The sequence below is a fragment of the Sceloporus occidentalis genome, unplaced genomic scaffold (genome assembly GCF_023333645.1).
Source record: "Sceloporus occidentalis isolate IW3139 unplaced genomic scaffold, rSceOcc1.0.p SCAF_144, whole genome shotgun sequence".
NCBI lineage: Eukaryota > Metazoa > Chordata > Lepidosauria > Squamata > Phrynosomatidae > Sceloporus > Sceloporus occidentalis.
The window spans coordinates 1,560,966-1,675,194 of record NW_028317124.1 but is presented as its reverse complement, the minus strand read 5'-3'; the positions used below and the strand labels follow the sequence as shown (position 1 = coordinate 1,675,194).

The window sequence follows — 114,229 nt, the reverse complement described above, 5'->3', positions numbered from 1 at the left end:
TCACTTTTGCCCTGATTATACAGAATTTTAGGGTCTACCATAAGTACCCCCCCCTGGCAGCTAATTAGCATTATGGTGGGTGGCAAATTAAACACTGGGTTAGGTATTTTGGCTACTTGCACCCTGAGAAAAAAACAGTAGTCAGATGGCAGGGAGACTTGTAAGACAGATAGACCTAAGCTGCTGCAGAACCTCTAGGGTAAAGCTGTACAACTGTATTTTTCAGCCAACAATTAAGATGATATATATATTTATATATATATATATATATAATGTTAATAAAGTAATATAATAATATATGTATATAGAAAGTTTTAAATACAGAAGAATTTTTATGAGAATATTAGATTTAAATCGCGTTGCATCAGAATTCTTTGCTTGTTTTTTTTTTTTTACGAATAAATGAACATTATTACTTTTCCCTCTGCTTTTACCGCTTTGTAGAGTTGGAAGCTCCTTTGTGAAGACTGAGGGGGTGGTAGATAAGTGGAGCGGCCACCCAGCAGAAGTGGTAGAGGTTAATACAGCGAGGGAATATAAACACGCATGCGCCCCCCCCCCCCCCCGGTCTTGGGACCTGCTGTAGCTGCAAAATTCTCGGAATGAGAAGCATGTCGCATTGGCATCTGTACAGACCAAGTGTCTTTCTAGTCCCGAAAATAATTCAACTCCCAAAAGCCCCTGTGGGAATGGCCGGCCGGCCGTCCCTGCCGCCAGACCCTCCTAGTAACCGGATCCTCCCTAAAAAAAAATATCCTATTGTATAGTGCCGTAAACGGGACTTTAGCCCGAACGTTTCTACCCTCATGCGTTGCCCCCAATATCCTGCAGGGCATTTTGGGCACTCTCTGATTTAAATGCCTAGGCTGCCATGTTTTTTATGGGCTTTCTGTTAGTGTTATGTCTGATCCCCTATGCGGAGGCTTTTGCGTTGTTATTTGAGCAGATGGCTCCTTTATCCGGGACACTCCAGGGTTCTGTTAAAATCATTACTGCCCTGTCTGACTTAATCTTCTTAAGCACTTAAAGACTCCACCTGGTCACCTGGCCTAGGGGCACGCGGGGTGGGAATCGGACCCTAATTAGAGGCAATCTGTGGGATGGCCGTCCAGTTGTAAAGTTGTTTCTGTTTGTCATCTTGTTATGTTATAAACTACTTGTTATATCCTGTCTAGCCTTTGTACAGTGCTGCGGAATCTGGCGGCGCTATATAAAACAATCTGATGTCGATACCCTTCAGTGATGTAAAACCTTTCAGTGACGCTTGGATGGTTTTTAACAGACATTTGCTACTCGTAGACAGTCTGTTTCCATAATTGCCAAGTATCATTTATTAAGTAGGAACAGTCCCTGCTTCTCCCTTTAGTCACACCGCTAATCACGCCATGAGTAAGTTCAAACGCTGGAAGGTATAGGTTCTTGTTCAGAAGAGCTTCCCATCCGATCCTGGGTGAAGGGCAATAATGAAGGTCATACCTGGGAGCCCTTCGAGTCTGGCCCGGAGTCTCCGGGTGAAGCCCTACTTGCCGGGATCTCCAGGTGGGTTTCTCCTATCTCCGGGCTGGAGAGCTGCGTGTTGTCCCCTTCTATGACATCAAGTCCCAGCGCTAAGCACAGAAGACATGCCGTGCAAGGACGGTCCGAGCGGCAGCTGAGGGTCCTGCCTGGGGCGGCTTCCCACCTGACTACGCCACTGCTTATGTTAGGAGCCAGCGTTAGGGGACGAGGCGTTCTTTAAGAACGTATCGCTACTTTGCAGCGAGTTATTCACTCAAAAGCAGAGACAACGCCAGTCTGGTGAGAAGATAGAAAACAGGACGCGTCCCGCAGCGCTGAAATATCAACGCGTGAAGCAAGAGAGGCCCTGATGTGCCAAATTCCATCAAATTCTATGAATCTGCGGGGCTCCTGACCGCTGCTTCCGAACAGGTGTAAAGTTAGCTCGGCGCTGGTGACAGCAGATCACGCCGGGCTCTCTTTGTGAACTGCGTGGGAGCTCGTCAGGGTGCAGGCATTGTTCTTTTTAGCCCGTTGTGCCATGTGGGAGTTCTGCTGCTTGTCACAATAATCCGCCGGAGCCGCGGGATCTCTCAAGATGATCAGGAAGTCTACAGAAGGAAGACGTCACAGATGTAACCAGAAGTACGGAGTCGCGGCCGGGATTAAAAGGAATAACGGTTTACAGCATCCCAAGTGTCCCAGTCTATGTGGGACAGTCCTGATATTCAGGCACCATCCCCCACTGTCTCACTTTTGCAGGCAGTGGAGATCATGGACCGGCCTGATCTATCCCGACCGGCCCAGGGATCTGTAAAGTCAATGAAGTTTTGCGCTGTTGCGTAGTGAGGTGGCTCTTTGAGTAAGGGGAGTGGGTGACAAAGCCCCCTTAATTGCCCCTTCCAACTCTAGCCATGCGCCCCCAACACTTCTACTTCCTTCCAGGCAGTCACGCTTACCAACGGCTTACTGTGACAGTGGCTCGAGGGGGTTGCAGTTGGGTTCGTTGTAGAAACCGACTACAAGAGAGTCGCCGTAAGAGAATTCTATCCACAAGACACTAAGATGAGGAGGAGGCCAGTGGGCCTGTAGACGACTCAATCTCTCGAGAGACAAGGGTAAGTAAAGCGGGTGTCATGAAAGCTCTGGCCGTTTAGCACCAGTAGGAGTCCCGGAGGAGACCAGATGTTCTACCTTTCTCTTGGAGGCCACATTTTCTGCCACGGGTGGTATGAATTTAAATTTCCAACATAAATAATCACCAGGTAGCATAGGAGAGAGATCTGGGACATGGAGGGACAGATCTTTATGTTGCTCTTGTTAGACACCAAGGAGACTTCTGCAATCTGCCATTGCCTAAAGTGCCGGTGCCAGAACTAGGTCCACACAACTTGGGGGGGGGGGGTCAGATCGTCATGTTGGATGATTAGGCTCCTCGAAGTGCTGCGGCCCAATGAGCTGGTTGCAAAGATCTCCAATCGAAGATTTAGCATTGAGACATGATGTCATATCCGGGCGCTCAGCAGAGAAGTCACCTGCTGCGAGGAGGGGTTAGGACTAGGGCAGCGTCCAAAACACCGTTTTTGTCCCATGTTGCTAAAAATGTATTTGATATAGGGCTGTAGAAATAGACATTTTTTGTGATCCCTGAGTTTTATAAACCCATTTCCTGCTCTTTCTATACACATTATCGGGGCTTTTAGGGCTGCAGAACCTTGCGATACCCTCATACCCAGCAAACATTCTGAGCTCCTAGAAAAGAGGGGCATCAGGGGAGGAAAGAGGGGCATCTGGGAAGGAAAGAGGGGCATCAGGGTTGGAGGAAGGCACAGAGAGATTTGGGGCCCAAGGAAGCACTGGCCAAACTAAACAGGGACACATGTTCCGACTAATTGCTTATGATATTTGAGCAGTTTATCCAAAAAAGCGAAGGATATCTCATACAGGAGAGATAAATGCTGGTATCTCCCAAAAATATGTTGCTAAACGACGTAAACCAGCTGTTGCGATGTGTTGTTTACATTTTGAGCTGTCACTTAATACGAAGAGGGTCCTCCGTGTGGCCAAAGCCCCCCCAACTATCATATTTTTATTTGTTTATGGAAACCATACCCAGGATGAGACATTTCTGCTACGTCAGGTAAACCCGGTCAGTGGTCTCTGGCCCCTGGTTAGTAATCAATTTGTGAAGTTATATTAAGCTGGAAAGAGTGACACCGAACACAGCAGCTATTTTAATATCGTCTTCACATGACATACAGCAGCTGCATCATAAAACAGGGCTGTGAAAGTAAATACATACAGCGGTACGTTATAAATCTGCCACGTATCTGATTACCCTTTGTATAGGGGTATAGCTGCACGCAATACATACTTACCCTGCCTTAAGGGTAAAATTTAATGCAGCTCCTAAGATTAACTCAGTTTCGAAGCATAAAAACAAGGTTCTGCACTTTTCTAATTATGTTTAATAAGATATTTCAACCTTTTCGACATTAAACTCATTCATTCATTTAGTGGTTAAAAATGACATGTCCCTTGCTCTACCAGACCGAGTCCCGATCTCACTATATCAGACTGAGTTCTGGACTCACTATCTCAGACTGAGTCCCGTCCTAGCTCTATCAGACTGAGTCCCGGCCTAGCTCTATCAGACTGAGTCCCGGCATAGCTCTATCAGACTGAGTCCCGTCCTAGCTCTATCAGACTGAGTTCTGGCCTAGCTCTATCAGACTGAGTCCCGTCCTAGCTCTATCAGACTGAGTCCCGTCCTAGCTCTATCAGACTGAGTCCCGTCCTAGCTCTATCAGACTGAGTCCCGTCCTAGCTCTATCAGACTGAGTCCCGTCCTAGCTCTATCAGACTGAGTCCCGGCCTAGCTCTATCAGACTGAGTCCAGGCCTAGCTCTATCAGACTGAGTCCCGTCCTAGCTCTATCAGACTGAGTCCCGGCCTAGCTCTATCAGACTGAGTCCAGGCCTAGCTCTATCAGACTGAGTCCCGTCCTAGCTCTATCAGACTGAGTCCCGGCCTAGCTCTATCAGACTGAGTCCAGGCCTAGCTCTATCAGACTGAGTCCCGTCCTAGCTCTATCAGACTGAGTCCCGGCCTAGCTCTATCAGACTGAGTCCAGGCCTAGCTCTATCAGACTGAGTCCCGTCCTAGCTCTATCAGACTGAGTCCCGGCCTAGCTCTATCAGACTGAGTCCAGGCCTAGCTCTATCAGACTAAGTCCCGGCCTAGCTCTATCACACTCCCCTTCCAGCCTCTCCCACTCACACCCTCCCTGGCCTTGCATGCTACCTTGCTCCATCAGACTCTCCCAGTCTCGTTCCCCTAGCTCTGTTGTCTCTGGCGTGTTTCTCAGATTAAACTATTTTATGAGCTGGATGTGATCCTTTTCTTCTTTCATTCTGCCAATAGAAAGATAGAATTTGATGGCGGAACCATTTTTATGACTGTTGTAGCCTCGATTTTCCAGGCTAGGCTTAACCCCCCATTAACCCCAACACCCCCCATTAACACCACACACCATTGAATATGGATAAGAAAAGGCCACAGACAATTTTATTTATTAGAGTCATTGTCACGCCAAAACCTGAAACAATAAACATCGGTGCGTTAACAAGGACAATGACTCCAAACACAAACATGTAAATATATACAATAAACACAATAAACACACCAAGCTTGCCAAGTAATCCAGGTACCAGAACCAAATACCACTTAAGGAAGGGACATACCCAGATGCCCCCACCCTGACCTGAGGTTCCAGCACTGACAGCCAAGAACCTCCCACCAGATGTTACCAACCATTCACTTACCACCAACATACAAAATAAAGGGAGGGAGGGTGGGACACGCAACCAGGTAAGCTAACCACAAGAATGGTTCCTGAGCCCGGGAAAGCAGCCACTTATATAATCTACCCCCAACTCCACCCCCAACTTTCCCGCCAAAAAGCCTACCCCTCCTCTGCACAACAGTCAGGGCCCACTATAGCCCATGCTGGCCCCCCCATTGGCATCATTCTACCCCTCCCTACTTTGAAATAAACTCCCCTCCTGTACTTTATTAAATCCCTTTAAGTATTTAAATGTTTCTCTCCCACCCCTCGCTCTCTTCTTTCCTCCAAGCCGGATATATTGAGATCCTTTAGTCTCTCCTGATCATTTTTCCGCAGCAAACCGTTCCCCATTTTAGCCGCCCTCCTCTAAACCCTCTCGTCGACTGTTGGAGTGCAAATTATCAACTAATACGTTCTATATAAAAAAATCTAAACTTAAAATGCTGAGGGGGGGGGACTTATATCAAGTGATCTTTTATTAATGTTGAGATTAGGAATTAAATCCCTAAAAAATGAAGCCCTGGAATATCAGAAACACTAAATCTTATATCAATGAATCCCAATTCATCCCACCTACTCCCCACGGCCTATGGAGTGTGAGGCTAGCGAAAGAAATCATGGGCAGATTCTTGCTTTTCTAAACTGACAGCCTCCAGGGGATAAATAAATGTTGAGGAATGAGCTTATTATTATGCGTGTGCATTAGGAAATAATTCCCTTTCAAATTAGCCGCCTGATCAGCTCCAGTCTTCATGGACGAAGCAGTAATTGTGTAGCTTTAGTTACTTGGTAATGCATGCATCTGAGATGAAGCTGGGGCAATTCATGCTAACTTTGCTTCATTTCCCATGATCCCTCTGTGAAGATCGCCCCCTAACAGGGATGGACTGGCGGCGGTCGGGCAGCCCCGGCGCTTCTCGAGCCCAAAGTGTCCATACCTGGGAACTTCTGGGCTCCGGCTTCCCGGACATTCCTGGACATTCTCACTGACATCGGTTTTTGGACACTGAAAATTCCACAGTTCAGCCGGATCCCAGAAGATTCTGTTACTTTTGTTTGGTGGGAAAGGTGGTGGTGCCTTTCAGTCCCTGTGTCTTCTTCAGTGGTCCTCCTGGTGGGGGCAACTTAGGAGATCCAGAGCCTTTGCTGGCTTTTCATGAGGGAAGAAGGAATGGGTGGCATATACTTTTGGAGATTGCTCCATCAGAAGATTCCAAGGTCGGGTTCCGACCGTGGCTTTCACCAAAAACTAGATCACCCCCCCCATACTTCTTCAAATTAATGTTATTGTTAATTTTCACTTTCCCCGTCTGGCACTCTTTGTCTATATGCTCTTACGGTTTTAGAGATGGTCGCAACATTTCTTAAATTTTCAAACAACACATATGTTAGATTGTTAAATTATAAATTTCAATATAATTACAAGGATGGGTAACGTTATAAGGGGTCCTGCATAATTTCACTGATGAAGCTCCATATTCATTAATAACAAAATAGGTGTGCTGCCAGCGTTCTCTATGATTACTTATGATGACATCTCAGCCTCGAAGAGCTTCTTGATGAAGTTATTAATTATAACGGCGAGCGAACGCAGAACTCCGTTCCAGAGATACAATCCTAATCACTCGAGTCTAATTCTTAAATCCTAATTGGTGTAGGAAGCAAATGGTGCGCTACGTAAGGGCGTACGGAAAACAAGGATTAAAAATAGCTGACATGCGGTAGTGCTGGAAGGTGTCTCGTTCTACGTGAACGCATTCAGGATTCTTGACTTCCTAGCCGCGTCTATAACAGCCATTATAGGTCAGGTTGATATAGAAAATCCTTTCTGATGAGTTTTGACATATTATTTTTGTTATTTGGACAGACATGTTTTCATTCAGCAGTATTACATGGGGTAATATTCGCCATGGCTCTATGTATAGGTTATATTAAAATTTCAATGATAAATTATGACCCGATTTTTTTTTTTTTAAAGAACTTTGTCTAAATACAATGTCTCATGATAAGGTAGGTCCAAAATCACGTAATCCATTAGTAAAACGCATGGCCGAATGATACAGGAACCGGGGGTCTTTCGGCGGGATCCCTGGTCATCTGGTCCATGTCCTTCTCAGGTCCTCCTGGAATGGTCCTACAAAGCTCCAAGGCACCAACACTCAACCTATAGTAGACACCAACGTAGCTGCTTTGCAGGGACTTGTTATCAGTGTTTCCCACCGAATAAAGTAGACAACTACTAATACTGTTTTACTCTGGCCAAAAAACAGGTCTTTTATATACTCCAAAACAATAGAGAGGTGATTAGCCCCTTCGTGACCCATTCATAAAATCTATTTTTACTTAAACGCTGGTGTGTAAATCAGCAGATCAGTCCTTTGCATTGTCCCACTTGTGTCAAAAGAAGAAAGCGCCTACCATGGTTCTAGGAGAATATGTCACCATATGCAAATTAATTACCCCCATTATAATAACTCATTTGCATACAGCTGCCAGCAGTCAACATCTTTTTGTAGACATTTGGTGGAAAGCTAAACTTTTGGACTGGGTTCTACCGTCTTGCTGATTGAGTCTCACCTACAATCCAAATCAATGTCGTCCCAACCACAACTTTATAGTCAAACCCCTTTTGTGTACTGATGTCTAGTATTCATTATGTTTCACATAGGTGACATCTAGATGTTATTTATTTCTGTCCTGGGTTGCTGGTTCACTTTATGTGCCCAGGCTGCAGCTTCTTAAGTCTTGACAGCGCTTCAGCTTCCCCCCTCTCCATGCCAGCCCCGGATCACCAGGGCAGAGACATCCTTCTGCTGACACCAAGCTCCTCTTGCATTAGGCTCTAACCACTTGATTATATACCTCCCACTGTCCATATAGGACAGGGCTGGACTGGCAATGACGAGGCGGCCATGGCACTTTGAGGCCAGTAGCCATTTAATGCGTTGTGTGCAGCCGGCGGCTTGATATGCGCAGCTGCGAGCTACGTTTTGTGGCCGCACACTGAAGCACCTGATCTGCCCCTAGAGCAGCAGGTTGGATGACTATGTGGCATTGTCAGCCATTGGCCCACCGGGCATTTACCTTATGTGCCAGATGGCCAGTCCGGGGCAGGTACAGGGCACAGCATATAGGGCATGGCTATCTACACTCTCACACAAGTATTTGGACCCCAGCCTAAGTCTCCACGGAGGTTTAATCTCCGTCTGTTATAATATATGCTTTACCTGACATATATTATTTTTTTTTGTATCGCATCTTCAGGAACAAGTTGGCGAGTATGAAGGAGCTTAATCTGATTGATAATTACAGTTTTCAGATTGGGATGGCTCTTGGCATTCTGAGAGCATAGAATGTAAGATAAGAGTCGCAATCAAATCTGAATTGAACGTTCATTGTGTTTATGAAGGAAGCTCTTGTGAATAACTCTTGATCTCATCCAGCGGTACCAATCCATGTACTAAAGGCAATTGCAAAGAAACCAGGATATTGAAGCTCTTTATGGCACCTTCCTGTATTCCGGAAGCAGCCGCATAAAGCAGTTACATGTGAGCTTCTATGATTCCACACCGAAGGGCCAGTAGGAAGACGAAAAACTAATTTTATATATTGTTCAATGTCAATACTTTCGTGTGAATGACATCTACAGTGGTTCCTCTCTTCTAGGTTCTCTCGCACACAGGTTTTTCAGGAACTCAGGTTTTTCTAAACATCTTGGAGGACTAACCACAGTCCTTCTGTGGATTTAGGCTCCTCAGCTGGTTCTCTCTGTTATCCCAGACTGACTCAATGAGGAAAAGATCAGGGGGGCACACAATCACTTCCAGGACTCCTTGTTCTTCTTTACTGAAGATAGCTCTTAATGGCTTTGGCTGTAGGTTTGGGGTCATTATCATGCTGCAGAATACATTTGGGACCAATCAGATGGGGGTATTGCATGATGGATAAGTGTCTGCCTGTACTTCTCAGCACTTAGGAGACCATTAATTCTGACCGATAAGGTTTTTTACCTTATCTAATGGACATGGGCCGTAGCCATCTACAGCTGAGTTCTCCCCCAAAGCTGTCTCCACCATATTGCAAACTGAGGAACCAGGGAAAAGAAAAAATGTCGGTGCGCTAAGCTAGTGTCAGGCTCAAATAATACAAATGTATAATATGAGGCCTACCAAACAGTGTGAGCATGCTGCAAATACAGTGTGTTGGCTGTACAATGTATACAAAAAACAAAATACTGTCTGCGCTTCTCACCCTAATAAAGTTGGCAACAAATATATAAACATAATATAAATGAGAGGTTTTGGTTATATTAATTGGCCAAAGCATAATTAAGCTCACCCGCCACGTCAAGGCACACTCTCAATAGGGTGAGAACCGACTCTCACCTCCTACATAGTGGGCACAGAGGAACCTCATAAAATATATCTCAGTTTAACTGGGGGCTGCACTTTCTCTGTTTTCTTGAATATCATGTGATGACAAAGAAAATATTATCGTTCTAGTCGCTAAATAACTCTACACAAAACAGCTTAAAAATTCTATGTTTCTATGGTTTTAGGATCTCTATGATTATTCATCCCCATTCCATTATCTCTGCCCTGTCATGTTGCTGATTGTTGATGACTGGTCCAGGCAGCCTCATTATAAGTAGAGAAGGGAGATAACTTCAGAATGGGACAATTATTAGATTTGGTGCTTTTTGCTAAAATTCACTTTTCTGAACTAAAACAGAAATGGAACTGAATATCTCCAAAAAAAATGAAAATTAAATAATAACAAATCCTAATGTAGTTTTAATAAATTAATTAAGTTTATGGGAAAAGCGTCATGGCGCTTACTCCTCGTTAAAGCCAAGCTTCTGTTGAGCTGCCAGAAGCTCCACCAACCTTTCAGTCTTGCGGCCATCATGGAGTAATAGTATTTTCCTCCCTCCATGACACCGCCAAGGAACACGCCTATTACACGGAGAGCCCACGTAATTAATAAAATAATGTTAATAAATATATAAAAATGACAGAAGCACTCAGTGTATCAATCAGAATCTCTTTTTTTCCAAACTGGGACCATTAACCACATTGTAATAATACTGGATAACCCATAAAAGAATGACCCAAATGTTGATTTCCGTTAACAGCCATTGTTACTATTTTTACTCGCTTGCCGAAAGAGATAATTTATCCGGTGCTTGCTGTTCTTGCTTAAGCCATCAATAAAATGGTACAAAGACCCATTAAATGTTTACAGCTACATTGTATTTAATTATAATTGAAAAAATCCATCATATAAACGCAGGGCTCTGGACGTATATTCCATGCTTATATCCCGGGGTCGTGTATGTTTCTCTCGCTGGGAAAATGATGTGCATTCTATGATCTTAGATAATTAGACTCTCCGTAAAGTCTTATGCCATTTCCCTTTTATTGCTGGTGCAGGGTGCCGGTAACGGACACGTACTACTTACAAGTCAAGCGGAGAATTATAGTTTAAATGAACCGTTGATTGGGGAAAAAAAGGAATAAAATTCCAGTTTTTATGCTTACATTGTTTGAGTTCAATATAGTAAAAAAGCTCTTCAGGGGTCGGCTTTTTCATACCCTAAGGACCAGATCTTTTTTTTTTTACTATGTGTTTATTAAACCATGATTCTTCTTTTCCTAATTTAAACCTAGCGCAAATTATACATCACTTTGTTTAGAAGTAGGGCCCTTTAAAATCAAAGAAATACGTAAAACATAATTATTATTATAATAACTTTAAAAAAATAAAAAATTCAAAAATAGGAAAAATTATTATTTTTTGGCAATTTAGCTTCGAATACTGTAGGGGTCACAGCTGAATTATGTTCAGCAACATCTCCTGATTACAGTCATATCCCACATACATATTTTTTTTATGTTGAAGAAGGTCGCATCCACCCTTTATATATTTTTTAATACTATTGGCTTAAGGGGGGTTGGGGATAGTGCTAAGGGGCACTTTTGTAAAAAAACAACCTAAAAAACATAATTTTTTTTTTCCAAGTGCAATGATTTTTTTTTTCATTTTGTGGAAGGGGGAGAAACTTCGCCTGATCTGTCTGTGCTGATCACACTGTGATCAGCAAGCAGGGCCCCATAGACACTGCTGAATCTTTCCTGTCCTTCAGTGAACTTATGGGAGTGTCAGCACTCACAACTACCGGAGGGGAGTGCCTGATCGCGTGATTGGGCATTCCTTGTATAAAGTGTACCGGCGCTCGTGCCGAGTGCCGTTACATGCAATCCATTGGGAAGAAGCCATCATTCAATCGGCAGAGAGAATCCAGGCTGCCGGTCTGCTGCTGCTGCAACAAAGTCAGGACATACTGGTACTTCTTAATGGGCGTCTTGGCACGTCCGGTACTAAGGGGCACGAACTGGTTGATCCATGTAATGGTATTTACAGGTTAGGTGTCAGGGTCCTACCTCACTCCCCCGTCGGCAGCACAGGTCTCCACCCGATGGTGGAGTCGCGGGACGCCCGGGACTTCGTCCGCGCACCACGCGGCCCCGTTGTACGCGACCGCGAGCCACGAGGTCGCGGCCTACTGCGGCCTACGGTAGGCCGCATCCCCGGACTCCAGTGCAGCGAATGCCGCACGGGAGAAACGCCACACGTGGAGTGATGGCGGGGAGGCGTGGCCGGCGTCTCCAATAATGAATTACTCCTGGTCAGGGGCGGGACGAGTAGTGATGGACAGTCACTACTCCATTGTACATACTGAGGAGGGGAGGAGCTGATTTCTAGAGGGCTATTTAAACCCACAGCTTCTAGGCCTCATTACTTGATTGTTCAAGTCTCTACCTACCCGTTTTGCTGATACCTGTGTTGAAACCTGTATGCTGTATGCTGACCTCGGCTTGTTATTGGACTTTGATATACCTCTCCTACCCTTGATCTCGGCTTGCTTAATGGACTTTGCTACACTTCACCTACCCTTGACCTCAGGATTGCTACACGGTACAGTTTATGCCTTTTTCTATTCTGTGGAATAAACTTGCTGATATTCCTGATATTGCCTGTTTTGACTCTATCACATATCTGGTGTCTCACTGCGCTACGCTCCAAACCCTGCATACCCTACATTAGGATATGTATTAGAAATTTACCTTATGTAACTAAATATCATGGAAGTAGCCATGCTGACCTCCTGTTCTCAGGAACTTGCTGATTGGTTCAGGCAGCCTTTGTACGGTGGAGGCGGAGAAAGGGGAGAACATCGGGAAAGGAAATTGATTTATGACATTTAAGACACAGAGCCATACTTTAAAAATAAATATTAACAAAATTTGTATGTCTTCATGTCCAGTGACGTACCAGGTACGTCATGCCCAAGTGGGCTCATTGGTTCTGTGATGTAGCACAGCCACCATGAGCCCCATCCCCCAGCCTTTGATCGCTCTACAGTTGTGGGAAAAAAATAAAGATTTAATAAGAGGGTATGAATATATATATAAAACAACAAGACAAAGACCAAAAATATACACTAAAAGAAAAAAAAGAGAAAAATACTGTAATCTCCTCTATATGCATTCTTCTGTAGTGGGGTGTCAGGGTCATTAATCAGCGATACTATACTGTTTTATGTGGCTATTGCCGCTACATGTTACTTTGGTCGTACTAAATTTACATAACACCTGAAGAATAATCCTGTTTATTAAATCTCTCATTTACACATTTATAGCAATCGGCGGTTCTCATTCCAGAAACCCAGATGGAATCATTTATTAACAGATGCATCTCTAAATAATGCAGTCAGATGGTAAAAACTGGTCTTTTTTAGGCTCGTTATAGCAAGTCGGGATTAGAAATGGAAGCGCGATTCGTATCAAACATATTTAAGACATTATCAATAAAGTCACGTTTTTTTGTGTGATTGCATAGTCCATGCAACTGAACAATAGACCAGGCACGGCCACCATGATGGGTTTGACAATTTGGGGCTTTGGCTGTAGACTGCAGGCTTAGTTCTGCCGAACGCCCCTCTTTCTCTTCACACATTGGTGGTTACACGTGGAATTTAAATAAATCACACAAAAAAACCTTCTTGTGGTGTCCCAATATTTAGACCATATCAGGGGCAATTACCGCCGGGGTATATTAAGTAAAGCCGCCCTATTCATTACATATATTTTCTTTACATCATCCCAAGCTTTTCCCAGTTTTTCAGGTCCCTTAAAAACCCACAGCCACCTTCACCTATACAAATTGAAGAGGATTCAGCTTTTCCTCCCAATAGGTGCCCGGACTGGAACATGTATGTTATACATATCATATATTTCATTATTGTATAGATTTTTTTCTGTCTGGGTGGGTTAAAGAACCTCAATCTTCCCTTCCTCTCTCCATAAGGAGGATGAGAGAAAGACCTTAAGGCAAGTAAAGTCTAAGAACTCTAAGATCAGACCATGGACTGATTAAGGTCTCTATTAGATGGTCTACTACTATTCTACTACTACTCTACTCTACTCTACTACTGCTCTACTATTCTACTTCTGCCACTCTACTACTACTACTACTACTGTACTCTACTACTACTTTACTCTACTCTACTACTGTTTACTACTCTACTACTCGACTCTACTACAACTATATTTACTACTACTCTACTCTACTACTATTTACTACTACTCTACTCTACTACTACTCTACTACTATTTACTACTACTCTACTAAAACTCTACTACTCTACTCTACTACTGCTCTACTATACTACTACTACTGTACTCTACTACTACTCTACTCTACTACTACTTTACTCTACTCTACTACTGTTTACTACTACTCTACTCTACTACTTTACTACTCTACTACAACTATATTTACTACTACTCTACTCTACTACTATTTACTACTACTCTACTACTATTTACTACTACTCTACTAAAACTCTACTCTACTACTACTCTACTTTACTACTCTACTACTACTCCTGTACTCTACTCCCCTACTACTACTACTTTACTCTACTACTGTTTACTACTACTCTACTACTTTACTACTCTACGACAACTATATTTACTACTACTCTACTCTACTGCTATTTACTACTACTCTACTAAGACTCTACTCTACTACTACTCTACTACTATTTACTACTACTCTACTAAAACTCTACTCTACTACTACTCTACTTTACTACTCTACTCTACTACTTTACTCTACTACTATTTACTACTACTCTACTCTACTACTCTTTACTACTACTCCACTCTACTACTACTACTCTACTAATCTACTTTACTACTCTACTCTACTATTACGCCACTCTACTGATACTACTCTACCACTCTACTAATACTCCACTACTACTCTGATCTGCTGTCAAACATATATATATATATGTACACCAAGGACTGATAAAGGTCTCTATTAGATGGTCTACTACTACTCTACTCTACTCTACTACTACTCTACTCTACCTCTACTCTACTACTACTTTACTCTATTACAACTACTCTACTACTACTCTGATCTGCTGTCAAACATATATATATATATATATCGATGGTTACAAACATGTTCCTACTGAGATCTAAACCTTTACATCTTGAATGTTAATTTAACATGAATGAATCTAACCCTTCCTGATAGAACACGTCAAAGATTTCTCAAAAAGTTTTCGGAGTCAGAAGCGAATCCTCCCATTGGTGTAATATCACACAGATTCGACGTCTATTCAGACACAACCTTTGTTCTTTTGTGAATCCTCCCAGGATCGGTATATATATAATATTGATCTGCACAAAACCAGCTATACAAAGTACCCCAGACAAGCGTTATTTCAAAGCCAAAGAACCAGCCTCTGGTGTTTTAACCCTCGCAATGTGTGTTTGCATTTATCTCGTCTGTTCTGAATTCTGCAGAAGGATTCTAAGTCGGAACATTGACCCCTCCTCGATATAACAAAGCAGGTTTTCTCTCTCTCGATGGAATGTTCTTGTCGTCAGACTAAATACGTGACCCAAATTCTTCTGAATCTCCGTCCTGCTGCGACTTAACAATACCGCGTTGACTCGCTAGTGATTTAACGAGTCCAACGCTACAACCCCGCGTATAATAATTCACATTTACACAGAAAATAATATAAAAAATATGAACCCCTTCTATTTGTTGTGGGTGTTTTTTTTTCCTGATTTGGGAGATGTTGGGGCTGGTGGGTAAAATAATGAAAATGATGTCATGTAAATAATTTATAAGGATTTCAGTACGTACAAGAAGCGTGATTGATGATCAAAAAGGGTATTATTTATTATTATTATTTTTATGTCGATCTACAGAAAGCTAGTAATATTCCCAACCGCAGAACAATAATCTACGTTAACCCCTTTGCGGCCAATTATGTACCAGGTATGCCATGGGATACCAGGATCACAAGGAGAGGTCTCCCCCCTATCAAAGTACAGGAGGGAAGTTTATTTCAAATGGAGAAGAAATGGTAGAAGAAGAGGCCGTAATCTAAAACTTGAGGGTCAGAGGCTTAGAAGGAATGCAAGTGGGTGGTAGATAAGTGGAACAGCCTCCCAGCAGAAGTGGTAGAGGTTTATACAGCGAGGTTAATACAGGATAGGCGTATGGCTCCTGAATCAAAAGTGTTATGTTCATCAGAGTGGGTAGAACCTTCGATCTGTGGGGTAAATGTATTTATTTTTCTTGACCCTGTATGAAAAGTTAGCGCTCGCAGAAAACGATTGGACGGAGAGCCGCCTCGCCCTGATTGACGCCGCCATCCTTTTGAGATGTCAGTAACTGGATGAGTTTATCAAATAGGTAAATTATCAGTCAATCACGAGTTTCTTGGGTCAATTCGCTATATGAAGAGCATGAATGTACCGATAAGCCGAGTGATTTAAGCCAAGGAAAAGACGCCAACTTAAGAAAATGATGGAAGATAATGGTCGCCGGAACACGATCTCGATCTGTTTAATTACCTACATTAATACATTTCCAGAGACAAATCAGAAATTTAGGAAGATCTTATATTAACCCCTTACTCTGCTCTAATTATATTCCACCCCCTCCCTTTGTTTTTTTATTCGGACTTCACTTTCTTTCAGGTCCCACTCTTTTGCTCCCCCTCATGTCTATTTTCCCATCTATCACGTTCCCCATGTCTGCTTCTTTGGCCAAAGCAGATGAGTCGGAGACTAACTCAACTAAGAACAAGGCTTGTGGTGAGTCCTCGTCTTCATCATCCGCTACGGACATCACAGAGGGAAGCAAAATCACCAGACGGTACTAATCCTACCTTTAAGGATTCCTCTGCACGAGAGACCCAACAGCCCCCAAACATACGTTTCAGCCATCATTAGTGGGGTACAGTTGGTATCATTGTGGGCACCATGAGTGAGAATGTCCATGAGTGAGAAAGTCCATGAGTGAGATGGTCCATGGGTGAGAAGGTCCATAAGTGAGAAGGTCCATGAATGAGAAGGTCCATGGGTGAGAAGGTCCATGAGTGAGAAGGTCCATGTCTAGACTTATACTCTTAGGTGGAGCCCATTTCCAAGATTAAATATTCAAATAAAGTGAGACTAACTCAACCGAGGATGGACAGGTCGGACTATTCTGAGTCAAAGCTCGGGGGAGTATTCATTTTTAGCTAAATTTTTCATTAGAGTAGAAACTCTTTCATCGGCATATCAGACTAATCAGCCAAAGTGAGGGGAACTAAGACTTGCAGACTAAAGTTTGAGAGGTCATCGGAGGCCAATATGTTTATCTGTGATATTGGTATCTAAAAATGGGGCAAAAAAAGTTAAAACTAAGTATCTGATACTAATATTGTGATACTAAAGATTATGTTGGACTTCTGCTGGGGGGGGGGCTGCTCCACTTATCTGCCGCCCTCTCAGTAAAGAAAAAAAGTAAAAAATGGTGTCCTTGCCTTTAAATCCTGCATCATAACCTCTCACTAACACAAATATAGTGAAAACCCAAACTTAATCGACTTTAATCGTTTTTATTTCTAGATATCATGACTATTAAGTCTTTAGAGGTCGCTGCATAGCCCGTCATTAGCTCTTTGCTCTGATTAAACAATGAGATGTCATTTCAGGGTAACGTATACGCAGACAAAAGCATGAAACAGAATCCCTACGTGTCATAAAAGCTCTTAACGCAGCATTTCTCTTCCACTTCCGAGTTTTCTTTCAGGTGTAAAATACGATATATTCTCCCATTTATTCTGATCTGGAAAGACTGGTCCAACGGTCATTTAATCCGAGACGTTCTTGACTCTGAATTCTTTGTAAGGATTCAGGGCAGGAAAGTCTGAGCGTGATCAGATACACTTTCATTTAGGATTATACATTCAGTAGTTGGGGCAGGGCTGCCGTTGGGGGCTTCAACCGGTACAGATGTATGAGGCTTATACTTTGGAGGACCCCTAGGGCCACCACAGTCCTACGTCGGTATACTCTTCCCCCTCCATCCTTAGCTTGCATTCTTTTCGGGGTCCATTGAAAAACAGAGGGAGGTTCACAATGGATGGCACCTAAGGGGTTAACATGATGGTGTTTCTATTGGTCACTTCTTTGCTGGTGGGGTTACAACTGTCCAATCGGTCGTCCCGTAAAAGCAGGAGCCGTGCCGGCGGCAGGAAGCGTGGGGTAACGCTATTGACATCAGTGCGAGGTCTTCAACAGCGTGCCAGAAATCAGACACAGGGGGAGCGATAGGCACTCAACCCAGAAGGGGGGGTAGATTTCCCCACCGTGGGGCAATTGAGCAAATTGTGAGGAAAACACAAGAAGTTTCTGGAATGAGTGGGAATTAAAAAGAGAATAAGGAAGAAATAATAATAATAATAACGCCACTGTCGTGCCTCTCTTTCATCCCCAGATACCTGATGCCCCTCTTTCCTCCCCTACCTCTAGGAGGTCGGACTGTTTGCTGGGTATGAGGGTATCGCAGGGTTCTGGAGCCCTAAAAGCCCCGATAATGTGTATAGAAAATGACATTTTCAGTTGCAGCTATCAATAGGTCACAAAGTCCCATAAAAAAAGCTGTCAAGCCCCACCCCCAGCCAAACCCTAACCACACCCCCTAAAATAAGTGCTCTTTAAACCGCCGGGGTGCGTATAACTCATTGCGCGTTTATGTAGCGCGGAGCCGCTCCTGTTACTGAGTCGCCGGGTGTCTTTTCACCTGCGGGAGACGATTTCTCCATCGTCTCTCTCTGGCGTGGATATGTTTTCCTCGACGCCTGACCTCCCTCCCCCGCACGCATTTAAATAACGCTCGGCTCGGGGAGACGGAAGCGGCCAGAGATGAAATGATCACTTGTCATTCAGCACAGCAGATCCAGCGAGGAGTAGGATGCAGGCTGCGCATGATTCACTCTAAGGTTAAGTAGCGTTGGCATTCTGATCTAATCGACTTTCTAATCATCTCCTGAACACTGACAGCGATTTTCCCGGATAGGTGATACTTACCCCCGCATTCAGTCGCCCGTTTATCTAGCTGTAAAGACCTTAATCAGTCGTTGGTCTCATCTTGGATTCGGGAGCCGTATGTCTATCCCATGCATGTTTAAAATCCCTCGCTGTATTAACCTCTACCACTTCTGCTGGGAGGCTGTTCCGCTTATCTACCTTCGCATGTTTAAATACAAGGCCAAAACCAGGGCCAGTTGTAGACCAAACTGCAAAAGCAAGAGCCCACACCCCATTATTTCCCCAATTTTAGATAACGTTATGTTTTTACACAATTTAAATATAAGTCCATCCCCTGCTGTTTCTATACACATTATCGGGGCTTTTAGGGCTGTAGAACCCAGCGATACACTCATACCCGGCAAACATTCTGAGCTCCTAGAAAAGAGGGGCATCAGAGGGAGGAAAGAGGGGCACATAGAGTTGGGGCCGATAGGGCAACCATCTCCCTAGAAGAACAAGCCAACATCCCTGACACCCACCTGATTCAGGGACTCCAGGCAGATTCTGGAGATACCTGGTGCTGAGACCGGCCCTGTCCACAACCAGTCTATGAAACCCGCTGCTGATTGTTCTACACGGACCACCTTTACATAATTATTATAACTGAACTGTCATTCTAATCTTGGGGGGCTTCAGCAGACCACGACCCTTTATGGCAATAATACCAAACTCAAGCCAACATACAAGAGGATTATCTATGCTTCTCACTTGGGCAAAACCATCTGCCCCCCCGATGGTTTTAATACCCTTGGTGTATTTTAGGGGTATTTTTTTTAATGCAGATAAGAAACATAGAGCACCTTCTCCCACCCAAAGGGACCATGGTGGCCACCATTCTGGAATAGAATACTAAGACAAAGGGGAAGGGGCTACTGATTCCTACATGGAAGGCCTTTGGGACCCCAATCTTTATATAACATCTCGTGATATTGTTACGGGTTAAGTGTTAGCGTCTGAAAGAACCCTCAGAGGTTTCTTCACCCCTGGAGGTGGCATCTAAGATTTACGCGCAAGAATCTCCGAGTTAGTTCTGTTACTGAAGGAGGCGAGTGGAGGGAAGGTGGTGGAGAAGTATCTTAATGACGGACTCCAGGCAGATGGGTTCCTGCCTTTGAGACCGTGGGGTCGCGCACGCCTCTCCAGAGTTAATGACTTCTGCCCTCCCGTTTTACTGAATCATCTCCTGGAAGACGCTGTCCTCGCTCTCCTCCTCGTTGGTGACTCACTTCTTCATCGATTTTCCTCTAGAAAACCCTTTTTTAAAGGAATTGCGTGTTTGACGTTCCTCGGAACCCTCGTCTCCCCGTTTCCCCCGAGAATGAGGTTTCAAACACTTTGGTTTCTGGGAATCTTCTGAGATTGAAAACTAATTTAAATCCCCACTTCTGCTGTCATATAACCCGACATCGCAAACCGTACAGGAACTGCTGTATAAACTGTCAGTAACCAAGCTGTCAGTAACCAAGCTGTAGACAACCAGTGAATAATATCGGCCATTAATACTTCAACATTAGGAGCTATGATGGATTCCGGGGAGAGAGTTCAGGGAAGGACAAAAAATGCTAAATAGTTTGCAGGAAAGACTGAACGATCTTGGAGGAGAGACTAGAGAGAGAGGGAGAGAGAAAGAGAGGATGGGAGAGAGAGGGGGGGTAATGGGAGAGAGGGGGGGGGTAATGGGAGAGAGAGAGAGGAGATGGGAGAGAGTGAGAGAGGGGATGGGAGAGAGAGATGAGATGGGAGAGAGTGAGAGAGGGGATGGGAGAGAGAGACAGAGAGAGGGGAAGGGAGAGAGAGGATGGTAGAGAGAGAGAGAGGGGATGGGCAAGAGAGAGAGGATGGTAGAGAGAGAGAGAGAGGGCTTGGGAGAGGGAGAGAGAGAGAGGGAGGGAGAAAGAGAGAGAGAGGGAGAGAGAGGGGTGGGATGGGAGAGAGAGAGAGAAAGAGAGGATGGGAGAGAGGGGATGGGAGAGAGAGTACAGAAGTTTATTTCAAAGGAGGAGAAACGTTACAGTAAGAGACCGGAATCTAACACTAGAGGGTCAGAGGCTTGGATGGAATGTAAGTTTTACTTTTCTAAGAGGGTGGTAGATAAGTGGAACAGCCTCCCAGCAGAAGTGGTAGAGGGTAATACAGTGAGGGAATTTAGACATGCATGGGATAGACATACGGCTCCTGAATCTAAGACGAGACCATTAGAAAAGAAGGGCGACTAGACGGGGGCCAAATGGGGATGATCTGCCGGCAGGTTCTATGGCTTATTGGATATAACTATTTGCCCCAAGGATAGCCGGTTAGTCCAGCGGTATAAATGCAAAAATAAGGTATTACTTTTTCTATTGGATTAACAGTTTTTAGGACAAGCTTTCGTATTATGTACTCGGTATCTACAGAATGGCTACGTTTACCCTGAACACATGAAAAGTTTGATAGCCGCCCCATTTATAAATGGAGATAGTCGGTAACTGCCCCATACATAGAGCATCCATACTCATAAACACCCCGCCAGTGCTGCGTTAGACGCTGCTGCCCTCTGGTGGATGGATAGTGCATGTTTGTTTATTACTGTTTAATACTGAATATTACGGATGCCATCAATACTCCCAGCACAAACCTGCGGCATTCATAATCCTACAGTAACCAATAAATGGGACTCACTCTAACACCATATACTAACACACACTCATTCTAACACCATACACTAAATATACACACTCATTCTAACACCATATACTAACACACACTCATTCTAACACCATACACTAAATATACACACTCATTCTAACACCATAAACTAACACACACTCATTCTAACAACATACACTTAATATACACACTCATTCTAACACCATACACTAAATATACACACTCATTCTAACACCATATACTAACACACACTCATTCTAACACCATACACTAAATATACACACTCCCTCTAACACTATACGGTAACACACATGTACAGGCACCGTACACACGAACACTATCCCCATATTATCTACACACATACTCTAACAACATACCCTAACACACGCCCAATCTAACTCCATGCACCCAGCCACTCACTCTAACTTCATAGACTAACACGCATATACACACTTTAACACCATATACTAACACACACTCATTCTAACACCATACACTAAATATACACACCCACTCTAACACACACTCATTCTAACACCATACACTAAATATACACACTCACTCTAACACTATACGGTAACACACATGTACACGCACCGTACACAGGAACACTATCACCAAGCCACTCACTCTAACTTCATAGACTAACACGCATAGACACGCTTTAACACCATATGCTAACGCACACTCACTTGCTTTAACACCATATGCTAATACACAGATGCTCTAACACCACACTCTCACTCACACTAACTCTAGCACCATACAGTAACATGCATCTGGGCCAACCAACATTTTGGCTTGGGCTTGGTGCAAACGTTGACCCATCCTGTCTCTGTCCACAGGTCACAAAGGTTCCAATTAGGACACCTGCAATGTTGAGGGGAATGCGCCTCTGTATTTATTATGTATTATATTGGGCTTCTAGTTACCTGCAACATTTGCCTGGGCTTGTGAATCTTGCAGAAATAAGTAATCTCCACCCAGACCAGACCATCACACGCCATCTCTGCTGATCAAAACGCACATCTTTTGCCCAAACAGACGCAGGAGGTGGGTTTGAGAATCCAAAACAGGGTTCTCCACACCTTCTCTGCACGCAAGTAAAACGATCGATAGCAATTTGGACCTGAAACATTATCAACAGGAAGGAGAAATTACCGAGAACCACAGAAGGCTGGCGCTGGCGGTTATTCCATCACCTTTCCCAGCGGTGAGACACCTACGTAATGATATTAACCCCCGGGCAGGTCTTATTTAATAAAAAATCATGTTCTTCGTCGTTTACATTAATGTGAAGAATTATTCTTTATTTTACTTTTTAGTTCTAATGGGGACTGATCATTTTGGTCCGTCTAATGGATGTTTAGAAGCCCTGCACAAGACTTTTATCCCTCAACATTCCAAATAGCAAGTTTTCTCTTAAGCACGTAGAAATAATTATATATACATTTATATTTTGGGCAAACGCAGAAAAAAGATGTAACGTTAAATAAGCTTTAGGGAAGTTGGAGGTCTTCTCTTCACACGGAGTCCATATGATGGCCCAATAAAATGTATCAAGTTTGACTAAGGGCTCCATGTTCTCTTGGGTTTATAAGGCTATATCCAGTTCTCTTAAGCAGTATAAATACAGGCATAAATGCAGTCATATAATAAGTCTACAGATATATTGATTGGGGTACAGCATGTATAAATACATTAGGAAATGAAGAGCTTAAAGCCTTAGATGTAGTAGACGGTGATGCTTGTGAAGGTTACTGTAGCACCGCAATAATATGGAGTTCCTTTAGTTTGCTTTTGAAGTTGTGGAGAGCTGAAGATGGAGAAATGTCTGGTGGTTGGGAGTTCTGGAGATCAGGACCATCGAGGGAGAAGACCTTTGATGGACAAGCCCGCTACGGATGGGGCTTAGAGGGCGTTTAGGTTTATGGTGGGATATCGGAGATGAAATGAATGGAGATCAGCAATGAAGAGCCTTGAAGGTAAGGAGGAATTGGAGGTGACGGTTCATCGGAGTCCAGGGCATCGGTTTTAGGACGGGGGATGAATGTTCTGGAGGAAAGAAACAATGTTCTGGTGGAGGAGCTGAGAACAGATTGCGAGGGAGAAGCAGGAATGAGTGAGGGGTTACAGTAGTCTAGATGGGAAGTGATTCATTCTCGCATACATGTTTTTGGTTGTAAAGGGGATATTTCAAAGAAAGAAGAGACAGGTTTTAGCTACTGTATGGAAAGAGATGAATGCAGAGTTACCCCCCCCAGGCAACGTGCACTTGCGAGATGACGGGGGGCGTTGGAAGGGATTTAGGTGGAAAGGTAAATAACTCAGACACAATTGGTCCTTGGTCTTGTCTTATGCCCAGAAAACCCATGCGCCTATCTCACTTAAACTCTACCACTTCTGCTGGAAGACTGTTCTACTTATCCATCAGTGAACTAATATATAATTAATCAGTGCTCAGAGCATAAAGTTTCACCTAGATGGATTAGCGGATAAATAAAGCATTGCCAAGGGTAACTCCACAGGGAAATCTCCTAAATTAATGATAATAATATTTTAAGACAAGGCATGGCTGCCAATGGAGGGGATTTTTTTTTTAAGTGATTACAGCCTGTGATTACAAATGTCACCCTCATCAACAGAAGCCGGATAATTAGTCTGATGATGATTACTAAATCCATCTTGTAAGGCTGCCGCCGCCGGCACCCCACCACATGTATACGTGTGTTCATTATCTATATTTAACTTTATAATTGGAACGTTACAATTTGAAAGTTTGTTACTGAGCTAGAAAGAACTTTTCGGGTTTATTGATAAAGAATTCAGAAGCAAAGTTTTAAAAGTCTTATCTTGAGAACTGTATGGCTAAGATTCTGGCCAAAGGGGGCACGTTTTGGTTTAGGGGTGTGGCCAGGGGTGGGGCTTTTACTATATATTAATTGATAGTTACGCATCTGAGGAAGAAGAAAGAAGAATGAAGAAAGAAGAACACATTTACATAGTTTATTTTTATAACCCAATTGTGGGTTTTAGGGCTGTAGAACCCTGTGGTACCCTCATAACCAGCAAACATTCTAAGCTCCTAGAAAATAAGAGGCATTAGGGGAGGAAAAAGGGGCATCAGGGATTTAAGACCAAAGATATCCATCCTAAAAACAATGCAGGTAGAATCCAGGTAGCTGGCTACTATGCAGGAGTCCGATGCAATTTTTGAGGAACGCTGGATGTGGAGAGAAACCCTGAACCAACCAACTGGTATGACCTTAACCATTTTCCTGTGGCCATCTACAGTATATTTAATAGTAGACTCCAGACAAAAATTCAGGGGGGTCCCTCATTTCAAAACTGAATTCGGTGCCATATTTTCAACGGGGGATGTCCCAGTCACCTTATGGACTAACATTTCTACAAGATCTAGTTCAAGCAGCAGCATCATAGGCCTTAGTAAGAGATCCCGACTCAATTTTGAGCGACCACAAGCAAATTGATCCGCTACAGCGAGGAAAGTGATTGAGTGGCAGCAGCAGGGCACAGGGCAGGCACTGGGCAGGAAGACACAACACACATAGTATAGGACTGAATTTCTGCAAAACTTTGACAAATTGTACACATTTTATGACTTCATTCCTTAGAGTAAGGAAGGAGATAGCAATAGGCAGGTGATGCAAGAATTACACCATGGCCACTAAGAAGAAGTCTGGCCAGATTTGTGGCCCCAATAACCAAGGGAGTCAACAGTAGAAGTCAGTGACAGTTTTTCAAGGTAAGCTTTGACCATTTCAGAGGCGCTCATCTGACTTTGGGGAGCTTCAGTGGTCCCCACCTAAGAATCGATGACCTCTGCCCAAATGCTCTGGTGGGTGTAGCGCTGCTCCTCTGTATGAGAAGGGATTGGGAATTCCATCTCCCACATCTCTCTTTCACCGAGCATGGCCCTTTTGTGCTGCCTCTCACACCCTACGAACAAGCATGTCCCTCCGAGTTTTAATATGACTTGGGTTATATGGACGCTCTGAAGTGTCCATGATGGTTTCATGCGACCTGTCAGCTCCTCTGATCAGTGTTTCAACCCCCAGGTGCAATCCATTGCCCAGTTAGAGCCCATTGTATTCTGGGAAGTGATTTCTTGGATCAGGTAGATGAGGGAATGGCCTGGCCCAAACTGGTAGTGCTTTGCGTAAAGTCCCTGAACAACTTCAGGGCTGCCACCAACTTCCCTATTAATGCCCAATCCCATCTGCCCAATGGGCTGGACACCTCAATGTTCTGCTCAGAGGACATGGAGTAAAGAGCCTGCTGCTGCTCTAGGATCCGCTCCATCATGTCTAGGGTGGAGTTCCAGCGAGGGACTACATTGTGACATAGGCGGTGGGTGGGTTAGACCTGCATTCTCCTTGCCTTCACTCTGCGATGGGTCCTGTCTATCCATAACCTCAGCATGGAGTAGAAAAGACGTATTACCCCCTCTACCCTTCAAACTCAGTTCTATCCCTCCTGTCACCCCCTGCTGGACTGGCACCCAAAGCTTTGGGCTGCCAAAAGTAAGGCACGCTGCGCTCTAACGTCACTCCATGTGTTGGAGATGAAGCAGGCAGCTTGTCCTTCAACAATACATAGTAGCGATTCAGTGAATGCATTACATTCCTGCTGAAGGTGGTGCGACGGGGAAGGCCGTAGCGGGGAGCTTCTAGCAACTGCCTCGAGGTCTCCTTCCAATCACGGAGGGGGGGGGAGCCTCGGACTGAAGCTGTCCGAACGGCCTCGTCAGATGCATTTACAAGGTGTGGACAGCAGATGGCAGCATAGTACGGGTAACATTACCTTCCTATAAACCAATCTGCCGGCGAATAAGACCCTGTCGGCCCCGTGAAAATCATTAGCAGGATATGATTGCTACCTGCCCATTCATACTACGGAGGGCAGCGCTTCTGCCCAGGGGGAAGGGGCAAATGCATATGGGGGATTCTGCAGCTAATCCCCCCCCCAATACATGGACAAAATGAAGTCGGAGCACACACCAATATTCAAGCAAATCGGGAATCCATCATTCCTTCTGTAAATAAAGACCACGAAATCAGGTTCTTTAAATAATTCACTCTATTTATTCATTCTTAAAATAGTTTAAACTTTTTTTTTGTTTTGTTTTCTACAGACTTGTTTCAAAAAACAGAAGGTCTCATCTTGCACCAAAAATATATGTATATATATAATAACACTCTGGTTTTATTCCCTCCCCAAAAGAGCAAAGAAGATGAAAACAGAAGAGAAGAGAATACCGAGAGAAACTAAAAAATAATAAAAATGACATTAACCCCTTCAGGCCCCAAAGGGTTTTCCATTCATTGTGAAACAGAGGGTTAAAATTCTGTCTTTCCCTGGAGGGGTTAATGCGGCCATCGGGACAGATTTCATGCAATCATGTAGCAAATGTACAGACGGACAACGGGTTTTTCAGAGCACCGGAAGCTCTGGTTTGGCGCCATCCCGCAATAAATCCCCAGCCTAAAGTAGGCCTGTCACCCAAAACGGTTTTTATCCAATCAGACGTATGGATTCTACGCGTCCAACGAGGTCTCAGAGATTTTAATGCAGGCGTATCAGATCAGCCTATGAGAAGATCCATTTTGTCATTGGTTGCCATAGTGATAAGACCACGTTTCAAATGTTGCACCAAAATCATTTCTTTTTTAAAGATTTCATTTCATTTTTTTTATAAATACCCCCGCCCCCGATTGAGCACGGAGCTTACTCTGCTTGTAGCATCAATAAATAACCCCCCCACATCTCAACAAAGTCTGCCGGGGGGCCGTCGACCATCAGTACCCCGTACTGACCCCATCTCCACTCCAGGCTCGCTCTCCCCAATTCTTACACCCATTGTATATTAAGGCAGAAAAGTCTAGAAATCTGAACAAACTAACAACCAATCAGAAGACACGGACGCGCGGAACCCGGGAAGAGTTCTAAGCAAAAGAGACACTTATGGAAAATATAAATAGGTAGCAATCAATACAAAGTATAGAGCTTTCCCTCGTGACTTTATAACCCTGTTGCTTTTTTTTATATTTGTTTTTTTTTGGGGGGGTGGGGGGGGGTGTCAGGCCTACTTTAACCAAACGAAAAAAAATTACAAAGTCTATTTATTCCCAGCCATACAACGGCTCAAATTATTGTTTCCAGAAGAGCAAAAAAATAAAAGTTAAAAAAAAAAAAATAAAAAAGGGAAAAAAAAGTAAAAAAAATGCAAAAAAATTTGTTAAAACCAAGATTTTTTTTCTTGCTCTTCCAAATAACCCCCAACATATCCAGTGATTGCTTTTTATCTCAACAAAAACAAATCCCCAAAAGGGACCGATGTAGTGATTTAAATAAAAACAGAGCAAAATACAGAATTTGTGTGAAAAGAGAAAAAAGTGCACATCGGAGGGAAGCCTTCGCACGGACACCTTCCACACGTACTTTACACGCCTTCGCTCGCACGCTCCGGGCATTGCAGAGCCGAGGGGGGGAGGGGGCGGAATAATAAAAAAAAGCCAGCGTGTAACAGTCATGTTATGACCTCGCTAAGAGTTTCGCTTGCGTGACATGCGCGACGTTATATCAAAAGGAAGAAACTACTATTGTGCTGTGGATTTCGTTATCAATGCCCCTGGGTTAAGTGGTGGGGGGGAATAAATTGTACAATATGGTCCTGCCTGTCCCTTTTACTGTCGCACAAGGAGATATTGTTAGGAAAAGCAGGGAAAGGGGAGGAAAGAGCCTTTGCAACAAAAAAAGACGATCTGATCGGGGGTGGGGATTATTGGATTTGCCAAAAAAGTGAAATGTGTGGACTGGTGGACTCCTGGCGACAGCCGACCGATTGACCCTGAGGAGGCGCCTGGCTCCGCTAAATATATAAATAACGTTATAGGAGTTATTTGCGTGGGTTTTATTTCGGGGCGCGATATTCTTTGTTGGGGTCGTATAGGAAGGAGTTCCCGAGCCGGGCAGCTTTCAGTGTGATCCGGGAGATATTCTGGGGTTTATTATATTTATATTTATCTGATGGCGTCTGGTCTGCCGGACCGTAATATTGTGGGTTATACGGAGTCAGGGCTGGGGATGACGAGGTGGTGCTGGCACTTTAAGGCCGAATGTCGTGCACTTTCCTCCGAGTCGCCTTACATGAATTATTAAGCCGCGGACGGGCACCCGGATCAGAACGCGATAAACTATCAGCGACCTACTTTAAAGACTCGCGTTCAGCGGGGCGGCCGTGATGTCTCCACACAGTTCAGAACATTGGGACGGGAGACGGTGCAGGTGGGGTGATGCAGGGACCTTCGAGTCCTGCGTGCCGGGGAAGTATCGTTATGTTACATTTACGGTATTATTATATATATATTGTGTTTTTAGCGACCGGAAGAAGGGTCACCGTGGGAACGAGGAAAGTGCTTCTATTCATGGCTTCTATGGAACTGGCGTTCTGGTGCCGGGGCTTCCGCTAGGCCGGTTTAGCCGGACTTCATAGAGAAGTCGCCCAGAAAATGAGTTATTGGCTCCTGGAAGAGAACAAAACCGCATGAGGAATATTTTGTGCCGCGGGAAGGAGGGACAGAAAGCACAGGGGGGCCGACGTTACAGTAAGTATTTGCGCCTCGTATCCTCGTCCAGCGTCAGGTCGACAACCTCTGGGGGGGACGTCCAGGTCTGCTGCGGCGTCACTGCCGTCCACGACGGAGGCTGATGCGAGCTGTGGTACTGAGGGCCGGCTGCGTGTTTCCAGGAGGACACGCTCTGTATGACGCCGCCGCGGGGGTGAACAAACCTGCCGGAGAGAACGAGAGGGACGTCACTTTCCCCCGCGCGCCATTTAGACGCCAAGGCACAAGCTTCAGAAATGGCCGCATCTCAACGCCCTGTGTCGTATTTATACTGCCCGGTGATCGTTATAGGAGCACTCGGCTCGCTTATTCAACTATACATCATGCAGGGCCGGCCAGGCCAGGCCGCACACATGAATACACCGCTGTGTCGAAGGGTTCTAGACACCACGTACCGCGCGTGTTCTTGGATGCCCACGATCTCCACCTCGCTGTCCGACGATGCATCGTGGGCTCCCTCGTTATTTTGTGCAGTGCTGGCGGGTATTTTATCACAAGAAGGCAACCCCGGGTCCAACTCGGCTGCAGAGAAGAGGCGAAAAAAGTTTTGTTACACACATATCGAACACACAGGGAGGGACTGAGGCTCTGGGGGGGTGGAGATCCACCAAAAAAAGGTCAAAATAAAAGAATAAAGGTTCCATCAGTCAGAATCTTAAGGTATTATTTAAAAGAACGTTCTATTGGCTAATATGTTGCTTTAAATGCATTAAAGTGTCTGATAATAAACCCTACTGACTGGTAAACCATACTGATCCAATATACTGTAGATTTGAGATAGAGTCTGAGATAGAGAATGAGTGAGTGAGTGAATGAGAGTAAGTGAATGAGAGTAAGTGAATGAGAGCAATAAAAGCATTAGGAGTGGTGTTTATTTTTTCAACAGGGTAATCTTATATTCAGTCCTTTCCTTTTTTTCTTTAAGATGCAAATTTGGGGGGTCATCTTATAATCGGGGGACAAGCTCTTCCCTGATCCTTAACACATGAGACCGCTTCAAGGAATGAGTCCAGAGAAGCATGCGCGGGATAGACATATGAATCTAAGACGAGACCAACAAGTGATTAAGGTTTGGGTCTTTATAACAGGAGAAACGGGCACAGTAGACGGGGGGCCGGATGGGGCCAATCTGCCTGCAGAGTCTGTGTTCCCATTGGTTGCTATGGAGACTGCTCCACCGTCATAAGTTTGCTCTGAATACAAAAGAATTGTATCACTGCTGCTTGAAGAGTCACCCAGACAATAATGTGTTAACGGCCCCCTGGAGTACCTGGTTCTGCGTTGAGCTCTTCCAGAAGCCCCCGCGTGCGCCAGGACGCCAGATTCTCCGGCTTCGTCTGGGAGCTGGGCTCCTTCACCGCGGCCGCCGCGAGCATGTTATCGACGTTAACCACTTCGGAGTCTGAATTTGTGTCGGAGATATCATAGTGGGCTACTAACGGAGGGCCGTCTGCAAGCGAAAAGAGACGAGAAATTATAAAAACAAGGAATTCATAAAATAATAACATACGTGGTTCATACGTGTGACTTCTGGGTCGGTCCAGAAACAAATTCTGATTTTACATGCAGGTTTTCTTTATATGTTATTTTCTTTAAAGGTTTTACTTGATGGAGACAGTAGGTGCTACACTGAAAATAAGGCGAATAATATTAAAAGTTCATATTTTACTGAGAGGTTGGTAGAGAAGTGGAACAGCCTCCCAGCAGAAGTGGTAAAGGTTAATACAGTGAGGGGATTAAACATGCATGGGATGGACATACAGCTCCTGAATCTAAGACGAGACCAACGACTGATTAAGGTTTGAGTCTTTACAGCGGGAGAAACGGGCAGACTTTCTGCCTCTCCACGTTTAGTTGGAATACGGGGAGAAAAAACCACGACGTGGGAATATTATACAGCAGGGAGCAGAAGACGCGTCGGGCATCTCGCTGAAAATCACAGATATGTTGATTGTTATTCTGACTTCATATATAAATATATACATTCAGTTTCTCTGTTTCTTGGGAGTATTTTTTTAATTAACACTTTAGGTGCTGGACGGCCTTCTAATCCATTTTACTTACTGTTCGAAAGTTTGCGGTCACTTAGAAATGTCCATTAAAATAACATGAAATGGATCAGAAATCCATCTTAGACGGGGTTAATGTTGTAAATGACTGTTGTCTTCATAGGCGTACAGAGGCCCTTTATCACTCCCATCACTCCTGTGTTTCAATGGCCCTTTATCACTCCCATCACTCCTGTGTTCCAATGGCCCTTTATCACTCCCATCACTCCTGTGTTTCAATGGCCCTTTATCACTCCCATCACTCCTGTGTTCCAATGGCCCTTTATCACTCCCATCACTCCTGTGTTTCAATGGCCCTTTATCACTCCTGTTTCAATGGCCCTTTATCACTCCCATCACTCCTGTGTTTCAATGGCCCTTTATCACTCCCATCACTCCTGTGTTCCAATGGCCCTTTATCACTCCCATCAATCCTGTGTTCCAATGGACCTTTATCACTCCCATCACTCCTGTGTTCCAATGGCCCTTTATCACTCCCATCACTCCTGTGTTTCAATGGCCCTTTATCACTCCTGTTTCAATGGCCCTTTATCACTCCCATCACTCCTGTGTTTCAATGGCCCTTTATCACTCCCATCACTCCTGTGTTCCAATGGCCCTTTATCACTCCCATCAATCCTGTGTTCCAATGGACCTTTATCACTCCCATCACTCCTGTGTTCCAATGGACCTTTATCACTCCCATCACTTCTGTGTTCCAATGGCCCTTTATCACTCCCATCACTCCTGTGCCAGAAATTTCCTTGTTTTCCATGAAAACAGCTCAGTGACCCCAAACTTTTGAACGGCTGTGTACACTGTGACTGTAATCTTACTGCTGCATGTGACATCATAAAAAAAAAGGGTTCCACTTATGCTTTTGTAATTAAACGCAGCATTAGAAACAGCTCTTCTTATTAAAAATTATCTTTTTTTATTATTATTTTTTGTTTTCTGTGATTAAACCTCCAGAGGAAAGAATAAATCTGCTGAGATTCACTGGCTTGACTTCTTATCAAGTTTAATTAAACCTTTTGTCTTAATTATCCCTGGGAATATTTCATTAATTGGGGAAAGGATTACGCATCACACGATGATCCACATCGGGGCTAAATATTATATTATTATACGGGAGAACACATTGTTTTGGTTCTAAAATAGCCAAAGGAATCATCTTTCCAGATTATTGCTTTTCTTTACATTCAAATAAACATTAAAATAATGAGAAATAAAATACTTCAAAATTAGGTTAAATGTCCCAAACACAGAATGAGTGACGATCTGACACCCCGCCGCCGGCACAATGCAGGAGTCTCTGAAAGCAGACTTATTCATTAAATACTTCGATATTGTCAGCGACACAACCTTAACCAGTCGTTGGTCACGTCTTAGATTCAGGAGCCGTATGTCTATCCCATGCATGTTTAAATCCCCTCGCTGTATTACCCTCTACCACTTCTGCTGGGAGGCTGCTCCACTATCCCCCCCCCCCCCCGCGCAAATCTGGAAAGCTGCCTGAAGTTAGGCTGAGCTTAACCAGAGAAGCCCCAGCTGACTTTAATGGGGATCGAGGGTCTTCTGAATACCGATCTTGGGACAACAGGCGGCTCCGGGGTGACCTTCTGTGCTGGTGGACAGACCCCAAGTCCTCCAGCTGCTCTCGATTATAATAGACCCCCAACTGGCTTTTCCTACCAAGCCAACGGCCGCGGATTATGGGAGTTAGACCCCCTACGATGTCGCTACATGGCGGACCCAGGACTAGGGAACCGGCGGCCATGATGTCTGGATTTACAGACGTGACACCAGAGACCTCTGAATTGTGCTGCGGGATAGCGGTCGGGGACATGTTATGAGGTCATAAAAGGCGACACTGGTTAAAACACAAGCTTAGTGCAGAAGATACAGGGGGGAAGTACAATGTTGACTGGCGGATTAAATGCCACCCGCACTAAATCATCGCCTGCCCACCGAGGCTTTTGTAACAACGTTAACAGGTTGCAAGGGCAGCGCGTGTCGCCGTTACAGCAATAAAGTTTTGTGAATTCAATTGAACGACCCCATTTAAAAATATATATATATAAAAAATTGACTATTTAACCCTTCAAGCCCCCGTCGGGGCGAGGGCATGGCACTGAACGTTCGAGTCAAAATTGTACCACTCCGACATGTATAGTCATGCAAAAAATAAATGGATAAATAAAATGTCGTTGGAGATGTATATACATGCAGAGTGATAAAAATAGAGATTTTTGGAATCACCTACCCAGAGTAAAAAGTTTGGGGTCAAATCTTCATCGGGAGGATCTAAGCATTAACTTGTAGCTCCACTCTGGTATCTTCCACACTTCCAATGAGCACAGCTTAGTATTTAATCTTAAACACACGTACAGGGTAAGCAGACACGGGTACATCGGCAGCATGCGGCGACGGCTTCCATATATACACGCTGGCAAACATAGTCCGTGGCGCAGGGCCGTGCGGGGGCGACGGAGCCCTGTGTGGCCGCCTTCCCTGACCATCCTTCACATTAAACTTCTGCAGGTTTGTACCCCTTGATAGGGTTTAAGGGGTACGTCGATGCCCATGTCATATGTATTGTCTGGGCATGTCCTTGAAGGAGCATGCGTGATGTATGCGTCATTCCAGAAGCCCTTTAAAATTTGCCCCAAATCCAGCCAATTTATATAAAAGACAGGACTACTAAAATAAACAAACTGGTACTCGCTGCAATATCGCCAATTTGTACGTATCATCACCTTTTCTGTCCATAATTAATAACGTAGACCCTCAAGGAGCGTCTCCTTAACGAAGCGCAGCGTTATTTCCCCCCTACCATAACCCAGGCATCAGCTGATTTAAATCCCAATACTCTGTGCTTAGGGCTGGAGAACCACAGACTCGTCTATTCACCAACTCACAAGTTTGGGAAGGCAGCTGAGTGAGTGGCCACAAACTGAACGCTCGCACTCAGCTCTGCTGAGCCGAGACTGCGCTGGGTTCAGTAGGGACTGTGGCAGACCCATGAATGAAATCCCGTTGGCCGCGCCCGTGTTATGGATGGCAACAAGACTCCTTCTGTGTTCCCGTTATACCTCTATTTCCTGGGTTCGCCAACATATCTGTTCTACGGTCTCGAAAATATCCCCCAGGACTTTCTTAGACAAACGTACTTCTCCTACTAGTTTCTGGAAATCACGCATGGTGCCTGAACTTCTGAAGTTCCAGAATTGTCAATAGTTCAAGAGAAAACCATCTTTCCTTGGGTTGTCTAGAACCGCCCTGGTCTTCTGTTCTACGCTTCCTCTGGTCATCCTTCAAGTTCCGAGAAGAGCCGTGGGGAGAGTTGACGTTTTCTGGGGGGTATTTTCTTACGTGTCATATAGAGGCCCAGCTGCCCTCAGTATTCTATTTTGGGTTCATTTTAGGTGACGGCCTGAAGATTTCAGCGGTTTCCATGAATTTGGAAGAACACGATTCGGATGTGGCCGTATTCTGGCGATTGACATCACCGAGGTCCCAGCAGACTCTTAATCCATTCTGAATCCAGACATCAGATATCATTAGATATCAGCCCTGTTTCTAAAAGTAAGGAGGGGTTTTTGTTCTCAACCTAGCCACGGACGATGACTTACTCCTGCATGTGATATTAGTAGGAGTTCCACCTCAGTAGTACGATGGCCATTGACAGGCAAAAGGAAGAACGTTGGTATCTCCTCCGCTTGCAGCACTTTGGAGAAATAAAACGCAGTCAAAAGATAAATCGGAGGATCCTCCAAGCGGCTGTGGCTTCCAACTCAGTCCTACTAAACATTAATAACATGTAAAGGAACGAGCAGCTCGTCATACAACATGTAAGGTCCTTCTTCAGGGTCTACGTTCCAACTGAAGAACCTTGGAGGTCCTAAAGCATCTTCTTCTACGTTGGCCCGATAAAATTTATCAAACGCATGAAGGAAGCGGCTTGATCCTAAAGTTTCATTGAAGGTTATAAGTCAACTACGGAGGCCGCAGAGGTCCACACTTAATGGTCAGGGCATTGTACTGAAGACTCCATCTACTGGGTCTTGGGAACCACAACTTGGGAAAGTTGTCTTCTTGCAAAAAAACAATTTTCCCAATAATTATTCTACGCCGATACCCACCCCCACCCCTGAACAAAGCCACAAATAAGCCATAATAAACACCATTTTTTTTTTTATTTATTCATACTAAGTTACGTAGTTACATTTCAAAATCATACAATGATATTGCAAAGAATACATTTTCGAAGTAACAATAAACTCTCTGTAGTTCAAGTTTATCTGGGGGGGGGGACGCACACATACATTCGGAAATGAAAGGAATAACAGGAAATGCTGCTCATTTTGTGTAAAAGTATTAATGCGTTTTTACTCCATGCCCCTCGTACAGAACATGGGGGGGAGGTCTGGAGTATCAGCCATAAATCTCTGTATTTTAGTGCACGTCTATTACTATAATATATATATATATACGTAGGTAGCAGAGTTAAAGCATTTATTGTATATATCCGCAAATAATACTTGCATTGCGCGAGAGGTCAGCTGACAGCTGCACCATGAGATTTTGCACCAAGTTCTACCCCCTTCAACCAACGGCATCCTGGCAGAGGTGGCCCTTTCTGATGCCGTCCGACCCCAAATTCCAGGGTAGGGACGGGATATATTTTCTTTGTTGTGAAATATAACAGTCTGGGCCTATATTTTTACATTTTTTGGAGCATTTTAGTGGCGGGACTACCACGTTTACAGCTTTCGCCCCCTCATATGGCAGTAACGGGCGGCTTTACCCCGGGGGAAGATTAGCGCTAGGGCAAGAAGCTGAAAAACCGGCCACAACAAATAGTTCCCTGATCTGTACTCCTTTCTAGTCCTCCAAAGGCTGAACCAACTGGCTTTCCTCAAACTGGAAACCTACTGGGAATCCATAATTATTCCGGATATCCCACAAAGAATATTCTAACCCTAAGGAAGTGTAAACAATATTAGAATATAAGGATCTCCAAAAGAAACCCTTGCCAAGCATCCCACTGCTTATTGGAGCCACCATTTAATGGATCTGGACTGGAGGTTTGTAGCTAGATGAGGACAGAATATAGTCCTCGAATACCCGTCACTAATGTTCATTTGCTGAACCCTGCTGAGCTATACCTCTCAGGGGGGGAAAAAAACGGGACAGAGTTAGAGCTCGTCGGGACTACGTGGCAAAATCAGGACAGTTGGGAGCCAAGCGTCTCCGTCCATGGCTTGTTGTACGCGGAATACTTTAGTAAAGCTTTTAACGCAGCAGAACATTGGCAGAACGGATTCCTCCGTTTCCTTGGCATCGAAGGTATGAGTATTAAAACATGGCGGGCGTAAGAGTAAAAAAAAAAAAAGTATGTGGCGTCTAACGTAATCCGTGGCCACCTCCGGCGAGAGGAGACTTACTTTGGTTGAGTGAACTAGAAGTCTAAGTTTTTTTTTGGGGGGGGGGGATACTAACGGGATGTAACTGTAAAGGTTATATAAATATTTTGACCTTTTGGTGTCTTTTCCATAATATTAAAATAATAATAATGATATAAAAGCGAGGGGTTTCTGGCCCTCTGGTGTATAAATGTTTAACACATGCGTGGATATGATGTCATTTTTCAGGTGTTCTCGAGCCCCCGTAACCAAAGTCGGCCTGGGGGGTGGAATAGGGTGTCTGGAAAACCGTCTGCGGTTACGGTGGCCGCCGTTCCCTATGTCATCAGCTCCTCGTAGCGCTACCTAAATTCCATGAGATCTCACATTCTTTGTGAAAAGGACCCCCTTACAGGTCGCTTGCCCCGGAGCCACAGAGACGGGGAGGATAAAGCCGCGTCTGCAGAGCGGGGAAGCCGAGAGGCGTTACAGAAGCCCTCGCAAAGCAACTTGGTCTACTGGGCAAACGTAACAATTAGGATAAAGTGGCGACCGCACCGCGCGACCTGCAGCCGTTTCCCATCCAGTATTTGTCAACCAAATGTTCAGCAGGAACATTCATTCGGTTACCATGGTGATAAAACCACTTTTCAAACTTTTTGTGTGCATAATCTCTAATTTCTCGGACTAATGTCGAGTGGCATACGTGTTTAAACGTACATTTTCTACAGCGCTTGTGGGATCGGGGGAGACTTTCTCTCGTTAAAGGGACAGTAACGCTTTATGCCGCGCTTGCTGTATATAAGGCAGCATTAATGCATACGCGTGCGGCCACCTACAGCCTCCATACCTGACTTCGCGCATCTCCGGCCTGGCTACAGATACCCGCCCGGGACAAAATTATTCGGGCTGAACTAATCCTCCCACCGACGGTCATGACTGTCCCACAAAAGTCAGGACTGTTGGGAGGAGTGTTACAACCACAGTCTACTTCAGCTGTTGCACCTACGGCCAGAAAGCAGGGATCGACTAATTTGAAAAAGTAAAATAAGTATTTATTACTTAGAGGTGGTAAAAGGGCACCGTTTAAGTTAAAATGATGAGGGAAAAAAATATATATTCCATAGGTATTCAGTTTCTAGACTAGTTATTATCTACATCTATACAGCTAAGTTAGGTAAATAATATAAGATATTAACGATGTTAAACTAAATAAGATACGTGGCGCAGGGCCATGCGGTTCCTGCAGAATCGGCTCATCAGAACAGAATCAAAAATGTACAGTTTGGTGTCGTCTATAAAACAGTCTGTGTGTTTTAGCTGAAAACACGGACATTTGAAGACTTCTAAGAGAAGTGGAGACATTAAATGTGAACGTGAGAGCATCGGGGTAAAAAATCAGAATAGGGATGATGATGATGAGGTCTGCTCTTGGCTCTTCGGCCAGCTGGTGACGGGGTTTATCGGGTTGGAACTTTATGATTTGGAGATTCTACGAATGGAGCCCTCAGTAAACGAACATTCCGTAGACCTTATTTACCTACAGGCAATACATGGTTAATGCCGGGGTCCACCTGCCCCAAATTTCGGCTCGCTAGGGGCCTGTCGACTGGCAACTGTAGGCGATAAAGCCCGAGAGTGGACACCAGAAGGTTCCATGGGATAACCCTGACATTTGTACTCTCTCCTTCCCTTCCCAAATAAATGTATACAAAATCCCAATTTCTACATATTTTATCACAATTTAGTGGTGGGAGAGAAAAAAAAAAAAAAAGTCACCTGCAATCAGGTTCCAAGTCGTTGGGTTTTAAGCCGTATCGTCTACTGCAGGCATGGGCAAACGTTCCTAGACTACAACTCTGAAGACACCCAGCCGGCGGCGAGAGCTGCCGTCTGACAACAGCTGCGTGAAGACGTTTAACCCCTTCCTGGCCCAGTATGCAGAGAGCAGACACCGGCTTACAATAACTACAGGGTCGTAAATACTTACTGGGACACATTTCAACCCCCGATATGGGTGAATGAAGCAATACTATAGATCTGGTTATCTTTTATGCCGTTTAAATAGAGTGTGGAGGGTTTCTGGTGCCCGCAGACCCGTTACAGGGTCGGAAACACCGTAATAGGTTGAAGACCCCCACAATAGTGAGTTTTTTGGGTGGGGAGGGACAGGCAGATCACCCACTGATGAGTTTATGTCTACGTGTGATAAAATACATCAAACTGTCGACGCGTCCTGCAAATAGTAGGAAGCCTTGTCCGCGGTCTGGTCGCACGGCATGCACACAGAGCAGGTGCGGGGATATTACGGCATACATCGGGCAGGGTTCGGCCAAAGCTGCGGTGAGCTTCTTAAAAAAAAAAAGAAAAATAACAAAAAAAAAACCCAAACATTGTGAATGAATAAAGACACAAAAGTACACTTTCTGTGCAATTTGAGGAGAAAGAAGAGAAGATCCGGTGAGCCGGGGCAGACGTGGTTAAGGCTGATTTAAATCCTGTTCTGCTAGGTTGCCGTTCTCGGGGTAGGTAGCCGGGTAATTGTTGTTGGTTAGCGACGTCGGGAAATCTAACGTGTCAACATTTTGGTAGCTCACGTAGGAGCCGAAGGACTGCTGGGGTATCAGGGGGCTGTCGGGCAGGGACGGGCTGCTCGGAGAAAGCCTCTGGCCGACGAGCTGCAGTTTGGGGTCTCGGGGGGGCTCCAGCTGCTGCTTGCTCTCCTCGTCCGTGTCTAGCCGGGTGAGCTTCTCTATCCACAGGCGGAACTTCTCCTCCGTCTGCCTCTGCATCTCTGCAAAGCAGTTCATGGCCTCTTCTAGGACATTGCCTATGCAGTTTCTATCCCAAACGGTGCCCCTTTCGAGCAATCCGGAAATATCGCCACGAGCTCCTGAAGGTCCCCCGGCACGACTGAAGCCAGCTTTAAAGACATTGAGGCCATTGGGTAAGAAAACATTGAGACAGCAAGCAGATAACAATAATTCAAGCTGTGTTTAACCAGTGTCAGCATGCCTTAGGAAGGACAGGGGATGCCCTGCCTTCTAAACACCGCCAAACCGGGACATTTTACAGCAGACCCACCTCCCTCGACACAGACATTCCTGCTACAAACGTTCATTCCGTCGCTTAAATAATACAGCGCATGAATAATAATATCACACAGTGTGAGCGGACCTCCTGAAACAAAATGTATTAACATTGCAGTGTTATAACTAAAGCCATCGTTCCACTAACTCACCACCAACAGTTTAAAACCTTTTGCTTGAGTAATAAAGTACATTGAGACGCAATAAACCAAAATATAGGCCGAGCTTGATGCATTACGTGGTGGAAAGAGCGGCGTCACAATGCCTACGGTCCCCAATACGGACACTCCGTCCATCGCATGGACTGTAACGTATGCGATAGTCGGACTCACTGCCAGTACAACAAAGCTTCCGTTGCTTTTAATGGCAGAGACTGGCAGCTCCGAGCAGCCAAAACCGGAGAAGAAACGGCACAACGAAGGGGGAGTGCACTGCAGCTCTGGGGCTGCAGCTTCTCCTACGGGTTATTCTTTCAGCTACAACAAACCCCTGAATGTTAAATTACTTAAACACTCAAGAATTGGTACCGCTGCACAGGTCACTGGGGTGTCTCTTTAATCCTCATATTGCTAATGAACCAGAAGAATTGCCCTCCACCTAAAAATCTAACCACCCCCAGAGGCGACACTTGGATTGGGGATGGAGTTCGGGTACGGGGCACATTAACGACGGGGTGAAAGGGACAGTTACCCAAAGACCTCTAACTACGGGCAAAACAAACATAGGTTTTCATTCTGTGCCAGTATATCCTGTGATTTTAAAGACATGTTCAGGGGCTGGGGGTTACGATAGGCCCTCTTCACTAATAATAATAAAATAAAAAATAACAACCTTCGGCAGCCCATAGAACAGACCAAGCGTCCTGGCAGCCCACCCTTTACCAAATAAACAAGAGTGCGGGGGTCTTACATGAGGGTCTGCTCTGCCCCATACTCCACTTCCTGCCCCATACCCCACTTCCTGTTTGGGAAAGCGGTTAGGGGACCCATTTTCATTTTATTCCCGAACAAACCGCCTGCCATCCCATGCGCAGCACGCTTATCGTGTATAGAAACGCATTCGGTACGGACTACAAACACGACAGAAGTCAGAGAAGAAGGGAATCTGCTCATTTTACGTCAGATTTAAGTATAGGGTTAGTAAAACGTTTAGGAACACGGGGAGGCACATAGAACTCTTAAGACATCCTATGATAGGCCAAGCCAAAGAAGATGAATAAAATTCACCAATAAGAAGAAGAAGAAGAAGACATGGCGGCCGTGCGTAAGAGAACCAGCGAGCTGCAGCCTTCTCAGGCCGGCGCGGTCTAAAAATGTAAAAGAAATAAATTTGTTTGCTGAAGAAAGTTTTATTCTCTATTTAAAAGTTAAAAAGAAAAAAAATCCTGTAACTTTAGTTAAAAAGAGTAAAAATTTAACTTTTTCTTTTTCGGTGCGCCGAGGACTCGCGATGGATCCGCGTGTAATAACGTGGAGACCGCGGGAGGCAGCTGCAGTAACAGCGGGATCTCGTCCATTACAACGTAACTAAAACTAAACTAAATACATCCATCGTACCAACACAGGGTTAATATTCATTAATTCACCCCATTCCCTCAAGATTGTCAGCCTGCAAGCCGAGCCGCTCCACCTAACGTGCCGGTTTGTCTTAGTCTGTCAATTCTCGTCTCGTCAGACCCCTTGAGTTTATGTATTGTATTAAGCGCTGCGTAGATTGTTGGCGCTGTAGAAATAAGAGATGATGATGATGATGATGATGATAAAAGCTGTCACCGAGACAAATTCTGTTAAGCGGAATGATATCAGTTGGTCTTTTTAATCCTGAAACCACACATTAGGAATAAAATTGCATTCGCTTATTCTATTGCTGAGCGTCTTTTGAATTTGTTTAACGCTGGAAAGTCTTTTTAAAAGCCATTTTTTAAATGACTTTGTTTTAAGTAAAGGATTGGATAACTGTCTCTTTTAAATCGGGATGAGAAGGAGCCATCTCACAGAAAACGACATTCTCCACTTCACAAGAAGCTTCCGACTCGATGGGGGATTCTAAACGCAGCTATAGAGACGAGCAAGGCAAGAAAATATTTTTATACACATTCAAAAAGTTTGGGGGTCACTCAGCTGTTTTCATGAGAAACAAAGACATTTCTGGCTGTAACATAATTTACAAAAGGGTTTTCTAACCAGCAATTAGCCTTTTACACTTAAACTTGGATCAGCGAAGACAACGTGCCATTGGAACCCGGGAGTGATGGGAGTGATAAAGGGCCATTGGAACCCAGGAGCGATGGGAGTGATAAAGGGCCACTGGAACCCGGGAGTGATGGGAGTGATAGAGGGCCACTGGAACCCGGGAGTGATGGGAGTGATAGAGGGCCACTGGAACCCGGGAGTGATGGGAGTGATAAAGGGCCTCTGTACGCCTATGAAGAGATTCCATTAAAAATCAGCCGTTTCCAGCTACAATAGTCGTTCACAACATTAACCCCGTCTGCGCTGGATTTCTGATCCGTTTCATGTTATTTTAATTGACAAAATCTGCTTTTCGCCCAAACAAGGGAATTTTTAAGTGACCCCAAACTTTTGAACAGTGTAATATATATATTTATATATAGTTTTAAAAAAGTAAAACAAACAAAGATTAGCATGTAAATTACTTGTCGCTCTAAGCAATTTGGAAACACAAAGTAAAATAACGAACGGGGAACATAAAGCTTGGAATCCGCCTCGGTCTGCGTTCAAAGAAGCGCCTCGTTCGCTGCCATCTCCGCTCAGACCGGCGTAATAACCTCGTATCTTCCTGCTGACCGGGTTGCCTTACAACAAACTTTATTTAAAAGAAACAGGATAAAAAAAAAACAAAAAAAAAAAACAAACATACAAAGACAAACGGCCAAGTGTCCGCACACCACGCGGAGCCTTCTAAAGGCCGGGGCTGGAGACGGGGGTCTGATCGTCCGCCGAGATGTTCCTGCCCCAGACGAGGGGGCATTTACTCTCCTTCTCGAGAAACGTTTTCTTCTCGTTCAGCGGTTCCAGCCCTTCCTGGGAGTTAATAAGGAGACCATGACTCCCAGACAGCAACGAGAAACAGAGCCTGCCTTCCTAAAATATCTCGGAGCGCAGCTTGCCGATCGTATCCATTTATTTAATTTACAGGAGTGTTCGTAAAAACACAGCGCGGGACCCCCGTGTGCCGTCTCTGCTTAGCTTTGCTTTAGGGTGAAGAGCGGGGGATTTTATGGGAAAAAAGGTAAAATGGCTGAATAATAATAATAATAAATAATACCATAATTGATTAATAATAAATAAAATAAAGTTTTTTGTAAGGGAAAAAAATAAATAAATAAAAAATTCTAAAAAAAATAGGCATTTTAAAATGTTTTATTTAAATGTTATGCTTTTTGATTAATGGCTATTCTGATATAAAGTTGGAGAATTAACACCCAGGCGCTATTGCTTTTATTCCACGGCCGGAGAAAAGCCCAAACATATCGTTGTAAAGAAAGCCAATCGGTGCGACAGGTACCGGTTAGTCAGATGTGACCAATACGCAGCTACGATATTGGACAAATACGCCCCGGAGATTGCCCCGCCCCCCCACCACGATGCTAAAAATAGACTCTTATCCACAGTAATGATGATGACGACGAAGAGGAACGTACTACATTCAATATCTACCCACGCCATGTCATATCCAAAAAGCCACCTTGGGGGGGACGGGACCACCACAACGTGTTTAAATTAATATTGCGAAAGGGCCAGGGTAACATCGGGGCCGCGAATAGCGTCAACGGGCAACTAAAGGCTCCGATCATCCTCATTTTATTTGAAAGACCTGGGCAGTCAGTTACATTACCAGAAAAAATGACTTTACAACGGCTGCCGGGCACGTAAAAACAAAGCACTGGGGTGCGTTTGGCGATAAATAATTAAAATATTTACGCACTTGGGTCAGTAAAAGTTGACTGCCAGTAAAGGAAAGCATTAGCCAAGTGTATGCAGATGACCAGCGATTACTACGGCCTCCCCCCGTCACCGAATCCAAGCAGTCATTAAAAACAAAACAAGCGCCGTACTCTCCCGCTACGGATCCGTCTTCATTAACGGATTCCCGGTCATTAGCAGCGTAAGCCGCGGCCAGTCGGGCCCTAAACGCTCTATGAACCTAAAACAATGCAAACGCGTCTGTGACATAAAGGCCTTAAAGGGGCAGCCAACCCGCAGGTCCCGGCTGCACCCCCAGCCTTAAAGAAGCAGCAACACATTTATCATATAAGACAGAAGAAAGACAGAAGAAAGACAGAAGAAAGACAGAAGAAAGACAGAAGAAAGACAGAAGAAAGACAGAAGAAAGACAGAAGAAAGACAGAAGAAAGACAGAAGAAAGACAGAAGAAAGACCGTGCCCAGCGTCTCCAAACACACAATGCCGGTGATGAATAATTCTGGATAAATGGGCAGTAAACTTTAGGTTTTTTTTGTTATTTTTGGACAGGAGTATTTAATTGCGCATTAAGGACACAGCTCGCATCTGTATAGGCGGAGGGGACCAGGACGAGCTGGCAGCGATCAGACCGGAAACTAAACGTCTAAGGAACTCTACAAATCTTAGTTTTACTAATATATAAATAAATATATATATATATACACAAAATACTGCCATTTTAACATAGTGACGGAGACCTCAGTCAGCGCCATGCGGAGGCACATCAGGGAGAGGCGAGCCGTGCGGCTTTCGAGTTTTGTATCGGTCACCACTGATTCCCATCCATGTAATTTGGAATAAACAAGGCAGCGTCCTCACTCACAGAAATGAAAGGTTAGTATCGGAGACAGGAGATCCATAATATAAAAAAAAAAAAGCCCATTAATGACCATATTCTTCTCAGACACTCAATGAGGGAAGCGTTAAGTGTACAACGTGAAGAGGTCTTACCACCGCTGCTGACTTTGGACAAGAATCCCTGTTAATACGTAACCCCAACTGAACACTACAGACTGACTTGGTAAAGACCAACTACATGCGCGACTTACAGAGAGAGCACTCAGCGATCGCCGAGCGCTTACTCACTGCGGACGGACATCAGAAAAGGCATCTCCAAGGAACACTTTTCTTTACCTGGTATCTCGGCTGTGATTGTCTTACTGCTCCCTGAAACCTCTTCGTCTTCGTCGGACGAGCTCGTGCTGGAGTTACAGGTGAGGTCGCTGTCGCTAGTGCTGCTGTCCTGCAGTAGGTTGTACTTCTTCCGCGCGGCGGCCTCTCTCTTCTGCCTCAAAAGCCGGATCCTTTCCTTGTGCTTTTGGCTCCGGTGACCTTTGACCTTGGCCACCCTGCCGTTTTGCTTGTCGCTGGACTGGCGGTTCTTCTTGGCCGCCATGGTGGACGTCTCGCTCTCCGACCGCGACCTCCTGGACTTGCGGCCGCCCGCCACGCCTTGCGCGGCCCCGTCGCAGGCTTCGGTTATTGCTTGCGGGCGACGCGTCTCGCTCTCTTCGGCGGAAGACAGTGTGTCCGAGTCGGCTAAGTGGCCGCTGGAAGAAGGGGAAAGCATGCAGTGGTTTGAGGAGTCGCTTTCGTAAACACGACCGGCTGTCGGTTTGTCGCTTTCGGTAGACGCTAGTTGGGACTCCGAAGAGTCCCTCCGCAGTTCCTTCAGCAGGCAAGGCATGGAGGAGAGCCCGGAAGAGTCTGGGGTGTCCTGTGCTCCGTCCTTCAGAGGAGGCGTCTGTAGTTCTTCCTCTACCTGAGTATCCACTCTCTGCTGTGGGACCTGAGGAGGGACTTCAGAATCTAGAAGTTCTTGACTTTTTCCAGCCGCCTCCATCTTCATGTCAAACTCGTAAGTCCTCCCCAAGCGCAGACCATGGAGATTATACTGGAAGACCGTACGTTGGCTCGTTGCTCACGCGGACATGCACTGTAAAGACATCACAAAAAAGATAAAGTTAAAAGAAGGTGGTTTTTGTACCAAACAAACCGCTCTGTGGATTTAAAGGACGGCAAACGAGCAGCAATTACAAGGAAACGCGATGGAACCATCCAAATACGGAGCAAGACCGGGCCAAGGCAGCCATAATCGCCTGGCAAGGTATGGAGGGTGGGAATCTGTTCTTAGACGTACCGCCAAAGACTTGGAACATGGATTTATAGGACAGCTCATACTTTTTGTCTCCCCGTCATTCATTTGGGTTAAAAGGAGCGTATATTACATGGGAGAGCCGAGCCGTGCTTCAAAATTAGTGGATAGATTTCCTATCGTTGGTTTTCTCTTTGCCCGGCTTAAAGCGTCAGATTCCCAACAAAAGGGAAGAAAAGCTCAACAAATGGGGAGGGATAATAATGCAAATCCCCCTCCGTGGTATACACATAAGATGGGCTTCTTATACATATCGCTTATTAGAATCATTAAACGCTGTTAACCTTTAGGCAGGTTTATGGTTAAAGCCCCAGATCTTCAGTAGCGGATAGTAAGCTTGCGGGTCAAACCGTTTTGGACGCTGCTGTTCCATATATTCCCGATTACAGCACTCAGACGATAAGGTTTTTTTGTACAGTAGTAGCCGGCCAATTAAGGTCTATGGGGAGGAGAAAAAAAACAAAAAAAAAAACAAAAAAAAAAATAGCCAGCTCTGCCATAAATCACAGGGGATTCTAATGGAAGAAAGAGCTTTCTGGGAGCTGGGAAGCAAGCGGCCGGCGTTTGAGGCTTCGGACATGAAGGGGTTAAGGCATTGTCGCTGGGTTGTGTTGTATGACAGCGCGGTCCGCTATCGCGTTAATCCCGACGCGCATTACAGGAGGCACAGTCACCGGTGTGAAGCCTTCGGGGGAAACGAGTCACCGGGCGCCCAACCAAAAGCTGACTTCTGTCCTTACCTGGGGGTTCTGGGACGCAGGGGTTACCATAAAGCCTAATCAGTGGAAGAAATTAAGTATAGTAATTTAGGTTGAAAAAACACCAAAGTCCATCAAGTCCAACCTTCCCACCTATCCTTCCTATTAAAAAAAAAAAATAAAAAAAAAAAAATCAAATAAAAAAAAAATCAAGGGAATTGTAACGTATAGGAGGGGGATATTCTGATCCGTACAGAACGGAAAGACTGAGATTTGGGGACAGAGCCGCTTCAAGAACCACAGAAAAATAACCCATGCGTGGAGTTTGCGAATTGCATGTAGTTTAGATGGTGCGGGGGACGAGGACTTCATTCATTCACAAGCTTTTGTAGAAAGGGTTGCCGTTTCATTGTAGCGGGAATGAAAGTGCTTTTACTATTTGTTAACCGTGTATCGCCTGCAAAAATATCAAATAGTTACTGAATCACAGGGGTAAATTCTAATAAAAAATATATTGTAAAAGTAGTATTAGGAATGAAATAACATGCATATAGGATGAACCAATCAGCAGTGAGATTCTATTGGGGGGGGTCTGGATCTCTTGCGCATGATCGCAGGCGGAATGAACGGAGTTACTTGTAATCGCAGGACGGACACGGTTCAGTTAGCGGGGTACGTGTGTGTCATGTATGAAGCCAGCCCTCCCCGTGAACACGCGGGAACAGAACATACCAGCGCTCACAAGCTCCACGCACTTGGTCGCTGTCCTCAGAGACCGTCGCAGCCGGATACCGAAGCCCCCCCAGGGCGCATATCCTTTATAAAACATTCATGGCGGGGGGGCTCTAGTTGCGGCCGCGGCCTCGTTAGCCGATCTGCTCGGTTTCCCGCGCTGAGACGCGATCTCTCTTCTCGGATGCGAGCCTGAGGCCAAAACGCGGGGAACGCTACGGAAAGCGGCACCAAAACCGCCTTTGAAACCACACGGAAAATGCCTCAGAAATATTGTAAAAAAAAAAATATTAATATATATAAAAAATGAAAAAGTCTGGGGGGGGGGGGGGACCCAAGAAACTAAAAAAGCTACATATAAAAAAAAAAGATAATTTGCCATCTGTATTGTACAGCGTTGCGCTAATAAAGGATAATAATAATATTCCAACAGGGACATAAACCCTAAACAAGGTGCCAAACTGTCTTATCCCTCCTATGAGAACAGAACCTGGTATTTGGGGGGGCTCTGTACACTAAACGACCCGTTATGTCCGGTTACACTAAAGCCGGCGCCAACTTCGGCAGCTTGTGTGTTCGATGCTCAGAAGAGGTAGAAGAACGATCTGAAGTTTTAACAATCTGGGGCTCTGGGGGGGGGGGATCAGCCGAGCTCCGGAGACGCCGACCCCCTCGAGTTTAACCGGCTTCCTTCCTTCATGCAGCTGGAGAGAGGAAACCCCATAAAGGAGACCCCAGAGGCGCTAAATATAATAACAAATAAATAATAAAATGATAATGAATAAAATAAAAAAGAATGACATCACTGATGGTTGGGGGGGGGGGCCTGCGTCTGCCAGCTCCGCATTAACAACGCCCGGCTTAACCCCGCTCGCCGATAACACGTCGCAGCGTGACGCAAGAAACCCTCGGGAAGCCGGAATGTGTGCGGCTGAGCGATTAACCCCCTGACTGCCAGGCGGAGGAGCGCCGCAGGGGTTTGGGGGGTTAAAAGGAAGATATTCGATAAGATTGTAAGTCAGATTGTTATGTTACGTACTACCCGTTATGTCCCGTCTAGCCATTGTACAGCGCTACGGAATACGATGGCGCTATACAAAACAATACTAGTTTCATTCATGGAGAATGGGGTAGAGAGCACAAACTGCACTAAGCGCTGTTCAACTACAACTCCCATGATCCTCTGACACTTCATGAAATGCTATGAGTCGTCGTTTGGAGAGGAATCATTTAAAAGTGTTAGGCAGCGGCGTGTCTGAGTCACACGGAAACATAAAGCCGAGTCCCACCAAAAGGGAAGAGTCCTGAAAAGCATGCTTTGATGGCAAGTGATTAATGATGAGACGAGGTAGCCATAGGGACTACCCCAACATACACGCCAGAAGGGGGTAGAGAGCCCAAACTTCACTAGATGCTATCAAACTACAACTCCCATGATCCTCTGAGACACTACGAAGCTGGCGACAGCCGCGGGGGAAACGCGTTTCTCCAACAGGGGCCTTACATGAGGGAGAACCGGGCAGACCGCGGGGGCCGGAGGCTCTGAATTTGAAGCTGGGCAAAATGAGCGAAATGTAACTATAGTAACAAAAAGCAGATTAGGGGGGGGGAATGACTATTTTGATCATTAAAGACCATTCCGGATTCCACAAAATGCACAAAAGCAGCTGAACGGCGCGATATTCATAAGAAGCAGAATACGCTGCATAATAATAGAAAATAAGGAATTCGCTTAGCGCTGTAACTCCTTATAGCACGAAGTATATTTTATTTCTATAGCGCCAACAGCGTCTGTAGCGCCTCTTACAGTCCAAACGTTCAAAGGGTCTGACGAGACAAGCAGACGCGTCGGGTAAAAGGGGGCTACGCATGGAAGCTTACCGGTTACGAGCCAGATTTCATTTGTCTGGACCAAAATCATCAAAAAATGTTGTTATCCAGAGTCCAGAAAATACAGGTTTTGATGGCAAATAATTAACGCCGAAAATATAACGAGGACCCCACAGGAATTATTAAGCCGATATCGGTACTGAACGTGTTAATACATGTCGGGTTTAACCATTTACGTTCCCGACCGTACTAAGCAGCAGCCATCGGTGAATATGGACGATCGTGCACCCGGCGGGCTACAAATCAGGAGTACAAAGATGTCTGACCTAAAAAGGGGGCATTATGGGGCATACAGGTTCAGGGGTTGACGGCAAGCAAATTTACCAAATACTTATTAGCTGAAGATATTTTACACGTTAATAAAACTGAATACATATGCGCGCATGCACAATCCCCTCGGCGGAGTGCAAAGAGTTAAATGACACCCAATAGGAGTTATTATCAATGAAAGAGCCAGACATGGGCCTGTGATTGGTTACTACTGCTGCTGGAGAACAACGCTCAGAAACCTCAGCCAGCATCACATCAACATCAGTATAAGCCACAGACGGCATCACCCAGAAGCCCTGTGACAGCAGATCACTCCTATCATCCTCAGCCGACATCAGAGGCCGGTGATAAAGACACCCTCCCCTTCATGTGTTGTTGGACCATAACTCTCAGGCAGCATGAGGTGTGCGGGATGTGAATGCTGTATAACCCCCTCCACACTGGTCCAAGCTGGGATGATACTTAAGGGTTAAAAGCAGTCACCTCACCGATAAATGTACAACTCCAACAACGCTCAGCCAGGAGCGGGATGACACAGGATATGATCCGCGACTGAGTCACACAAAGGCCTCATACGCTGAATAAGCCGCCCTTCATCTATGGATGGAGCGCAACTCCCAGAAAGCCCAGGCCCGGTTAAGGGCTAGCAGCAAGTCCTGGGATCCGTACATCGGGCATAGCTTAAAGGCAGCTGCTTCCCCGAAAGCCGCAGGCCCTGCGAGGGGTCCCGGATAAGGCCTGGTCTTATTGCGGCGGGCTCATCGGCACCTGCACACTCACCGGCTCGGGGCTGAGTCACTCTCCGGGCCACAAACGCGCACCGGCGGCCTGGCACATCCCCCGAGCCCGCCGGCAGCAGGAAACCCACGAGCCGGCTCTTTCCCTCACACCGCCGGACACCTAGCTCCGCCAAGATGTCATCGCACGACCGCTGGAACCTCTGCGAACGTCACTTCCGATGGAGCAAACAGGCGGGAGATTGGTCTCAACCGGCCAATGGCAGAAGAGGAAAGGGGCGGAGGACCAAGTAATCAACGAGGTGACGAGAGCGTCGGAGATTCCATGGTTAGAACGGAACGGGAAGAGGCGGAGCTTCCAGAAGCAACAGAGCAGCCATATTAGTAGAGGCAGGAGGATCTCCTGGGAGAGTTTCAGAGGTGAGTGCAATGTAGCTGCTGTCTCTCCATGCCACCGAGTGTCTCTCCATGCCACCGAGTGTCTCTCCATGCCACCGAGTGTCTCTCCATGCCACCGAGTGTCTCTCCCTCGGAGCTGCTGTCCCTCCATGCTACCGAGTGTCTCTCCATCTGAGATGCTGTCCCTCCATGCCACCGAGTGTCTCTCCCTCTGAGTTGCTGTCCCTCCATGCAACCGACTGTCTCTCCCTCTAAGCTGCAGTCTCTCGTTGCCATAGGGCAGCACTCACTTTTGAGCTCACTTGTTAGCGTCGCTGTCACTCATTGATGGAGTGTCAATCATGGCTACAGCACGTCACTAATTGAAGCCCCCTGTCACTCATTGACGCACTCATTCATTAGAGCTGCTGTCATTTATTGATCAGTGTCGCTCTCTCGTAGCCGCTGTCCCTGTTTGAGTGATAATTCTAAGAGCCAGGATTGCTCATTAAAAGTGGACGACGATCACATCCAAAAAGTATTACTCACAGTCACGACACACTGTGCACACTATGAAGCTGGAGCGATGTGTTTACCGATATCACAACGTGTCATTGAAACCCAGGAGTGATGGGAGTGATAAAGGGCCATTGGAACACAGGAGTGATGGGAGTGATAAAGGGCCATTGGAACACAGGAGTGATGGGAGTGATAAAGGGCCGTTGGAACACAGGAGTGATGGGAGTGATAAAGGGCCATTGGAATGCAGGAGTGATAAAGGGCCATTGGAACACAGGAGTGATGGGAGTGATAGAGGGTCTCTGTACACCTATGAAAATATTCCATTAAAAATCTGCGCTGGATTTCTGACCCATTTCATGTTATTTTAATGGACAAAATCTATTTTCTTTCAAAAACAAGGGCATTTCTAAGTGACCCCAAATTTTTGAACCCGTGTGTGTGTGTGTGTGTGTATATATATATATATATATATATATATATATATATTGCCAACATAACGCAAAATCTAGCAAAACTATTGTTCCAGGTTTGGTCCGAATGCCTTTTTATTAGTTATATATTATGCTTGTTCCGCAGGCTCACCGGTCGTCTTTCGACAAAGTTCTACGTTTTTGGAAGCAACTTTTCCTTGTTTTTTTTTGGGGGGGGAACTCAACCAAACAAGTGATCCTCCTGCATATCCTGTAATTCATGTGACTCCAGGGTGCTGCTATGGCTTCATCCTTCATACGGAGAGGATTGCGTTTCTCTCTAAACGCCGGAGGACCTGGCTGTAGGTACTTTAAAATGACGACGCTCCCTGGGATATCGCAGACACCGGCAGGGCTCGGTCCGGTTGTGATGGGGAAGCCGGTGGCCCCGGAGGATAAGGAAGGCAGAAGAGCTTTGCGGACTACAGGTAAGAAAAGAAGGGAGGATTTCGCTTTAAACCTTTGCGTTCTCTCCTGCGGTCTCGGTTTCCAGCGCCGTGGAACGTGGCGGTGCCAAATAAAACAATAAATAATAATGTTAGAGGTATATCGCTCCTTGAAATAAGGATATAGAATTATAAGGGGCTTTCCATTGGTTGCTATGGTGATACGACCAGACTCCCTTTTTTATAATAAACCTCCATAGCATCGACGTGGCCTCCAAATGTCACAGTGGAACTGAAGCTAAAGTAAGGGTTATGTGACAACATACAGTTATTAGGTAACACTGCGGTGCTCCAGGGCACCCCTTCTGGACGTTCGAGGAACTGCAAGCTCGCGATCAGCCCAGTTTACCAACCCACCCAAATCTTTACAGATCTCGTGACGCGTGAATGTCGCCTGCGCGCAAACTTTTCATTTAAATGTCATCTAAATTGTTTGTGTTTTTAGCTGCGTTCCGGTCCGAAGGACGTAAAGAAGCCGCCGAGCTCTCAGAGGAAACGTAAGAACTTTATTCTCATAAAAATGTGAATTTAATGTAAAAATGAGTCCTCAGGGGAGGTTCCTCTTCTCCCTTAGCGCTCGGCTTTGAAGAATACCTTCTAGCCACTTTAGTTTAATGCCCGCAATCTCTCTCTCTATAAAAACTAACGTTTACACAAAAAAAAAAAATCTTACTATCTGTTTGTCTTTAACATATATTTCTAAGTCTAAAAAAAAAATAAACATTATTTAATACAATACCCCAACTGTTCTGGTTCAATACAAATAAAAATTCTTTTAAATCATGTTCTGTACCCTTCTAAGTAATAAACGGATTTGTGTAACTGGTTACTATTGCCGCCCTCTCTTTTTTTTTTTTGTAGATAAAATGTGTCCAGAAACCCCCCCAAAAAGTTATTGTGTGTTCGTTAAACTACCCTCTTTTTCTAATAATATTTCTCCCTGCGGTCGTCGTCATTTAGTTGTCGAGCGCCTCCTTGAGACATCATCGTTATCAGCTGCGTCGTCTCTGACCTTCTCTTCGTTCCTTAAGTTTTCTAGAGCTTTTTTTTTTTTTTTCTCTCTCAGATCTGGCAAGATTGGGTGGATCAAATTAATTTTATTTTATTTATTTAAAATCTTTTCTATGTCTGCGGCAACAAGGTTAGCAAATACGGCCACGCCAAAGGTCCTGATCTATAGGAAGTAGAATTTTTTATTTATTTTTATTTTTTTTTAGTAAATTGTAGGGTTTATGTTAGTTTCCCTAAAGCAAGTATTGTTTAACATATGGTTATTTTTTCAGCGTGGAGGTCGTGTTTGTGGACAGATCGGGGAGACGCATCCCTGTGAAAGGGAAGGTCGGGGAGAGCGTGTTATACCTGGCCCATCGCTACGATATCGACTTGGAAGGTAAGTCTCAAATTTTCAGCAATCGCGGAATTACCCCCCCCCCCCCCCCAGGTACGTCCCTGAGTTGGCCGCAATGTTCTCCAGGCGAGCCGAGCCAAATTAACCCCTAAATCACTAAAAGAAACGGATAGGAAGGTCCTGCGTGTGGATGCCCACAGAGACCAAAATACTAAACGAGGAAGAATTGAAGCCACCTGCATTTCGGCTCCTTCTTCTCCGTCCTGGCTAGTCCTACGGGGCCCGCTAAGCTTCAGTCGTCCCAGGATTTCCCGGCCATCTTTAACCCTTTACATGTGCAGGAAGAATAAAGAAACAGACTTCTGAAGAAGAGTCTCAAAAGCTGAATATTTTTGTACGTTGGCGCAATAAGAACTTCGACAAAAGGCTCCGGTTTTCCCAATCAGGGTAGAGATTTTCCTCCCCTCCTTTAACTGCGGTTTACAATACGTCAGGCTGTCTTTCTCAATAAGGGTAAGGGAGGGGGGGGGGCATTTATATACATACATACTGTTGGTCGAATTAATGGTCGAATTCTCTTGAGAAAGAGTTTTCCTTTATTTAGATCATGCGCATAATCGAGACAAGGCACATAACACACAAAAGTCGAAGCATTGTCTGATTATATGTTTAGATTACATGGTTTATATAGCATCTTATCTACTTGTAATAGCATGCATCATTATGATTGGTTACTTTTCAAGCAGGTTACACCTATTAAGCTGCATAATTAAAAATGGCCCAGACTTGACCTTTTATTCTATATATATATATAGAATATTATAGAGGAAGCGTGTTGGCGGGGACTGGTGCATATATCATGGACATGACATTTTCTACTTCCTTATATGTAAGCAAATAATATTTTCAATAACATAAGTATTTTTCCAACATTTCCCTCCTGTTTATCAAAATATTATTAAATATCAGACTCTTCATCTTCAGTATCGGTCATTAACACTGATAATTTATCTTTCATATCAACAACGTCATTAATATGTAGAGTCTCAGATACTCTTAATAATTGATCACATTCTTCTTTGTCGACCAGGGAGTACATAGTCTGATTTACAACTTTATCAATTGTCTTATTCAAAAGTCCTCGGCAACATGGAATAAAACAGCATCCTCCGAATATCAATACTGCGGCTACTATAGTGATAGTAATTATTCCGGACGTTATCATTCCTGACCATCGCCCGAACCATCCTTCTAACCAAGAGGTGAACACATTATGTATTCCTGCATTCTCGGCAAATTCATTTGATAAGGATGTTAGTCCTTCGAGGGCTTTGGTGATGCTCCCATCAGGGGCGGTATTATTTGGTATAAAAATACAGCATTGGTTCCCGAACATCTTGCACACGCCCCCTTTCTCGGCCAATAGCATATCCAAGGCCATTCGATTCTGCCAGGCCATAAGGGAGATCGCATCCAGTTGCTCATGTATTCCTTTAATAGCATCTCGAGTATAATTCACAAACCGCTGTTGATTATAATAGATGTAGTTTATCCAGTCCACGTTTTTTGCTATTGTACTCCACCAGAAAATGATTGATTCGAAACCTGCAGCAATTTGGTTTCGGGCTTTGAATTCATTTGGAACTCCTCATGGTACTCCAATTTCATCAATATATATTCGATCATCAAACGATCCTTGTGGTTGTATTGATCTTTTCGGCCTTGAGGTTGGTTCCTTCCGTGAGGTCAACAAATTTAAAGGTACAATGAGCTGTATTACAGCACATTTTCCTTTTCCTCTGGGATCGATAAAAGGTCTTATTTTCCGGTCTCCACATAACCACCAAATATCTGCTCTCATCTGGGTTGGCTGTCGCAGTCCTGTGGAGAAAGTCTCGACACATAGTGAATTAGACAAATCTTTATAATCGAAATAGCTGCTATCACCCTGAAGTTTCATACAGGTGTAATTTCCCTCATATATTTGCACTGTTGGAGGTAATTGAGCCCTTTTAACCTTGGGAAACAACAAGTCTAATGTATGACAAGTTCCATTTCCAGGTGGGGCATAAGTCTCATCAAAGAGCTTTATTATACAGTCAAATCCGACTGGATTATTCTCTTCTGTTAATGGAAATGGCACCGTAGCCAACTGCGGACGGGCTTCTGCGCAGACTATACAATTCTCTTTGTTTAGACTTTTTACAGTAAATTGAAGCCATTCCAACCAAACGTTATCTCCATGAAATCCTGCTTCCAGGGCAATTTGATCAATAGAACTCAAACTGGTATACGGAATTACCCCTGTCTCAATTTCCTCGATATATCTTTCTTCCTGGATCTGAAACTCTGTTTCTGCTTGGACCTTATTTTCTGGAAAAGACAAAAAAAAAATTCCCTGCAGGTCTCTATTGGAAACCCACACACCTATAGTATATAGTCTCTCATCCGTCTTCATAGGTTCCTTTAAAGTAAATAACAATTTATTACAATTATTAAAGGTTTTACATTCAGATTGTAATCTTTTTACAGATTTTGATTTTACTCGCTCTTGCCCTGGGCATATCATATCCCAAATTTCGACTAGCTGTTGTCCACATAGCATAATCCCAACCAAGACATGATGTTATGCTTTGTTTTCCAGGGGGCTTTTCAGGCATTCAGCATATATATATATATACATTGGCCTTAGCATAGTTTCTTGCTTGCCCAATATTTTTACAATGAATCATTTTACACAGATCAATTTCAATGGAACTATCTCCTGTTAATGAAAAAGTCAGATTTTGTGCTTTGGTATTTTCCCATTTGGTCACTTTCTTGTTCTCATTCCACTCAGTCTTTTTAATAAAAAAAGGAATAGCATCAGTCACTACCCAATAAACTATAAGCAGGCACCACCCCTTCATCCTACCTGGCCGTCAACTCAGGGTTTGGGGAATGGATTTCTTCACTGGCTTGAGACGAGTCCAACCTATCGTCTGGACCCCCCTTTGTACCCAGACTTAATGAGTGACTACCAGCAAGTGGTGTTACCTTCTTACAGTGCGACTGATGTATCCAACAACTCCTCTCAGCTATCTTACATGCCGTGGGGGTGGTTAGTAGTACTTGGTACGGTCCTTCCCACCTCGGTGATGACCAATTCTTTCGTTTGATTATCCTTATTAGTACCCAATCTCCAACGCTCAATTTCTCAGGAATTGGCTCTTGTGTCTCTGGAAGAGAATTCACAGTTTGTATTGATCTGGTATTCAGCATTTTTGCCATATAATCTGCTAGGGTTAATTCTCTTTCATCATTTGCCTCTTTTACCTTTATCTGTGGCAAACTATAGGGTCTCCCGTACATTATTTCAAATGGGGTGAGACCCTGCTTATTAGGTGTAATACGCATACTCAATTTTACCATAGGTAGACAAAAAAACCCAATTCTTCCCAGTTTCTGCCATAGTCTTTTTTAATTTATTCTTTATTGTTCCATTGTTTCTTTCTACCAACCCTGCTGACTGAGGATGATAGGCGCAATGATTCTTTAATTGTATACCAAATACTTGTGTAAATCTGGAGATTAGTTGATTGACAAAATGAGGCCCATTGTCACTGTATATTCTTTCTGGTATTCCAAATCTAGGAATGATTTCTTTTATCATGACCTTAGCTACTGTATCTGCATCTGCGTGGGCTGTTGGGAATATTTCTACCCATTTAGTTAATGCATCAACAATAACTAGGCAATATCTCATATTTTCACATTTGTTTAGTTCAATATAATCCATGCAAATATGTTGAAACGGATACTCGGGGTTGGGGAACTTCCCAATAGCAGGTTTGAGATTTCCCTGTGGATTATATCGAGCACAGATAAGACAATTAGCACAAAATTTTTTAGAGTAATTTTGAAATCTGAATGTTGTAAATACCTTATCTATGATGGCTACCATCCCTCCTGTTGAGACATGGCTCAGCCCATGACTCAATAAGGCTGCATAGCGAAACAATGATTTCGGCAATATTGGTTTGTTGTTAATGTGAAAAATTTTGTTACATAGAGTGGCTTGTTTAGACTGCCAATATCGCTTTTCAGACATAGGGGCAGCCTGCTGCATATCATACAAAACCTGGTGATCAATTTGTATATCGTGAGTGATTATGGCAAACATCTCTTGAGCAATCCTTTTTGCTTCAATATCTGCACGGTTATTGCCTAATGCTATAGGATCTTTGCTGTTGGTATGGGCTGCACACTTTATTACAGCTACTTCTTTTGGTAGATGTATAACCGTTAATAGTTCTTTAATTAGGGCTCTATGATTTATCGGTTTCCCTGTGGAGGTAATCATACCTCTATTTTTCCATTGTTGTGCAAACACATATATAGTAGAAAACACATATTGACTGTGGGTATAGATATTTACTCGTTTGTCTACTGCCCACTTGCATGCCTCTATGAGAGCCGTTAACTCAGCCGCCTGGGCTAATAAATAATTAGATAATTTACCTGCCTTGATTAGTTCAGCTTTTCCTTTATCCCTTTTCCACGAGTGACTAATCTCACATCGCAACACCATATCTCCCACAGACTTCCACTGATCAGTTTGCTGTTTACACAGAGACAAATGTGGTGTTATACCTTTAAAAAAGTGTGGTCATTCAGGGGGGTTAATATACAAGATAATGTCCCTTGTCCTTTGTCTGTCCAGTAAAAATATTCTGTCTGTATTACGGTATTTCGTTTGTCTTTTAAGTGTGATTCATAATACTCGTCTCCTCCTGCTGTTTTCTTTATACATTGTACAATGAAAATTATTTGAATGTTGAACTTGTAAATAATCACAGGTCTCAAATGTCTTACGTACAAGTTTCAAAACCTGTATTATGTTTCCCTTATTTTCAGTAAAATCTATGTTCAAGGCATAATAGTAACGATCATGCCGTCTTTGATAGTTATTTCTTCTTCCCACCGTAACATCAAACTTGTCTCCCACGGGTGCAATGTGCACTCCCAACTCTCTAATCAGATCTCTTCCCAGGAGATTTACGGGACATACCTCAGATAATATTACACTGGCGGTAATTATTTTTCCAAACTCTGGATGTTGTATTTGGAGGGGAACAGATAAGCTTTCGGTATGTGTCTTCCCATTTACTCCCTTTATGTGAATTTTACCAGTCCCTTTCTGTATGCCCGTGCAGGTGGGATGATTCAATAGGGTTCGCGAAGGCCCTGAATCAACCAAAAATGTTACACGTTTGTTATTTACAATTAAATCAATTTCAGGCAAGTTTGACAATAACAACACATCATGAACATTACTGAGATCCAACGTCTCTTTTTCCTGTATTGGTCATTGCTCTGGGGAGTTCTGCTTTCTCTTGTCTGGCTCGGGACACTCTTTCGCCCAATGACCTTCCTTTCCGCAATTATAACATCCACGTGACCGTCTATCACCACTACCTCTTCTACCTCGGTATGACCCTCTGCCCCGGCCACGACCTCGAAATCTCTCTCTTCCTCTTTCGTTATTCCCTGTCAACGTTCCTTCATACTCCTCTCCCGCTAACATTACTCTCACTTTCTTTTTCTCCCTTTCTTTGTGCCACTTTTCAGAATGCTTAGCATATTCCAACACATCATTCAACGACACAGTACGGAGGTTAACCATATATTTACTGACATACGCATTTATCTCTTTACGCGTCCCAGACACAAACGCATTTTTCAACTGCTGCTCATAAGCAGAATTTGGATCTGGATCGGGAGGTGGGGTTAAACCACCATAGATATCAAAGACCTTTTTCAGTCGATAAAAATATTGATCCACATCCTCCCCATCCTTCTGCGTACATCTGTTTATCTCCATCCAATTTGTTCTACGAGCCCATCTGGTCGTACAAGCAGTTATGAAAGTGTTTAAACGGTTAATTAGATCAACATGACCCCATGGGAGGGGTTGTCCCGCATTATCGTACCCATTCCAGTTCCGTTCTACTGAACTCCAATCTGATCCCAAAATCCTTCGACACGCTCTTTCTATTTCTTCACCATTTAATCGGTAACTGTTACAGAGCCCTCATATATCCTCACCAAACTGTCGAGGATCCTCTTTTGGACTTTTTACATGTTCAGTAGTTTTTTGTTTTGTTTTTTAATATCTTTCTCTGTTTATGTTCTATGCACCTACATGGTTAATGGATGTTTATTACCGTGACCATCCTCTTGTCCACCCATTGGGTTTGGTACCTCTATCATAGGATATTGACCATCTATAGCATTTTTCTCAAATTGCCTGATATAATCAGCTCCTGCCTGACAATTAGTAATTATTCGATTCATTGCTCTGGTGACTGGGCCAGAGTATTCTGGGGGCAGAGTAGGTACAGGGTGAATCACAGAAACAGTAGTGATAGGGTTACTTGGGTTTAACTCTCTAAGATCTGGATAAATACGTTCCAGTACAGGCGGAGACAAATTAACCACATCCTTTGGACTGTTATCCGTTACCACAGGTTGCAAAGTAGGAGGGGAAGGGGCTTCAGCAACAGATGGATTATTCTGCTGTTTCGCCGCCAACGTTAAATTGTCATCCTCCTTTTCTTTTAACATTAGTATTTGTTGTGCCTTTTTTAGCTCTATAGCCTGATTTCTTATGTGTGCTTCTCTAAGCCACCTTTCTGCAACCTCTTTCCCATTTTTCCCATATTTGGAGGAACCCTTTTCCTTGATTTTATCAAGTAAGGTTATACATCCCCTTTCAGTTAATTTACAATCAAAATCAAATTTGCTTTTCCATCTCTTACAATACTTAACATTTTCTGGATTAAGTTTGTACATGAACTGTTTGTCTCCTTTCAGTGGTTTTTTTCTTTATCCACAAGAAAACACTCTCATCCTTTTGTTTCTTTCCCTTACTGTGGGATTTCCCCATGATACAATCTCACCGCAAAGCAGAAAACAAGGAAAATCTTTTGGTATTTATAAGATACCACGTCTGGACAGAGTGAAACAAAAAGCCCTCGGTATTTATAAGATACCGCTTCTAGACAGAGTGAAACAAAGAGCCCTCGGTATTTATAAGATACCGCTTCTAGACAGAGTGAAATAAAGAGCCCTTGGTATTTATAAGATACCACATCTGGACAGGGTTAAACAAAGAGCTCTTGGTATTTATAAGATACCGTTCCTAGACAGGAGAGGCAGGAAAATCACTCTCGCAGCGAAGTTGTTCACTTGCAATCCCAGCACTTGATCACAGAGAGCTTCTCACAAATGCCGGGGGGCGTATTAACAACAACCTTATTAACTGTTCGTTCGCCGTAAAGGACTCCTGAACAGTCATTCACACAGATTCATTCAGACAAGATTTGTGACATGGGTTGGTATAGCTGTCCCTGGACCATAAGAGCTCTTCTCTTTAAGGTCTTGTGATACTCTTTCACAATAATACAAGCCGCAACCAACATCAACAGTATTGTCATAATTACAAACAACAATTCGTTATCACAAAAATAATGACTAACTACCTGTGCACATTTCTCCTGATCAGTCTCATTACTCCAAGTACTATTTCTTATTATCGAATGCATACGCAGTTATTTATTTCAGTAGTCCCTGACAGACTTTGACCTCTTATAATATTTCCCAGAAATATTTTCCTACTCACATTTCTGAAGAGAAGACCGTACTAAATCTTCGGGAGGACGCTGCCGGTTTCAGGGACGATGTCGCGAAGTGCCTCTGATTAACAGCAATCTTAGCTGGAGGACTTTTATTACCCCAGATGCAGATTCTTGAGGTGCGGTTCCTCAGGACCGTCGTCCCTGTCTCCGGTCAGGACCTCCTCACAGGGGGCACCAAAATGTTGGTCGAATTAATGGTCGAATTCTCTTGAGAAAGAGTTTTCCTTTATTTAGATCATGCGCATAATCGAGACAAGGCACATAACACACAAAAGTCGAAGCATTGTCTGATTATATGTTTAGATTACATGGTTTATATAGCATCTTATCTACTTGTAATAGCATGCATCATTATGATTGGTTACTTTTCAAGCAGGTTACACCTATTAAGCTGCATAATTAAAAATGGCCCAGACTTGACCTTTTATTCTATATATATATATAGAATATTATAGAGGAAGCGTGTTGGCGGGGACTGGTGCATATATCATGGACATGACATTTTCTACTTCCTTATATGTAAGCAAATAATATTTTCAATAACATAAGTATTTTTCCAACACATACATACATACATACATACATACATCCCCCCATACATGATTAACCCTTGCAATGCTCACCTTGTGTTTAGGAGCCTGTGAATCGTCCCTCGCCTGTTCCACGTGTCACGTTTACGTCAACCTGGAGGTTTTGGATAAACTCCCTGAGCCGGATGAAAGGTAAGAGAAACGGCGATCGCCCAGCGTGCAAACGGCGGGATTCGATGCCTTTTCACACGCGGCGGGATTTACAGGGACCCCGCGTTACCTGTAACTACGATCACGCAATCGGGTCCTTTAGTCTAGACAGCAGTTTCGGAGCCCAGAGATGCATCAGATGTGAGCGGATAACATCTCCGATATGGAATCTATACGTGCTGCGGTATTCCGGACACATCCCGCACCTTCTTAAGTAGTATACGTGGCATTCTGTGGCTTGGGGCTGGGAGGGCACACCTGAGATCGGACCCCCAAGGCACTTTCTCAAGGAGAGCCAGCGTCTCTGTTTGTACGGCTGGACCCGTCACACGGACTGGAACGGCGGCTCGTCCACCGGTGCTTACGAGTAGCAGGCTTGGTGCAGATCGGTAGGAGTCAGCTGGCGGTCTGGGGCCGTGGCTGGTGTTATGGAGGATGGGGGGGACTTACTGGGATTGTAAGGAGTAGAAGTCACGTGTGGGGCGATTCATGGGACCTGGCATCCCACGAACCGGGGCTTATTCCAGTTCCGGCGGTAAATTTAAGGGCTGCGTAGACAAGTTGGGAAGGGAGACTGGTGATAAACGTGCTTCGGATCGGAGGGACCCGTTACCCCTTCTTTGATGGTGACCCCCACATCTTGTCTTTACAGGGAAGAAGATATGCTGGACATGGCGCCGTTCCTACAGGAGAACTCCAGACTCGGATGCCAAATCATCCTCACCCCGGAGCTCAACGGAGCCGAGTTCACCCTCCCCAAAATCACTAGAAACTTTTATGTGGACGGGCACGTGCCAAAACCCCACTGAGCGGACACTTCTACAGCCTGCCAATGGTTAACCCCCGCCGCGGAGGGGGACTAGGAATGAAATGCACTCGGGTCTAGCCGAAAAGAAGCAACAAAACCAACCAAAGAGGAGAAGCCGTGTTTATGCCGCTCGGTCGCCGACGCACAACTTTGGACGTTTCGGTTAAAGCTTCTTTTATCCAGAGTTACTGGCAAAACGCGTAAAGAGTTAATGTACATTTACAAAGGCCTGCGAATGGGTATTCACGGCTCGCTAGCCCGCTGTGTTCCCATCAATAGGGCATTACGAGTGAGTGCCGGGGCTAAAAGCTCTATGCGGGTGGCACAAGGATCTAAAAATATATATATATATATATATTAGTCGCCTGCCCTTTAGACCTTTTAAATCTATATATTTCCCAGCAGTTTGTCGAGCGGATAATACGTTTTAAAAGTCTTCAGGAATGTATTTTGTCCAGAAACCTTCAGCCATCATCGCTCCATTTGTGTGGATTTTTGGCGCAAAATGGAAAGTGTTTTTTTTTTTACCGGAGAGTTTCTGCCAAAAGCCCCTCCATCGCCTGTAATTCTTTACTGTACCGCCTGAGAACGCACAAAAAAACTCTATATTTTTAGTATATTTACCCATTAAATTTAAAATCTAGCGATAAAGTATTTGTTACTTTAAGCAAACGCCTTGTTTTACTACGAGTTGCGATTAAAACTGTTGTCTTATACTAGGTTCAGCTGCTGGACAGAATACGATCTGATTAGGTCAAGGTGTTTGGGAAATAAATGTATATATTGTGGATAAAATGCCTGATTTATTGCCTTTTTTATTTTATATTTTTGACAAGCAAGCAACGAGGTTGGCTTATATCAGGGGTTCTCAAACTGCGGCCCTCCAGCTGCTGCAGGACTACATCTCCCATAATGCTCCTTCAGCTAAGGGGCTGGCTGAGGAGTATGGGAGATGTAGTCCTGCAGCAGCTGGAGGGCCGCAGTTTGAGAACCCCTGGCTTAATTCATCCACGTTGTCGCAGAACCATAGAATTGGAGGTAGATAAGAAGCACTCGGCCCATCCAGTCCGCCTGTTTTAAGGCTCAGACTTTATCCCCTTCTTTACTCTTTCGGCATTCTCGCACTTCGTTTCCTTAACCGTGATTCTCCTCTTTTTTACGTTTTCGCGCACCCGCACAAATGATGTTTTTTTTTTCTTCCAGGACAGATAGAGCTTTCTTCTGATAGTATTTTTAGATGTATAGTCTGATACACAGCATGAATAATCAACTAAAATACATATTTTGTATTAATTTTATGGTTTTTGGAAGTTACGAGACACAAAGCAAGCCAGGTCCGTTCCCTTTTCCGAAGATCGTGACCATCTCCCTAATATTGCGTGGGTCTCCCTTATCCCACCAAAACAGCCCTGACCCCTCGGGGCAGGGACTCCGCTCACGTGCCAAATGTAGGCGCTTTCGGCAGCGGACGGGGTCAGCACATGCACCCTGACCGGTCTGCGGGTACGCCGCCCCAAACTGCGACGCTCTGCGCGTTCCGGCAGCTTTCTATCAGAACCAGCATTAACTCTTTCAGCAATCTGACACAGGCAGCCTTCGCCCCCCCCCCCCCCCCCAGGTGAATCAATGAGCCTTGGCCGCCATGACCCTGTCACCGGTTCACCGCTTTTCCTTCCTTGGATCACTTTTGATCGGTACCGACCCCCGCAGACCATGAAGACCCCACAAGAGCTGCAGTTTTGGAGATGCGCTGACTTTAGTCGTCTGCCCTTGTCAAGGTCGCTCAGTTTTTTTCCACCAAACTTTCCATGCTTTTTAGGATTTCTTGACTAAATAAAGCAGCAAAGAAGCCTACCGCCACGTACCCAGCTGCATCTCTGGATCAGAGAAATACCCCGCGTGCATTTAACCCCGTAAGGACAATGGGTGGTCCCTGAACCCATTCAAAACAATGCACCTCGAGCCCGTACATGTACGGGCTGTCATTAAGGGGTTAAATCTATAGGGCAAACTTCACGACAAAACGATCGGTTTAGCTTTCTGGGATTTATTAAAACACAAAAAAAAAAAAAGGATACGTTTTCACAAGTATGGCAGCCTTTTGCTTTTCTCGTGCAGCCACAACTCCCATCAGCCTGGCTGTATTTTTTACTATTTTTATTATTTGTGTGTAAAGTTTTTTTTAGGGTCACGTTTACGTTTTAGTACACAGTAGCAGCCATTGTTTCTGCTCCATGCAGTCAAGGATCGTTGGTTTTTCACTCTACCAAGTCTTTCAGTAGATTTAGGGAGACGACAGAAAGCCCGGGGGCTTCACCATAACTTCAAAGACAAAGCGATCGGTATTGATAAAGAATACCAGCCCGTGTCAGTCTATAAGTTATATTGACATTTGGTTAAAGTGAAATAATATGAATCCATTTACATTACTTTCGCTCACACCGTGCCCCCCCTCCCATACCATACCAGCCAGTGCCAAAAATGACAATTACATAAGATGAAAGGCAAAGGGGTGTCTGAAATAAAGAGGGGTTGGAAGCTGGAAACAGTTCATGAAATTCTCAAGTTACTTTTTAGTTCTCAAATCTTCCTTTTTTGTTTTCTCCCAGCAAATCCACTTTAATAGCCAAAAGAATTCCCATGAAACGCGTCCAACGATGACATTCTAGACATCGCTGATCATGTAATAGGAAGTAGTTCTTATGAGCAGCGCGCGAGGGTAAAGGTTGATATTGGGGCCGTTAGCCGGAGCGCTGAATGTGAGTTCCAAAGCCGGGGCGCTTACAGCGAGAAACCGGGTAATCAAACTCAGTTCAATCTCCTCTTGTTCTGCTCCGGTAACACAAACTCCATCGTGTTCACCTTGGCCGTTAGTTCTGCCTCAGTGGCTTTCTAAAAGAAAGCAAAACAAGGCGTTAGGCGGGTGATTATAACGGCACCGGGTGATTATAACGGCACCGGGTGATTATAACGGCACCGGGTGATTATAACGGCACCGGCTGACCGGACCGCAGACCCCGCTTCCGCTTACCAGATCTCGCTTTGCTTCTTCAATCTTCACTTTAACAAGCGACGGGTTCTGAGAGAAGCAGAAACTTTGTTATTATTTAAATAACTGCCACAGTTTGCAGAATAAAAACTCTGAACGCAGGTAAAAAAATAGAGCACCCCTCGCTGCAATACCCCACCCCAACTTACCAATGCTTCCCCACACATCTTCCCTGTACTTCAGATTCCCTGGTGTCTAGTGGGGGCAGCCGGTGGACATTTGTGCACTGCACGTAGACAACCTCTGCTGCCTGTTAGTTCCACCGGGGCTTCTATGACTGAGCACCGGAAGGTCACGTCACGCCAGTGCTCCGTCATAGAAGCCGCGGCAGAAGTGCCGGCAGCAGCAGAGGTTGTCTGCGTGCATCGGGCAGACGTTCACCGGCTGCCAGGGAGAAGGAAGCAGGTGCACGCAGACAACGGCACTTCCTCTTGGGGCTTCTATGATGGCGCACCAGAAGGTCATGTGGTGCAAGCGCTCCTTCATAGAAGCCCCCAGAGGAAGTGCCCGCAGCAGTAGTGGCTGCCAGAGAGGAGGAGCTTATAATCGAGCAAATACGGTATTTAGAATTCATCCTCTCAACCTCACACTAACAAAATGTGGGAGAATAATTACCGGCGTTAAGTCCAGATAAGATTTCAGCTTCTCCTTCGTGACCGTGGATTGCTCTTTAAGTCCGGACAGCGTCTGAAAGAAAAGTGAAGAAGAAAAAAAAAACAAAACATGGGTTATTCCAGGTCTAAACTCTGTTCAGTATCCCCGATCTCCTACCCGCTCACACGAAGGTGCGCCTGCAGCGTGAACTTAATGGCATGCAGGTGACCCCTATGTTTATTCATCCAAAGGGGAAGGAGCAAAGGGATGAATCCTCAGGCACCACGAGACTAACTCAGATCCTCACCTGACGACGTGATACTTAACGTATTTTATATCTAAAGTCTATTCGGGGTCTATTCACTAAAGGGAGAGTTGACTTCACTACACATGTTCCAGTCTCAGTATTCCTCTTTTAGTTTGATTAACCCCTTCACGACCTTTGCCGGTTCAGGACCGTCATAACAAGAAGGTCACTAAATGACCTTTGACGGTCCTGAACCGTCAAAAAATTAAATAAGCTTAGAAAGTGATCAAGGATCACTTTCTTCGCTTAAACGGCCTTGCTGCAATGCCTCGATGTCGAGGCATTCAGCAAGGCCGAGATCGGCATCGGGGGCCATGTCTGGCCCCTCCCCGGGGCGTCAACAGCCGCCATACATTGTATGGCGGCGGACGCCCGTTTTAAAAGCGTTTAGGAGGCGATCAACGATCGCCTCCTAAACTTAAATGGTGTCGCTGGAATGCCTCGATCAGGAGGCATCCAGCGACACCAAACACTTACCTCTGGGTGGGCTGTGACCGCTCCGGAGAGCGGTCACAGCCGCCGCTGCCGGTGATCTTCGCCATCAAGCAAGATGGCGGCGGCCCTGGAAATAAAACAATAAAGACGAAAAAGTTCGCTAGAGGGTCTCCAGACCCTCTAGAGAACTGGCTCCACTTGCTGGTTGAATACAGGTACTGCATTCAACCATGCAAGTCAATGGAGCCCAGCTTTCTAATCACTATGTGATTAGTAAAATATTCAAAAAAAATAAAAATAAATAAAAAATGGAAAAAAAAATTTAAAAAAATGTGCTAACATTTAAAAATAATTATGCAGTGATGTCACTAGATGAACCATCCAGTACCAGCAAAATGTGTAAAAAAAATATAAAAAAAGTATTAAAAAAATAAAATAAAATTAAAAAATAAAGTTTATTATTTTGAGCAAGTGCTAAAATTTCTCAAAAATCTCAACAAAGAGTTAAAATAAAAGCACTTCAAATACCCAAGGGGTGTCTAATATATAAAAAAAATGGCTGATGGGGTAAATTGGAGTGGCCTAGCTCAAAGATAGGGCATAGGTACAGACTGACCAAAATGGAGAAAAAAAGCGCACTTCCCAAATGTGGCATTTTAAATCTGAAACAACCCGACAAACCCATGCATGTCGGGTATCACTGCACTCAGGAGATGTTCCTGAACACACATTGGCGTGTTGTTTGACAGTGGCATATACCAGGACCTGTATATCTATAACTAAAGTACAATTTGTGTGAAAAAAAAATAAAAAAAATTACTATTACAAAGTTTGACAAAGTGTAGTTCTATAATTGGTGCATGGAAAGGGTTAAAATAACAGCATTTGGAATACCCTGGGGTGTCTAGTTTTCAAAAATATATGGTTTGAATGGGTTAAATTGAGTTAACCGGCTTCAAAGATATTCCAAAGAGGAGAGGGAGGCACAATGACCAAATGACCACCTGAATTACGCATGCCCCAAAAGTAGCCTTTTACCAGCCAAACAATCTGACAAATCCATGCATGTGGGGTATCGCTGTACTCAGGAGATGTTGCTGAACACACATTGGGGTGTTGTTTGACAGTGGCATATACCAGCACCTGTATATCTATAACTAAAGTACAATTTGTGTGAAAAAAAAATAAAAAAAATTACTATTACAAAGTTTGACAAAGTGTAGTTGTATAATTGGTGCATGGAAAGGGTTAAAATAACAGCATTTGGAATACCCTGGGGTGTCTAGTTTTCAAAAATATATGGTTTGAATGGGTTAAATTGAGTTAACCGGCTTCAAAGATGTTCCAAAGAGGAGATGGAGGCAGACTGACCAGATTTGTTAAAAAAGATTTGGAAATCATAAAACGCTGCTTGTACTTATTGCCTTATAACTTACAAAAAACAGCAAAAAAACATAAAAACATTGGGTATTTCTAAACTCAGGACAAGTAGTAGAATCTATTTAGCTAGTTTTTTTACTTGCTTTTTTAGGTGAGTAAAAGATTTTTCAAATAAAAGTCATAAAATGTGTTTTTTTTTCAATTTTTCACCATGTTTTTTTAAATTTTTTTATAGTAAATAAGATGATACGATCAAAATAATGGTATCTGAAGAAAGCCCATCTTGTCCTGAAAAAAACAATATATAACTTATGTGGGTTCACTAAATGGGTGAGGAGAAAATTACAGCTGAACACAAGCACCACAAAAGTGTCAAAACAGCCTCGGTCCCACAGGGTACAAAACGAAAAATGAGCCCGGTCCTTAAGGGGTTAAGAAATCTGATATTGCAGAAGTAAATACTGTATGCGGGTTACCGCCATATCCTAATTCTCTCCAGGGTGTTTGGCCTTGGTTCAAGTTTCACGGTCTAAAAAAAAAAAATCCTCTTAATTTTTAGCGATACCTCACTCATCCTACACCTGCATGATGTCACACAGACGTACACACGCATGTAAAATACACACGTGTAAAATACCTCAGACAGCGAAACGAGACACCGATGGCTGAGCGAGTCCTCCATACCAGCAGCCGCAAGCTGGTCCTGCAAAACAGATGCTCGAAACGTCAACACAATATTGGGACTTATTTTATCTAAATCACAAGATTTTCTGTTCACATTGTTACATTTATATCACTAGCGTTCAAAAGTTTGGGGGTCACTCAGCTGTTTTCATGGAAAACAAGGACATTTCTGGCTGTAACATAATTACAAAAGGGTTTTCTAACCATCAATTAGCCTTTTAAACTTAAACTTGGATCAGCGAACACAACGTGCCATTGGAACCCAGAAGTGATGGGAGTGATAAAGGGCCATTGGAACCCAGAAGTGATGGGAGTGATAAAGGGCCATTGGAGCACAGGAGTGATGGGAGGGATAAAGGGCCATTGGAGCACAGGAGTGATGGGAGGGATAAAGGGCCATTGGGACCCAGGAGTGATGGGAGTGATAAAGGGCCATTGGGACACAGGAGTGATGGGAGTGATAAAGGGCCATTGGGACACAGGAGTGATGGGAGTGATAAAGGGCCTCTGTGTGCCTATGAAGAGATTCCATAAAAATCTGCCATTTCCGTCTGTGCTGGATTTCTGACCCATTTCATGTTATTTTAATGGACAAAATGCACTTAAGAAAAAACAAGGTGATTTCTAAGCGACCCCAAACTTTTGAACGGCAGTGTATATAAATCGTTTCACTCTATAAATTTGCCCAAACATGAGTTATTTATCTTTCAAACAGTAGAATAGGAATTACTTTAGGTCAATAAGCCGTCTTCTGTATGGTTTGCAGAAGGAGGAACACAGTCAGGGTAGAACAATTCCAAATAATCTAAACACAGTAAATCTCATTGTTGCAGATTTTAGTATTTATGTATTTTATGTATTCATTAAAAACTACCTATAACTGGGAGCTATGAGAACAAATCAGAAATGTAACAAAAGGAGAACATAATGGGGAGGAATGATCATGCAGACCCTGACCACAGGGAGTTATGGTGTCTGCTCCCGTGCTATACACGCAACGTTGTACAGTGTTAGCCATAGAAAGAGTTAATTTGGATTGTAAACTTTCCAGAGTATCTACGCATGTCGTAGGAATATAATAATATGCCTGATGGCCCAGATAGGCTTGAAAGCTTGCAATCTATTATACGTCGGACCTTGGTGACTGTTGCTCTAGTTGACAGGAGATGATTATATTTACCCGGGGTATTTCTGCAACTATTAATCTACCCTAACTAGTCACACGCTGCCGGGAAACTATAACCCGACTTACCCTGGCAGCCTGGATTTTGTATTTATATTCTTCTGATTTGTCTTTCAATTTCTTCATGTTTTGGGAACGGACATCAACTTTCGCCTTCTCAAAGCTGCACTGTTCTTCTGCTTTCTTCAGATCCCTTGAACAGAAAGGAAGAGACAGATATATTATATATTGTATATTGTATGTGTGTGCGGGGTCACTTAGCTAATCCAAGTTAACGTTTAAATAACTAATCGATCGATAGAAAACGCTTTTGAACAGAGATTGTGTTCTTAAAAACACTGTGCGATTATTAAAAATCTTGAACCATTCTACGCGGATGTTCTGCCCTCAGACCAGAAACGCATTAGGTAGGGCCTAGGGCAGCGGCCCCGAGCCGTCCCGTGTCTTCCTTAGTAACGAGCACCAGGATATGATGTTTTATTGTGGCTCATGGCGTCTAATCGGTTCATCTCTTTCAGGTATTTATTTTAAAGCTTTAAAAAGAAGTAAAAAACAAAAAAATAGAGAAAAGAGCAAAAAAAAAGACAAAGCGCGTCTTACATCTGCGGACGTCGGACACACAAGTCAGCAAAGTCAATTTGCGGCAGGCAATTAATTCACAGGGAACATCTATCTGTAACCTCGTATAGTGAATAGACATATAGAGTAAGTTAAGCGAATGCATGAGAGCGAATGAATGATGCCCTCAGGGTTTATACTTCTCTACAAAAGTAATGCAATCCAAAAAAACTGCTTTCTACTATCCCTCTCCGTGCGTCTGACCCCTCCACAAGAACAGCGTGGGTGTAACAGATCAAAAGCGAATCCGGTGCAAAGTTTAAAAAAAAAAAAAAGGTGGTCTTATTCCCATAGCAACCAGTGGAACACTCCAATCAGCAAAAACATTCCTCCTGGGTATTACAATGATAAGGCCATTTTAAGATTGTGTAACATAAATGCCTCTTCTGGAAAACACCTGCAGAGGCCTAATGAAATTCTAACAGAAGTATGACATTTTACAGCCTTGGAAAGAAAATTTGGCAATGATGTCATTAGTTAATAGGCAAATAGCCCACCTTCCACACGGAAGACTGGGGTTTGACTCCTTAACAGAGGAGTTGTTTTTAGATGTAATAAAAGGAAGTTCTACATTAGTGAAAGTGTGGTGGGTATGGGGAACAGCCTTTCAGTAGAAGTGGTAGAGGTCAATACAGTGCGCCATTTAAACATGCATGGGATCGGCACACGGCTCCTGAATCTAAGACGAGACCAACGACTGATTAAGGTTTGAGTCTTTACAGCAGGAGAAACGGGCGACTAGACGGGGCTCATCTGCTCATCATCTCCCGCTATCTAGAACAAAACAAAAAAAAATGGTGATTATTGCACTTACTCTTCTAAGGATTTTTCCAGCACTAAAGCCTCAGTCAGTTTTTTCCTCAAGTTGGTTAATTCTAACTCCATTTCTTCGTTGCTCGCCTCTATCGCCACCAGCTCCGCGCTCAGCTCATTCACAGCAGGGATGTAACTGGAGAGGAAGACATAACAGCGCAACTACGTCACCTAAAGTACCATATGAAACAGCAACTAAAGGAATGCGCTTTAATGGATCAGAAATCCAACGCAGACGGGGTTAATGCTGTAAATGATTATTGTAGCTGAAAACGGCCGATTTTTACTGGAATCTCTTCATAGGCGTACAGAGACCCTTTATCACTCCCATCACTCCTGTGTTCCAATGGCCCTTTATCACTCCCATCACTCCTGTGTTCCAATGGCCCTTTATCACTCCCATCGCTCCTGTATTCCAATGGCCCTTTATGACTCCCATCACTCCTGTGTCCCAATGGCCCTTTATCACTCCCATCGCTCCTGTATTCCAATGGCCCTTTATCACTCCTGTGTCCCAATGGCCCTTTATGACTCCCATCACTCCTGTGTCCCAATGGCCCTTTATCACTCCCATCGCTCCTGTATTCCAATGGCCCTTTATCACTCCTGTGTCCCAATGGCCCTTTATGACTCCCATCACTCCTGTGTCCCAATGGCCCTTTATCACTCCCATCACTCCTGTGCTCCAATGACACATTGTGTTTGCTGATCCAAGGTTAAGGCTAATTGATTGTTAGAAGACACTTTTGCAATTATGTTTCAGCCAGAAATTTAGAAAAGTGACCCCACACTTTTGAACGGGGTGTCTGGGTGCTGCCTCCTATTCTATCCCAGAATGCTGTATGTACGGCTGCAGCCCACCCAGCGGCCATGTTTGTAGCAGGGCCACCATTATCGGATGAATTCCTGTCCTAAAATCTGTCTTTTGGCCACTGCTCCTCCTCGAAGACTTCAGTGGGTCTCCTCATGGGTGGACCCTAGAAGATCCGGCCCTCCTTCGGCTTTGGAGGAAAGGAAAGGGCTGCATAGGCCCTTGTGGGAGTGCGGCCTCAGAAGACAAATATAGAGGACCCGGTATCTACCGGGGCCCTACCGCCTTTTGAGCACCAACCAAAATGTTTGTTCTCCCGACAACTGGGAAGCACAAGTCTTCATGGGGGGAGGGGGGGGAGCAGCCCATGGTGATGTCAGCACAGAAATGACCCCAAATCTTTGACATCAGCCACCATCACAGAAACCATGAAGGAAGCCCCCCCGTAAACACAGAGGTCCTTCCCCAATGGAAGCACCTTGTTTTGAGTGACAGGTCGCTACCGGTGCATCAGATAAAACAGTCCCCCTTGTTTAATTACTTTTGTTCCTTTTTTTATTTACGTTTTAGTATATTTTATATTCCTCATTTACTTAGAGGGTCTAAACGTTTGACCGCTGGGCTTTAATCTGTTAAATAAAAAAATAAAAAAAAAAAAAAAAAAATCAACAGAACTGTAAAACGTAAGATTTGAGGAAAAGCAACAGATCCATTTTAACCGGGTTACCTCACCAACGAGGAGTCCTTTAGTTCAAGGGCCAGACAGCTATCAACTAACTGATTGAGGTAGTTGTTGCCCATGCGCGAGAGGTTCATGTAGGAGGGACCCAGACTGTCTGAAAGCAGATCCTGCAGGCATTTTGCTGTAAAAAAAAAAAAAAAAAAAAAGAAAGAAAACGATACGAGGTCGGGTACAAAGCACGCAATCTGCCCCTCTGAGTTATAACCCCCCCCTGAACCTCCACAAGCCACCGACCTTCTGCTTGGACCTCCGCGGACTTCTGTTTTAGGTCCTGAGTGACCAGAGATAAATCCCGATCCCGCGTTTCATTCCACTCCGCCAGCTGGTACAAGATCTCTACGTTCCTGGAGTTTACTTCGTACTGCGGCACCGGCCGGTCGCCGTACATCTTCTTCAGCCAAGCGACAATCTGTCAGATGATAAAGTGAAAGACCCACATACATATATATATATATATATATATCTCAGTAACCATCAGGACGGACTCTGTTATTTTTAAGCTATTAAGCATGCAGGCGATCCATCACCTATATAAATACTGGAGAGAGTTCAGAGGACGGCGGCTAAAAGATCTCAATATATACAGCTTGGGAGAGAGAAGTGAGAGAAACATTTAGGTGCTGAACGTTAGAGCGAGAGGCCATAATCTAAAACTAGAAGCTCAGATGTCACATAAGGACGTTTTACTTCACTGAGAGGGTGGTAGATAAGTGGAACAGCCTCCCAGCAGAAGTGGTAGAGGGTAATACAGTGAGGGATTTAAACATGCTCCTGAATCTAAGACGAGACCAACGACTGATTAAGGTTTGAGTCTCTACAGCAGGACTAAACGGGCTGAACGCAGGGTCGACACAAGACCTCTTGCTGTCTGGGTCTGAAGATGAAATGCGATCCATTCCCACCCAAACCACATCATGATAATTAAAACAAAAATGAGTATAAAAGGGGGGTATTTCCATAGGTCGCTGGGATCTGGACTGCTCTGTGATTGGTTTGATATGCCCATGATGTCACTGCGCACACCCACGCGAGAGCCCGACCGCCAATCGCTGGGCACGATCCTTGGAGGAGGAGAAGCTCGCACGGTGCGAGGCGATGGCAGCGCCTGAAAGAACATGCCTTGGGGCCGCAAAATGACGCACGGGGCCCCATGGACCCACATAAGGGCCAGATCCGGACCAACGGATCTGCCATTAAATTCTTTGTTTCTATAGCTTATGATGTTAGGAAACGCGCCCAACACCGTCCACAGTGACACTACCGCTATATATACACTCATTATATATATATATATATATATATACACACACACACACACACAAAATGCTTATTGTACCTGAAAGGGTTAGGTTCCAGATCGGGACGCACTGCTCGCTACTTCCTGCGTTGGTGCAAAACTGCCCCGGCAGGTTGTAAAGGTGCGAACCGTGAGATCCGATTGGCCAATGAATAAAACAGCAAGGAGAACACTAAACACATGAGTTTACAATCCAACAACACGTTACGGTGCGAGGAGATGTATACGGCACGGAAAGGCAAAAGACTGTATTCAATGTCATACTTTAGACATAAATGCTGATACTGCAGCAATATGGCGATACCCTGTCTTTATATGTATGTATATGTACACACACGCCACATAGGTCTCTAATATAGTGGATAATGTATTTAGTAACAGCTATTATATTAGAGACTCATGTGGCGTGTCTGGGAAAATATATATCACGCATGTATTGCATATGCCAGGAGTCCTGGTCACGTGACCCCACCTCATTATTACCTTGGTGCTCTTGTCTTCCATCCCCCCGACCGTACTTCGTTCCCCGGCTCGCGCCAGAACTTCAATGGGCACGTGACGAAAAGAGCAGCGAATCAGAAACCACCTTCGCCACAAGCTCGAGCCAACGGATGGTCCAATAGGCTGAGAGGCTGTCAAGCGAGCTATCCTTGCGATTACGCCATATTGCTGGAGGCACGTACTCTATGACCGAGTACAGATTTCGCAAAATCAGGAGGCCTGCGCCGGAACATGTTATTTTTCGGCTAAAAATCACATAACTTTATTACATTGGTAAAATTCTATTTAGGGAGGAACTGTTCTACTGACAGTGACGAGCGCTTAATTTGGGAACATTTTTATAACCTGCGACTGCTCGCAACTGTCAATAATGACATCCAGGGAATGCCGATCAGTGGCGTCACTTCCGGGAACGCGGACACTTCCTGCTGCATTAATAACCGCGTTCCCACAGTTTGTTGCTAGGCGCTGTCTGCCAACCTGGTCGGTCATGGTGGCATTAAACATGTGAAAAGCCTGCCCCATGACTTTGCTTTATACAGCAGCTGGTAAAGTAGTCAGAGACAATATGGCAGGGGGGCGGTGTGCTTTGTGCTCTACAGTAGACATGTCATTCCCCAGTACAGCTTTAGTGCTGCGTTGCTCCTCGATGGATGTAAAACAGAGTAATAAAGTTCTATTCTATCCCACGTACTCTACATGGCAACTGTAACACCCAACCAAATTTGTATCTGGGGGGGAAAAAAGTGTCCAACACGGTCACGCTACCGTAAAGCAAATCCTCGCTGTGGGACACAAAGCAGAACTTCAAAGACAGTCGGCTGCTCAGTCACACCCCAGGACTGGAAACAATACCCGCAATGATCGCCCCAATTTCTCTGGTGTCTTCCTTGTACATATGGTGTGCATGCGCGATCACCACATAGGTTGTTCTACATGCTGGCAGATCAGACCCATCGAACCCGTCTAGTCAGCCCGTTAAGACTTACACCTTAATCAGTCGTGGGTCTCGTCTTAGATTCAGGAGCCGTATGTCTATCCCATGCATGTTTAAATCCCCTCGCTGTATTACCTTCTACCACTTCTGCTGGGAGGCTGTTCCACTTATCTATCAACCACACAGTAAAGTAAAACATTAGATCTACATATGACTGATGCTACTAGACTATCTGTGTTTTCTGCTTTTTAAAAACAGAATCTGATGGCAGAAAAGACACAATAAACCCACCTTCTTCACCCGTGCACAAAAAAAACCCTCAATATTTTAGCAGATTCTTAATATTGTTTTATATAGCGCCATCATATTCTGCAGCGCTGTACAATGGGATGCAGGCAAATGCGTAATAGGGGGGCTTTTAATTTACAAAGCGAACAGCATGTGAATTTAAAACTACCCCCCCAGTTTCCATAAGCATTAACGTGCTGGGGCTGGAGTGTGACGTGCTGTATACAGCTGGATCTATCTAGATCACTTTGTGAGAAAATAATTTAATAAATAACTTATTATGATCATTTGGAGAAAGTGATCATCCTAGATTCCCTGGGTGATTGACAGCTGTCTTCTCCAATAGGCTCTGTGCCAGCTGCGCGACCTCCATACAACCAACAGTGTCCTGTCAATGACAAGTCTTCCACAGGCAGCGTGTGTGTTCCTGTCAATAAAGTTCGCTGTAAAGAAGTGCCGGCTTCGGGGCGTGGCGTACAGTGGGCGGGGTTGACCTTCCCTACACTAGCTCGCAGCCGGACCGCCATTTTTCCAGTCTGCGCGGAGAGGCGGACACAGGACATCTTCTTCAGCAACCATCGTTCAATTCCAGCTGTGACCTCTTACCGCCGACATGCTGTCAGTCCGCGTAGCCACCACCCTTGCTCGCACCCTGCCTCGCCAGGCAGGAGTGGTAAGTTTCCAGTGCAGGGCCCCGCTTCAGAGGCCTCGGCTCACCGCGTACACGGTTTGGGCCCGGTTCCCTCTCGCCATGCTTCTCCGTTAACCGTGGTTTACCCGGTTCACTGGCTTCACTCGGGGGGGGACTGTATGACCGCCATACGCTCTGTAGGCCATTTCAGCTTGAGAAGCCCTGACTGCAGCCTGGTTTCCGCTCTGTCCTGTGAAGGTCATCGTGGGCCCCTGGACGCCGTGTCATTGTGCAAAGTAGGGACCCTTCTTGTTGGATGCGCCGGGCTGTTAATTGAACTTCCCTCTGTGAATGGGATGCCGAGGCCCTGCTCTGAGTGACAGCTCTGCCCTTCAGCGCGCATCCGGGCATCTGACAGACAGTCATTGTGCAGCTGCAGCGTGGCCTGTGGAGGCTGGGCTTCCCCCGCACTCCCTGAGCTCTGCCGCGGGGATCACTCTGCGGATTATGGGGCATTTTCTTTATCATACACAGCAGCATGGCTTTGGAAGGGTTAACATGTGTGTGTCATGTAAAAGAGCCACAGAGCGTGTGTCTGACAGCCCTCCATGGGGTATATGTAATGTGTCATATGTATGTGCTGGTGTGCGTGCATATGTGTGTATGTATATAGCTGTGCGGATAGCAGTCATTCCAGATCTACTCCGGATCGGCGATTCAGTTACCCGGGGCGGTTTCTCTGAGCTGAGATTCTCTTTAAGGTGTACGATTAGAGCGTCTAATAAGCTGAGTCCAGAACCCCCGACGCTCTCGTTCCGTAGCCGTCCGCGTCTTGCCTCGCGCTCTTGCCCTTGATAAGTCCTCCTTACCCTTGACCTTAACTTATGGACTTCAGTAGCCGCTGTTTGTTGAATTTTTGTAGCTTTCCTGGGCTAGTGTCATGCAACAATTGTTTTTGACTCTGTACACTTTTTTTGTTTTTAGGTGTCCAAGAAGGCCCTTGGGGCAGCTTTTGTTGCTACAAGGAACCTCCATGCCTCCGGAGCATGGCTTCAAAAGACCGGTGAGTGTTTAACGGTGATTTGGCTCTGATCTCCACCTGCCGTCTCCGCAGGTTGTAGGAGCCGATTAACTTTGTGAGGAAGAATCCTTCTCGAATCTTAAATCTATAATGGTATCAAGTCGTCTTCTTTGCTTTGTTCCCGTGTGACGGCGTTCCTTTTTAATGTTCTCTAAAAATCCCTGCCGTTCCTTACTACAGGGACTGCCGAAGTGTCCTCCATCCTGGAAGAGCGCATCCTCGGTGCCGACATCAGCGCTGACCTAGAGGAGACCGGACGCGTGCTTTCCATCGGTGACGGTATTGCCCGTGTCTACGGCCTCAGGAACGTCCAGGCAGAGGAGATGGTGGAGTTCTCCTCTGGACTGAAGGTAGAGCCTTCTCGTTAGCTGTAGACCGGTAATGACCACGGCTTCTGCTGGATAACATTCAGGCTGCGGAAGCTGTATGGACTGTAGCTGATAGCCAAGCGTCTGGTGACGGGTCTCTAGACTGGTGATGGCTTCCTAGACTGTTTAAGGCCTGTGTATGGCTGATCTTGCTGTGCGGTTCTCTAGATGGTTCTTTATAACGCAGGACACCGAGTCTTACATCGGTTCAGCTTACGGGCGCCGTTATTTTTCAACCTATTCACAGCTCTGATCTCCGTTGAAATGTCTGTTTCCCTTCAGCTTTACATGTTAAAGGAATCGGGCTTCAGCAGACTGAAACAAAACCCCTTTATCTGAAACTGATTCTGGGTGTCTGAAATTTAAAACAAGTTAATGCTGGCGTCCCAAGATCTTAGCAGTGACTTTAGGGGTGCTGTGTGGCTAATTGTACCTGGCCGTCAGTGCAAGTACTTCTGCCCATTCCCCTTCTCTGGATATTTCATTTGTAGCCTGTGATAATAGTAATCGTGATGCTTTTATGCCCTTTGGAACTTCTGTATCGATGTTTCTTTATCTTGGTGTAAAACGAGTTGCAGTGTAGCACCTTTACGCAAACTAGAATTGACATGGTTCATTGCATCATTGATGGCAGCTTGGCTTTGGCTCATTTATGGCTTTTCCTCGTCCCCCCAGGGCATGTCCTTGAACTTGGAGCCTGACAACGTTGGTGTTGTGGTGTTCGGTAACGACAAACTCATCAAGGAAGGTGATATTGTGAAGAGAACTGGAGCTATCGTGGATGTACCTGTAGGCGAAGAGCTTCTTGGCCGTGTTGTGGATGCCCTGGGTAATGTCATTGATGGCAAGGTCAGTATATGTATTGCTGCCCACCATTTCTTGATCCCTTGCTTTTTAATTTGGTTCTGGGGGGGAGGCTAAATCCTTATGGCTTAAATACCCCTGTACTGCTCTAACTTACCGGACAATGACTTCTGATAAACTGCTTCCCAATCTGCATCTAACATCTACTACCTGCTTTCCTAAAGGGCCCTCTTGGCGCAAAGATCCGTAGGAGAGTAGGTCTGAAGGCCCCAGGAATTATTCCCCGTATCTCTGTGCGGGAGCCCATGCAGACTGGTATTAAGGCTGTGGACAGTCTGGTGCCCATCGGCCGTGGCCAGCGTGAGCTTATCATCGGAGACAGGCAGACCGGGTAAGATTGGCTTCATCCTGATATAGATCTTGCATGTGAAGGAAAGGCTGGCGAAGGCTAGCTAAGTTTTAACTTCTAACACATGGTCTGTCTGTACAGAAAAACCTCAATTGCTATTGACACAATCATCAATCAGAAGAGGTTCAACGAGGGCACCGATGAGAAGAAGAAACTGTACTGTATCTACGTTGCCATCGGTCAGAAGAGGTCCACAGTGGCTCAGCTTGTCAAGAGGCTGACTAATGCAGGTATTGTGCTATTAGCTGTCGGTAAAGGAGACTTGTGGGGCTTCCTACATTCTGAGGCCAAGCTGCGTGACTTTGTTAGCAAGGTCTTGGCACAGCAATACATATTTGACAGTCTGAGCCATGCATGACTGATATCAAGCTTTTAAAATCTGGCACGTGGGGTTAAAAATTCACCTTCTACTTCTGCAGATGCCATGAAGTACACCATCGTGGTGTCCGCCACAGCTTCTGATGCTGCTCCACTGCAGTACCTGGCCCCATACTCCGGCTGCTCCATGGGAGAGTACTTCAGAGACAACGGAAAGCACGCCCTGATCATCTATGACGATTTATCCAAACAGGTAAGGCTTTTGTGAAACATGCAACGTTTGCTTTGTTGTAACGGTCGGAGTCGACGTGGTTTCTTTGACTGTTACCAAGTGGCTTTGGTTGCTTAAATCTAAACACATTGACTCAAAATGAGGTTCCTCCTCCTTCCACTGCCTGAAGATACTTGGCTGTAAATAGGTTTCTGACTCTCCTCTTTATATATGCAGGCTGTGGCTTACCGTCAGATGTCTCTGCTGCTGCGTCGTCCCCCGGGCCGTGAGGCTTACCCCGGTGATGTCTTCTATCTGCACTCCCGTCTGCTGGAAAGAGCAGCTAAAATGAATGACCACTTCGGAGGCGGCTCCCTGACTGCTCTCCCTGTCATCGAAACTCAGGCCGGCGATGTGTCCGCTTATATTCCAACAAATGTCATCTCCATTACCGATGGACAGGTAAGACCTGGCTGCAAAAGGAATATCTTAGTGGCTTATTATGGTTTCCCTGTTTAATTAAAGTTCCCTTTTCCTCTTAGATTTTCTTGGAAACTGAGCTGTTCTACAAGGGTATCCGACCTGCCATCAACGTCGGTCTGTCTGTGTCCCGTGTAGGTTCAGCTGCTCAGACCAGAGCCATGAAGCAGGTAAGTTGCTATTTACTTACATATAGGCAACATACTCCCCGTGATCTTAGTTTGCAGTGGCTTTTTCATACAACTTAAATGTTGTTGTGTTTGTTGTATGTGGATCTCAATATAAAGGCCTAAAACAACCTGTAGACAAATATAACCAAGATCTGATACACAAATGACTTTTTTTTTTTTTTTTTTTTTTTTTTTTTTTTTTACTTGGCCTTCACTTCCCAAAGTAGCCTGACCTTTAAAGCAATATGGCTGCTGTTTCACGCTCTTCTATAGAAATGTCCCTTAATGCTGTATCCGTTACTTAGCTACTGTACTGTTCTCCTACAGGTGGCCGGTACCATGAAGCTGGAGCTGGCCCAGTACCGTGAGGTCGCTGCTTTCGCCCAGTTCGGTTCTGATTTGGATGCTGCCACTCAACAGCTCCTGAACCGCGGTGTGCGTTTAACTGAGCTGCTGAAGCAGGGACAGTACGGTAAGCCGAAGGCAGAATACCCGGCGGCGGTAACACCGGTTTGCAGACGGTTGTGTTTAATGAGCCGTGCTTATGATTATCTTTCTCCCAGATCCCATGGCCATTGAGGAGCAGGTCACCGTTATCTATGCTGGTGTGAGAGGCCATCTGGATAAGATGGAGCCCAACAAGATCACAAAATTCGAGAATGCTTTCCTTTCTCACATCAAGAGCCAGCACCAGGATCTTCTTGCCACCATCAGGTATATAACACAATATTCTATACCAGCGGGATCAATCTTTACTCCTCGGTTTAATGTTATGTACGGAACGGTGCAGGCTTCATTCTGACGAGTGGTCAAATCTGCAAGAAACGACGTTCCTGCTTGTTAATCTGCTGTTTTTTCTATAAAAGTCTCAACTCTGCAGCAAGTATCCTAGAACCTTGTGATGAAGAATAGAATGTCTATGGAGGAGAGACTTTAGCATTACTATAACGTATTGGTTCAGTTTGGTGTTTAAAGCTATGAATTGTAATTTTCCTCTTCAGTTTGTCTCGTGTGTTCGCTGCCCAGACCAAGTTCTGCAACTTTTACTGACTTTAATGTCGCAAACTAAGTGTTCTTCATGACCACCATGTGATCCATTACTAAGACTGTATTACGATCTAGAATAGCATTTTAGGTTCTCTAGTGTTTGCTGAACTTGTTTAATTGTACAAAGTGTGAAACCACATTGGTTGAATCTAGTATAACGTATCTGCTGTCCGAATTTAACTCCTGCTTCTTATCCTCATCCCAGGACCGACGGAAAGATCACCGAGCAGACTGACGCCAAGCTGAAAGAAATCGTCGTGAACTTCCTCTCCACATTCGACGCATAAACGCCCGACTCCAGCACTGTTTTTTGATGTCCACGTTCCTGCTTGGTCTCTGGTTCCATTTGAGCTAAACTTATTGAAGCACTTGTGCTTTTAATGTACAGAATTTTCTCTAAAGGAGAGTAAAGTGTCCCATAAAAACAAAACAAAACACGTTTTTGTAGTGTGGTTTTCTTACACGCGTTGGCTCCTTTACCGCGGACACTAACATATAGGTTCAAGGTTTACATGCTGAATGTAGATTCGGTGCGTTTCATTGACTTTCTGCGCAATAAAGCACTTCCGTGGAGCAACGCATGGTGTCTAGAGGTTGTGCAATTATACATATGAACCATAATCACAGGATTTATCACTAATACATGCATAAGCTGTCCACATGCCGTCTGAGAGGAAAAATACCCCTTTGGCCCTTCTGATGGATAGGCATCAAAGGGCAATTACACTCAATATAAATGGATGCAGCTTCAGCTTCCCTGCGTTAGTCTGTGGGCATCTTCTGCATGACTCTGTGGTTTTTGAGGCTAGCAGGGAAGCTGAAAACATCCCGCTCTGGCAGATATAACCCAGTGCTTTGTACAGGGCTCCGCGTGTTGGTGGCGGGTTTGAGGGAAATGTGTATCGGGCGGGCCATTAATGTGTAAATCCGGCTCTACAAACTATATGGTTTTGACCCATACATGCGTCCTGAAAGACACTTTGGACGAACTAAGATACTAAGTAATTGGGACCTATCAGTAAATACAGTGATCGGCCAAAACATACATATAAACGTGTACTCCAATCCCCCATAACATGACCGCTGCCTGCTCAGGTGGAGAACACGGATAATCTTGTATCATGGCACCCCTGAGTGGCATCTTTTGGGCAGCAATGGTGCGTCCTCGTAGTTGATGTGTTAGAAGCAGGAGCAACGGGCAGCGTAAGCGTCTGGTTGGCTTTGACGAGGGCCAAATTGTGATGGTGAGATGATGGGTCAGAGCATCTCTGAAGCTGCAGCTCTTGTGAGGAGGTTCCCGGTCTGAAGGGGTCGGTACCGCTCAAAAGTAGTCCAAGAAAGGAAAAGCTGTATGGGCGGTAGGGTGATGGGCTGCCAAGGCTCATTGGTTCACTTGGGCGAAGGCCGGCCCGCGAGGTCACCCTGGGACCAGTCTGGGGGCCTTGTCCGCTGCTGAAATATTGTGCGCGCTAATATCCTGTTAATCACAAATTTTGCCCAAATGCTTTAAGTTTTGTTTTATATCCCTGTTATATTTCATAGATTATAAACTCACGAGCAGGGCCTTTGTCTCCATCTGTGTCCCCCTTAATCTTAACGTGTGATCGTTGGTATCAAATTTTATTGTTAATTTTGTATCTCCTATTATAACGGTGGTCTGCTGGCTTGGTACTAATATATGGCCTGACAGTCCGGTTTTTTTGCTGGACAGTCCCGGTTTTCGGGCTGTCCCAGGTAGCCCTGATCTCCCCTGAGCAGCCCAAGGAGGTGAAAAAATCAGTGCAGGTCTGTGCTAAAGCAGTGTAGACCTTCATTCGACTCCCAAGTCGAAAGGTTTGGCTGTTCCACCTGTCTACTACCAGGACGGGTCCCACCAACCTCTGGCCCCAACCCTTCCCTTCCCACATACCCCAACACAGTTGCCGCAATTTGGACACTTGAAATGTTGAAGAGGTGTGATGTAATGTTATATCACTGATTTATAGCTTATCAACTATATGCCATGGGTGGGTTACTTCTGGTGCAAAATTAGAAAGGGGGTCACATCAAAATACCAACTACGGAATCAGACCCCGACTGGCCATCTGGCATGCTGGGCAAACTCATACCCACCTGATCTGCCGCTCCAGCATATGCTGAAAGATATGCCTGGCCACACGCCACGTGAGCAGAAAAATGTAGCAAGTCGTAGGGCGACCACCACCTTAAAGTGCCGGGCTACCTGACCGTCGCCTCTGAACGGAACTGTCCATCTAGCGCGAACGTTCCGTTGCTTGCAACGCTCATAAGCAATACCTGGGAACTATCCAGGTCTCGCCCGGGAACTCCAGAACCGCTGCTTTTTTGGGTCGAATCCTCCAGGTCGGGGCAGCGGGGGTCCTGACACGGCCCACTACCTGCCCATTTCCTCCTTAAATGCGGGGTGTCCATTGACGTCAGCAAGAATGCCCACTGATGTCGATGTGACCCCCAACTGCCGTCAACGAGTAGTCCTGGCCGTGTCCCGCAAAGGTAGGCTCCGGTTAGCCAGAGCCCAAAGGTTCCCAGGAATGGTTAAAGCAAAGCACGTCCTTAATGAACACCGAGTCCCCTGTGGTCATGCAAACAAACCTTGACCGTTGTAGGGTATTTGGGGACCTATTAGGGTAAGAAGTCCTCCCTGGAGTCTCCTGGGACCTTTCTTTCTGGCCATGTTCTTCTGGAAGATACCAGCAGGTGTCACTGGGATGCAGGCCATTCAGACATTTATGACTGGCAGAGTCTGTCGGACCTTTTCTTGGGCAGGGCATTCAGAAGAGGGAAGGACAATTGAGGAACTAACCATACGATATTCACGGTGGAGTAAACTTGGTCTTGAGACGCTTTTCCCTTTATCCATTTTTTTTTTTTAAAATTCTCACTAGTTGAAGAGTTTCTCGTATTCCTTCCATTGAGTTTTCCATAATCAGAAGAAACAGCCATGAAAGGGGACTACTTCAAGGAGAACTTCTGGGTGAGTGAATTTATGAATGAATACCTTCTGAGGCAGGACGTGGCGAGAACCTGAATGTTTTTAAAGCTATGCCGCCGGTGCAACTATCGATAATATCTGTAATTATTACCATGAGACCCGTCAGCCGGGTTAGTGAAGCTCCGCACGATGTGACCTCCTGCTCGCCGGACATCATTATAGGAGCGTGGACGTTCCACCATGTAATCGTTGGCCCCAGGTTAAGGTTGTTTGATGGATCAGCTTTAGTTTTTAAGGGCCCCTGAGAATTTTTTTTTTACGGGGGACCCCACGTCAGACAGAGTTGATGAGAATAATAATACATAAAGTAAAGAATACAATAACTATAAGTTTATTGTGTGAATTAGTGTCTCATCCTTCTGACGTCCACCGAGGTGACTATTTTGACCCCTAAATTCAAGAAGGTTACAGTATTTTTTAGGTCTATACTTCCTACAAGCCATGGCGCGGTCATGGGAGGGTGGCAAGTTGTGGCTGTTTTATGGATATATGCCAACGGCTGGGGTGGTACCACACTGCCCTTCACCAAGACCCGGATTGACCATTGGGCAAACTGGTGGGCCGGTGCCCGATGATGCCTCCGGATACACTCGGCCACAAAAGAGTAAGCGAGTGGCTAGCAGGTGGCCTTAAAGTGCCATGGCCCATTTTAATCCCCAGAATTACCAAGATCTCCCCAGAAATAGTTCTTTAATCTTTCATGATGACACGCGGGACACTGAATTGTCATGTGACACAAGAGCAGGCACTGATAGGTTAAGAAAAGTCTCTTAAAAGTTTAATATTTGGCTACTGGCGATAAAACAGGAGGATGACAGGATTTTATATAATTGCTTGGCATGCGTTCTGCAGGAGGAAGTCGTTCAGCAGGTTCTCGGGATGTTGCCTCACCGGCTCTCTCGTATTCCAGACACAAACTCTACGTGCACAAGGAAGATACAGACAATCACTCTGCCGGTACAAAGTCTGGAATAGCACATCCATTCGGTCTTTTATTTGACAGTCTGAGCGGAATTCAGATCAGTTTTTTTTTTAATTTTTTTTTTTTTTACATCTTATCAGATGGAATGTAAAAAAAAAAAATACTGGTAGAGTGGTAGATAAGTGGAACAGGCTCCCAGCAGAGGTGGTAGAGGCTAATACAGTAAGGGAATTTAAACATGCATGGGGTAGGCGTATAACTCCTGAATCTAAGACGAGACCGACGACTGATTAAGGTTTGAGTCTTTACAGCCGGAGAAACGGGCGACCTATGTGGGTGTTAAATGACCTTGATGACTATCTGTCTCAGTCCAGGAAATTAAACAAAGGGAGGTTCCTGGGTAGCCAAGTGTATGTGACGTACTCTAGATTGCAAGCTCTTTGAGCCGGGCCCCCCCTTCACCTGTTGTTTCTGTAAATCAAATTGTTACGTTATATACTACTTGTTACGACTTGTCTCCCCGTTGTACAGCGCTACGGAATATGATGACACTATATGAAACAATAGATAATAATAATGTAATAATAATAATGTTATACCATTGCAAGGGTTTATTTAGACTGGTAACAAGACATGATCCAGAGATCCCTGATGAAGGGTTAATCCTGAAACACATGAAATGCAGGGTAAATAGAGCAAATTTATTTCACATATAATATAAATATAACAATATAATATAATTAATAATATAAATAAAGATGGACGCTGAAGGAAGCCGTAATCCAGAGTTTAAACAGCAGTCCGTTCCTCCACATTTTTGTTCAGGGTATAAACGCCATGGCGTGGAATCCAAAAATCCATACCATGGGGCAAGTAAATCAGACCTAAAACTGGTTCCAAAGACAAGCTCCCACACCTCGAAAAAAGGCGTCGTAATGGCCGACGTAAGAAACGATGACAACCCTCCCTTAGCTTCCCCTACAGAAAGCAGGGAGCATTCACCAGTATACTTCTTTACTCATACTCAGCAGAACTTCCACTCTTAAGAAATGGGAACTGAGCTCCCATTAAAATCAATAGGAGTAGCTGCAGCAGTAATGAATTACCCTGTGCACTGACTTAGGCCTGACCCAGGGCAGCGGCCCCCGACAGCCGTCGTATTTACTGCAGAGTGCCGGGCCATGATGTCATCTCTCAGTGCTCCATGACTTAAAGGAGCAGAGTCTCCATGGTGTGACTGGGCTGGTTGGGGAGATCAACCGTCTCTCTTGTAACTGGCCCATTGCACCATGGGCCTGATTGCCCAGGAAGAGGGCAATTACTGGATTGTTCTTGTCAATATTGAATACATCATTCAAACATACACAATTTAGGTTGGCAAAAGTATGGAAACCCTAGGCTCATCACTTCAGCAAAAGCTAATTGGAGTCAGGAGTTAGCGAACCTGGAGTCCAATCAGTAAAACAGGATTGGAGGTGAGTTTAAGAGCTACTTTGACATAAAAAAACATATTGAGTTTGCTATTCTCAAGAAGCCTCTGCTGATATGAACCATGCCTCACAAAAAAAGAGAACCTACACTCAAAAAGTGTTGATTTGCATAAAGCTAGAAAGGGTTGCAAAATAATTTGAAAGAGTTTACATATTCGTCAGTCCACAGTCAGACACATTTTTTAGAAACGGAGACAATTTACCGTATTTGCTCGATTATGAGACGACCCTGATTATAAGACGACCCCCCAAATCTGGATATTAATTTAGGGGGAAAAAAAGAAAAAGCCTGAATATAAGACGACCCTATAGGAAAAAAGTTTTACCAGTAAATGTTAATTCATGTAAACAATTTTTTAAATAAAATCTATGATTGAGAAAAATATTTTGGTTTTATTTCCTTCTATTTTCCAACCTGCCCCCCCAGTTATGCACATCTGCCCCAGAAATGCCTTATACCCCCTATTTGCCACTGTGCCCCATGATATGCCTTTTAACCCTATATGCCACTGTGCCCTATGATATGCCTTTTGACCCCCTATGTGCCACTCTGCCTCCAGAAATGCCTTATACCCCTATATGTCACTCTGGCATTAAGGGGGTTAAAAGGCATATTATGGGGCAGAGTGGCATATAGAGAGGTTTAAGGCATTTCAGGAGGCAGAGTGGCGTATAGAGCGTTAAAAAGGGATTTCTGGAGGCAGAGTGGCATTAAGGGGGTTAAAAGGCATTTCATAGAACACTCTGCCTCCAGAAATGCCTTATGCAGACCTTCCCCGACTGTCAGAGAGAATTCCCCGCACCGGTGTGGGGAACTCTGATCTCTGACAGCCGGGGAAGGTCTGCGCGATGGACTCAGACAAACCCCGCTGCTAGCCACACCTCCTTCCGGCTGCAGCGTAAGTTGTCTACGCGAATCGCGTAGACATCTACACGCTGCCCCAGCTGCACACCGGGGACTCATAAGCACCGGTAAGTGGGGCAGGGGGGGGGCACAGGAGGATCCGGGTCCCCTGCAGCTGCGGGGGATCTGGATCTTAGTCGTCTCATAGTCAGACCTATTTGAGGTCTGATTTTAAGACGACCCCGATTATAAGACGAGGGGTATTTTTCAGAGCATTTACTGTGAAAAAAACTCGTCTTATAATCGAGCAAATACGGTAGTACTGTGGCTACTCAAGATGACTCCAAGGGCACTCCAAGTTTGCAGAATGCTCAATGAGGTTAAAAAACAAGGCTTGAAGGTATCATTGGAACTGAATAACATCTCTGTTCATGAGTCTACCATACGCAAAACATTGAACAGGCATGGAGTCCATGGCAGGACACCACGGGGGAAGCCGCTGCTCTCCCAACAAACATTGCTGCGCGCCTGAAGTTTGCCAAAGAGCACCTTGAAACTCCACAAAGGATGCTCAGTAGAAGTTGGGTGATGCAGCAGGACAATGAGCCCAGACCTTAACCCATTAGAGATGCTGTGGAATGAGCTCAAGAGAGCCGTTCACACCAGACGTCCTAGGAATATGGCGGAGTTAAAGCAGTTCTGTAAGGAGGAACGGCCCAAGACTACTCCTGAACACTGTGCAGGTCGCTTGTCTGGGTCACTGCGAGGAAACTATGGGTCATGTTAGCGGCATGGTAGCACGCCCCGCTCACCGCCCACTTCCCTTACAACAATGTTGTCTTCCTGTGTGTGGGGCTAGCCTGGAACGCAAAGGCGGTGAGACCGCCCACTGACAGCAGGGGGACTGCCCACCAATGTCTTTGTGTCCATTCCCGTGTCCGTTTCGTGCATATGTTTGTGTATATTCTTCGTGTTTGTTTTACGGGGTTAATGCAATAAAAATACACAGCAGCTTTGGCGCCAGGATATTAAAGGTCCTTAAGAGCGACTCTATTGGTCACCTGCAGGGGCCTCCTCTTGCATCAACCAATGAAGGGCAGCTGCTCTTCATTGGTTGATGCCAGACGAGCACCCTGCTGGCGACCAATAGAGTCGCTATTACGGACCTTTAACCCCTGACGTCGAAGCCATTGGTCTCCCCAGGCCAAGTTGCTCTGAGCTGTACCTTGCCCTGCGCTTTGACACGGGGACTAAAATCCCTGTTCCTCCCAGGCCAAGTTGCTTAGAGCGGTTGTCTCAGACGTTTTATAAACATTCTATTTATCCAGTATTCGGTTTGAACAACGCAAGCGCAACATTCGTTCCGGTTATTTCCATGTTCTCCCGAATACGAACGCACAAGTCTAGTGTCCATAACCAGCTGTTTACTGTACAAAAACATCCGTGCCAACATTGGTGTAAATTGGTCCAGAATAGGTTGAATTTCAATGTTTCCTCCGTAGGCATACTCTCTCTAGCTATTTTTTTTGTATTTTTCGCTTTCTTCAATGCATTTCTCAAGGTGATCATCGCTTTGGAAAAGCAGTTCTACCTGAAGAGCTTCCCGTGGATCATTTCACGGTTATTGTTATTATAAGGCGATTAATTCGCTCCGTGACACAAAGCGGCGACTCCTGTTTCCCCGGTCTGTGACATTGTAAAACTAATTGTTTGATGTCAATATTTCGTGGCCCGTCCTTCATCCTTTTCAAGTCAGCCTCCTGCCTACTAATTGATTATTCGCTTATCTTCGGGAGAAGCTGCAGTAGAACGCCTCCTCCATGGTCTGTGGTTTTGCTCTATTGATTGGCTGTGCTAATCAGTGGCAGGAAAGCGCTTCCATGGAGATCACTTTCCATGGGGGGGCACTTTCTGTGCACGTGCACAGGGTGTCTTATTAGACCCCCCCTCCAGCACTGGAGCTGACTGGCACTGAGTGTATATCTTGGCGGAGGATATGTTTGGCTGAACACATCACCTGCATGGAAGATAGCTGGGGTGGAAGCAAGGGGGCAAATGTCAGGACCCCCGAGAACCCGTCTATAGGGACTGATCTAAATACGATCTAACGTTAGAATATACAGAAATCGGTAATGCACAGAGACATTCGTAAAATCGTAGAAAAAATAATTAAAACGCATCATTACATTTATTCAGGATATATTATATCACGGCAGGCCTTTGGAAATGTATGGCTGTTGGCAGCTATGCAATATACACCCACGCGCACATACACACCCACACACACATACTTACACACATACAACAGTGACAGAGTCACATAAAATGTCTGGATACAGGCCCGCCCCTTGCCACACCTCTAGCCACACCCCCTCTTTGGCCATTTGAAATATTGGGAGGTATGCCGTAGGTTGCTGGGGGAACGACCCCGAGGCGTTAAAGGGGAAGTGTACCCTTTACATCGAAATTAATTAATTAAAGCTGCCGATAGACACGAATCTTATGAATGTTGCAAATTCTTGAAACGTCCCGTTTGCAGGAGAAAAGAGTTCTTTGATACGAATTCGTCTTTAGCGGGGCGGACGGGGGCAGCGAACATTCATTCCAGCAAAACACCAACCAGCAAAAAGGAAATTCACGTTTCCACATTGTGCGGTTTTAGTCAAGAACAGACAAAATCTGACACGTTTTGCTCTTAAAGGTGTACAAACGCGGTAGTGACAGGTGAAACAACGTTGCAGTATAAATCATCCGCACCGCGCTCCGCGAATGGAATGAACAGATTACCAGTCTGGGTTTATAGGTGAATGAATGTGGATCTTTACATTGTGATGTAAACTGGGCACCGATTGGCACAGCCACCAGGACTGTCCTGGAGAAATTAAGACTGTTGGCAACTATGCTTACTCAATCCCATAGAAACACTGATACGTAGAAAGAGCTGGTGAATCAGAACCAATAGAAAAGGGGGAAACGGGAGGGAAATCTGGAAAGGTGTTCTCTGCTTTGTTTCAGTTTGTAGATATCGCGTACGGAATTGAAAACGCCAAAATTCTCCATTTCAGTCGTTCCGGTGGATTTGCTCATCTCTCTCTTCTGTTATTTTCATTTTCAGTTTTTTTTGGCAGATTTGGGAAGTTGCACGCGTGTAAATCCGCTGTTAGAAAAGAGGAAGCGGAGCAGGAGGTTCAGCGCTGTGTACATTTAGGGAACATTTCTCTGTTCAATCATGGCGTGGCAGCGTTAGTTACAATTGCCGCTGGTTTTCAGATTACGAGTCACTGGAAGGGGAAAAAAAAGAGAGAAAACTAAAAAAAAACAGGGGGTCCAAAAAAGTGTTAGAACGCTGGTAAAAAAAAAATACAAACAAACAAAAAAACATCCCTGCTACCAGTTATTGCGACCTCTTCCCTCAATAGATGTTTTTTTTTTTACAAAAAAATGTAAAAAAAAAACATACACTTATGTCAGTAAGTTATATTTTACATGTGATTACAACTTCCATCACCCTCAGCCAGAATGATGACAATGACCGAAAGGACTTGTAGCTCTCAAAAGCAGGTGAACCAGCGGTTAAAAACGGTTGGATTAGTATGGATTTAACCCCTTCTTATGTGTGCCCACCTCCAATATATCGTGGACTGTTACCTATAGGGGCTTTGTGTACAATCTACGTGTATGGATACATTTACATTTACTATTGGATACATTTACTAAGGCGGTGGGGGCTTTTTAAGAGAATTATTCTGTTTCCATTCATTTTACCGATTCCCTGTTGATGGGGAGAAATAAGGGGGTTTACTGGGTATCAAAGCTCAATTTGTTCTGAACCCGAATAGATTCTTTCAGTTAAAGTGTAAATTGTCGCCTAAAATGGAACTGAAGCAAAACTCCCAAAACTGCCCAAGACTCCCATGGGGGGAAGGAAAATGTGCTCTGGCCTCCAGCACTCTAAGGGTTAAAAGTAAGGAATTGTAGTTAAACTAGCAACTCAGTTATCAAATGGATGAAAGGATGATTGGAGTGTCCCTTTAGAGCAGGGGTGGGCAATTAATTTTCCCATGGGGCCACATGAGAAATTGGAATGGTTTTAGAGGGCCAGACCTCTACAAACTACAAACTCCGAAGCCTTGTCCATTTTGTTAACTTATGTGCTGTTTAATAAAGTTATTCAAGCCTACGTCATTGGTAGAGGTGCTTGAATAAGTAAGGCCTGAATAACTATTAGCACAGCACAGAAGTGAACAAAATGAACAAGGCTTCGGAGTGCATACCGTATTTTTCGCTCTATAAGACGCACCTGCTGATAAGACGCACCTAGATTTTAGAGGAGAAAAAAAAGGAAAAAATATTTTGAGCTAAAAAATGGGCTAAAATATTTATTACAATAACTGAATAAGCTATGAACACAGTAAGACACACGCAGTAAGACACACACAGACACAGTAAGACACACACAGACACAGTAAGACACACACAGACACAGTGAGACACACACAGACACAGTAAGACACACACAGACACAGTAAGATACACACAGACACAGTAAGACACACACAGACACAGTAAGATACACACAGACACAGTAAGATACACACAGACACAGTGAGACACACACAGACACAGTAAGACACACACAGACACAGTGAGACACACACAGACACAGTAAGACACACACAGACACAGTGAGACACACACAGACACAGTAAGATACACACACACAAACACAGTAAGACACACACACACAGTAAGACCTCCCTCCCTAACCCCCCTTCTCAGTATCTCCCCTCTAACTCCCTAACCCCCCCTTCTCAGTATCTCCCCTCTAACTCCCTAACCCCCCCTTCTCAGTATCTCCCCTCTAACTCCCTAACCCCCCCTTCTCAGTATCTCCCCTCTAACTCCCTAACCCCCCCTTCTCAGGATCTCCCCCCCCGCCCCGGTCACTTACCTTAAACTCCTGTGTTGGAAGCGTGAGGCGTTTGTCTCGGGTGTCGGCGCTTCACTGCTGATCGCCGGCGTCTGACGTCATATGCCGGCGCCCAGCGTAAAGCGCCGGCACCCGAGACAAACGCTTCCAACACAGGAGTTTAAGGTAAGTGACCGGGGCGGGGGGGGGGGACACCGGACTCATTGGTGAGTCACCAGGACACTCTTTGCGGGCCGGTCCGAGCTATTCAGCGGGCCGGATGTGGCCCGCGGGCCGTGCTTTGCCCAGGTCTGCTTTAGAGTATTTCATGTGGGCGGAATCCCCAGTGATGTCAGGATTTTATTGGAATCATCTAGTAGTGATGTCATATGCATTCCAGAAAGTAGTGATGTCACATGGGTCCCTTTTACTTAAGCAACCATTTTTATTTATTTTTTAAAAATGTGCTCACAAACTTCTGTTTTGAACCAAAAACACAAATCTTTAAAAAGACTAAAATCGGAAAAAAAAATACATAAAATGATTTTTTACCAAATTCCTTAATATTTGCACATATTTGTGCAGTGTCTCCATTAATATTAGTATATCATAATGAATGAAGGTCTTCTTGGCCTGCAGCTCACATGTCTAATGGTGATCTCTTCTTTACGTCCTTGGCTACAATGACTAATGAAACTCGTTTGACGAGCGTTACAAACGCTGAGGGTGGATCTGACCCCGGGGCACTTGGAGGATCTGAAATAATAATTTAAATACAAAGCCATTGTGTGTCTTCTGTCTCACACACAGCAGCCATGCGGCCCGGATTGCCCGGGATAGTCCCTAAATCTAATGAGCTGTCCCCGTCCCGGAATGAATACAATGCAGCAGAGGTGGCCCAGCGTCTGCATCCAGTGGGCTTGATTGGGTTAATTCAAAGAACATACATATCTTATACAGGTCACAGGGTAAAACATAAATATCGACAGGCATAACATGTGTACAGCCAATAATAGAAACAGTAAGCCATCAAGATACTCATCCATTTGTAAGCATACCCAACTCCCAACTGTCCCAGTTTTCACAGGACAGTCCTGATTTACGAGCAGTCCCTTGATTGATGAGTAGCTGCCGCGCCGTCACACTTTTGCTGGCAGCGGGAAGCATGTGGCAGGTGGATCATACTAGCAACACGAGGTACCTGGTGGGCGGTCCGGGATACGGGTAGGCGGTCCCACTGAGGTTCGTGGGCGGTCCTACTGAGGTCTGTGGGTGGTCCCGCTGAACTCACAACCGTTCTGCTCACATCAATGGGTGGTTCCTCTGATCAGTGGGAGGTCCACAGGAAAAGTCTGTGGTGGGCGGGGAGTAGGCAGGTAGTGGGTGGGGAGTAGATAGAGCGTGGGTGGGTTATGGGAATGACCCCACACACCGGTTCCTTGCCGTTAGAAGGAAGAGACTGACATGGAGAACCCAGGGAAGCAGGGCTTGACCCAGAGACTCTGGATCAAACTGGGAGCTATGACGAACCACAACTGGCAACGTAGCAAAAGGGTGTCCATCCCCCACCCCTGACCGGCCATCTTAGGCCTAGGGCATTATGTTGATGACGGCGGCCCCTTGGGGCAGCAGATTGGGGGAGAATGGAGTGTGGTCACCCAGAGGGTCAGTCCAGGTCCGCTGAATCCAGTTACCTGGACTTGCGTGGCTATTATCACCCGTGCCATCCTTATAAAAAATGAGTATTACCTTCTAAATTTAAACATGCGCACATTTTAGAAGTCCCAAAAAAATTTCATCCTTGGTCCTTTAGTGAAGGAACACAAGGTGATTTCATCTGACACAGCGGATATTGTTCTTATAACTATTATTTTTGTTAATGAGGTTACATTTTCTAGAGAGTAAATGTGGCATTCAAGCAACCTGCATTCAAGCAGGGATATCAACCATAATATACTGGAAGTAAACCCACTGATCACAGCGGGGGGGAGAATAGGAAGGGGTCGACTCCAGACTTTGGGACCCCAAGAATCTGCCCCTTCACCCTGAGATTGGGGCAAAAACCCTGAGACTCAGGATCAAGTTTTCATATCCACTGTGGTCCTGTGTGCAATGCGAGGGCCTCAGGGGCCAATGTTACATTCGATGACTCGGTTTGTGTTTTAATATCTTCAGATCGGCGTTCTCAGAATAAATAAAATAAATAATAATAATAATTAAAAAAAATAATAATACAATAATAATAAAATAATAATATTAATAATAACAATAATAATAATACAATAATAATAAAATAATAATAATAATAAAAAATATTTTTTCTGTTTTATTTTTGCCGTCGTATTGGCAGATAAGTGTTTATTATAATATATTAAGTGATTTAAATATTTTTTTCACTTATTTCTGCATTTATTGGTATTATGATGTATACTGTTATGCTGTGTTTGCAGAGCAATGACATCATCAGCACCGCCGGCTACGATACCCTCATCCAGCACATGAATGATGGCAGAAAGAACTGCAAAGAATTTGAAGACTTCTTGAAAGAAAGGTACGAATGACTTGCCCCGAAAGCAAAATGAATTCTAAATGGAGCACAAACTACCCCCGATTTCAGATCTGATACTTTGTACTTAACTATCTAAGTGCCAAGGGGCTGCCAAATGAGTGCATACGCAGACGTGAACTTTAATATTTGTTTAACGAGGTTAATTTGAGTACTATTTTTCTTGATCGCTCTTCCTCGTAAGCAGCTTCTGTAGAAGGAAGTGTCTTAGTAATTGAGGAACTTTTTTTTCTCCTTTTCTTTAAAGGGGCAAACATACTATAAATGTCTTACCCCGGAAAGCCCGAGCGCTGCACTTTTACGTAATATCTTTAAATAGAAAGAGGAAGGTTAGTCCGTTAATCAGCTCCATTATATCTCTAATAACAGAATCGTACCGTTGTAGGATATGTATAAAAGGGTCATAAAACTCACACAGATAAATAGAATTCATAAAGTATATAAATGAAAAGTGGTTAAAGTAATAATAATAATAATAATAAAAAAATACAATAATAATTAATGTAGTAGTTATAATAATAATAACAACAACAATAAAAGTAGTAGTAGTAGTAATAATAATAATAAAAAAATACAATAATAAATATAGTAGTTATAATAATAATAATACTAATAATAATGAAAAATATAATAATAATAATAATAATAATAATAATAATGTGCTTCTTGTTCTTTCTGTATTACCTCCTATGTGGCCTTATCTATTCACTCTCGGCTGCGTAAATTGTTGGTAGCGCTATATGAACAAAATATATAAATAATATGTTAAGGTGTCCGTACATACATACGAACCAGTTGGCCCATCTGGTCTGCCCGTTTTTTAAATTGGCATGCTTTAAAAGTCACGTTAGGTACGGAGACCTCGCCCCGGCTAGCTAAATATTCCACGTGCCCCCCCACCATGTGGTTCATTCAGCTGAATCCCATTTTGTCTTCCTTTTCAGGGCAGTGATAGAGGAGAAATATGGGAAAGAGCTGATCACCTTAACAAAGAAGAAGCCGTGCGGGCATACGGAGATAAAGTGAGTGTCTGCCATCTACGAGGAATTAGACATCACATTAACAGTTAACTGTAAATGCAAAGCTCAGAATTTGGCTACCAAAGTGACTTGAAATTGGCACAAAAGGAATTGTGGCAACGATGTATTTCTGATAAGTGAGACCTCTGGTCCCCCCCCCGGACCGACGCTTTAAATGGGGGGTTCAGGGGTCTCACTTGTAACTGATTCATTGCTCATGGATCATTGCGGATTCTGATCTGCCCCTGGTTGTGGGGTAGAGGGGCAGCTGTCCACCCTGTACCTGCCTCCCTACTCCAGAATACCTCTCTGGATAGCGGCCCTGGCCGATGATTCCATTGTACTGCAGCTCTGGAATACTTAAGGTCAAGCTGAGCGAACCGGTGAATTCCGACATTTGGTGCTATTTTGAGTCCTGCCAGAAAGGGCCCTTGTTAGGGGCCCACACCAGCACCCCAGCCCAGGCATCCGGTCAGAGGGATCGGTGTTGGTTGTACAGCCTCAGAATATAAATTTGCAGCAGTTCAGAGCCCGTTGGGAAGTCCCGAAGTAGGTGGCCATATATATGTATTGGGAGCACCGATCTTGTCTCCCTCCATGGAAGTGTGTCGGGGGGGGGGGGATTAAGCAGGGAGTGAGAGTGACTAAACGCAGCTCATCTGTTCCGGAGAAAGAGGAGACCCAGGGAAGCAGCATCTCACCCGGAGACTCCAGCTCAAACTCAGAAGGCTCTCGAGTTTGTCCAGGCTGATCGCTGCGTGTCTGGGCCGCTCTCACCCACTTCCAGCCTAGCTTGTACTGCTATACATTGCCGCGCATTACCGTAGGTCACTGTATATTGCTTCTAGTTCCCTCTCACCTCCAATAAGAAGAAGTAGAGACAAACTGATCCTTATCAGGGCCAGGAAAGCAAACGTGGTGGTGGGGGGTTAGGTGCTTTCTTAGTTTCAACAAAAAACAACGTAGCAATTCATCTACTCGCTAATCAGGACTGTCCTGCTTTGCGCAGGACAGTCCTGATTATTGCCATTCTTTGCCGCTGTCCCGCCGAGCGCTACTTCTGTCCAGCTTTCGGACTTGACTCTCCGGTGTCCGGGGGAAATTCTGCGCTGTGAGTGACGCTCTATCTCCCAAGCTCTGCGCCCCATGTCCCCTTTCACCGGGTTGGGGGGGGGGGGTTGTACATTGTTGCATTAAAAGTAAAGAAACAGAACCGAACCACATCCATGTGAACAAAGACAAAATGCAAACTGCCATCTCAAGTGTTACGATTTTTCATTTTTAACCAATCCAATGGATTCAACAAGGAATTCATAGTCTAGAGACTGTTCTAGAGTGTAAGCTCACATGAGCAAGCCCTCCTTCTCCTTCTGTACTAGCATGCAGTAACGTATTCTAGCCAGGGGGGCAGGTCCAGGGGGTTGGCTGCAAAACCAGAGGGGGCAGATTGGGAGCCCAACTGGCCCACTTACACTATGGAAGAATATGCAGAATAGGCACAAGCTCCATTAAAGAGCGCTGGGACGTCAAATCAACACTTCTCTGCCACTAAGTCTTAACGTCTGTATATCTGAATGACAACGCTACGGAATCTGCTGGCGCTATAAAAGTAAACGGTCATGTAATGAGAACATTTGATCCTATGGCTGTTTAATTAATTCTTCCTCTCTTTTACGTCCCCCAGTACGCTGAAACGCTCCCTGGATATCTTCAAGCAACGTAAGTATATACGGGTATAGAGTTTATAAAAGTCATTCTTTGTCAAAACACCAAAGGGATCCTGTTAAAAAAATTATGCCGGCTAGAGTAGGTGTGAAAAATGTAAAAAAAATGTTTAAAAATGTGAACCAAAAAAAAAGTTTAAAAAAACATAAAAATAAAAAGGAGGCCAAGTTTTCTAAATTTGTGTTCTTCTCCTCTTCTACTTTTATCCATTTCATTTATAACATCCTCAGGGGGTAAAAAGGAGAAAAATATTCATAGACAATATTTTTAATGCACCAAATATTTTTAATTTTCATTTTAACACATTTTTAATAAATTTGTTAATTTTGTCTGCAAATGAAAACAGAGGCCCCAAAGACAAATTGTATTAAATTCCTTAATTTTGTCTGAAAATTAAAAAGGGGCCCCAAAGAAGCAAACAAAAATAAAGATTTGGGGGAATATAGTTAATAGATCATTAACTCTAAGGTCTGTTATATTAAAGAAGAAACTGATTTGGCCAAAATATTAAAAAAGATGAGCATTTTAATCCAAGCTGTTATATTGTGATTCCAATACCAATTATACAGAAAACAGTCCTACTGGGACCCATGACTTACTTATATGGCGTTTGTTTGATAATTGGATTTTTTCCCCTGCTTTGGACAACAAACTTTATTTTCCCGAATCATTTAAAAATCATGTTTTTTTTTATGTCCAGGTTTGTTTTCATAAAGAAATGAAAATTGTACCTATTTTTGTGGGTTTTTTTTATAGAAGTGGACAATATAGGTCAGAGTCACATTCAACTGGCGCAAACCCTGCGGGAAGAGGCGAGGAAGATGGAAGAGTTCCGGGAACGGCAGAAGTTAGAGAGAAAAAGGGTAAACTCATTCCTGACAAACAGTCTATGATCAGTGATGTTTCAGGATTTTTTTTTTTTTTTCACGTAACGTGAAACGGCAAAACTCAAGGAAACCACAGGATCTGTAAATAGGGATTTATTAACTAAAGTGAGAGTTGGGGTTCCACTGGCTCTATAGTCTTTCCGTCTGTGCTGGAATTCCAGCGGCTCCAACTTCGTAAATAGTTACTTATTACTGATGTTCGGCTGTTAGGGAATTCCCGATAACCCCGTGAGAGCAAACAGCGCAGGATCTTGTACTTGGCTGCGCGTCAAAAGCATGGAAATAAGTCCAACCGGGGCGTTGCACTTCTACCTCTGCACTGAACCTGTTATTTTACAGTGAACTTCCTCCTCCTTTTTTTCTACTTTTCCGGGCTAAGGTCGACGACCCAATTCATGTAAAGACACTGTTCCACTTAGACAAAATGTTAATTACATTCTCCGGCGTGCCAAACCAGCACATCCATCATGGCATGCGCTACCATTCAAACGTTTGGGGTCATGGAAAACAAGGAAATTTCTGGCTGCAACATAATTGCAAAGGGGTTTTGTAACCACCAATTATCCTTTTATACTTAAACTTGGATCAGCGAACACAACGTGCCATTGGAACACAGGAGTGATGAGAGTGATAAAGGGCCATTGGAACACAGGAGTGATGGGAGTGATAAAGAGCCATTGGAACACAGGAGTGATGGGAGTGATAAAGGGCCATTGGAACACAGGAGTGATGGGAGTGATAAAGAGCCATTGGAACACAGGAGTGATGGGAGTGATAAAGGGCCATTGGAACACAGGAGTGATGGGAGTGATAAAGGGCCATTGGAACACAGGAGTGATGGGAGTGATAAAGAGTCATTGGAACACAGGAGTGATGGGAGTGATAAAGGGCCATTGGAACACAGGAGTGATGGGAGTGATAAAGGGCCATTGGAACACAGGAGTGATGGGAGTGATGAAGGGCCATTGGAACACAGGAGTGATGGGAGTGAAAAAGGTCCATTGTAACACCGGAGTGATGGGAGTGATAAAGGGCCATTGGAACACCGGAGTGATGGGAGTGATAAAGGGCCATTGGAACACAGAAGTGATGGGAGTGATAAAGGGCCATTGGAACACCGGAGTGATGGGAGTGATAAAGAGCCTCTGTACGCCTATGAAGAGATTCCATTTAAAATCAGCTGTTTCCAGCTATAATAGTCATTTACAACATTAACCCCGTCTGTGCTGGATTTCTGATCCATTTCATCTGATTTTAATGGACAAAATTTTATTTCCATTGAAAAACATGGACATTTCCCAAGTGACCCCAAACTACTATATGTTTCCTCAGAAAGTTTAACGTCATGAAAACAACAGCAAAGTTTTTGAGGAACGTTTTCAATTTCTACGGCAACGACCAATCAGTGCCTGCCTTTGCGTCACACGGCAATTGTGTTCCCTGCAAAATTTCACTTGATTAAAGAATTATCATTGGGAAGGAATAGGCGGATCAGCAGGCTTTGGGGGGCATCACTGTATACCGGATGCTTAGCTGGTGCTAAGGGTCCCGTACATGACAAAACAGAACAGATATCACATACAGCTTCTTGCAGACTGATTTTGGGTTCTAGAACCCTGATCTTTGTGCAGATTAACCCCTTAATGACAAAGCCCATACATGTACGGGCTCAAAATGCATTGTTTTCAATGGGTTTAGGAACCGCCCATTGTCCTTAAGGGGTTAATGTAACATTTCAAATGTTTGTTTAGATAATCACTATGGGTATCCTTCAACTTTTGACTCCTCCAAAGACATCCATAAAACCACTAAGGACCATAACAGAGCTACTGATTCACTTACATTTTAATGCGCCTAAAAAAACAATTCATCTCAAATCTTCGGACAACATTCCACTCCTAAACGGGACCCTCAACGGGGTTAGTACCTACGTAGTCCCCATTTTTTTTTAAATGTTCTCTCACTTGTGGTGCCTCTGGGCTAAACCTTCCGAAATAACAGAAGTTACCGCCAGCAGAACCTTCTAGAAACCTTTCACCAAGGTTTGGGTTGGGAGCACCTTGGCACATTTCAGACATCCGCCCTTTCTCCATTAATAAGCAAGAGTTGTCGGTGTCTTTACCCTTCACGTGTCCTAAGGCATAAGAAGAAGAATGAAACCGGTTAGGTCGTTCTAACCTGCCTTATATTTTACTTACTATGCTCCGAGCCTGATGTTCCGCATGGCTGTGTCACCTTCTCTCCTCTGGAGGAACAGAATTAGAACACAATTCCCGATTACACACCCAGCGGTCTACCTTCTAACCTTCAAGAAATATAAAAAAGCTATTTTTTAAAGGGGGTTTTATTTTACATTCAACAAATATATATGTAAATGTTTGCGTATCATGACAGCTGGCTGATTTCATTGGGGGAATCTATTTTCCAACGCACATCTGACTTCCTGCTGCACCTTCCGACCATCTGTTTTTTGTGTTCTGGAAGGGAAGGGAATTTTAAAGTTAATGTCGTGTTCTGGGCAGACTTTTACAGAATTATTTTTGCTTACCTCTCCTTTCGTTTTTTTAGATAGAAGCTGCAATGGACGCCATTCACAAACAGAAACAAATGCAGTACAAAAAAACTATGGACGTGAGTACTATTAATGGCTGAGATTTCTAAAGTAAATGCTCCTTATGTTGTGTACGTATGACAGTGCCGTCCTGTGATGTTTGCTTCTTTTGTTTAATGTATTGGCTTAGTCGTTAAAAATAAGGTTGCCGAACACTTACAAGGTAAAGGGAAGGTCATTATGATGCCCAGTAAAAGGGGATGATCGACTAAGGCCGCTCACCAGCATTAAGCGGGAATATCTCAGTTAACCATTGAACTGTTGTCCAATTGCATGTCCTTTGCATGTTTTAATTCTCTTGCTGAAACCTTCTTCTTCTTGGATGATTCTTCGACGATAACATAAAACAGGGTCTCCATGACCCTTCTGAGATGATCTGGCAAGATGTTGTCCTAAGTCCAAGTATGGAGTAAACATGATATTGGTTGGGTTTCTAGAGTACGAGGGGCATTTCCTCAGCTAACTACCCCATTTCCCAACCTGTATGCAGTGGGGTGCGGGATTCATACATGACACCAGCTGGACATAGTGCTATCATCATGGCGTTTGGTTGGGCTGGTTGGATAGGGATGTCCAGAACAAGATAGAGATATAACGAAACCAGTTTTCTAGAGGTGACCTGAACTGTAACAAAGGTTTTCTAGAAAAGAATATTGAATGTCAGGACTAAGGCGTGTAGTAACAGAGTAACAGGACACACATACTGGCTTTGAGAAGCTATAGCCGTACATGAACTGCTCAACAGGATGCAGAAGGGTCACCCAAGAAAAATATCCAGCTTTTTCATGTATTTAGATCCAGGTCTAGACTCCTGGCATTGAATGGCAGTTCCAAACTAAGTCTGTTTGTCTGGACTTGTGGTTAATGGGCTACACCGAGGTGAAATAAGACCATACACGTTTGCTCCTTCCATCTTGGCTTACAAGGTCAGAGTTAGACCGGTGATTATGATGCCCCTCTCCGTACCCAACAAAGTAATATCTCCATGAGTATCAACATTCCTTTCTCGTGTTAAAATGATGATGTCATGCAGAGGACTGGGGGAGCTTGAACTGAAAAATGATTGCATGGGGTCCATGCAAAACGGACTTGACTTTGTCTTAAAATCGATGGTTCCTTTAAAAAGCTTGCGTGTTGCTGGTGCTGATGTCACGCAGTCATTGCGATCCTTTTATCTTTATTTCTTACAGTCAAAACGGGTTTATGAGCAGCGGTGCCGGGAGAAAGATGACGCGGAACAGGCTGTGAATCGGTGTAAGAACTCGGCGACTACAGGCAAGCAGCAGGAGAAGGTACCAGGTCCAATCTAACCGGGTTATAATAATGATATGACCAAAAAAAAACAACATCGAATGCACAAATACCAATGCATTGCACCCACTCTTTGAAAAAGTAAACTTTAATATCATTTTAGGCAAAATTGAAACTCCTCTGGCCTCCTTGTGGAACATCTCACTAGACCAGATTATACCCCTTATGTTTGTTATAACTTGATATAAATATAATATATATAATATATGTATATCATATACTATAATAATATAAATATAATGTTTTAATGTAATTTTATTTAGATTTTTTCAAAATTGGCTCATTCAAAGGTGACAGCAGAGGACTCTGGTAAGCCGGTTAATCTATTATTTTGTAATGAGTTTTAATGTAGACAAGAAGAAACCTGCGCGCTCTCACACTCTCATTGATTAAGTTAGTATCAAAAAGTGCAAGAAGCTGAAGGTGCTACTTGACGCATTTCGCACCAAAGTGAGTGATCGTAAACTGTCTTCCACTCCTTGGTACCATGACTAAATACATCCCTAATTACATATCACACCTGTGCCTAATTACACTATAAGCAAACACCATGACTTAATCAGTGTGGACACATTGTATCCCTCTATTGAATACTTTGTGTATGTAAAAAGTAAGGGGTTAAATTGACACAATAGACTTGCCTGCAGTAACGGGTTAAACCTTCCAAAAAATAATGATGATTTATTTAGTGAGACAATTCATGGAGATGTGAAACTTATACAACGGTATATATATATATATATATATATATATAAATATATATATATATATACATACATACTGTATATGCTATAACATGCAGAATAACTCTAAAAAATGTAAAAAATGAAGAAAATAATGGGATGAGAGAAATAAAATAGTAAAAGGAAGGTAAATAATTATATAGATCGTTTTGTATGGAAAAAAAAATGGGTCCCTAAACTCACAGACTCCTTATAGAAATAAAACATTATATTATATAATTAAAAATACAAAAAAACAACAAATAGAATATCTAATATAAATCAATCTCAAAATAGAGAAAATGACCTTTCAATTTACCAAGGATTGTACGTATAGACGCGGATAATGTGTATATTATAATATGTACGTACAGACACGGATAATGTGTATATTATAATATGTACGTATAGACACGGATAATGTGTATATTATAATATGTACGTACAGACACGGATAATGTGTATATTATAATATGTACGTATAGACACGGATAATGTGTATATTATAATATGTACGTATAGACACGGATAATGTGTATATTATAATATGTACGTACAGACACGGATAATGTGTATATTATAATATGTACGTATAGACACGGATAATGTGTATATTATAATATGTACGTACAGACACGGATAATGTGTATATTATAATATGTACGTATAGACACGGATAATGTGTATATTATAATATGTACGTATAGACACGGATAATGTGTATATTATAATATATACGTACAGACACAGATAATGTGTATATTATAATATATACGTATAGACACGGATAATGTGTATATTATAATATATACGTACAGACACAGATAATGTGTATATTATAATATATACGTATAGACACGGATAATGTGTATATTATATTTTTTATTAACTATACTTAGTTCAAAATAAAAAATCTGCCCCTCCACCTCCAGTCATTTTATAGACCATTATATAACTACAAAATTATAGTAATTCTATAAAATCAATCAGAACCGGGTGTTTTTTTATTTTTAACACACACAGAGGCTGCCAATTGGCCAAAGTATATATTTATATATATACTGTCCGTATACATTATATACATCAGGAAAGATGGGCAGACTGGATGCGTTTATGGCATAAAGTATTCGGATTGACTTAATGAAACGGTTTTTGGTATTTTCAGATAAGACGTATCAGCAGAATATCAGTCTACTCGATAAAGTCCGGGAGGATTGGCAGAATGAACATATCAACTGCTGCGTGGTAAACGGACGATGAGTATGATTTTAGGATTGAACGTCCTCATAAAAAGGATGTATGGTTTTCCTATATATATCTAATATTATGAATTATATAATATGTTTTTATAGAATTAAAACATTATATTTTTTTACTTTTAGAGGTTTATTTGTGATATATGTGAGGGTAACGAGTGCGTCAGAGGCAGGCTGAAGCTCGATAGAGGAAGCAACGGTGACATTCAGGATTAAAACCTTCTGGCACCCACTTGGAATAGAAATAAACGTCCCAACACGCCATCGAGCTAAAGGACATAAAATGAATAATAATAAAATAATGATGATGATAATAATAAAATGAATAATAAAATAATAATGATGATAAAATAATATTAGTGATAATAATGATGATAATGATAATAAAATAATAATGATAAAATAATATTAGTGATAATAATGATAATAAAATGAATAATAAAATAATGATGATAAAAAATTATTAGTGATAATGATGATAATGATAATAAAATGAATAATAAAATAATGATAAAATAATATTAGTGATAATAATGATGATAATAATAATAAAATAATAATGATAAAATAATATTAGTGATAATAATGATAATAAAATGAATAATAAAATAATGATGATAAAAAATGATTAGTGATAATGATGATAATGATAATAAAATGAATAATAAAATAATAATGATAAAATTATATTAGTGATAATAATGATGATAATGATAATAAAATAAATAATAAAATAATAATGATGATAAAATAATATTAGTGATAATGATGATAATGATAATAAAATAAATAATAAAATGATGATAAAATAATATTAGTGATAATGATGATAATGATAATAAAATGAATAATAAAATAATGATGATAAAATAATATTAGTGATAATGATGATAATGATAATAAAATGAATAATAAAATAATGATGATAAAATAATATTAGTGATGATGATGATAATAAAATGAACAATAAAATAATAATGATGATAAAATAATATTAGTGATAATAATGATGATAATGATAATAAAATGAATAAAATAATAATGATGATAAAATAATAGTGATAATAATGATGATAATGATAATAAAATGAATTATAAAATAATAATGATAAAATAATATTAGTGATAACGATGATAATGATAATAAAATGAATAATAAAATAATGATGATAAAATAAATAATGAAGATAATGAAAATAAAATGAATAATAAAATAATAATGATGATACAATAATATTAGTGATAATAATGATGATAATGATAATAAAATGAATTATAAAATAATGATGATAAAATAATATTAGTGATGATGATGATAATGATAATAAAATGAATAATAAAATAATAATGATGATAAAATAATATTAGTGATAATAATGATAATAATGATAATAAAATGAATTATAAAATAATGATGATAAAATAATATTAGTGATAATGATGATAATGATAATAAAATGAATAATAAAATAATAATGATGATAAAATAATATTAGTGATAATAATGATGATAATAAAAGTAATTCCCCGATGAATTCCTTGCAGTTCTTCGAGAACCAGGAATGGGAGAGGATTCATTTTTTCCGGAACGCGGTTTGGACCCACGTCAACCAGCTGTCTCAGCAGTGCATCACCGTCGATGTGGTAAGACCGTAAATCTTCTGTCCCACCACCGAGGACAGTGATGCCACGAGATACGCTGTGCTGGCCAGAGAAAATATATGTCATTATTTGCTCTTTGAGACGGAGGGTCACTTGAGCTTTCATGATGTTGGAGGTCTAAGAAGGTCCCTCTGACTCCTGGTCTCACATCTATAAATGTTGTTCCACTAAGAAGTATTGTAAGCCCCTTTGGTAACAAAGTATGATTCTTCAAGTTGGGCATCTGTATTCCTATTATAGGATTCGAAATAAGCTTTAATGTTTGTTTTCTTTTTTAAGCCACCTGTACTTCATTGGTTGATGGCAGAGCAGCCCCCTGCTGGCGACCAATAGAGTCGCTCATACAGACTTCTAAAATCCTGGTGCAGCAACTTGGCCGGCAGAGACCACTGGTCTTCCTGCTCCAACAGTTAAAGGTCCGTACCGGTGACTTTATTGGTCGTTCGTACGGACTTTTTAACTGTTGGAGCAGGGAGACCAGTGGTTTAAGTTATGCAAGTTGGATGCTTGCACGGCCCTTTAACCACTGACGGCGAACCTACGGATTTCGGCTCCCGTTATCTACACAGCATCGCGGGGGTTAACGGGAGCAGAAATCCGTAGGTTCGCCGTCAGAAGTTAAAAAGGCTGTGTGAGCGAGCCTATTGGTGGCCTGCAGGGGCCTCTTCTGGCATCAACCAAAAGATTAGAGCTTATTTGCCTCTCACCACGAAGATCTGATAAATACCCCACTCCTCCTTATCCACAGATGTGCGAAGAGGTCCGCAAAGCTTTGGAAGTCTGTAATATCGAGAAAGACGTCGAGTATTTTACGCAAACTCATAAAACGGGAGACAAACCCCCAGGTAATAGGATTTTCCTGGTGAAACTTTATGCTTTTTTTAGGAGATAAAACAGGTTTATATTTATATTTTTTTTTTTCCAGCCCCAATTCCTTATGAAAATTTCTACAACTTGCAGCGGAACGTCCCCCCCGTCAGGAGTCAGGGGCTTCCTGGAATAAGGTGCCGGTTACTGGTTACGTTCTCTGTATGTAGACTCGGACGTAGCGTACAGATTTATTGAGTGCACTAAAATGTAGGATTTAAGGTATTTAAAGGGACAGCCTAATGTCCCTGACACCCCGCTATAGAAGAATGTATATTAAAGTACCTAACCCTGAATACTTTAATATGCACTCTTCCAAAACAAAAAAAAGCTACTTACCACTGATTGGCTGGTCGAAGCAGCCAATCAGTGGCAAGAAAGCAGTCCCATTGAAATCAGGCACACAGGGGTCCGAACAGAGCCCCGCTCACAGCTGGAGCTGACTGGGGGCAAAGGGGCAATTACATAGATGGGGGGGATTCTGTATTTGCAAAATGGACTGTAGTGTCCTTTTTAATCTGTCTTGTCATTCCCCCCCATACTACCCAGCAAGCTTTATTCTCACTCATCAGTCCTGTTGCATTGGTTTTTGTCTTTCAGACGGAGTCCCCACCAAGTCCGGGCTAGTGTCCCAGGTAAGAAGAAATGGAAAATACGTTTACACATTTGCATTGCCTCGCTTCCGCTCGTAAATATCTTGATCATCGCTTGTTCTTTGTTATCTCACGGGAAGAATAAATTACCCCTCTGGGCTGAATTCCTCTTTCCACTGTATAGAACAAATAGCCATTGTTTTAATAATAAAACCCGCTATAATGTCTGGGGGGGGGTTGTAGAGAGTAATAATGTTACCATTTTGTTTTGTAATTTTTTTAAATATACACTGCCGTTCAAAAGTTTGGGGTCACGTGGAAATGTCTTGTTTGTGAAAGAAATGAAAATTTTGTCCATTAAAATAACATGAGATGGATCAGAAAACCAGCGCAGACGGGGTTAATGTTGTAAATGACTATTGTAGCTGGAAACGGCTCATTGGCACGTTGTGTTCGCTGATCCAAGTTTAAGTTTAAAAAGCTAATTGCTGGTTAGAAAACCCTTTTGTAATTATGTTACAGCCAGAAATGTCCTCGTTTTGCATGAAAACAGCTGAGTGACCCCAAACCTTTGAACGGTATGGGTCTCAACCCTGTGTACAGTAATAACCCCCCCAGCGCTGTATACAGTAATATAACCCCCCAGCGCTGTATACAGTAATATAACCCCAGCACTATATACAGTAATAACCCCCAGTGCTGTATACAGTAATATAACCTCCCAGTGCTGTATACAGTAATATAACCCCCCAGCGCTGTATACAGTAATATAACCCCCAGCACTGTATACAGTAATATAACCCCCAGCGCTGTATACAGTAATATAACCCCCATGCTGTATACAGTAATATAACCCCCCCAGCGCTGTATACAGTAATATAACCCCCATGCTGTATACAGTAATATAACCCCCCCAGCGCTGTATACAGTAATATAACCCCAGCACTATATACAGTAATAACCCCCCAGCGCTGTATACAGTAATATAACCCCCCCTGCGCTGTATACAGTAATATAACCCCCAGCACTGTATACAGTAATATAACCCCCAGCGCTGTATACAGTAATATAACCCCCCAGCGCTGTATACAGTAATAACCCCCAGCGCTGTATACAGTAATATAACCCCCAACGCTGTATACAGTAATATAACCCCCCAGCGCTGTATACAGTAATATAACCCCCAGTTCCATATAATTTCCTTGAAACTCCCTTTATTTGCAGACCTGCTGTCTGTTGTCAGTCATGTGATTTTTTTGGGTGCGTTTCCCGGCTCAAACCCCACACTGAGCTAATGATTTACGGCAATGCTAATAAAGTCAGTTTCTCCATAGACTTTCATTAGTCAGAGTCAGACTGGGTGATTAAGACTGAGCCATTCTATCGTTCCCCACAGGCAGTATGATAAGGAGTCAGGTGTTTGTTTAGTAGATCGGGGTCCGGATAACAGAGTGATAACTCTACAAATGGCTGATACGCAGCTGCCTGGAAACCTTATATTATGGGGCAAAAACTGCAACTATTTTAAAACAGAAAGCACTACTTTTGATAATTCATGTTTAAAGAACTGATTCCTTTTTACTTGTCTAGTTTCACTTCTTTTTGTCTTGTATTTTAAGGGAGATTAAATAAAACTACAAAAATAATAATTAAAAAATTATTATTTTCTGCAGATCCCCAGTACGCCAGCGTGGAAGATTTCAATATATACCAGTAGAAAAGGCGAGTATTATAAATGCCTGTGACATGGTTCCCATCATACAGGGTTGTAGAATACGATGGCGCTAAATAGATTATTAGTACTTATATAGGGCCTTACATTCTGTAGCGATGCACAATGGGATAAATAATAACAATGAGGGAAAGCCTTTATTTACATGCAGATACATAGATTTTAAAGCTTTGGTGTTTCCCCAGTTTACACATGTAAGTGTGTGCTACTGAGTATGAGTGTCTGTCAGTGTAAGTATGTGCAAGCATGTGCATCTGTGTGATCGTGTGATGTGTAAGGGAAGAGATAAAGCGAAAAAGTGAGATAAAGAGAAATGGAAGAGATGAGAAAGAAAAAGAGGGGAATCAAAGAAAAGGGGGGAGGTAGGGAGAAAAGGAGGAGATAAAGAGGAGGAGAGAAAAAGAAAAAGGAGGGGAGAGAAACAGAAAAGGTAGGGATAGGGAAAATAGGTTAAGTAAAGAAAGAGGAGGAGAGAGATAGAGAGAAACGAGAGAAAAGGGAAGGATAAAACACAATCGGAATGAGAGAGTAGGAGAAAAAGAGAGACAAATGAAACAAAGACAAGGAGAGGGATGGAAACGAGAGATAAAAAGGATAACAAAAATGAGGGAGGTAGGAAGAAAAAGGAGAGAGAGAGAGAGAGAGAGAGAGAGAGAGAGAGAGAGAGAGATAATGAGAAAGGCGAAGATTAAAGAGAACAGTAGCAATAAAAGAGAAAGGGGAGAGAAAAAAGTTGGGTAATGAGAAAGAGGCTCTGCGAGAGCTGAGGCTGGTGTTTGGCGATTACCAGGGCTGGTTTTTGCTCCCAATCTGGCCTTGGCCAGGGGCACAATCCCTCGAGGTCTAGCGGGGCAAAACAGAACAGCTGTTCCCTTGGTGAGGTCACTCCGGGGCTGCCAACTCGTACCGGAAAAGGAGACGCAGCAAACAGAGCGGAGTTCTGCCTGCGCGGCGTGTACAGCCGCCGGGGGTTACTGCACACCTTCTCCGACACGCATGTAATAAATATTTTTGTCGTTTCTTTCCACCAGGTCCTGGATCTTGAGTTTTCTTGGATGGAACGCATTTCAATTAACTATTCGATGACATTTAAAAAAAAACAGCGATATATTTGAAGACCACAACGCACCGCGATACCCTCGCAAAGGATTTTTTCCTGGGCTAAAAAAAATTAAAACGGGTAAATCGGTAATCTTAAGTAGAGCCTATTCTGTAGCTTTGTACCCCCCCCGGGCGATTACGTTGCCGCATCTAGTAAACAGTTTATAGTCAGATTTTTTCTCTATACCTGGGCACTAAACAAAGTATAAAGCGTTTCCCCCCCCAAAATCACGATGCCGCTTTCCCTCGTAGTAAATTGGGGTTTTTTTCCTACTTCTGTCTGAGACCTGAAGCCCCCGATATGTCTCCATATCCCGGATCTCTCTATTGCGCATCATTCTGCGGCCGAGCGCCTGGGTATGATGTCATGTGCCGGCAGCGGGTAGAAGAGTCCTCTAAGTGCAAAAACCAGGGCATGGCTGAGCATCATAGGCGTTGTAGTTCAAAAACACCTACAGACCTTGCTGTTTGCTTTGTTCCCAAAGTGCGCCGCGACGAATTGACACCGTGAAAGAACGCAGGTGTTCTGATGACGCTGCTACAGACTTAATAATAATAATAATAAAAAATAAATGGATATAAATAATTACGTAGAAAAGAGAAAAGCTCAAAAGTTGGTTTTTTTTTTCTAAACCACAAAATCTCTCATATTTTTGTTTACAAACTGCGTATAGGTTGTTACTTTTGTTGGAAGTGTAACGTTATTACATACAGATTAGCCTTTTTCTTAAAATAGTAGAATATTCTATAATAAATTCATTTTAAAAAGAGCTTCCACTTTTTATTTTTTAATGTATTTTTTTTTTTTTTAGTCCAGGCTGCGGCGGGGGGGGGGGGGGGGGGTAAGGGAAGCCCATCTAAAACCGGGTGAGAAATCGAATCGGGACATCTTTTAAAGGTGCTGTTCCACTTAGAATATGAATTAAGCTCTCTAGCGTGTTAAGCAAGCAAACACGTAAAAACAACACAAGGTTTGTATTAAATCTCTTTTTATTCCAAGAATAAAAGAAAGATTGCAACATATTCATTCAGTACAAGATGACACCAATCGGGACATTGTATACGCGTGTCTATAATTCTCCGACGGTAATCCCCACTTCCTTTTAATTCCGAAAACAACAAATAAAAGAAAAACAAACATGAAACAAGTGAGTTCCAGGGTGATGCAGACTTCCCCAAACACTTTGTTGGCCAAATACCAACCCAGTCATAAGTACTCCAAGTACTACGCTAAGCTATAAGGATTTGTTTTAATACCAAAAAGGAGAATCAGAAGTCGGCCGCTGCACCCTTAAAACATCACCCATTTCCCCTTTCCACATTTTCATTCATTCTGCCACCATGCGGCGAGGCAGATGGAGCTCTCTGCATACGTCGGACCCAGAGGTCTCCGCCGGATCGCGAAGCGGGGCTCATCACTCCCGAGAACGCGTTTCCATTCCTCCGGCGTCCTACGCCGATGACCGGCACGGTGATCTTAGGCTCGTGCGCCGCCCCAAACATGCTTGGGGGGGGGTGTAGCGGCGCCCCCACGGGAGACCAGCGGTCACTTTTGGGGAGCTACTGGCCAACCTACCCCCAGACACATACCTATGGTTTAGGTTTGATTGAATGGAATTAACCCTTTAAGTGCTATAAGCGGGTGCCTTTAACTTTTTATGAGCACATCTTTTCTCTGTCACTCTACTTGGAATATTAATGTGCTGTTAACACATTGCTGGAGACGGTGAGAGTGCCTGGCCAAACGCGGGTCCCCCAATCTTCTTCTTCTGGGGCCGCACTCCCTGGAAGGATATGAAGCCCATAAAGACGACCATAGAGATTCAACGAAACACGCATTCCGTACCCTCATTACGTTTGTGCGCCCATATTTATTTAAGAGCCCGAAACAATTACACCCCCCCCCCATAATAAATACGGACCACATGAGTGCATCGGTCTAATGAAGGTATGGAACGCATGTTTTGTTGAATCTTTCTGGTTATGGGCCGGGGAACAGCGGATCAGTTATTAAACACTGCAGCCTATTGATAATGATGATCATTCGAAGGAGGACAGTTCTGTATTTACTTTTTTCTCATAAAAATGTATAGGAAGAGCTGGAACCACTGAAGTCTTCAAGGGGATGATGGAGCAAGTGGTTACCCAAAAAAGCCGACCTTGCTCCACTGCGGAAGTTAAATATTCCACTATTATTATTTACTTTTATTTATCTAGAACTGACAGACTAAGACGAACAGATACATTAGATTTAAGCTTCTTTACCTTTACCTAGAGGGAACAATAAGGTTTATTTATTGAACAATTACAGTGCGAAGAATTTGACTTGAGGCTTTAGGTCGTTTATTTTAAAAAGGTTAATGGAACTACAGCACACACACTGGATGTTTATGAAAACACTCGCTTAATTCCGTCAAAACCGATGACGTACCTGGCACGTCACAAAAAAAATGGTCTTGCAAGACCAGTGACGTACCTGGTACATTATCGGTAAAAGTCTGTCCCACGTGGTGGCTCCTCTATAGCTGACCCTCCACATTTCTGCGCATGTGATTGCTTCAACGTTGAACCACATGCACAGGTAATTTCAGGTGGCAGAGGAAATGCATGTAAACACCACCTTTGTCTCTGTTTTCTGCTTCCCTCTTTCTCATTGTGATCATGAACTGGATAGAGACAGAAAACTGCAAGAAAACAGTGTCCTAAGTCCCAGGTTTATTTTATTTTTTTAAATTGGTATTTAGTTTTTCTAAAGATAATTCATTGTTTTTAATTAGTGTGGTGGGTGGTTGGTTAGTGGGTAATAAAATAAGGTTAGTGTTCGGTAGGGGTTTAAAAAAAAAAAAAAAAAAAGACAAAAAACACTTCCTGACATATGGGTAAATCACGGCAAATTAACAAATATTTTTGGTATTTTTTCCCCTTTTGCACAAGCTATGTATAATTACTATACAGTTAAACTGAATTTTTTTTTTAAGTCTGTTAATAGGTTTATTAATGTAAAAAAAGTCTTACATATATGAATATATTTTTAAAGAAATTCCTTCTTGTCTCTAAAAAAATAATAATCAAGAAAAAATTATGGTTGAAGGACTACTTGCACAAACATGAAAAATGCTCTGGTCCTGTAGTGTAAAATAGCCCTGGTGCTTTAGGGGTTAAAATCTCAAATAAAACCATGTAATATGGGATCAACAAAAGGCAATAATAGATTGCTGGAAATAGTCGAAGAAAAAATATATTCCGTATTTCAGTTGACGCAGTGAATGTTTCCAAACAGCTCCCCCTGGTGGCGCATGGTGCATTCCACACCAACCCAGCTTTTATTCTTAAAATTGCATCAT

The 114,229-nt window shown here is 43.8% G+C and overlaps 5 protein-coding genes across 8 annotated transcripts; 3 read left to right on the top strand and 2 right to left on the bottom strand.

The window, feature by feature from the left end:
- Positions 1-29,070: 29,070 nt before the first annotated feature.
- Positions 29,071-45,476, bottom strand: LOC149280887 (protein ARK2N-like). Of its 3 annotated transcripts, none has more exons than XM_089499980.1 (4): positions 44,762-45,476; positions 30,367-30,564; positions 29,492-29,618; positions 29,071-29,260 (listed from the first exon to the last, which is right to left on the bottom strand). In XM_089499980.1, exons 1-4 carry the CDS (start codon positions 45,474-45,476, stop codon positions 29,071-29,073), a joined length of 1,230 nt encoding a protein of 409 aa, XP_089356106.1. The 3 variants fall into 3 exon arrangements, with proteins under 3 accessions (XP_089356106.1, XP_089356107.1, XP_089356108.1); XM_089499981.1 differs by having other exon boundaries at positions 30,367-30,546; XM_089499982.1 differs by lacking the exon at positions 30,367-30,564.
- A 6,319-nt stretch (positions 45,477-51,795) lies between these two features.
- LOC149280886 (ferredoxin-2, mitochondrial-like) lies at positions 51,796-62,501 on the top strand. Its single transcript, XM_089499989.1, has 5 exons — positions 51,796-51,907; positions 52,371-52,422; positions 53,209-53,315; positions 61,587-61,674; positions 62,345-62,501. Exons 1-5 carry the CDS (start codon positions 51,796-51,798, stop codon positions 62,499-62,501), a joined length of 516 nt encoding a protein of 171 aa, XP_089356115.1.
- Positions 62,502-65,308: 2,807 nt separating this feature from the next.
- Positions 65,309-74,917, bottom strand: LOC149280885 (HAUS augmin-like complex subunit 1). Its single transcript, XM_089499988.1, has 9 exons — positions 74,897-74,917; positions 73,351-73,525; positions 73,102-73,237; positions 71,565-71,699; positions 70,202-70,325; positions 68,903-68,968; positions 66,165-66,236; positions 65,532-65,579; positions 65,309-65,392 (listed from the first exon to the last, which is right to left on the bottom strand). Exons 1-9 carry the CDS (start codon positions 74,915-74,917, stop codon positions 65,309-65,311), a joined length of 861 nt encoding a protein of 286 aa, XP_089356114.1.
- Positions 74,918-76,752: 1,835 nt separating this feature from the next.
- Positions 76,753-81,945, top strand: LOC149280884 (ATP synthase F(1) complex subunit alpha, mitochondrial-like). Of its 2 annotated transcripts, none has more exons than XM_089499970.1 (12): positions 76,753-76,812; positions 77,755-77,833; positions 78,032-78,201; positions 78,895-79,002; positions 79,248-79,414; positions 79,514-79,662; positions 79,852-80,003; positions 80,199-80,423; positions 80,504-80,611; positions 80,939-81,083; positions 81,175-81,325; positions 81,864-81,945. In XM_089499970.1, the coding sequence occupies exons 1-12, from the start codon at positions 76,753-76,755 to the stop codon at positions 81,943-81,945; spliced, it is 1,596 nt and encodes a 531-aa protein (XP_089356096.1). The 2 variants fall into 2 exon arrangements, with proteins under 2 accessions (XP_089356096.1, XP_089356094.1); XM_089499968.1 differs by having other exon boundaries at positions 78,895-79,068.
- Positions 81,946-84,102: 2,157 nt separating this feature from the next.
- LOC149280883 (proline-serine-threonine phosphatase-interacting protein 2-like) lies at positions 84,103-108,086 on the top strand. The gene is made up of 14 exons (XM_089499987.1): positions 84,103-84,169; positions 84,607-84,650; positions 95,284-95,384; positions 96,344-96,421; positions 98,103-98,137; positions 98,900-99,006; positions 101,599-101,661; positions 102,832-102,933; positions 103,216-103,261; positions 104,840-104,919; positions 106,476-106,574; positions 107,341-107,437; positions 107,518-107,621; positions 108,060-108,086. Exons 1-14 carry the CDS (start codon positions 84,103-84,105, stop codon positions 108,084-108,086), a joined length of 1,050 nt encoding a protein of 349 aa, XP_089356113.1.
- Positions 108,087-114,229: the final 6,143 nt, after the last annotated feature.

Coding starts and splice junctions, on each gene's coding strand:
- LOC149280885 (XM_089499988.1), bottom strand. CDS start 74,917: ATGGAAGACAAGAGCACCAAG. Junction 73,526..74,896: donor TGGAAGACAAGAGCACCAAG/GTAATAATGAGG, acceptor ATCATCTGACAG/ATTGTCGCTTGGCTGAAGAA. Junction 65,580..66,164: donor CTTATCTGGACTTAACGCCG/GTAATTATTCTC, acceptor TGCTTCTCTCAG/AACCCGTCGCTTGTTAAAGT.
- LOC149280886 (XM_089499989.1), top strand. CDS start 51,796: ATGACGACGCTCCCTGGGATATCGCAGACACCGGCAGGGCTCGGTCCG. Junction 51,908..52,370: donor AAGAGCTTTGCGGACTACAG/GTAAGAAAAGAA, acceptor TTGTGTTTTTAG/CTGCGTTCCGGTCCGAAGGA. Junction 53,316..61,586: donor CTACGATATCGACTTGGAAG/GTAAGTCTCAAA, acceptor CCTTGTGTTTAG/GAGCCTGTGAATCGTCCCTC.
- LOC149280884 (XM_089499968.1), top strand. CDS start 76,753: ATGCTGTCAGTCCGCGTAGCCACCACCCTTGCTCGCACCCTGCCTCGC. Junction 80,004..80,198: donor ATGACGATTTATCCAAACAG/GTAAGGCTTTTG, acceptor TTATATATGCAG/GCTGTGGCTTACCGTCAGAT. Junction 80,612..80,938: donor AGACCAGAGCCATGAAGCAG/GTAAGTTGCTAT, acceptor GTTCTCCTACAG/GTGGCCGGTACCATGAAGCT.
- LOC149280883 (XM_089499987.1), top strand. CDS start 84,103: ATGCCCACTGATGTCGATGTGACCCCCAACTGCCGTCAACGAGTAGTC. Junction 99,007..101,598: donor AGAAGTTAGAGAGAAAAAGG/GTAAACTCATTC, acceptor TCGTTTTTTTAG/ATAGAAGCTGCAATGGACGC. Junction 106,575..107,340: donor AGTGCATCACCGTCGATGTG/GTAAGACCGTAA, acceptor CCTTATCCACAG/ATGTGCGAAGAGGTCCGCAA.
- LOC149280887 (XM_089499980.1), bottom strand. CDS start 45,476: ATGAAGATGGAGGCGGCTGGAAAAAGTCAAGAACTTCTAGATTCTGAA. Junction 30,565..44,761: donor AATCACAGCCGAGATACCAG/GTAAAGAAAAGT, acceptor TTATAATTTCTC/GTCTCTTTTCGCTTGCAGAC. Junction 29,261..29,491: donor GGCATCCAAGAACACGCGCG/GTACGTGGTGTC, acceptor TCTCTCCGGCAG/GTTTGTTCACCCCCGCGGCG.